Genomic DNA, 144179 nt, shown 5'->3' with positions numbered 1-144179 from the left:
CAAAGAAATTTATTGGTCTTTCACATGTTATATTGTAGCTAAGGCTATCAGAAGTATTAACCATTTTGTTGAAGGTTCTCGGCACTATAATCGAAGTGCTTTCTTCTGATTTTTCAGAGGTAATGTGTGTAACTGTTTCATTCAATGTCGCTGGTACTATAGTTGCAGACCTTTCTTCTGGTATTTCAGAAGTAACTTGAGAAGATACACGTGCAGATGTTGGAAAATTAATGTCGTTGCTACTTCCAATGCTTTTTTTTCTTTTGATTTTTTTTACTTTTTTCTTCCCTTTCTCAAAAAAGAATTCATTTGATGGTATAAACTGCACTGGGTGTTTTCTCGTAGATGTATGAGGATTTGGAGACGTTGTCTTCATCCAATCAAAGAAACCATAAACATTTGATAAATTCTTCTTTCCGAGGGGCACTGACAAGCATGAGTAAATCTAAATAAAAAAGTTTTATTTTTTTTAACGTCTATTCCCTTAATTAGCACAAAAAGATCCAGTACATCTACGGTGTCACACTGGAGTGTCCAAAGAAATTTAATTTCGAAACCCATAGGGCTCCTCAACATAGCAAAAAAGACACGTTATATGAAAGCTGTAGGATAGTATTGAAAATATAAGATATCTTCATATTTTGTGCTGGGAATGAAGTTGAGATTGTCTTCAGCTTTGTAATCTCTCTAGATTTAGAGAATGTGTCTAATTGCAGTTGGATATCGAATCAATGCGACAAATTGGATTTTAGAGAGAGTACTTTTAGTAAATATGGCTAAAATTTTTGCCATTTTTAGGCAAAGCATCTCATTTTAGTGAATTTCCTGATGGCGAAACTAATTTATAACACAATAACGTACTTTATGAACAAGGAGAAAATAACTTAAAAGTACCGAAGGCCTTTTTAGAAAGCTAGAATTTTGAATGTAAATTGTTCTAATTATTTTTCGTTCCTGTTCAGTTTGACCTACATGTCATAAAATATTTCATAAATACGTTATTGTTCATTTTTGCATTATAGGCCACATGGAGTGGGGGGCTGTGGGTTATTCCGTGACGCAAACTACCTGATATTTGCTGTCTTGATTCTCCTTAGTTATCTAATTCCCCCCTCCCTAAACCCTCCCCAATCAGTGCCCCTGAAAATAAAGCTATGGATAATGATTCACCTAGGATGAATTGGTTTTGGCCCTAATGGCCCAATGGACTTTTCACATATCAGAAAATTAAAACTCTAATTTTGCAAACAGCTTTTTCAAAATCTTCCTGGCTTAAATAGAAAAAGTATCAAATGATGTTTCAGAAAAATAAAAAATTAAAATTAAAATTCCACGTTTTTGCAGATAGGAGAAAATTAACAGTCTAATTTTGCAACCAAAATTTTAAAAATCTATTTGGCTTAAATAGAAAATGTATTCAATGATGTTTTACGCTGAAATTCAAGAATAGTAAGGAAATGATGAAGTTATTAGCAACTTTACAGAAATTAGCGAAAATTGGAATTAATAGTCACGGTTAGGCAAGAGCAGATCCCAATATATATTGGGAAAAAAGGGGTGGGGGAGGGAGCCTACCTGCCTTCCAATCTTTTTGGTCACTTGAAAAGGGCACTAGAACTTTTAATTTCCGTTCGACTGAGCCCTCTCACGATTTTCTAGGACCACCTGGTCGATACGATCACCCCTGGAAAAAAAAAACAACAAGAAAAAAACAAATAAACACGTATCCGTGATCTTTTTTCTAGCAAAAAAACAAAAATTCCCACATTTTTGCAGATCAAAATTCTAGTTTTGCAACCAAATTTTTAGAAATCTACCTGAGATAACTAGAAAAAGTATCTAATGATGTTTTAGCTATGCATGTTTTCGTTGAGGTTAGAGACTTCCCACCGTTTCGTTGAGGTATGAGAGGTTAGCCACTTCCCACCCCATCCCCCAACGCCAGTATATATCTTGGAGCCTCATTTGTTCAACCCGCTGCGGCACATTCTACATCACAAAAGGGATTGTGTAGCCATGCCATCCTTCCTAGTACCATGTATAGCATACCAAACGTCGTACGTGCCATGTGGTATGTAGCATTTTTGAACGTGGGAGCAATATGTTATTAATCAAACAATATTCTAAATTGATCAACCAATATTCTACTTTCTCGGTTCAAATTTCCATTAAATTTAATTTGTGCTTGAAATTAACGCTGAAATTCAAGAATAGTCAGGAAATGATGAAGTTATTTAGAACTTTACAGAAATTAGCTAAAACTGGAATTAATATTTAATATTAACGGTTAGGCAAGAGAGAATCCAAATATACTTAAGATTTGCCTTTATATTCATCTGTTTATCAGCTATTTATTCATATATATGTTTGTTTAGAATTTATGCTAAAGCGTATTTTTCGATTGATTAAGGTATTCCGGTTAATAGCTTTCCTGCAGTTAGGTACTGTTTCATCATGTGGGGCTACACCATTTTGCAGGAGCGTTCAAAGGGGGACGGGGGAATCGAGCAAACTGTCCCAGAGCAAAGGATGGAGGGGATGGCCAAAAAAAATTGCATTAGTAATTTTTTAGCTCAATCGAAATTTTCCAGGATGGCTGCTGTTTTTCCCCGCGTGCTACCAACCCTAGGAACGGCCCTGGTCTTTGGATCCAAATTAAAAAAAAAAGTTTTTTTTCAACTGAAAGTAAGGTACAACATTAAAACTTAAAACGAACAGGAATTATTACCTGTATGAAGGGGATTGTTCCCTCCTAAACACCTTGGTCTTTAAGCTAAAGTTTTTTAGTAATTCTAAAAAAGCTTCCTATTGTTCTAATTAAATGACCCTTGTGTATTAGAAGTCATTCTTAAAGAATTGGTAGAAAGTTAAAAATTTAACGTAAAGAGCTAGGTGTTGAGGAGGGGGGAATCTTCTTCATATACGTAACAATTTCTGTTCGATTTAAAGTTTAACGTTGCTCCTTACTTTCAGTTGAAAAACATGTTTTTTTTATTTAATTTCTGATCGTTTATTAAATAATGCCAGGAAATACCCTCGGCCCCACCTCCTCGGAGATATCCCCCTGACTACGGAAATATCCTCAAGACAATTCATTGCCGGTGAACATTTACCCCTGGCAATTACCCTTAACAATTCAATCAGTAAAATTGAGACGGAAAAGAGAAGGCAAGATAAGTATAAAGAATTTTGTTAAGGAATTCTGGTAAATTCCTCCAGTCCATAATTTCTTCTGATAAGTTCACCCCCTAGAAACTTCCCTCCTTATGCAAAATTCCTCCGTCAAAAAACCCCAGCAAAAAATTTGTCCCCTCCATACGAAAATGTACAGTCTACATACATCCCAATAACGAATACTATACGTAAACAATGGGGAAAATTCACAGCTTAAAGACCTTTCCCCTGAGGCTGTGGAGGAGAGGGTCATGCTTTATTGAAAGGGATAGTTATTGGGTCTTTCAATCATGATGAACAAAATGGCTATCTCAAAATTTTGATTGCACGATTTTTGAAAAAAAGGGGCGGGCCCTGCCCTTCCATCTTTACCTGCCCTTCAATCTTTTTGGTCACTTAAAAAGGGCACTAGAACTTTTAATTTCTGTTCGAATGATCCGTGATCTTTCTTCTGGCAAAAAAATAAAAATTCCTCATTTTTGCAGATAGTAGCTTGGAACCTCTAAAGTAGGGTTTTCTGACAAGCTGAATCTGACGGTATGATTTTCATTGGGATTATATTACTTTTAGGGGGTGTATTCTCCTTTTTCGACAAGCAGGCAAATTTTCTCAGGCTCGTAGCCTCTAATCGGTAAAACTAAACTTAATGAAACTTATATATTTGAAATCAACATAATAAGCCTATTCTTTTGATACATCTATTGGTATCAAAATTCCGGTTTTTAGAGTTTCATTTAGTATTGAGCCTGGTCGCTCCTTACTTACAGTTCGATAACACGAACTGTTTGAAAAAAATTAGTATATGTTTATTGTCTTAAAGTAAGAAAAAAGGTGGGCCGTTTAATCTTGGCTGTCCATTATGTAAACAAAATTAGTCTAGGGACACGGGCCTCCAAAAACTCTGCCCGAAAAAAATGTCCAAAATCATTTTTTCCGAACGGCCCGAAACCAGCACCCGTAACCAGCACCGTAGGCTAAAAGGATTCTAAAGCCCACCAAAAAATCAGGTTGTAGATATTGAACCCTCAAAATTACACCAATTTAGTCTTTTTTGCCTGGCTTGAAACTCGCATTCTTAATCCCTTAGCCAAATATACAAGAAAAAAATTAACAAATCCGTTCAGTCAAAAATGAGGCAGGAAAAAGGGCCAAACCTTTTTTTCTGAATGGCTTGAAACTTACTACAGTAAGTCCCCAGGCCAAAGATACCCTTCCGTTCGAAAAAAAAATATCTTGGGACAAGGATGAAAGTTCTCTCCGTAGTTTCCTGGGTAAATAGGGCCCTAATTCAAAACAAAGATTTTGGTTAGGGGTACGTTTGGGAACCCCTGAAAATAGACAAATTTTGTTTTCTATATTGGGCTGAAACTTGTATAAAAAAAAATCCGAGGATTAAACAGGCTCCAATGAACAAAAACAATAAAACAATTTTTTTTTTCTTCTAGAAAGCTTGAAAACTAAAGCCGTAAGCTCCTGGGCCAAGGAGATCTAATATAGAAAAAAATTGATCAGGGCATGGACTTCAAAAATGGAACCAAAAACTGGTTAGAAAGCGACATTTTTTAAAATGTGTCAGATTTAGTCGGGCCAAAATTAGTATTATATATCACGCAAGAATGAAAAAGCTCACCATTATAAGGTACACTGTAAGTCCCAATTCTACAGTATTCATTCTTGGAATTTCACAAAAAAAATGATCAAATGATGAAGTTATACAAGCAGAGCAGATTTTTCTGTTCAACTATGTTTAATCAATGACAGTAACATCCCGAATGTTGTTAAAGTTAATCTGTATCGTCGAGGAAGAGAAGTTGGCGGATTTTGGCGACATTTATTACATCTAAATCAAAAAGAGGCTTTACTCCCAAAACCGCTATTTTATTTATTAATTAGCAAGAACGTTTTAACATTAACCAAACACAGGTTAATTCAAGTTTAACGCTTGTATTCCAAGGTATATTAAATTGTTAAGAGTGATATTATTGGAAAACTAATTTTATGTTAAGTAATAAGAGAAGTTGCTTTCGGTCTCAGTGGTATTATTTCACGAAATAAAACGGGGGCAAAATGCGTTTTTCAAAATCTAGACACCGGAAAATTTGTCCTTTTTTCAATGAAATACTGAAAAAGGAATTTTTGTGACGAAAATACCCCCCCCCCCACCAAAAAAATGTTTTTTTTGCAAAATCAAGGAGGAAAGGGGCAAACACTCTCCTTCCAACTGAAATCCCTGTTCTGTCTCGGTTAGAGATGGTTAGGGGAAAATGAAAAATTATATTTTTTATTTTACTGGTAAAGATAAATGCCCGAATTAAAATTCGATGATATGATATTTATTGACAGTACAAGCCTCTATGGGCCATGGTTAAGGAACAATTTACAGCAAAACACTAACTTTAAAGAAAGCATGCCTTTAGAGAAAATTAAAATCGAGATTCCACAATAACGAGCTTCAGAAGCCAATAAGGAGGTTTAAATTTTAATTAAATCGAAAATATTTCGTATAAAATGTGAACGGGGCCATAATTCGGCATAAATTCTTCAAAAGATAGGGGTGCAAACACATAACTCATGGGGCAACAGGGGGTAAATCTCAGAAATACACATCTGAAACTATTTGCCACTTCTGTGCGTTTATACTTTGTCAAAAATGTATAGTATTTAGAATGAATTTTAGTGACACATTCACGCAGGGTCGATCTTGAGCCAAATCTTGAGGGGAAAATGTGACAAGGGTGATAATAAGCAAATTTTTTTTTGGGGGGGGGGAGAATGTGAAAGGGGTGCCAGTACTTGATCAAATTGACATATTTATTTAAAAAAAATGAAAAACAGAAAAAATACAAGGAATGAGGGCGAAAGAGAAAATCTTGGGGGCCCAAGGACCCTCCTTCCCCCCTCTAGATCTGCAAGTGCATTCACGGCAGCACTTCCTGCAAAAATCTAATCGTTAAAGTGTCAACCTTTTTTTGTAAAACCATAACCGCTGCGTTGCAATAAATCCTGATTTTTTTAGTATCTGGACACAATCAATCAAATTTGAAACTGATCAGAAAAAAAAATGGAACAGAACAGGTAAAAATGGCAAATTAATGTGTCATGTGGGCAGTAAAATGCATTCAAACGTGACTAAGAGTTTAAAATTAGTTGCGGGGAATTTCAGAAACAGAATTTCCAGATTCAGAAGTTAAGTGTGCTGAAACCCGGTGGGTGGCTTTAAATCGTCCTTAGAAAGGAGGGTTCTACCTGCAAAACGCCAGCCTAAAATTTATTTTGACTTAGTACTAAATTTTCGTATTGCTAAAATGAGAAACATTTGGCCTCAGTACGAAGTTTTCCCTTTTGAATCATAAAAGTTTCCTGTTATAACAGGAACTCCTGTCCCCTAACATCATGTCCCTTAACAGTTTTCCTGTCCCCTCGCAATTCATTACAACGCGAGAACGAAGAAGAACAACGAATATAAAAAAAAAAGAATTAGAAACGATTAACATTCATGCACCAAGCATGACCATTGTGATATTTCAGCATTTAGGCAAACAGGCGAGAAGAACCAAAGATAAGAACGAAGAACAAAATTTAAATCAGCTTATCATTTTTCCACTTAAACGAAGTCATAAATTAATTAACAAAATTAACATAAATTAACAAAGCATGCACGCAAGAGGAGGATAGGCTTTTGTCTGATAACCCCCACCCCCTGAAACCAAAAAAGAGCCCTTCTTTGTTACAATAGTCATGAAATTTTCTTACTATTCTTTTGAAAACCCTTCTACCCCCAAAGAAGTTCAATTGTACGTAGCTGATGCAATAGACAATAAACTGCAGCTCTAATTTAGATATTGGGGTAAGTTTAAATGTTATATCAGCCTTATTGAAGTCACGTATGACGTCATCCTTGCAACCTTGTTGCTTTTGCTGTGATATTGCCTCGTAAACTTTTGCTTGTTCTGAAACAGAACTAGCTTCCAGTATAACTAAGTATTCGTTCAACTAACAAATGACCTCGTTTAGAGTCTCAATCTTCGTGTCTTCCAGGGATTACATTAGAAAATAAGGTTTAGTATCCATAATTACTTTACAAAATTAAAAGCTCTCAGAAAATTTGTTGCAATGAAACAATTAATTAATATTTTTGTTTCCGTTTCACCGTTGTTGTTTAGTACATTAATCTTGTCCTTGAGCGCCCATATGGGGGGGGGCTCCAGCCCCCAGGCTGAATGATGCTGCCTTATATTTTTATATTTTTTCTTTGAGGCATCTGTTATACAGAATTTGAACTGTCAATTAGACCAGGTAAGCCCCCCCCCTAAAATTCAGCTTATGCGCGCCCTTGATCTTGTCACTCCGTTATTGCTTTGTAGTACACCTTTCATACTGTTCTGCTACCTTCATTCAGCATGTTCAATCAGGTCGCTATTGTAATAATGGAAATAATTCCTTTCTGTTGTTGAGCAAAGACTTTGCTGATGATATAAAATATTAATCAGCGAATACTTGTTTTGTAAGATTCTTAAAGTCTGCGTTTATAAAATTTAGATCGTTCTATGTCTCTCTTTCTCTCAAACCCCTCCCCCTTCTTTTTGGTCTCTCTGCCTCTATCACTAACTGTATTAATCTATCGATCTAACTATGCATATATTGACATATCTGGCTATTTATTTTTTATCCCTATCTACCTCACCCACAAAGAGAAAAAGAGAGAGGGATGTATCTAGGGGAGATAAAACATACCATTTTGAGCTATTTGTTTTGTATTTCTTTCCTTGTAATATCCTGAATATCTCTATGCATCTTATGTAGGCCAAAACCGCAAAAAAATGAGGCGACTATTAAAAATGATTCTGACAGTCTACAAAGGTTGCCACCGCCATGGATTTAACCATGAAAACATGGCTACTCAACCTCTGCCATGGATTTTGGAAATGCCGTGGATTTCCATGGATTTATCAATACAAAGAAATAGATTTTTCAACAAAACATGGATTTTTTCACATATGGAATTGGCGTCGCTCGGAAAACCAATCTTTACGGCGAGCCAAAATGAGTTGTGGTTAGTTTACACATTGCGGAAATCCGTCCGTTTCTGTTCGAACTATGGCTAAAATAACGCTGCGTTTTAAGGCAAAGATTTTAAATTATTGCAACAACATGACCTATGTTCTTACCCTCTTCTGAAAGCTGTTGAGCAATAGAGAGCCAAATGACACCGTTTTTTTTTTAGTTTTCTTATAGCCTGGGTGCGCAGGATCGTAGAAGCTGGGTGTAACCTTGAACCAAAATTATAAGATCGTGTAGTTTTTTATAATCCATACTCATGATTATATTCATTTAAAAATCTTGCCAAGATTCCGTCCTGATTTGATCAAAACGTTGCGGAAAGCTAGAGATTTTTTCTAGCACTAAAACGGACGGAATTTCCGCAAGGATTGCTAAATCTGCATGAATTTCTGCAATGTGTAAACGAACCATTAGTGGACCAGCTGTCTCAATATATTTACATCTGTGGCCATAGATGACGCTGACGTGCTGAAAAAGTGCGGTAAATTCAGAACTTCTGGCATGTGATTTGTTTTGACCAGTTTTAGCCATGCCCACAAACAAAAACAATAAATCTACTCCTACTTTTACTCCCACCGAGGTCAGTTGGAAGTAACTGTAATTTGGACAGGAAAGCTATGCGGATTGAGTGTCGTTCTCTAGGCTCAGCTTTTTCTAAGCGTGTAATAGCTAAGAAGTGCATTGAGTCCGCATAAAGGGAACTTGAGAGCTGGAGTAAGCTTTCAATTATTTATAAAAAATAAAAACGAATGTGCATTGTCAGTTTAATATACATATGCTGATATTTAGTAATCAAAATCCTAATATTATTTGATTTATCAAAGTTATAAAAGTAAAAACATTTATATGTTTTTCAGTAAAGTGCAAATTATGACCTGGCCTTGGGAAGGCACAGGGATTTTGAGCCTAACTTATACTAACTCCTGCTCGTTTTGAGTTTGACTCGGTTATTTATTGTAATTTCTGTTCGTTCTGGCCTTGGGAAGGCATAGGTGTTTTGAGCAAAGTTATTTTAATAAATCAGGCTATCTAAAAATCGTGCTTGGATGTGTTTGGGGAAAATGTGGGCATGAGATGGGGGTTAGTTGCCCTCAAATCACTTTCGACTATGAAAAAGGGCACTAGCCCTTTGAATTTCCAATTGAATGAGCCCTTTTTCAAGTTTCTACGACAAAGATTTCGACAAAAACCTTATATGCCTCTAGGACATAGCTTATAACCCTTCCCTGAAGAACTGTGTGGGGAGTGTCCTACTCAAAGGTATAATCACTTTCGACTATTAAAAAGGGCACTAGCCACTCCAATTTCCAATCGGATGAGCCCTTTTTGAAGTTTCTACGACAACTCCTTCGATACGAAGTGCCCTGGTATGGAAGAAAAAATAACTAATACATTGTGCCAACATCGTACTTTACTTGGCAGCACCATTCCTGATTGGAATTGGAATACAGGTTATAGAATATAGAATGCATATACCATTTTTTTTTATATTTTCCAAATGTAATGCATCGATTAAATTCTGTTCAATCCCGCTCATCAGAACCAAAAGTAAATAACCGTAACAGAAGTGGAAAAGTCGAGCGCATCTAATCAGGATAGACTCCCACGTTTCTGTATGCAAACGTTTTCTAGCCAAATCCCCTATCTTTTCGTACGAAGAAATCAGCTGGAAGAAAACAAAAGCGAGGGTCAAGCCTGATTTGAGACAAGCATTGCGCTTACGGCAGTTTCCTACTTCTTTTACGGTTATTTACTTCTGGTCAGAACCTAGCTTTACTCTTGGTTAACACAGATGCGATCTCACGGTTTTTGCATTTACTCACGGTCTCTCCCTAATGAAGGAATATTCTATATTTTTCTTGTTTGCGAGATACGTTGAAATATTCCAGCGCATTCGACGAACTATCTCATGAAAAAAATGAAAACCGGGCACTTTCGCGTTGCATCTATATGAAAAAGGATCTATGTCATCGAGCCGTACCTGCGAGCGACGCGAAGCGTCCGCGAGAGGCAAATGTTTTCGAACCTTTGGCAACAGTGCTTGGCATGGATTTTTTGTTAAGCTGGTGGCAACCCTGGGGGTGGGCTGCCATGGACAAGCCATGGATTTATTTTTCTTATGCTTGCCATGGACTTTTTTTTTAGCTTGGGGCAACCCTGCAGTCAACTGTCAATTGTCGCAAATACAGTGGCTTTTTAACAAAATTTGTGTAATCTCTGGATTACACCTCTCTTTGTTGGAGTGGTGGGATAGAATAAATAAAATTGATTTTTAAAGGATGGATAAAAACAGAACATTTTCTGAGGTTTTTTAATTGCTGGTTTTAGTTAAAATGCAAGACTTTCTCAACAGAATGACACACAGTTCGTTTGCCTTTGCGTATTCGCTTGAGGATAGAAAGTTCTTTAAGCAAAATTTAAAATGGGGTTTTTCAATTCGCTTCACAGAGTGCATGGCCAGATATTTTTGCCATTTTTTGGTATTAATTGGAAAAGTTAAAGTAATTTTTCGTTGTATGGACAATGTTAGTTTTCTTTGTTCTGTCAATATCTCCTGCCATCACTTAGTTGCAAAATACACACTAATAGACCTTTATAAAGGCTCCTGCTTTGTAATTGAAATCCACGCCGACCTTCAAGAACAAGTGATGAAACTGATATAAAATTTCACATAAAATGATGCTGAAGAGAATTTGCATATTTGACAACTTCTGTGAGAAAAATGACGGAAAGGAAATAATTCACTTAGTATATGTTACTTTTCGCTGGAGTATTTAATTATGTGGTCTGATAAACTGAGAATTTCTGAAATAAGCTATTACACTATGAACTAATGAAAAAGGACATATACTTTTTTGCAAAAATGGCAATTTGATATTTTGCTAGTCTCCAAATCTAGATTACATTAGTTCTAAGAGGACTTATTACACTTCGGTATTATTATAGTTCGAGAAAGATTTGTAATCGTGTCAGCGAACTACACCCGTACCCAATTAAAGTTTCAGTCTAAATGCTTGCAGGGCCCCGGAGCCCAAGTCCATCCATCCGCTCCCCACATAGCTTCACAAATATACAAATGGTGTACATCTTTCGACTCGTGATTGTCCAGAGATCTGTAAAGGATTGATCTTGCATGATCAGAAGATTGCATTAATCAAAACGCGGTATGTACATTTTGATTTTTAAATGATACGTTTAAGGTTTAGAAGATAATAATTACAAAAAAAAACTGAAATTTAAGTTTTATCGTCGTACTTACCCTGAAGGTCTTTAGCTAAAGGCCCGAGTTGTGCAAATAGCCAACTTTAAAGCAAAGATTTCTTATAAAAGTTTTAGTAGAAGTGAGTACGTTGTGCCTAGTTGAATTTAGATATTTTTAGGAGATTTTGGTCCATGTAATTGCAGAGCTCTGGGCCCGACCTACTCCCCTTCAGCTCCCTGTCTCCAAATTCATAAGTAAACATGTTGCACCCCTTTCTACTGGTGGCCTTTGAAATCAGATGAGAATGGTTTTCACTGACCGAACAACTGTCCTAAATCAAAACTAAATAAACGCACACAGTTCAGTCTTGTTGTTTAATCATTCCAAAAACCAAAAGATTCTTAAGTATGCAAAGTTTTTGTTTGAATAGTTGTAGCATCTTAGAAAAAAGCCTTGGGGTCATAGCGCCCACCCCGTGCTCAGCCTCATAAGCACAGAGATAGTGAACCTTTTCAATTCCCTAATAGTTCAGGAACCATTTAAGAAGTGTAATTGGAGGGCTTTGGTTCGTACCCCCTCAAACCTCTCCTCAAACATACAAAATATGGACAAAATAGTAGTATCCCCTACACAGATTCCAATACAGCCCTATCTCGACGTACTATTGGAGTTGCTAACCCCTGGCATTCCCTACACAGATCTCAATACAGCCCTATCCCAATGTGCTGTTGGAGTTGTTAGCCCCTTGTATCCACCTCCATGGCCCCATGTCCACCACTAGGGCCCCCAATACCCCCAGCCTTTTGCCCCCTCCCCCAACTTTATGCCATCCCCCGGTTTTTTTTTAACTTCGAATTTTTTTGAACTTGGATTTTATTTCATTTTTTATTTAACTTAGGAATTTTCATTTCATTTTTTCATTTTCATTTTCATTTTTTTGACGCTACAATTTTTTCAACATTTTTTTCACGTCTTAAAAGCACACACACAGGTACGTACGTAGGTAGGTAGGTAGAGAGAGAGAGAGAGAGAGAGAGAGAGAGAGAGAGAGAGAGAGAGAGAGAGAGATAGAGAGAGAGAGAGAGAGAGAGAGAAAGAGAGAGAGAGAGAGAGAGAGAAAGAGAGAGAGAGAGAGAGCGAGATAAAGACATACACACACACACACACACGACACACAAACACACACACACAAACACACAGACACTCACACAAACACACACACGCACAAATAAACACAAAAACACACATACACACACAATGCATACATACACTCACAGTTACACAAACTAACAGAGAGAGACAGACGCACACAGACAAAAAACAGTAGGACACAAAGGGAAACAGATATAGACACACACACAGTCACACACACACAGACACACAATCAGACAAACAAACAGTCAACCAGACACACAGGAACAAAAGAGAGAGAAACGAAAACACACACACAAACACACAGGGTTAGACACACAAACACGCAAAGACAGACAAAGAAAAAGGCAAAAAGATGTTCAGACACACAAGCAAAGAGAGAAAGAGGGACAAAGACACACATAAAGACGCATAGTCAGACACACAAAGACACAAAGACGGGCACAGAGACAGGAAAACAGATGGCCAGACACGCATGCACAGAGAGGGAGAGAGACCAAAACACACACAACCACAGAGTCAGATACACAAACACAGAGACAGGCAAACAGACGGTCAGACACACAGCCACAGAGAGAGAGAGACAAAACACACACATACACCCATAGTCACACGCACACACACACAGACACATAATCAGACAAACAAACAGGCAGTCAGACACGCAGGAACAAAAGAAAGAGAAACAAAACACGCAAACACACATAGTCAGACACACAAATCCACAAAGACAGACAAAGATACAGGCAAAAAGATGGTCAAACACACAAGCAAATGGAGAGAGAGAGAGAGACAAAAAACACACAAACACAAAGAGTCAAACACACAAACACACAGAGACAAACACAGAGATAGGAAAAAAGACGGCCAGACACACGGGGACATGGAGAGAAAGAGAGAGAGACAAACGCACACAAACACACAGAGTTAGACACACAAACACGCGAAGACGGACACACAGACAGGAAATAGATGATGAGACACGCAGGCACAGAGAGAGATAGTGAGACAAAACACACAAAAACACAAAGAGTCAGATACACAAACACAGAGACAGACAAACAGGTGGTCATGCACACAGGCACGGAGAGAGAGAGAGAGAGAGAGAGAGAGAGAGAGAGAGAGAGAGAGAGAGAGAGAGAGAGAGAGAGAGAGAGAGAGAGAGAGAGAGAGAGAGAGAGAGAGAGAGAGAGAGAGAGAAAAAAAAACACACACACAAACACAAGGAGTCAGATACACAAACACAGAGACAGGCAAACAGATGGTCAGGCAAACAGGCACGGAGAGAGAGAAAAAGATAAAAACACACACAAACACACAGATTCAGACGCACAAACACAAAAGACAGACCCGGGGACACACAAACAGACGCTCATACACACAGGTGCAGGGAGAGAGAGAGAGAGAGAGAGAGAGAGACACACACACACACACAAACGTAGCAACTAATTCTAAAAAGAATGAATAAGCAGATTTATACTCAAACTTTCTTTCTGGTATTCTTAGATGTTTTTCAAGCATTTCAATCAGAACTGTGCCATGATTTAAAGAAGCAAGAGGTAACATGGCAAAAGCAGCTATACCAGAAGCATAAATATAAGAAACTTTTATGCCTGTGTAAATTCCTAAGACTGCAGAACAACTAGTTAATGTAGATTTTCCAAATATAACAGCTAAAGGTATCAAAAACGGTAAAAATCCTACATTTTTGGCCATCTGTTTCTACAAAACGTCAATATTACATCCTTTTTTTTTCTTAAAATTTTCTATTTTATTCACTTGCCTTTGGTATAAAAGAAATTTAACAGGTTTACTGTCATTTTTTCTACTGCGATTTACATGAATTTGACATTTTTGTTTAGCCTTAAAGAATTCTAAAATTTTTCGTTTTTGAAAAGGGGATAGATAAATTGTATGCTCAATAAATTTTTCCATTTATTAGTGAATTATTTTATCTAATAAAAAATCTTATATTACTTATTTTAATTCAACATTCCTTTCATTCTCTTTTGAAATGTTTCATGGGGATCTTTTTCAAATATATTACTTATAACATTTTCAAAATTGTCTAAACGTTTAGATAACTGCATAAGGCCCTTCGAGCATACGAATAACTTTGAAAGGTTAGATGCATCTGCACCATTTTTTGGGTTTGCATCAGTTCTAATTCTTCTATTTTCTGCATTAATATCTTCTTTTGTTACTTTTAAGCTATTTTTTTGCTAAAATTCCTTTGTCATCAACTCTAGTCAATATATGGTCAGGTGATTGATAAATTTTAGTGTACTTGCTTTTATATTCCCTTAATTTAAAATTGTTTAGGATTTGGTCTTTCATAATTTTTGCTTGAAATTGAGTAACGTTGAAAGATTAACTTCATCTGCACCATTTTCTGGGTTTGCAACATTTTCAGTTCTTCTATTTTCCACAATTTCACATCTTCTTTTGTCGTTCTTAAGGTATTTTCATCGATTCTAGTCAACATATTGTTAGGTGATTGATAAATTTTAGTTAATTATTAATATCCTCATTAAAATACTGATTTTTAAGAATTTGTTGGCTAACAACTTCACCCTTGAAATCATTTAAAATAATTTTCACCTTTTTGTAAAGTAATAGCATCATTTTCTGATTTTGCATCACCTAAATTAATCAAGCGCTTACCCTGCAGTTCAAGATTACCATTATCATCATGTGATCTTCTTTCACTGTTACCTTTACTGGTTTTATTTCCTAAACTTCCAAATTTATTCATTTACTATACAAATAAACTCACTATTGCTACTAACTTTAAAGGTGAAACAGTTGACCTTTTTGCACCAAAACGATTTGATCCTACAGCAGCTGATTTTCAAAAGAAATTTCTAAATTAGATACAGGTATGACTTTAAAGGTTACTGAAGGAAAAGAGAAAGATAAAATAATAATTATATAGATATTGATGTCGAACTATCCATGAAATATTAAATCATATTAAACTATTACATATTATCAGTAGTATATATAAAGTATTGAATATAAGTAAATAATGCATCAAATTCTTATTTCGCAAGACATATTTTAATCTTAAAGCTCATGATGGGAAATTGTAAAAATGTTCGAAATTTTCATTTTAAATTTAATTTCAATTGAAAAAGGGGTAAATTGGATTGATTGATCATTTGGTCCAGAACATACATTCTCTACACTACTTATTACCATGTTCTCTCTGTCTATTTCCATACTCATTGGCCATTTCTTTACACACTTCTGTTATGGTGTTACAAAATGCCCGCTAGCATCTTCACCAAAGTATTCGTAATATTTACTTTGTGCTGTTTCAAAAGAACAATTTACTTGGAATCCATAAGCAAATGGCTTTACTCTGCTACTTTAATTGTCTTTTCACCTCTCTTTCGATTAAATTCTTCATTATATGATTCAAAATCAGCTATAATACAGTAAGGCACTTTCATTTGTTTAGCTATATTCTTAAATTCAATTTTAGACCCTGGTTTTGGCATAAGGATGTCAGGATCTACGCCATTTTCTTTTTTATTAAGTTTTTCAGTTTTTCTTGTTCATTAAAGTGCCTTCCATAGAGTTTACATAGACTAATTCTTATTTTTTGTTTCGAAATCTGTGATGATAACAATCTACTTAAATCTTTAATTAAACATAATGATTATTAAAATTGGGTAGGTTAATCACATGTGTAGCAGTTTTTCCATTGATCTTAGTTTTAGGAATATGCACTCTAACAACTTTATTTTCACTTTTTTCAAATAAAAAAATTTTATTATTATTTTATTTTCAAATTTATAAATATCTTGAATATCCTTAGGAAAATTAGTGATTCCTTAAAGTTGAATTAGTTTTCATAAGATTCATAGTTTGATAGTCTGTATACATAGTTTTTAGCTGGGTAAAGATAAGCTAAAACTGACCAAAGAAAGTATTTATTATCATTCTTTTTTACATTAATGCATGCGTTGTTATTTTTTACAAATTCAGGTAATTATTTATAATTACCGCACCGCCCACATAATTTGGTAATCTGGTCATTTAATAATCTATTCCATCTACCTGCACAAATTGAAAGTCAGGTCTGGGTGTATTCTCTATGACTAATGTATGCATATTCCTGTGATTAATATTTAGATGGCTTTGGTCGATGTCACTATTTTTATTAAAAATCCAGAGATAGCTATGATAATGAATAGGTTCGAGTTCTTCATTATCCTTCTTAGAATAAAATATTACACCTTTTGTAAATTGAACTCTATAACTATCTATCATTTTTTTTATTCTTTTTAATTTCAAACAGCAGTGCCAAATAGTGTTCCAAAATCAGCTTCATTAGCATTCATTGAGATATTAACCAAAGAGAATTTTCTATAATCCGTCGGATATCTTGTCCTGGGCTCTTATCTTGTTCCTCATCTTTAAACATTTACGCTGGAGTATCTTGAAGTTTTCGTATTTTTTTTCTTAATTCTAAATATATTAGAAATATCAACACTTCGTTCTTTTTTAACACTCTCTCTACCAGTTACATCTCAAATGAAATGTAGTTTTTTATCAACATCTTTTATATTTATTTCTAATTGGTTATTAAAATATTTTTTTACTTTATTCTTCACTTCAATATATTTGCCAGCAGTTGAAATCTGTTTTGATTTTTAAAAAAATGAGTTCAGTAATATGTTTATTTCGTACACTATTAAATTGAAGTTTTTAATCTGAAATGATCTTATTCTTTTCTTTGGTTTCATTTTCTAATTTTACTTTTAATTCAGGTTCAATATTGTAGTGATATTGATTTTTTTTTTCTTTTTGTATTTCGTGCCCGTTGAATATAGTGATGGCACAATGATATTTTATTATTAAATTAATCATTTACGGTACTGAATATTTTAAAATTTTTGCCAATAATCTTGAAATTATGGTCTTTGGCAAATGAACACAATTCCTGAATTGTATAATGCGGTAATTGATTTTGTATTTTTATTAAATGGATTTTCGTTGTAACCACCAACTTTTAATCACTTCTGCATTGTCTACCATTTATTAGGAGCTGATTTTATTAAACAAAATTCTAAATCTTAAAAATAGTCAAGCCTGAGGAATTTTATTGCTTGATATTTACTATTCTTGAGACTTTCTTGAGGACATGGAAATCTGTTTGTGTTTTGTTTCATAATTTAAATTTGTTTAATAGTTTAAATATGTAATACAAGGATATTTACTGTATGCGAAGTAAAAAGGTTATTGCAACCAAGTCTTTAACTCGGACAATTTAAAAAAGAAATGATGTGCCAATGATTAAAGGTATTAATATACCTTGTGGTCGCGAGAAAAATAGTTTTTTTTTAAAAAGGAAGCAATGAACAAAAATCCTGGATAAAAGCAAGTGGTATTTTTACTGGCAAGAGTAGCGCAGAAAACAAACTTTTAGAATTCTTTTATTCAAACTTTTCAGGGATAGGTGTTTTACATAGAAAACTAAAAGAACATGGTTTTACTGTATCAAAAACTAAAATCAAAAAAGTGTTGCAAAATCAAAATATTTATTCTTTACACCATCCACCTTATCATACATTGAAAAGAAGACCCATTTACATTCAAAGTGTTGATGGCCAGTGGCAAGCAGATTTGGTTGATATGCAGCAATATAAAAGTGAAAATAATAATTTTAATTACATTCCTACAGTCATCGATTGTTTTAGTAAATATATTTGGTCTGTTCCTTTAAAGGGTAAAACGAGTTAGGAAATTATTAATACTTTTACGGATTTATTTAAAAACAGAAAACCTAAAAAATTACAAATAGATAAATGTAAAGAATTTGTTATGAAAAATGTTCAAGCATTTTTTAAGTCATGAAATTCATTCGTTCTCATCTGAAAGTGAACTGAAAGCTCAAATTGTTGAGCGGTTTAATAGAAAGATCAAAGAGAAATTATAGAAATATTTTACTCATAACAACACATAACGTTGGATGGATATATTACGCTCTTTCGTTGACAATTATAACAATTCTTATCAGCGATCCATCAAAATGAAAACAATAGAAGCGATGTAGAACGGAAATGAAAACAAGGCGTACACTAATTTATTTCCTGACGTCGAAGTTCAAAAACCATCAATAAACGTATTCAATGTTGGTGATTTGGTTAGAATTAATAAAAGTTAGGATTTGTTTGATAAGGTTACCTACTAAATTACACAACTTACGTGTTTCAAATACCTGCACTGAAACATACAACCCCCCATAACGTATGAACTGTCGGATAGTACTCATGAACTCATTACTAGTGGTTTTTACGAAAAGGGACTCTCGAAAGTTATTCAATAAAAACTGTCATCCTATAAATGTATCCTATAAAGTTGAATAAATTGTTAGCGAGTACAGTGAAAAGTAGAGAAATACAAAGAGATCAAACAGTTCGTGGTAACAAACTGTAAGCAAGAAGCGACCCGGCTCAATAGTAACCGAAACTCTAAAAACTGAGTTTTGATACCAATAGATACATCAAAAGAATCAGATTTTTATGATTATTTCAAATATATAAGTTTCATCAAGTTTAATCTTACCCATCAAAAGTTATGAGCCTAGAAAAATTTTCCTTATTTTCGAAAAAAGGGGGAAACGCCCCCTAAAAGGTATAGAAACTTAATTCAGCATATCAGAAAACCCTAATGTACAGGTTTCAAGCTTCTAGCTGTAAAATGTGCAATTTTTTATTTTTTTTTTTTTTGCCAGACCAAAGATCAGGGATGCGTGTTTATTTGTTTGCTTGTTTTGTTTGTTTTGTCCCAGGGGTGATTGTATCGACCAAGTGATAGTAGAATATCGCGATTGCTCATTCAAATGGAAATTTAAAGTTCTAGTGCCCTTTTTAAGTGGCCGAAAAAATTGGAGGGCAACTAGGCCCCCTCCGACGCTCATTGTTTTCAAAAATTATCCGATCAAAATTGGGAGACATCCATTTTCTTCAGCACATTCGAAAACCTAATAACTATGTCTTTGAGGATGACTTAATCCCCACAGTCCGCGGGGGAAGGGCTTCAAGTTATCAGCTTTGCACATTAGTTACATATAGTATTGGTTATAGAGTATTGGTATAGAGACGTTTTCAGGAGGGATTTTTCTGGTGAAGGGTCGGGGGAGGGGATTACATGGGAGGATCTTTCCATGGAGGATATTTTCATGGGGGAAGGGACATTTCTATGAAGGGGGCGCAATATTTCCCAGAATTATTTAAAAATGATCATAAATTAAACAAAAAAACAAGTTTTTCAACTGAAAGTAAGGAGCAATATTAAAACTTAAATCGTACAGAAATGATTAAGTATATGAGGGGTTCTGCCCCTGGTCAATACCTCACTCTTTACGCTAAAGTTTTTCTTAGTAATTTCAAAAGAGCTATCTATTCTAATTAAACAGCCTTTGTACTTTAGCGTAAAGAGCGAGGTAATGACTTCGTATGCGAAATAATTTCTGTTCGTTTTAAGTTTTAATGTTGTTCCTTACTTTCAGTTGAAAAAACTTGTTTTTTTATGTTATATAATTCAAGAACGTGCCTTAGAGCATGATTATTATTAGTGGTAACAAAAGTGAAATCAAACAGTCATATACAAGTAATCCGATCACGTTAGACCGAAACTCTGATTAAGAAATAGCTTTAATTCAATATACACTATGGTATCCGTGGTACAACATTAGTGATCAATTTAAAAACAATACGTTTGAATACAGTAAAAAAATAAGGATGACTGGGTAAATGTCGTTATACCCAATGAGTTGTATGATGAAGAGGGTTTAAATTATTTCTTAACTTGTTATTTCAATCTATCCCTAGGTCGATCCCCAATCAGTATATCATCCAATTTAGCAGCAATGAAATTGTTTTGAGAGAGAATTAAAAATTTTGAAAGAGAATTATAAATTTCGGTTTAAAAGTGATTGATGTTTATTTTAGGTTTGAAAATAGAGTTGAACTAATTAGTAAATATAATGAAGGTACTAAAGTTCCTACTACTACAAAAATGTTGATAAAATACATATTCACTGCCTATTAGTGGATAGTTCAATTGTGAATGGGAATACAACTTCTGATGTGATCTGGAGTTTTGCTTCAAAAACAGAACCTGGAACGCTACTCTGTGAGATCCCTATAGGAAAGCAATATTTTCCAATCAATTGAAACGAATATAGCAACCCGCTAGAAATAACTATAACTGATCAATTAGGTTGGTTAATTGATATGAATGGGGAGAATATTGAATATGTTTTGGATTTGAAAAAGTTTAATGAAATTGTTTCATAGAATTTATCTATAATTAATTTTGATCAATAAGAAACAATTGTTGTATGCAAGACAATGTGGTAGTTGGATTGGTAGTTTTTTTTAAAGCATGACCAATTCAAAACATAAAAGATGAAGCTCGTTCCATGTATAACACTATGATTAAACCTCGACTGGAATCATTTAAAAATAGGCCGATTGAATATGGAAGAGATTGGATAGATTATAATCAAAGAGAGTTAAATGATGTGAGATCTCTAAAAGCTATGGTTCCAAATAACAAAAGATATTCCAATAAACATCTTGATGAACAGAGGAAAGGATTATTGGATGCAGTGATTTTAGGGAAGGGACTTAAACTACAACAGTGATGCTCTTGTTGACACCCTCAGTGACAGTGACTTTTAAAGTTTATTTAATATTTTTTTTTCTCAATATAAATGGCAGTGTATCAAGCTGTTGCTCCTTACTGGTAAATATTTGAAAAGCCTATTGTTGATGTTTCTACAACCAAATGTGAATATACAGAAATTAGAGAAAATAATTTGAATGTATCTCAACAATTAAATCATAATTTCATTTTAAAATATGTGGAATCTTGGATTCTTCTAAGTGATAGTTGCATCTTTATGCAAAAGTGAAAATAACACGATTGGATGGAACAAATATGCGAAATAATTATGAAGCTGCTTTAATAAATAATTGATTTAATTTGCTCAGAGATGCTGAAAATATTATCAATAGAAAATGTATTGAAAGTATTGATTATACTGGTATAACGACTACTGTAAAAAATTATTAGAATTTTCAGATGACTACAGTCGAAGCGCAGCTACTAATATGTTTTATTATGAAGATAACCTAATCCGTTGATTCTTTTAAAGCAGAAAACGAGTTTGAAAGCACTTTTACACCTCTTGCAGCATGTAGTGTAACAATTACAACAAAACGAAATGACGCTTTTAATAGTGGTTTACTCTCTCTCTCTCTTTCTCTCTCTCTCTGTGCCTTTGTGTCTGACCGTCTTTTTGCCTGTCTCTGTGTCTTTGTGTGTCTGACTCTGTGTGTTTCTCTCTCTCTCTCTCTTCCCCTCTGTCTCTCTCTCTCTCTCAGTTCCTGTGTGTCTGACCCTCTTTCTGCCTGTCTCCGTGTCTTACTCTATGTTTTTGTTTTTTTGTCTATCTCGCTCTATGCCTGTGTGCCTGACCGGCTGTTTGTTTATCTGTGCGTGTGCGTGGGACTGTGCGTCTCTCTGTCTCTTTCTCTCTCTCTGTGTCTGACCGGCTGTTAGTCTGTCTCTGTGTGTGTAACTGTGTGCGTATGTGTCTCTCTCTGAGTCCCTTTGTGTCGGACCGTCTGTTTGTCTGTCTCTCTGTGTTAGTATGCGCGTGTGACTGCATGTGTGTCTCTCTCTGTTTCTGACCGTTTGTTTGTCTGCCCCTCAGTGTTTGCGTCTGCGTGTGACTCTCTCTCTTTCTCTCTTTTTCCCTCTCTCTCTGTCTCTCTATGTACCTGTGTGTATTTTTAAGACATGAAAAAAGTTCCCAAAAATTTCAAAGTTAAAAAAAATTGGGGGAGCAAAAAGTTGGGGGGGGGGGGTGGATTGGGGGCCCTGCGGGTAGACATGGGGCAATGAAGTGGAACATGGGAGCCCAAGCTAATGCAAAAACCCGGTAATGGAAAACCAGTGTGCTCAGGATCCTTACATTACAAAAAGGATACCAGGCCGGCTGTAGTCATTACAATTTTTGGTATCATTACAATTTGGGTATCGAAACAAGTGTCATTGACCATCAAAAGATTCAGTGTGCTAGTCGATACTATTAGATTTCACAAAAAAGCTATTCCAATTGTATATTAGAATCCGTATTGCAACTTTGTTTATTAGACATCCTGTCACTTCAAGTTCACTTCAACTATTGAACAATATAGTTGGCAAACGAAACTCAGATAATAACATCCAGATATGGCAGGTACAACATAGGATTCTCAGGGTACAGCGACAATAATCTTTGGCTTATTTCCAGAAATATTCTTATCTCAAAGACAAGACTTTGGCATGCAATGATTTTTTTAACGAAACGTTCTATAAACTTGGCAAGCAATGTTTCCAGGAAGCATTTTTATCTCGAAGGCTCTGACCGGAGTATAGGTGGATACAAGAGGCTAGCAACTCCAATAGTATATCGAGATAAGACTGTATTGGAATCTGTGTAGAGGATACGAGGGGTTCGCGACTCCAATAGTGCATCAAGATAGGGTTATACTGGGATCTGTGTAGGGGATATTACTCAAACTGCACATTTTTCAACTCGTAACCGTCTAGAGCTCATTCAGGACGTCGTCTTAAGTGATTAAAGAAACATCCTAAATCAAAAACTGCTAATTTGGTACGTATTCCACGTTGGGTGTTCGATTTAAGCTAAAACATGCATCTTAAGGGCTTTTAAAGCTAATGCTTACAAACATAGAATTGAAATTACCATATGAACACGCTAAAACAACTCGCGATAATAACCAGCCTTTTTCAAAGCGGGTCCCAATTTCACAGCGGGTCTAAATCTAGGCATGTCTAAGTTCCTTTATTACAAAGTGAATATTGAAATGTGGAAGTCCAAAATTAAGACACAGCAAGAATATATTTCAAAAAAGGTACTTTATTTTCACCATATTTGGTATTTACAGGTTTTGAAGTCGCCAATCATAGACAATGCAATAGCATGACTTAGTAAAGAGCGAAGAATTTCCCATGTATTTTCACCTTATTTCTCCAGTCCCATCAGATAGAACAAGTGGTCGTAGAAAGTTGAAGGAGATCTACTTGGGCAACATTGGGGGTAATACAACAACCTTCTCATAATGCCCTTGATAGTAGTTGGCACAAATACGGGCCTGCAACTTCTAATTTCAGTCACCATCCAGCCTCTGGTTGTCTTGCCCATTGTCTGACAATAAGTAAGAGTATTTTGCTAGAAATCTACCAAGACTGGTTGGATTGAAGCCAGCAATGGCTGTAAAAATCGTGATCGAGGGTTCAATCCCCCTAGAATATGAAGCCCTGACCGTGGCACAACAAATGATTCCTGAAGAGCAATCCGAATAGGAAGAAAGCAACGCTTTTGCTAGTACCGGTTCTGATAGAGTCACTTGCCGCTGATGGCAACCGAATGGTAGGTAATTCTCCTCTCTTTTGAGAGACGAGTGTTACCTATCTAAGCCAGGTCTGTAGCTAGCGGGTTAGGTTCTTGGGATGACGGAAAAAAATGGTGGACAGCTTGATACTATCCCAGAAGGCCCTCTTATGAAGAGAAAACAATAAAGAGATAGGCAAGCCCTATCTTAAAATACCACGTACGCGGGAGGATGCATTAACAAATATAATATATTTTTTTGTGAAGAGGACAATTAAACCCTTATGAGAACAAATCATTCAAAACTGCGAGCTACCGCCCCAAAAAAGAGATGAATCCCGGTCCACAAAACGCGCTCTCACCTATTTTTATATAAAAGTAGCGTATATATGCAAAAAGGGTTAAAAATCAAGGTTGTACCATTGTCAATAATAGATTTGTAACTGCAGTTTCATATGTAATTACCAGAAACACGTCATGTAACATTTAATGAGAATCTAATAAATAAATCAATTGATACATACAGGGAAATGTATACCCTGGGGAAGACTAAATCTGATTTTTCAAGCAAAATTATATGGAAGCTTGTTCAACTAGAGGAAATTTTTAAGAATATTTGCGGCACCACTACCGGTAATCTACGAAACTGATTTATCCAACTTAATCGCTTAGATACAGCTGAAAATCAATACGGAATGTTGATAATCTTTGTTTTGTCTCTTTTTTTGGAAGTATTATCCATTACTATATTTTATTTCTATTTATTTCGCAGTTTCTCCCTGGCAGTAACACATCTATAAAACCTAGGCTTTTAATATTTTCCTCATTATTTTTTTGTATGTCCCTTTTTTACAAAACAATAATCGCAAACTAATCCGCTTAACAAAGGGAAAAAATCCCCGTATAATTTCTTCAGAACTATCCATTTATAAGGTCACTTCCTTTAGTTCAATAACCTATTTCTTTCTTAAAAAAATATACAATGGAGGACCTGAGAGCCTCCGTCCATCTTATCCCTATATGAATCTCCTAGGCGAAAAAAGGAGGAATTAAAATTCAAGCCCCCTCCTCCTCCAAAAATCATGAATACACTACGGAGGATTGCTTATCCTTACCTCTTGGTAAATAATTATGATGCAGATACCCTTCTACTGATGATCTTTCTTCCACAATTCCAACTACATGTATAATAAAACCAATGTCATCAGTATCTTCGATTTCCTACTATCTACGCCTTCATTTGACATATAGTACAGGAAAATGAGCTCCAAAAAGAGGTCGACCCGAAACAAATTGCAACAGAAATGATTCTTACACCATCTTGTAGAGAAAAAAAACTGAACAACATATCCATTTTCGCATATTCTGAGTCGACGCAAAATAACGGTTTTTTGGCTTTTAATGCTATTTTTTTCGTTATTCGAATAAATATCGCAATTTTCGTGGACATCGGTTTTTCTTGAACGGAAGTATGATTCTAACCCAAAATAACATGGCGAGACCGAAAACGAAGTCGGATTTAGCGTAAGAAGCACCATACAAAAAGTAACTGTATTTTTTCGACTTTTTTCGCCTAAAAAATACAATTTTCGTTGTAGCCCAATTTTCTTGAATGAAAGTGTGGTTCTGACGTAGAATCACGAGCTGAGATCGAAAATAGAATCAAATAGTTTGTTCACTGAACCAGAAAAAAAAAATCGTAATCATTAATGAATGATCTACATTTTTTTAGAAAATAATTAGGGAAAGTGAATTACAAACCGAACTGGTTTTCAGTGGTCAGTATCGTAAATCACACTTAAAACACTCTTCGTATACAATTTAGGGTCAACCATAAGTGCTTGCTGCGTGGCATTCCAACCCGGTCTTGGAGTTTTCAGGTACCAGGAGGAATGCCAGAGGATTTCAAGGGTAGAGTTAACAACTGGTTGAAAATCTCTCAGACCTTCATATCTGATTCGCGAGAGTATGGAATCGTCTGATTTATGGTGCACAATGCGTATCTTTTGAGCATTTCTTATGTCATCGGCAGTGGGATTAATCCGAGGAATGCGTATTCTAGCAGAAGTTGACGCTGGTGTCACAGAGGCAATGATACCCATACCGTGGAAAGTATTGTTGCCATCGAGAGTGCAGATATCATGATCCACGTTGTCGGCAACGTGGTGAATAAACCCGCCAGGGAGAATTTCATCCAGATCCTCAACTGCGCTGATGGCTGAACATCTTTCGAATCGCCGAACTTCATAGTACGACGAACAGAATCCCATTGCGTTCAGAGTGTCGATGAGATATCGCGACGCAAAGTGATGATGCATCTGTACACCCAGACCTATTTGCAGAGGTGCAATTACAGCTTGTGGTCTAGCTGCTTGTATGATCGCATGACCAATACTAGCAATCTTGAGGTCTACGGTCTTCCCAACAAATATTTCCCGAAGAAAAAGTCTGAGGCTGTCAGGTACAAAGTTCACAGCTTCTGAAGTGGTTGACAGTTTTTCTAAAACGTCGTAGTCGTCTTTGTTTGTCTGTAGGCCTTTTATGTAGTTTTTCAACAGTTTCGCTGCAGCGCAAAGCAACTGTGCTTTTTCCTTCTCGGGATCTGCAGATCTTGCTTCCACATGATACTGATTTAAGATTGATGACGCAGTATCCGTGAAAGTCACTACATTCGACTTTCCGTCGACAGTCGAGATGAGAATTCTAGTACCGAAGTGCTCGAGAATCTTTTTCTTCATATAAACATTGCTGTAAGGTTCAACATCCACTTCAAGAGCGTCACGCATCTTTTGAACTACATCACTGACTGTTGTCTGTTCTTCGTCATTCCTTTCAAGAAACTGCATCGCTTTTATGAAAGCATCCGTTTTCACCTCGTCCTCTGGTCTGCCTGACCTTCTTCTCTTTTTCTCAGGCTCACAGTTCATGTTCTCGTATTTGAATGGAATCCCTCGGCTTGTCCGAAAGTTATTGCTGCAAAGCTGATGGTACACGGCATCAGCGGCATGAAGGTCTGGGACGGTGCATATCCTTCGGTAAACACTGACTGCCCAGTCATCATTTCTCAGTTCGCATGTTTCTTTAATTGTTTTGTCAAAGTCTATGGTCCGAACGCAGAAAACATCTGAGCCTTTCCGGTGTGAAGCTGAGAGGTCAACAGGGCAGCCACAAAACAAGCAACACTCGTTAAACCTGAACTGTGAAGTACTCGACCGCAACTCGCACTTGGCAGTGGAAATTTTAGCTAGCCACTCATCCTTTCGCCTTTGAGTGTCATTGTCAATGTTACGCCTGTGTGTATAATTTTTTCTGCATAACTCATGGACCTTCTGTCCGGCAGTGACCACAACGGTATCCCTTCGCATCTGACTAGATTGGTTAATTCCGGCAGCTCCTTTCTGTGTAATAATCCTGTAATGTGAGTCGTCTTCGACATTTCTTTTGCAGATTCTGCAGTGCTCCAACTGAGTAGACATCTCGCTATAAAAAAAAAAGAGTTATTAAGCAAAACATATCTGATCGAAATTTTAAGAGATTTCTTTTGTTCAGCCTTGTTGAAAGGTCCAGTAATAATGTCTCTAGGGATGTCAACGTCCCCAAAGTCTTCAAGACAACGGCTATAGGCAAGGCAATTACTTCATTGTTGCACATGGATACGTTATTGAGAGGGCTATGTTTGTTTGAACTTTACTTTCCAAGAAGACGAGGGATATTCAAATGAGCCTTACAGAGAATGTTGAGGAAAGTGTTGAACTAAATGAAAACACGTTATGTTTACACAGATTGTCAAAAGGGTGAAACACAGGAATAAGTAAGTATATTAATTGGGAAAATTCAGGGAATGATAAGGGATATGATCAAAAGACAATATTTGCATGCTACCAATACTACTTGAGCTACTACTATCATACTTCTCCATTTACAATACTGAGGGGAAAGTTGAACTAAATCCAAAGACGCTGTGTGCATGCACAGCGTCAAACTAGCCTAGCTCAAGAATTAATTGGGGTCTTAAGTTGGAACTTTCAGAGAATGCTTAAAGGGGAAATATCGTCTCATCAAAAGGCAATATGCGCACACTACTGCTAACGCTACTGTTAGTGCAACATTTACTACTACTACTTCTATTGCAACTACTTTTAAAGTTAACCTGTCGTGATGATGAGGTCACCTGCTGGTACAAGGTGTATTTCAGGGGACGATTGTCTTCTCAATTGATGTCGCTGTTAAAAAAAAACAAAAAAAAAATTAAAATGAAATTAAAAAAAAAATAATTTTACGCAAAGCATAAAATTACAAAAATTTATCCTTTAAACTTTTAAAGTATTAAGTTCCGAACCACCATTATAAAAACCGACTTCTTACCTGCGCTAATCATTCATCAGAACACTAGCAGATTCACCGGAAAGTATTACTCGACTGTTAGATGGCGGAATTTCGAATAAAATTTTTTCTCGGGGTAGATGGCGAATTTAAATAAAGGTTATGACTGTCACTGACCGGAACTAGTTTTCTACTCGACTTTCTGGCATTACTTGAGGTCTTCGTCTAATTGATTTCTCAGTGAAATCTTGGGAATAAACTTTGAAATCTTTAAAACACTGAGTGATGAATGTGACGATTTTCATTTTTATTGCATTACGTAGCCTTCGAAGTGTCTTATACTAGTGCCTAGTTCAGGTATTTTTACGAACAACCGATCATTTGTTGAATAACAAGTGCCGATTGATTGTCTTTACAAAAATTACCGCAACGCATATTGATGATAGTGAAACTTTTTTGTTTTGTACCAGACACCCAATCGGACTTCATTTTCTGTCTCAGCTTGTCATTCTGCATCAGAATCATACTTCATTTCAAGAAAAACGGTCGGATACTAAAATTATATTTTTTTCCGGAAAACGTAAAAAAAATCGCATTAAAAGCCAAAAAACCGTTATTTTGCGTCGACTCAGAATATGCAAAAATGGATATGTTGTTCAGTTTTTTTTTCTCTACAAGATGGTGTAAGAATCATTTCTGTTGCAATTTGTTTCGGGTCAAACCTCCATTTGCCTGTACTAATATATTTTCAAAGGGGTTAGCTGTATAAGCTATTTGAAATTCGTCTTCCATATGATTTGCACGAACTACAATTAGTCGAAATGTTTTTAAAAGTTTATTCGATAACAAATAAATAAAATTGTAAATAATTGTATAATCGATATTAGATCCCAAAACCGAAACAAATTTTTATACAAATTTATAGTATAAAATTTTTTCTTTATCATAAACAAAACATTTACAAGACAAATATAGAAAATGGCACATAAAAACTTTAAACAATACACTCCAACAGAACACTCAAATAAATCCCATACCGAACAGATTACTTTTCTGATTAACACTCGTATTTAGACTTGGCATTCCAAGTGTTAAAATCACTCTAATGATGACAAGGTTTGTTTCACTAAAATGACCTGGGTCAGTCTCACAACTATCATAGAGGCGGAAAAAGAAATAGAGGTCAGATTCTCGCTATTTGGTATCATTTATTCTATTTTTCCATAGCAAAAATTCCATTGTAAAAACAGAGAGAATCAAGGTTAACAGCAAAATCAACGAAATTTTACAGAGCCTGGCCTATTTCTTTTTTCCACCTCTATGACAAAGGCTTCCATAGATACATCTTCAAGAAAGTAGGTCAATTGTAACTGAAAACACTGTGCGTAACGTCAACAAGATACCTTAGTAGGATTTAATTTAGTGGTAAAAATTAAAACGGCGCAAAATTGATCAGGGAAAACTATTTAGCCAACAAATATTCACTCAAAATTGAAACCCAGAGTAATCCTCACTTAATCCTCACAAATGTCCCTTTTTAAAATAAAAATAAAATAAAAAGGGACATTTGTTCCGTTTTTAAAATAAAAAAAATAGAAAGGGACATTTGTTCCCTTTTTAAAATAAAAAATTAAATAAAAAGGGACATTTGTTCCCTTTTTAAAATAAACAATAAATAAAAAGGGACATTTGTTCCCTTTTTAAAATAAAAATAAAATAAAAAGCGGCATTTGTTCCCTTTTTAAAATAAAAAATAAAATAAAAAGGGACATTTGTTCATCGAAAATTTTTTCTTATCGACCAATTTACCACCCTTGAAAAAAAAAAAATCACGAGTCTTAGCGGCGAATAGTTGTTCACCTATAGTTCAAGCCAGGACATAGCAAAATTAACAGCCTAAAAATATCCTATAATACATTCGGGTGTTGATCAAACCACACTTAGTAGATGTCAAACAGTTTTTGTAGAAGTAGCAGCCTCGTGAAAAAACTAAACATAAAGCATAAGGCAGTAAAATCCTCCTTTCTCGAGGTCAAACCCGGCATTTTTCAGAAATTATTATGAAAATTTCAGTAGGAATATCTTGATAGACATTAAAATAATCGTTATAATTTCTTTTCGTCATCCAAACGCGAACAAAATGCGTAACTTAGAAAACTAAAAACATATTATCTGGACCGTCCGTAGAGGGAGAAAAGGACTAAATCCAATTAGTCCATCACTAAGAATTAAATCACAAAAATTGCCAATCCAAGATCAATACCCCTCAACTAATGATGGAAAATCCTGTCCTAAGAGGGACTCGAACTCACGACCTCCTGCATGGTAGGTAAGCATCCTACTAGTGGAACATGACGACAAGTTCTGAGAACAAGACATGCAACTATGTGACAACAACAAAGACTCCTCATTATAAAAGTGTCTTACTGCAACTTTGTCGCTCATTTTATCATGAAAACTTCGACACACATTTATAGAATTATAATATCGCTGATATATCCACAGTACTAAAATTTTCCCAAAATAATTCCCATCCACCCACTCCCAAACCATGAAAAATGAAAACTAAATATTTCGATTTTATATGCAAATCTTTATAACAAAACGGAATAATAAGATCACAATAATATAAAGGTCTCAGACAAAGTTTAGGCAATTGAAAAACAATCCGACAGCATCAACATAGAGTAATGGTTTCAATCAAGCTATAATTGTGCCGTTCAGAAGACTTAACTCACTAGATCCTAAGCGGTCTAAATCAACCTTGACATTTTATTGTTATTGTTGTTTAGTTTTTAGCATCAAACCACTTGATTTACTCTTATCACAAATATTCTCTAAGAATAAAGATTAATAAATATCTTCTAAGCAATCCTTAGAATCCATTTTTTCCTAAGGATTAATACCAAAACGGAAAAACTTCCTCGTCATCGGATGCAAAATTATTTTATTAGAAACCAGTTTGACTCAGTTAATTTTAACATTTATCCCAGCACAGGCACGTAACACAAATTTTCCACAATTTTTTTTTTTTCAGGAGAAGGGGAGCAATCATTAAACAAAAGAGGGGTTGAGCCAAAATACCACCCTACGTGAATTTTCTATACCCAAACACCTAATGATGGATATTTGTTTTGATAGGTTTATGAAAATCTAGAACAGCAAAGCGACTTCTTTCAAATTTTCTACATTCAACGGACTTTTATCAATTTGGCTTCTGAACGGCTCAGCTACACTTATTTTGAAATGAAAATTTCGCTTAAGCAGAGTAAAAATTGTTGGATGATATTATGCAGAAAGTCTCTAATGAGCCTTTAACTGAGATATATCAACTCGAAATAAAAATGAACATTACCGTTTGCTTCTTTCACACGAAAAGCTGTAATAAACATTTAAAATAATATTTAATTTAAAAATATAGAAATTCAATTAAATTTAATAAACTACAATAAATATAAGTTGCCTTTGGTACAATCAACAATAATAAGGCAGGTATTATGTTTTCTGTATGACTAAAACCTCACTTTAGGAGCCAGGTTTTAACTAGAAATGTTTTACTTTTGTAGGCTGGATTTCTTCTGCATAGCAACATACAGTAGCTATAACTCAACTGAATTAACATACATCTACAATCATAAAATACTCAAACCATAAAACAGTTATTTTGATTAGCAACAGAAGAGTGAGTAGTAAAAAGGAAAAGAATAAATACTAAAAACAAACTATAAAATAATTTTGGGGTCCGGAACTGACGCTCCAACGGTTTTGTGTGGCAAGATTGTTCCCCCATTTACATAAACCTCATCTTTGACAGTGACATCTTCGCCAAGAACGGACACATTCTCCATTCGCACCTAGGAAATGAAAAACAAGGTCTACAGATTGTATTTCTAGACTGATTATACAACTAATTACAGCCAATAATGGTAGACTAATACCTAATTATTTTTTTAATTGCTTTCACTGATTGATAATTAAATAACGGAAACGTTTTTGTTAGTAAATTATTGCTAGTAAGTGTTAATGAAGTATTGGTGATTACTGTTCGAAATAGACTTATGCTGGTGAAATGAACATTCATATACTGACAGATCTTGAAAAAATACTAAATGGTCCAACACTCATCCTGAAAAATTAATTATATACTTATAAATTATAAATTAATTATATATATTATTAATTAGTAGATTATATACTTAATTACTTTTTCAATTACCTTCACTAATTGACAATTGAAGACCGGAATTGCTTTTGTTAGTGAATTATTATTAGTAAATGTCAATTAATTATTGCTGATTACCAGTCGAAATGGACTCATACTGGTGACAAAAAAATTCGTATACTAACAGATCTTGAAAAAGTAATGAAGTCTAAATGGTCAAACTCTAACCCGAAAAGTTTTAGAAAAAAAAACTAAATAAAATATTGGTCATTCATATTAAGAGAAAAAACAAGCAGTGAACAATCACAATTTGAAATTATCAGGTTAAAAAAAATATATAGCACCTTAGGGTAAATATGTTCCATGTAAAATGGAACACCAAAAACAGGGTCATCTAAATTGAACACAGAACAATAGGCATGTACAAAGAAATTCCTTGGAGTGGGAGGGGTAAGGCACCCTAAAAATTGGCTTATTGCAGGCAGAGCATACGAAATTGTGACAGAAAAAGTAAAATCTCAAAACTCCAGAAGGGGGCAAGAATTACAAGCTTGATCTAGAATTTGCTTAATATTTGGGGTAGGGTTTTCTTTCCTTTAAATTTTCTTCCTTAACGGAAAATTTCAAAATTTTCGAAAGAACAGTTTCAAACTATCATAGAGCTCGAACTCTATGATAAAAGATGAAAACTCGTGCCTAAAAGATGAAAAAAAGAAAAAAAATCAAGAAATGTCTTTAAAATATTCTTTCACCATTGTAGAGGCATATTGAAAGAGGGCTCGATTTAAGCAGGCTATGACCAACTAAAATTTGGATTTATTAGGTCAAAACGGGAATAGATGATAAATTATGAGTGTCTCAAAAACGTATGATAAATTTATGTCTCCTGTTCAACTGTAACAAATCGAAAAAGGATGCGGTTTCTCATGTGTCACCAACTGATTATAATCATAATGAATAAACATCACAATAAATAATAACCATAGTAAATAATAAATAAATTATTTAAGCTTGTTATTTATAAGATAGAATAAAAACAGACGAAGTGATAGAAATAAATAGATAAATTAAAATTCAATAAAAATGAAAAGAAATATTAAAAAGATAAATCAATTGAACAGTAAAAAATAAACAGCAAGATTGTTAACTACATTAGTAAAATAAGCAAGAACTAAAAAGTAGTAGTTACAAAACAAAACCGAAAAAAATCCATTTTCTTTTATCTTTTTCTATATTTAAAGTTTAGTTACTTTTTTTTAAGTTTAATTGATTGGATGATTTATTTAGCCATTGGAAAAATGAACAAAAGAAAAATATAAAAATAAACAGTAAGCAATAACCAGAATGTTAATAGTAAAATAAGTAAACGAATTTAAGCACAACTAAACTTAAACAACGTGGACAAAAGCCTCCTTGCCTTTCCATTGCATGGAGATGAAAGAAAAATTTCTATTTATGCGGGGCTCCCACGGCGTCAAAAAAGTTAATAAAGCTGTCCACAAAGTTATTAAACCCTTTTCCTCGACTTTATTGCTGTTGGAAAAAAGTCGAACTTTATCTAACTTTTTCAAGACAGTCCGCAAGGTTCAGCCAATAGCAGAAGACTTGTGGAAAATTTCAAATAAACCAAACATAAATAAGTGTCTACATATATAATAGTGTATGTATACTGGTAGGGCTTAACAAAAAAAAATTATCGAAGCCTTAGTTATTACAAAAAAAATGCTTAAGAAGATGGTTTTCTCGGCTCCACGTCTAATTAATTCAGTTATTTGCTACGAAAAATTGCTGTAAAGTCAAAAATGTGAAATTATTGGGTACGCGGGACAAACTTTATAGCGTGCAATTTCATGAAACACTTTATTAACTTTACTGACATCGTGGGAGCCCCGCAAAAAAGAAGGAAATTTTGTGAAATGGGGAATCTCAAGACAGACAGTAAGTAAAACAAAGCCAAATATCAAAATTAAATATTTCGTCAACGAATCCATTGGTCGTCAACAGCAGAAAAAAACAACTTTTTTTAGGTCGGGAGGGGGTGAAAAGATAGCTTGAAGGATAAGTATAATATATCACGTATTTAAAACTCTAAAAGAGACTCTCAAAGCTGCCATATACTTCAACATTATTTGTTGTCTTTGTAAATTCTCAAAGTCCCCGAAAATTTTTTCGGCTGTTTTGGTTGTTACTCTTATTTGATAGGAAACGTGTAGAATAATCTTAACAGATACGCCTTTCAATATAATCATTTGAAATTAATTCATCACTAAACAGAATTCAATTAAACAATTCAAGAAGCGTATACAGGGGCGCAGCTTGGGTTTTGAGTTTGTGTGTGTGTGGGGGGGGGGGTACAAAGAATTTGCTGACAAAATCGTCCAGTGTGCCGATGATTCCTGACACATAAGCTAAATTAAACCAAAACATTAGCTAAATTCCAATGTGTCAGCGCAATGTGCCGAAACCTTTAGAACTTAGGGGATCCCCTTCCCCTTAGCTGCGCCACTGATTGTATATACGAGTATAATGTAAAATGTATACACTGTATACACTATATACACTGTAAAGAAGTTCAACTTCAATGCACTGAAAAATCTAGGAATTCAATTCAAAAGAGGGTTAAATACAGAAGAGTAAATTTAGGAAGATATGCTGCAAACTATTGCTACTACTAACAACGCATCACGGTACAAAGCAATTTGCAAAAACTGTATGGAAAAGCTAAGGAAACCCTGGAAAATATCAAAATCTGAAGAGATTAAGGATAAAGGCAGCAATGCTTTGGGATCATGCTTATAAGCTTGATTACTTTAGAGAATTTTCTTAAGTAACATTCTCTTAAGCATGTTGAATCAATAATAATAATCAATATTAATGATTAAAATTACTAATTAATTAGTATTAAAATTATTATTCCTCAGTAATAATAATAAACAATAAATTCCAATATTGGTTTCATGCTTAATGTGCAACTTATATGCTTAATATATTAGACGCCTGATAATAGTTTTATAGTTAATATACGTCATTATTTCTACAACTACTGACAACTCATTGCAAGTAAATAGGACCCCCTAAACAGGGGGGGGGTCTTTACCTGATGCTTAGTTGATAGACTGAAGTCTAGTATTTGACGGGAAAAAAACTTGTCATTTTTTTGATTTTTTTCGAGTTTTCTAGTTTTATTATCATTTTATTTAACATTACATCCTTATAATTAGTGAATATACTCATCAATGTAACAGTTAAGATTTAATCAACGGCTTCGACAAAAAAAAAACTTTAAAAAAGCGGATTTGGTCAGTTTAGATTTCGAAATGCTATTGTGTCAGTAAACGTCTGATTTTGATATACAGACTATGGAAATTGAGGCAGTTTGTACTGAAACTACTGAAACAAATGGTTGTAATAAGTCAAAGTTTGGAGCAAAAATAATATGAAAGACTGTGAACACCATGTTTTTTTTTTTTTTTTTTTTTTTTTTTTTTTTTTTTTTTTTTTTTTTGTAAAGAGAACAGCTTTTTAAGACATCTTAACTCTAAGGGTAGCAGATTAAAGCCTACATTTTATTTTTCTTATAAAACACGCATAGTAAAAGCATTGGGTTGTACGTCTCAAGAGACTTTTTTTCATGAAATTTAGTGGACAAGTTTCCTTCTACTGACTTAGAAATTATGAATTTAAAAAGCGAAACGTAGAATTTTATTTAATAAGAGGGAAAAGATCTACTTTTAATAACTTCGAAGTTACTTATCAGAAATAATTTCCATTTGACGATATCTTTCAAATTAGGACCCCTTGTCAAATCATTTTTATATAGATTTATTTTTAATAAGCCACAACTTAATAAAAGCACACATACTTTGAATTAATGTCATAAAAGGTCTATTCATTGTTTATACAATCAAAAAGCCGAATGGAAGAAAAAATTTAAGAAAAAGATTTTAGAATTTCAATTCTCTTCAGGCAACCCCTCTCCCTTCATAAAGCTAGAGGGTTCAAACTTTTTTTTTATCTAAGAGAAACTGTATATACAATTTTAAGAGAGGAAGAGAATGGTTTTAAGATAAGATGCAGTGACAAAATGTTCACTCTTTGATTAATAATTGAGAAAGGCCTGAATCATCACTCCCCTTTAGCCCCCAGTTTATAGATTATGGACAGGCAATGAATTGAAAAGCTGATCGACTTTCAAGCAGATAGAAAGGCTCTGGGAAAGAATCTGGAGAAAGGCTCTGGGAAAGGCTCTGGATATAGGCTCCTTTTCTCGTATGGTAAATCAGACAAGTACATTAAGGTGATCAGTACTTTATACAAAAATAATATTGCTGTGGTTAAGGTAGGAAGTGATGTTAGTAGTAGGCTCGGTGTGGATTCCGGAGTTAAGCAGGGTTGTTTCCTATCCCAGGTCATTCGGATTATTTTGATGGACTTTGTCCTAAAGAACACGGCATAGGCTATGAGAAAGCATGGAATGAAATGGGAAGGTAAAACTATCCTGGATACAGATTGCTTCCAATGCTTTAAGAGTCCTAATGAAAATGTTTGTGAAATGAATGAATTGTTGGAGGTTTTGAGGGTTCAGAGCGCAAAAATAGGTTAGAAAACTTGTGTTAAGAAGACTACGTAACCTAGAATAGGAGAAAATGAGGGTAAAGGGGAACACTAGGTGACGAGAAAATCGATCAAGTGGGTAGCTTCAGATACCTGGGTAATATTATTAGTGAAGATGGTGGGTGCAGGGAAGATGCGAAAAATAGAATAGGCAAGGCGCTTTTTTCGCAGTGAAAAAGTTTAGAAAAAAAAAGTCTACAAAGTAAGATTAGAGTATTGGAAGCCATGGTCTTGACAGTGGTCAAGCATGGCTCTGAAAAATGGGGACGTGGAAAAGCCGGGCAAAATGCGTTAAGTGTTTTCTAAAAGGAATGTCTAAGGATAGTTTTAGGTACACATTTGACTAACCATAGATAAACAGCAAGCTTACGAAAAACCTATTTTGACCCTACTTTCTATAATAAAATAATAAAATAAATAAAGGTTATAATATAATAAAATAAAAAATAATATAATAATAAAAGGGTTATAATAAAATAAAGGTTAAGAGGGTTAGGTCAAGATTAACGGATGAAGGAAGATTTATTGCCAAAGACTGTACTCTTTGGCCAACCATCTGGGGTGAAATGAAAATCAAGTCGCCCCCATTAGGGTAGGGAGAGGTCCTGAAAACGGTTTGAGGGAAATTGGAACTACACGAGAGGGGGTAGAGAGGGAAGCTCTGAATATATTGTGTGAATTAGGAGCTTACGCAGCTGTGTTGGCTTCAAGGAGCTTGATTCTGTTGTGAGTTCTTAGCAGTAGTTGTAGTAGTATATATTTCAAACAGCGTATAGGAAATTAACACTTCCAAGAAATTAAAAGAACTCTCACCCATCGGCCGATAGAACATCGCCATCCAATAATACAGCTTTCAATTAGTGAATGTGACAGAACTCGAGTGGCTTTTAGAATTGTCGTTCGTTTAATTCGAACGCCGTCGCCGATTTCCACATAGGGACCAATAACTACATTTGGGCCAATTCGACAGTTTGCTCCAATCTTAGCGGATGGATCCTAAGAAATAGAGGAGTTTATTGTAAAGTAGGTTTTTGGAATTCAGCTACAAGTACATGTTTTCATAAAAGGAAACATCGATTCTCGGCAAATGTTTTCACACAACTAATTTTTCTCTCTTTTTTTAGCATTTAAGTAACGATGTCGATTTAAAAAAGTAGGCCTATAATACGTTTTGTTTTTTTTATATGGGTGGTTCAGAAACATAGCTGGTTTGTCCGACAAAATAAAATGATTTATGTCATAACTTTCACAGATTAATGTAATGCCAACAAATAAGGTCGGCTTCAGACAATTTTGGAAATCTCTTCTTATCATAGAAAAAACGAATTTTTTTCAGCAAACCAAGTGTTTAAGACACACTTCGCAGCAAAATATTTACGAAAAGTGTTCAGTATGTCTTAGTTCTTTGAATAGTTCCATTTCCATAACACTGGCAAAATAAACTTATACTTCGTTATACTTTGATATGGAACAATCTTCCTGAAGAAGCTATCCCTAAAAGTTTCTCTGTTAACTCTTTCAAACTCTTTTCTCGATAAAAGACTTGCAGCAAATGAGATATTTCATTATACCTTGTGCCACTAATTTAAGAATAAAAAAAAAAACATTTTGTTTCAATTTTTAGGACCAAGCATTTAATACGGGCACGTTAAATTCATCCATTACCAAGGTCATCATCAACCGTATTACTAACCCAATTAACTATATAATAACAGTGTTAGCTATAGTCGAGGTCCATATTACAGAAAGGGTAAATAATGATTATGGTTACCAGACATGGGGACCACAGACTACCTATCGACAGGTATCATACGGCCCGCATGCCGCACGTATGACATGCCCAGCACAGTGGGGCTGATAAATAGACTAACTTATTAACTAACTGGTATCTAAGGTAGACCACAATAGCCAAGGTTTTAGTACCCTTCTGTTTCATTATAACTAATTTATTTATTAACGTATTACCCAAACATACAAAAAGAGCGGAACAAAAAAAAGAGAAATATACATAACCCTAAAAAAATCGGATGGCACGTTAGGAAGGGATAAACTCGCATACGCCATTCCTGACAGTTCTTATGCATTATCTCTAACTTTGTGACAATATTGGACACACGTAAATTACTCATAACAAACCTTATCATAAAAAAAACGAATTCTTTTCAGAGATCAAGGGTGCTTCTGCAACCTTTTTTAAAATTAACAAAACTGGTGGTGGAAAATACTGGTCCAAGGTGGAAAACAAAGAAGAAACTTAAAAAATGAAAAATAATCTAATTAGTTTCTATTTAAATTACCATTCTTTTTTATTTTACTTTCAGTTTTCGTGTTTTACTGTCTCCGCTTCATGCCTTAATTCTCTTGTTCTGGGATATTTAATATAGTAGTAGAAGCAAGTTTAAAGTTTTTCTCTTCAGAAATATGTTTTGAGTTGGTTTTTTCTGCAAGTTTAAAAGAGAGCAATATAAATCAGAGGATATTTCATTCACATAACACCTTCACGGAATAGCCACCCAAATCCTTAATGTTTGGCAAATTAAATATAGAATTTCAAATGTGATTTTCTCAACTGTAGACTCATTTGAGCTATTGACTGTAAGCAAATTACACTGAACTCTTTATATCTTGTTGGCGAAGGAAAATAATAATATATTGATTAATTAAGCCTGAATTATAATTTTTTTTTGGCGGAAACTTTATGATTTACAATTTCTATGATTCTTCATTCATTCACTTGGCGTCGGATATGAAAAAGCATATTTGGACAACAAAGATCACTCTTTCGATCACTGATTTGAAAATCTTACATTCTCTCTTATTTAGACAACTCACGCAGCGTTTTGGTTGGGGGAGGGGTTACAATTCAGGGGTGAGAGGGTATACGAAAAATGTGATTACAAATGGGTGGCATATTGTTAATCATTTAGTCATCTTTATTTTAAACATTAATTGGTCCAACATAAATCAGTACAGTCTTACCCTTATTAAATAAAAAAACAAGTTTTTTTAACTGAAAGTAAGGAGCGACATTAAAACTTAAAACAAACAAAAATATAACCATATATGAAAGGGACTGTCCCCTCTTCAACGCCTTGCTCTTTACGCTAAAGTGCTTTTATTGTTTAAAAAAATTAAGATGTGAGACAGAGTCAAACTTTAACGTAAAGAGCGAGGCGTTGAGGAGGGGACAGCCCCTTTCATATACGGAATAATTTCTGTTCGTTTTAAGTTTTAATGTCGCTCCTTACTATCAGTTAAAAAGACTTGTTTTTTTTTATTGAATCACTGAACGTTTTTGAATTAATGTAGCTTTGATTTCGGCTCATCGTACATGAATAATTAATACGAAATTCGCACATTAATTTTACTTTTTTTTGGCTAAATGGCCTTCTCGAAAATTTGTTCTGACGTAACAGCGAACTTCTATATTCGTATATTTTTATTACGTATATTAGGGAGTTCGCCCCCTAGTCAGTTGAAAAAAAATTGTTTTTTTTAATTTAATTTCTGATCCTTTTTTTAAATAATGCTAGAAAATCAGGCACCCCCTTCATAGCAAAGTCGCTTCCCCCATGGAAAATCCTCCTACGAGCGTGGGAGGGGGCTTAGTTGCCTTCATTTTTTTTTGGTCACATAAAAAGGACACTGGAACTTTTAATTTCCGTTCGAATGAGCCCTCCCGCGATATTCTAGGACCACTGAGTCGATACGATCACCCCTGGGGAGAAAAAAACAAATAAACACGCATCCGTGATCTTTCTTCTAGCAAAAAGTAAAAATTCCACGTTGTGATTTTCATTGAAGTTCTATGACTTTTAGGGGTGTTTTCCCCTTTTTTCGAAAATAAGGCGAATTTTCTCGGGTACGTAACTTTTGATGGGTAAGACTAAACTTGATGAAACTTATTTATTTGAAATCAGCATAGAAATCTGATTCTTTTGATGTATCTATTGGTATTAAAATTCCGTTTTTTAGAGTTTCGGTTACTATTGAGCCGGGTCGCTCCTTACTTACAGTTCGTTACCATCAACTGTTTGATATAGCTGCTCTGTTAATATATTGTGAAGGAGAATTCAAAGATGCTATTGACAAAGATGGCTCCTTGCTTACCATTGCTTATCTTGCTTACCATAGGTACCATCATACCATCAAATGTTTGATGCCAATTACATCTGAGAAGAGACACTAAATTGTCCTAAGCCATTACGTGTACACAGAGGGGGAAGAGACCTTCCTTTTACTCAGCACTTACTTCTCAGTCATGAACAAATAAACAACAAAGAGCCTCCGAGACTCTTTCGACAACCACAACATAATATCACTTCTGTCAAATTTGAATGTAAAAAATTTGGTAATTATCCTTTTCACCAATAGGAGAGACTAGAACTTAGACAAATTTCTCATCAAAGTTCTTCCTTTTTTGATCAGAGGAGGGAGAAGTTTGAAGTTCGAGAGGAGGGAGAAGTCATAAGATTTGGAGAGCAAAACGCTCATTGCTCAGAAGAACTTAGTGGTCTGCTGCACGTTCGTCAAGGGAATTAAGTGTACTAGTAGTTTGATTTCACAAACAAAAATGTCTATTTTAAAAAGGAATTCCGACTCTTGTTACTTTTAAAGCTAAGTCTTTAAAAAGCCTCTGAATATATTTTTGAAATGAACTGAAGGCTGTAGATGATCGAACAATTCAGATGACATTTCCGAATTTGGCATCAAAAGTTACATTACAGATCATAGATTTATTCCACTCATTAACCTACGATCTTTTGGGTCCATACTTGTATTCAGGACTGCCAGTCCTTGTGATTTCCTCACAAGTACATCTTAACTAGTTGCTTAGTAATAGCTCAAAGTTACGTACAGACAAATAATTAATTTCTTTTCTCGTGCGTTAGTTTAATCGAAGCTTGTTTTTACTTCTCTCTTTTTAGTTTTTTAAATATATGAAACATTACCCTCATAAATCATACTAAGCATATTTATTATTACTACTAAGTAACCTGGGATTTTTCATGTGTGAAAAATATCCGAAGATTCAATCTTTGGATATTGTCTAGTTCTCGGTGGCAGTGTTGACTTACACATTACTCAGTTGACTTACATATGTCAACTGAGTCATTCAACACGCCGCAAATTTTCTAAGACTACACACCCAAACTAAGAAAAGAGGCGAAAAGAAAAAGAAAATACCTACCACAAGCACATTGCCAACAAAAGAAGGGCCAGTAGCTAGTGCTTGACTATTTTTTTGTTTGAGCGAATTCAAGTAAAGGCACATTCCAGCTAAGTAATCCTTTGGTTGACCAACGTCCATCCAAAATCCATTAAGTTCATGAGCAATCAACTCTCCTTCACTGGCCATGTTTGGGAAAACCTCTTTTTCAATACTCATTGGACGAAGCTAAAAATTAAGAATTTTATTTAGCAATTTTCCTGCAGACACATACAATAGGGCAGAAGTTCTAGGGAAGGGCACCCGCTCTCTAGGAAACAAGCTTAAAATCAACGAGCCTAGACATTCACGCCTATACAAACAGGACAAACATGAAATTTTCAGGCATTTTCCGGGATCGATCTTTCAGATAATCCCAGAAAGTTTCATTTATCTGACTCCCCTACTTTCTTTAACATGCCAAGAAAGCTTGTCCAGAAAGCAATTTTTCCTCTGTTAACTTTTTTGCAGAACCCTCCTCCTTAAAAAAAAAAAAAAAAAAAAAAAAAAAAAAAAAAAAAAAAATTAATCCAACGTGACAAGTTTGAACGATTTAAACAGTTCTAAAACCAGTTTCCGGTAACGGTTTTACGATCCAATTTGCATCTATGAGTTATACTAATTTTCCCGCTATTAGGATTGTCCTTATTATCTATTCATATCTCACTTGTTATTCTTTATTCATCTCATCGCTTTTGTGTTTTGTATGAAGTATGATACCATCGTGTCTTTTTTTGGCCGCAGTGGTAGTATATCTTCCCTTCATCCTCTTTTTTTACCTACCTCATCGTTGCTCCCAAATCACCTGTCCCGTTTTTCCTTTTCTTTAGGGTGCTTTTCTCTGTCTCCTTTTTTCCTATAAACCTTATTTAATAAAAGATTTAAAGCCGAACTGGCCAGCCATGATAGAAAACACAAAAAATATAAATACGACAAACGGGTCTATGGCCAGTAAATGAAAACGAAGAAAAAAAAACGAATATTTCGCCCGTATCTAACAAAGCGTCTTCAGCGTAGTGAAAAAAATAAACTCAAACTAAAAAATATACATAAAACTAAAATAGACTCACCTAAAAATATAATATACAACTGCTTAGCATTTACAATTTGAAGCTACCTTTGTGAAACCACATCACAAAAGTAACGGGATTAAACATTTTAAAATAAAATATGAACAAGGAATAAGTTATTGGGACATAGCAAAGCTTTTGATGCTGCTATTCGCTTAGGTTTATTATTTGAATTATTTGAAAAAAACTACGTTTTCTAAAGAGTTAAAGAGGCTGAGTTACAAGGTCGAACCTTAAAACGTACAGGGATTAGGAGGCACAGTTGGGGGGCTACCACCCCCAAACCCCCGCTTTCGCAGCCTTTAAATATAAAAAAAAATTTCTTTAAACTGAAAGTAAGGAGCGACATTAAAACTTAAAAAGAACAGAAATTATTCCGTATATGAAAGAGGCTGTGCCCTCCTCAACGCCTCGCTCTTTACGCTAAAGTTTGACTTTCTCACAACTCTTTTTTTAAACAATAAAAACTTTAGCGTAAAGAGCGAGGCGTTGAGGAGGGCACAGCCTCTTTCATATACGGAATAATTTCTGTTCTTTTTAAGTTTTAATGTCGCTCCTTACTTTCAGTTTAAAGAAATTTTTTTTTATATTTAAAGGCTGCGAAAGCGGGGGGTTTGGGGGTGGTAGCCCCCAACTGTGCCTCCTAATCCCTGTACGTTTTAAGGTTCGACCTTGTAACTCAGCCTCTTTAACTCTTTAGAAAACGTAGTTTTTTTCAAATAATTTCTGCACGTTTTTGTACAGTTTATTACTTATTATTGCTTGACTAACTGTTAGCTGATCGTGTCAGGAGTTAAAGATGGGGGCTGCCGCCCCCAAACCCCCCGCTCTTGAACATTCTTGTGTTAAGGCTTTTAATTCCTGAATACTCAAATCACGTCGTACAGGGTGCCTCCTAATCCCTGTACGTTTTAAGGTTCGAACTTGTGACTCAGCCTCTTTAACAGCCCCCCAACTGTGCCTCCTAATCCCTGTACGTTTTAAGGGTCGACCTTGTAACTCAGCCTCTTTAACTCTTTAGAAAACGTAATTTTTTTCAAATAATTTAAAAAAGAAACTGAGTTTCTTTTCAAAGTATATAAAAAAGTTGCTCTGATGGTGAATCGAACCCGAGTTTTCCGCATGAAAGTCTGAATCTCAGCCGCTGGACTATAAAAACACAAAAGTAATTGTTGTTTAGCAAATAGAAGGTATTTTCGACGCAAGCAAATTCCCAAAAATATTGATATGTGGTTTTTGGAAAACAGGGAAGGAGTGATCAGATTGAGCTGAAATTTCGACGATAAGCTCCCAGGCCCCAGGAAAGCTTATCCTCTAAATTTCAACCCGATCAGACCACGGGACAGGGGGGGGGGGGGGGGGAAAAATTAACATGGGCTAATATAGGAAAACGAGGTTTTTCGTAAATGTAAATTCGGGGGATAATTTTTTCGGTCTGAAAATATCAAAAGGCCCTAACAGGTCGAATTCTGCTTCGAATGAGTCCTCATTCAACCGGATCCGGTGCCAACTGTGGCCTGTAGGCGTGGCTAAGAAAAAAAAAAGAGATGAATTTTAAGTGGCTATATTTGGTTTTTTGAAAACAGGGAAGGAGTGATCGGATTGAGCTGAAATTTCGAGGATAAGCTCCCGGGCCCTAGGAAAGCTTAACCTCTAAATTTCAGCCCAATCGGACAACGTTAACGGGGGGCTGTGGTGGGAGGGTCCAAACTTCCGGCCCAGTTTACCCCATGAAGATAAAGTCGGAGGAGGATGAAATTTTGCAAGTTTCTTAGTTTGAGCTTGGGCTACAAAATGCAATTACCGCCGTCTCTCTGCGACCTCTAGGACCTGAAATCGCTTAACATTGTGGTGGGTCGCCTCTTTATAGAGGCACAAGTGTGCCTCCTTGACTAATCCCTGGGACATTTTGCAATACTTTATTTTTATTTTTAAATATAGGTTCATTTTTTAAAACAATATGATTAATAGGATCAATAGTTATCTACCCAGTATCTCTATTAATTGATAAACCTGCAAAAATGTGTTTTTTATTTCTAACGCTTCAAGAGCCAATTGAGTTAAACCTTTATAATTGGAAATGGCTGTTGCCTCCTTGAACTGCACAAAATGGTCGAAATTAAAAAATATATGTTCTGCTAAGGCTGAAGTGAAACTTTCTGGAAATTTTTTAAATTTTAGAGCATTATCTATTGAATTCCGGTGCTCAATAGAATATATATATATATATATATATATATATATATATATATATATATATATATATATATATATATATATATATATATATATATATATATATATATATATATATATATATATATATATATATATATATATATATATATATATATATATATATATATATATATATATATATATATATATATATATATATATATATATATATATATATATATATATATATATATATATATATTTGAAGATCGCATTTTTGAAATAAACAACCAAGCCCAATTAATACCTTCAAAACCCGTGTTAGCTAACAATTCTGTTTCAGCGAAATAACAGTTTATTAATGGCAACTGGGACTACAAAGAAGCCTTAAATGTTACCAAATGTATTGTACTGGAGCAGACAAAACATGTGTTGGCTCCTGACATTTCCAAAGTGATATTTTAATCTTTTTTTACACAAAGAAACTTAAATCAAAGCTCAAAAGCAATTGCTCACACAGGAAAATCACTACGAATTATTTTCTCATAATCAAGAAATACCAATAAAATGTAGGACTAAGAGTATATTTTTCCCCTTTTAAAGTACCAATGACATAAAAATATAAACATTTATCACCTCCCTGAATTTATCTTAGGCCTAATTACACATGAGAACCCCGAATTTCTAGGATTTTTCCTTTGCTTGTTTCAAAATTATGAAGTTTTTAAGGGAGTGCCATAATTTACCAGTGTTGCAACATTAAACCGTGAAAAAAAACTGATTCTTCAAATTTTATAATGCTTTTCGTCCTTAAAAATTAAAATATTAACAATTAATTGATTCTCAAAGACATCTACTTCTTCAAAGGAAAGCTGCATCTTAAATGTCGTGCTCGTTACAACCAAAAACTGCCTAATTGCACATGGAGATCTTTTCATTAAAAATAAAACTCCTCATTATTCCTAATTTTTAAGATCTATATTGTTGTCTAAGTTTTTCACTTAATCAATTCTTTTGACAGCTTTCAGCTTTCAATCAGCTTTCATTTTACTGTCCTTGATAATTCAACTTATTTTTCTTTCAGACCTCGACATACCACTAGTCCATTGATCTTTGTTATTGATTATTGATCTTTTTTGGTATGAAACAGGGTTACACGTGGTGTTTTTTCCCTTTCTTTAATCTTTTTCTTAGTTCATCATTTTGGGGAGTCTATTACTGTTTTTATTTTGTCGTTTTGAGATGGCCGCAAAAGCGATAAGGTATATTGTCAAATTTAGATTTTCTATCTTTGTCTAGAAATATTTTCTCCCATTGAATAAAAAAGAGCGCTGGAAGTTGCTCAATCATTAATTCTGACCAAAAACCTTAAACTATATTAATTCTGACTTAAAACTATACACTAATATAACCGTAATTTAAACAAAACATCAAAGTAAAGTGCCTGCTTTTCCTTTTTTTTACATTCATACACCTTGGCAGATAAGGCACAAATTAGCCACTACACCATCACTTTCTGGCTTTCCATCAATCGTAAGAAAAAACATATATTCAGTGTTCATGGGAAATCTGACTTTGCCTTGAAATTACAAATGATTTGAACAGCATTTTGAGTCAGGAATTATAATATCCTTTATTCTGTTATTGATGTAGATTTGTCAGAGCAATTGGCTCAAGGATGTACGATATGTGATACAGTCCAGGACCCCCCCCTCTCCGAAAAATTAGTGGATTAATTAATCCCTGCATAAATTACTAATATTTTAACATAAAATTCAACTGTGTTGGTATTTTTTTTATCCAGATCTATTTCCTCTTTCCCCCCAGATATATCTTGAGAATTACTCAAATATAATATTTTTAGCAATAGATACAGATTGAAAGAGGAAATATCTAATGAAAGTGAAAGGAAGAACACAGGAACAGAGATGACTTTATCATATTACTTAGAGCAAAGTTGGACAGAAAAATAATATATTGATATTTTATCTTATTTTAAGTATAATTAATTTATTTATGTACCCATAATCTTACTAATGTACTTTTTTTTTCTATTTTAGTTATTGAAGTTTACCGTTTGTTATCGCCACAGTCGACACCTCTCAGGTCGACTTTAAAACGTTTGAAACCAGCACATAGCAGTTTCCTTTTTTTTCTTTTGTATAATTGCAAAACAGTTAGGAAGAGTTACGTAGGGTTAAAATAGTGATTTAACAGTTATTCGTTCTAATTTGTAATTGCGTGCGTTCCAAAACCAATTACCATTAATGATAAATTATTAAGGATCAAGTTCCAAAGCGTAACATAACACAAGATGCTGATCCATTCTCTCTCAAAATTTGACATTCAGCAAAATTCAGTAACAAAACGAAAATTTTGAACTACATGTGTGGAATTTAAGGGGAAAAAGAAATAAGGTTTTGCCAGAAAAATTCTTTTGGCAAATCTTCCAAATAAAACATTAAAACATTTCAGAAAACATATTTTTCTCCTAGTTTATTCTAAAATTATACGTATATAAAATAAGATGTCAAATAAAGAAAATACATTTTTAGGAAAACATTTTTCTCATTTTAGGGGGGGGGGGTTGTATTTTGGACTAATCTTATAAAGCAGAGCCTAAATTTTAACTTCAAACTATGACTTCAAAATACTTGTAGAAAGTTTATCAGAAAAATTATTTCCGAATCTGCTTCTCATTACTGCAAGCACAGAATTGACTACAGTGTTATCCCCTTTAGCAAATTGTTGCAATCCACCCTTTTAAGAGGAAGGTAATAACCAATAATAAATAAATCATTAATGAGATAAGACTTCTGGAACGCACCCTTTCCTTCGTAACTTATTTTGCCAGAGTTACCAACTTCCTGTTTTTGACAAAACACACTTGATAGTGAACGAAGTTATAAATAAATAATTACAAACATAATTTCTATAAATAACATTGAAATATTTTATTAACGTACTTGAAGGGTTCACTGATTGATTATACAGTTATGATTAACTGGTTTTGATTAAAAAAGATTGTCAAATATAAAATAAAGAAAAAGGAATGAAGAGGAAAGAAGAGAAGCAGACAGCACGGAGGGGAGAGTTGCATAGGTAGAGAGAGTGAGGGGGGGGGGTTGAAGAGAAAAGAATGTCTCATACACCCCACGAAGATACAATAACACCCATTCAAATAAACAACTAGGATAAGATGAATCATGAAATAAACTTACTTCAAATCGTCTTAGTACGGAATGATTGAAAATATACAATCCTGCATTGATTTTATTCGAAACAAATTCTTCGGGTTTTTCTACAAACCGTTGAATCTTCCCATCTGATTGGTAGATGACTACACCATACTTAGAGGGTTCTTCAACTTTCGTAACCTAGAATATATAGAACTCTTCAAGCTTTGAATTCCTGATATTTCATCTTAGTTCAGAGTGGCTACATAGATATTATTTCTGTTAAAACGACCTTTCTTAGAAGAGGAGTTCTAACCTTTTTGTATGTCTGCAACCTCAGAGTACATAAACACGATACTATTTGTGTTTTTTTATGACAAAATTCAAGGTACCACGCGGCTAAAAACTGAGAGCCTCATTTTCCACCTGTTTACCCAAATCTTCCATCTGGAGTTGTCTCTGTTGAACTTCTGTTTACGAGAAGTCAGTCCGACCCCAGGTTTATTTATTTTTGACTTTTAGAACCAGGTAAAAAGAACGCTTGGCAGGATGGTTAGCTCAGAAAAGATATTGACGAGGTACCCCAAGGGCCATTACGTTCCTCGGATTGGAAAGGGAGCCGACCCACCTTATACTCATCCCCAGCAATGCTGATGGCAGGTAAAAAGAAAGCTTGGCAGGATGGTTAGCTCAGAAAAGATACTGACGAGGTACCCCAAAGGTCATTGCGTTCCTCGGACGGGAAAGGGAGCCGACCCACCTTATACTCATCCTCAGCAATGCTGTTGGTGCTCCAGCATAGGTTGCCTCACACTGGGTTTAGAGTGGAGCACAATCATATCTTCTTTAGAATAGGCTACACGACTTTTCTGAAACACAATATGGTACTTATGTATTATGGCGACCACACTCAAGAAGTGAAGTTAGTTTAATCATAATGAAATATACCAAAATATGATAAAAATATATTACTTTAGTAACAAAATTATGGAAACTACAACAGAAAATTATGGAAAGCAGGCGACCGAGAAGGCACTATGTTAAATACCTAACCTAACCACCTCAGGCTACGCTGATTATTTCCAAGTGGACACAGAAAAACGGTTTCATTATAGATCAAAAACAAAGTGTGGTCGCTATAATACGCAAGTACCCACAACATTTTGTATTTACCATATTAGGGGTAAATCGTTTCTAGAAACCATCCCAATCAGACATCCTTCCTCGTACCATCGGTTAGAAGCCTCTATTCTAAGAACTACCCATTTAGTTTTAGAAATGCTTCTAAACTTTTCTTAACTTGGGTTTACATTGAATCCAACAAAAATCTTAGAAATACAAATCAGATAAGTGAAAATGAGAAACCAAAATCAGAAAACAAAAAGGATATTCCGGCGGGAAAACGAGTTTTGTTTAAATGATCTTAAGCCTACACAGACACTTTTCGGAGGTACTTGGTGTCAATCTGCTTTATGTAGCATATAAATATTTTTATTCTAGCCATGCACATTCAAATGAGGAAGAGGAAGACAAGGGTCTGATTTTTCAGAAGCCGAGGAGCCAATTCCTAAAAAACGTTTCCTAGCGTTTTCGTTGTTCCTTTGACAATCGTCTTCGCTAAAAATCATCACAACATTAAAAGAAATTAAAATACCGAATATACACACCAGAAAAAGTAATATCAACTTTAAATACAGCTCGGGTTAAATGGAAGGTCCTTTGGTTTCTCCATTCGGCCTACTAGGAAAAATTTAGCTTTCTTTCTTTTTTTTTCTTTTATTACTCCCATGAAATAAAGACAGTGTGAACTGCAAAACACGTCACTCCATGGCTTGACTATTTCAAATCACAACATATTAACTACCATACTGAAATTTGATGAATTAATTTAAAAGTTACTAGATTATACAGTAAAATGTAGCATACAATTTTGGAAATCTCGAAAAGAAAACATTTAACAGTTTCTTAGACTTCAGCAAGCACTGCAACAGGAGTCTTCATTTGCTACTTTACCTTGTTTTTTTCATACCATTCAGCTATGAGCTCATACTCCTTGGTTAAACTTCCCAGAGGGGGGTTAACTAGTATTTTCAAAGATTAAAGATTCGAAAATTGTCTGCTCGGGCTCTAAACACCATCGTTTTCATTAACTGATGGAGTTCACAATCTATAGGTACAAACTCGAGCTGTTCTCGTGGGGATTCCTTCCTCTTACCCCCCCCCTTCAGTACACATTTATATATGAATCGGGTGAGGAGATTGGCCTCAAGCCCTGAAAGACTTACATGCTACAAAAAGTATCCCAAATACTACAGGAAAACTTACATTTAGCAATTATTAATGTCGATTCTATATAATATTAATATAAAACTTGCAAATCTGCTATTTCGAAAGCATATTTGAGTAATTTTGGTGACTATTGTGGCCTTTTCTCAATTGAGCACACCGAACACCTCCCTCTTAGAAAATAATTTAGGCTTTGCCCCCCCCCCCCCCAAAACAGAATTTCAAGCAGCACCCACAGATACAGACTTACCGCGATTGTTCCTTCTTTCTTATGACTTTTATGGAAGTTAACCATTTCTTTGAAAGGGAAATCACATATAACATCGGAGTTCAAAACAAAAAAGGGATCTTGAGTGTCATCAGGTCCCAGGAGACTTTTGGCTAGAGCAATGGGTCCTCCAGTGCCCATAGGCTCGTCTTCATACGAAAAAGTTAAAGTTATGCCAAGCTGGAAAAAAACAAACAAATTAGTTAACAAAAAGACTGATTTGTAAGTTCTGCCACTTTGCAGCAGAAAATACTGTTTACAAAATATTCGGTAAAATACCATTTTGGAGTTGTTTAGTAAATAAATTTTAGCACCATTTGATATTTTTTCTGCATATTTTCGTAGTCCCCTTCAAAATTAAAAGAGCAGTAACACACTTGGTTAAAACAGATTGTACTCGAGACAGGAATGTAGTATCATTCCATAGCCAAGTCACCCCCTCTCCAAATACTAGATTCACTTATAAAGTTGTATAATTTGCTTAACTTTCGGAGAGAAGAAGAAACAATTTTCGAGTTACTATCGAATATCGAATTTCGATAGTAACTATCGAAAGTTACTATCGAATGATTTTGGAGTAATAATAGTGCTAATGAACACAACTTCTTGGGACGAAAATATTTCATTTTGCCTCTACTTCAAACTTTTATGGTAATTTTTAAACCGTTGTCAGAGTTTCTCAAATTTTTGCACGAGCCTTATTAAAGAATACTGCGTTTGTCAAACTTTTGCATTTCGGATTTTTTTTTTTTTAAAGAGTTTATTGGCTGAAGAAATTGCCGCTGTTCTTCTGATGCCATTTTCACACTGAATTCTGAATGCAATCAGACTCTCTTCACAACAAATGTAATTTATTTACAGACTGAAAACTTAGGTGCTACGGACTTGAAAAAAAAATTATTATTTAAAAAAGCGTCTTATTGCAGCAGCTTGTAATGCTGGATTATAAAATGTAATCAAACTATTTTTTTATAGCATATTAAAATTTTAATCAGAAGAAAATATATTTTGTTTTAAATCCACATAACACCCGATTGTTGTTGCGCAAAAGGAAGATACACCATAAAATACTTGCATGACAATAAGAAAATATTTTTCGGGGGTGGGGGGGAGGAATAGCTTATTTGAAAGACAGTTTGGTTATTTTTCATGGATCAGAACGAGCAAAATTGTATTAAAACTGTGGCGCTTCATGCCATGATCTGACTACCTTTCTTCTATTTTGCCGACTAGCCAAACATATTTTTAATTTTTTTTTTTAAGCTGGGTTTTCCCTGCACTCTATATTCATTCTCTTACGTCCAGACTCGAATCGCAAGATTGTCAGTATTCTTGCTGTGGTATGTAGAACTGTTGTCTTATGTAAATTTGTTGTCATCTTCATACAAACAGTAATAGCCATTAGTTATAGTCGCATAGCATGCGACACTATGCGACACAGTCGCTGTTCTGGGAACAGCCATAATGATTTTTTTGAATAAGCATTAATCTTTTACAGACTTTAAAATGCAACCACTTGGATAAAACGCTTTGAACTAAGCAAAAATATTTTGCCACTTTCCTACTTTCATTATTGCCTATTTTCTAAATAAGTGGAACATAAACATTCATTATATCTAATAAACCGAAGTTTCTCAATTTCGAAAGACAAAGCCTCAGCATTTTTATTAAAAAAAAAAAAAAAAATCCAGGACTTAAGAGCGGCAGCTAACATACTTCAAAATGAAACTACTCAGATAAAAGGATACTTCGACAGTGAAAATGCGAAAAGTATTTTGATCATACTATATAGACATTTACTTGTACATTATTCAATACTGCCAATGTAAGTGAAAGGTATATGGAAAGCTTTACACCCTTCTTTTTTAGAAAATATGACCATCCTTTAATTAAAGTAAAAAGATCCCACTTCTACAAATAATACAGCAATTGAGGTTGAATCTCTTTATCTTCGGTCAAGAGACAACACTCTTACTTTTACTACCATCATTTTCAATAATGTCTTTGAAAGATTTTGGTTCCGCAGAATACTTATTCCGCCGATTCAATGAAGCTCTGGTCTCTTATCACTAAAGCTGTAAGTACATTTCAGATTAGTATTTCACTGAAATATAGGTACATTCCATTTATAAGCGTTAGAATTTGTACGCCATCGTCAAACAGCCCATGGCAAAGTACATGCGTCAAGCAAACTGATTTGGTTTTAGTCTCCTTTGCGTAACTTTATGATGCAAACATTCCTTTTACTTAATACAGCTTTGGAATATAGCAATATAGAGCTAATTTTGCTTATATCAAGGTATTATTAATCTTTTGATGAATTCCTGACTCAAATGGGCTGTCCAATGTCGTTGGACACGTTGACATCGCACAACATTGACTCAACAATATTGTCAAACACTGCACAATTATTGACCAATCCATTGGGTTTCTCAATATCAGATTATCAAAAAATCTTGGCACAAAGATGGATTATTAGTTATTATTCCATAAAAATTGAAATAATACTACTACATTAAACCATCCATAGCTAATTTATCTATATCATCGCACAACTGTTTTGAATTCTTTTTTCGTCATTTTAGATGCGACATGCAATTCTAATAGAATTTTTTACATTGTATTCAAAAATACAACCATAATTATTTCATTACACAGATTTGCTAATTAATCCTTTAAGTTCGTTTTGTTTTGTAATAATTGGGTGTTTAAAAAGTGTTATTTAAGAGTATTTGTAATGCAAGCTGAATAATTTAGCTGAATTTGAAAAGCGGGGATGTGGAATTCCGGAGTCTTTACAATGGGGGTAAATAGTGTGTGACTCTGTAAACTCAGCCAGAATCGACCCAGCTCTAAATGGGTACCTGGAGAAATCTGGGGGGGGGACGGGAAGCATCGGATGATTTACCCCAACCACGCATTATACTCCCGGTCGAAGGCAGAAAATTAGGAGATCGGTAGCTGCACTACGCAGACCAATGGTCAGCATGCGAAAACGTTTTAAGTTTAAGCAGGAATCCTTTGCGTTAGACAGGAAGAAAGTTCAAAAGCTATTATGCAAAACTTAGCACCAGCAAGCCCCAAAAGAAGCAAAAGCAGACCAAGGAAAAGTACCCATAAAATTAACCCTAGGAAATTCTAGTATTCAACAAACTGAGTCACCCGCAAGAAAACAAAAAATTTCAGAGCTTCCCCCAGCTGTCCCAAATTATCATATTGTGTCAATTAAAAAGAAAAACGGAACACCTTTTGTAACAGATGATCATGTATTAATCAGAAAGCAAGTTTTAAAGTAGCCAGAGTTAACTTTGAGCTTAATGTCTGAAAATCAGGCACAGAAGAACTTTATTTTCAAGATGCTGTAGAAGCTGATAAATTAATTCAAAACTCTAGTTTAATTCAGCTTACTAACTCAGGAATTGAAGCCAAAAAACTCATCAGAGAAAAGAAATTCCAATACACATTTCATGGAATGGATCTTTATTTGGAGTCACAAGAAAACAAACCTCAACTTTTACACTCATCAGGAAAAATTTTTCCCGTCACAAATATGACTAGGCTCAACAAAAGAAATGGAGAAAGCCTGACGCCCTGGAATTCAATCTTGGTTGCAGTGAAAACTGAGCTCAAGAATGATGTACATCTTTATGGGCAAAAAATCCCTACAAGGCCAAGCCTTTATACTGTACCGACTGTCATGTACATGGCCACACTAAAAACAATTGCCAGCAAACAAATCCTTCCTGCTCCAAATGTGGAAAAGACAACCATAACTCAACATCCTGTCCTGCTCCTGAGCCGTACTGCAAAAACTGTAAGACCATAGGGCACAGTGCATTTTAAAAATATCTATGCCCCACCCACCATCAACGAGCAGACATTCTGAGAATCTCAACTGAGCAAAACATTCCTTTCTCAATTGTTGCAGCAAAAATACTTAAGACTCCAAAACCAAGTGCGGTCCCCACCCAAATTAAAGAGGTGCGGAAAACCCCCGACATCCAAGCTTATCATTATGCAAGCACTTCTTATTCAAACGCCCTCAAGGGTAATAACGATAGCGCAGATGTTGCAGGAATAACCCAGTTAGCCAAAGGTAAGACCTGGCAAAATCAAAACACAGCTCCAACACTCGAAGCTACTGATCCGAATTCCAAAAGCTTGGCACATTTTTGACATTAAATCACCTCATCTCGACCTCTGGACAATCAGAGCAAGTCAAAGCTATTCTAAAAAGGAAAGCAATTACTACACTTTTAGGCCAAGAAATTTGGAGACAAGCTAACACCGAATTTGAGAAACTTAGGAATGAAGTGGCCTTTCCTCCTGGTTCTCAAGAAGTAATAAAACAAGTCCAGACATGACAAAGAACCAAAGCATTCTCAAGTCATCATTCCTCTGGTCTTAAGGAAGAGACATCGAAAAAGACAAGCAAACTACGGAGGGACAATGTTCCCTCAGTGACAGGTAATGATAACTCAGAATTTATGTCTTCAGAAGAAAACATGGAGGTTATATTTACCAGCCATGAATAGTTTCAAGATTTTGCAATGGAACATAAGTAGAGTAGTACCTACCATTTCTGAGCCTCCTATGTACCAAACAGGTTCTTCTAGTAGTCCTATCTATTTTTGATCTGGTTAAGTGGGTATAATCTGGTTTGGTTTGCTATTGCGAGAGGACTCAAGCGATTTCTTTCTTTGTCATGAGATTTACGTAATTAATTAAACCCGTATTATAAAACCAGCGTGTCTTGTTTCGTTGTAATGCAATTATTTTTTGTATATACAAAAAGGGGTAATGAGATATGCGAGCATTTGCAAAAAAGGGGTAATTAATGTTGAAAAGGGTAATTACTTCTATAGTTTACGAGATTTGCGAATTTTTTGCGAAAAGATCTCATTTACTTACGGATTCAGTTACACGGGGATTAGTTAAATGAGGTCAAGTTGCATGGGGGGTTCAATAGCACGAGGGGTTCAGTTGCATGGAGGAGTTCAGAAGCTTGGGATTCAGTTACATGGGGTCGGTGGTCGTTATAATACACAAGTTCTATTTGAACAGTGTTGTGAGATCCCCTATCACACCCCCAAAGGACTCCGATACCACCCAAACCAACCCGGGGATTAGCGAAGTTACACTGTGGTCGTTTCATAGTTGGTATTATTTTATTAATTGACTGTTTGATCAATGACAATAACGTTTGATAGATTTTTTTTACGTGAAATACTCTAGTTTCTTTTCTTAGTTTTGAAAACATTTTGGAAGAAACTAAATTTCAGTTGGGGTGGGGGGGGGAGGAGGGGGCAAAATGAGGTCTGGGGTGAAAATTTGGTCTGAGAGAGGCAGTGGTCCCCTCTGTCCCATAGGAAATTACGCTCCTCAACCCAGCCCCTTGCCACTTACTGACAGGGGTGAATCCGGGGAGAGGGTTAAAAGTTCAAGTGCCCTGTTTAAGCGACCAAAAAACTGAAGGGGCAACTAAGCTCCATTCAATGCTCAATTTCCCCAAAGTTATAGGGGTCGTGTGTGTCTCTTTGGGCTATGTGTATCTCTTTGGGAGCGTTTGAATCTTTTGGTTACTAAAGTATTATATTTTTATCATGTTTTAGGATATTCGATGAGGATTAACTTAACTTCATTCCTTGAGTGTTGTCAGGAGTAACACGTAAGTACCAAATTTTGAGTTCACTGCAGGGGATTTTCCACAAGGAGAATTTTCCATGGGGAGGGAATTTTCCAGGAGGTGAATTGCTACAAGTTTCGTCCACTAGCCTGAACGATGGAAATTCAATAGCTCAGAATTGGGGTCTTAGTCCACCAGCCTGAACGGTGGAAATTCACTAGCTCTGAATTGGGGTCTTAGTCCACCAGCCTGAATGGTTGAAATTCACTAGCTCAGAATTGGGGTCTTAGTCAGTGTTCAGATTGGAGCGTTGGGGTTCGACTATCAGGGCTTTTATTTGTCAAGACCTGAATGCTAAGCGATGGACATGAACTCGATTGGGAACCCATTGTGAAAATGGAAAAAACAAAAATATATTGTTGGTATGTGTGTAGAGCATGGCATGGTTACCGCTAGGGCAACAGTCTAACCGTTAACGGTTTTAGATATCCGTGAATAAGTTCTAAAGCGAGAGTGGAAGTTGGGACAAAGTTCTAGTGCCCTGTTTAAGCGACCAAAAAACTAAAGGGGCAACTAAGCTCCATTCAATGCTCAATGTCCCCAAAGTTATAGGGGTCGTGTGTGTCTCTTTGGGCTATGTGTATCTCTTTGGGAGCGTTTGTATCTTTTGGTTACTAAAGTATTATATTTTTTTCATGTTTTAGGATATTCGATTAGGATTAACTTAACTTCATTCCTTGAGTGTTGTCGAGGGTAACACGTAAGTACCAAATTTTGAGTTCACTGCAGGGGATTTTCCACAAGGAGAATTTTCCATGGGGAGGAATTTTCCAGGAGGTGAATTGCTACAAGTTTCGTCCACTAGCCTGAACGGTGGAAATTCAATAGCTCAGAATTGGGGTCTTAGTCCACCAGCCTGAACGGTGGAAATTCAAGAGCTCAGAATTGGGGTCTGAGTCCATCAGCCTGAAATGTGGAAATTCACTAGATCAGGGAGAGTTTGAATCTTTTGGTTACTAAAGTATTATATTTGTATCAGGTTTTAGGATATTCGATTAGGATTAACTTAACTTCATTCCTTGAGTGTTTTCGGGGGGTAACACGTAAGTACCAAATTTTGAGTTCACTGAAAGGGATTTTCCACAAGGAGAATTTTCCATGTGGAGGGAATTTTCCAGGAGGTGAATTGCTACAAGTTTCGTCCACTAGCCTGAAAGGTGGAAATTCAATAGCTCAGAATTGGGGTCTTAGTCCACCAGCCTGAAAGGTGGAAATTCACTAGCTCAGAATTGGGGTCTTAGTCCACCAGCCTGAAGGGTGGAAATTCACTAGCTCAGAATTGGGGTCTTAGTCAGTGTTCAGATTGGAGCGTTGGGGTCCGACTATCAGGTCTTTTATTTGTCAAGACCTGAATGCAAAGCGATGGACATGAACTCGATTGGGAACCCATTGTGAAAATGGAAAAAACAAAAAAAAACTAAAATATATTGTTGATATGTGTGTAGAGCATGGCATGGTTACCGCTAGGGCAACAGTCTAACCGTTAACGGTTTTAGGTATCCGTGAATAAGTTCTAAAGCGAGAGTGGAAGTTGGGACAAATTTTTTGGAAGTGCCCGCCTCACCTGCCCAGAGTCTCAGGCAAGTGATCCTAAATTTGAAAAAGTGGAAATTGGCTCAGATTTTCTAAACTGAGCTGCGACAATGAATAGATACTATTGGGAGAGTGATTAGAGACGCTGGACATCCGTGAACAAGTGCTAAATTGAGAGAGGAATTTGGGACAGTATTTGGGGGCACCCACCCGCCCAGAGTCTCCGACAGGTGACTCAAAAATTTAAAAACACACAGAGACGACAGACACAAAGAGACGAATCAAACACAGAGAGGACAAACACACAGAAACGACACATAAAGACGACACATGCACAGAGACGATACGTTTTAATTCAAAAGTGTGACCCTAGGATTCCACTTTTCAATCTAGAAGAGTTTAAGGGTCCTAAATTTGAAGGGGCTATCACCGTCCTGAAGACGAGATTAGGTTCTTCGCACAGTGGATACCTAAGAACATACCTGATCGGGATAAATCCATAAGACATGTTAAAAACTATCCTATATCATGGGACCATCGTTTGTGGATTTTTAAGAGTTAACTATAATTACTGTTTTTATGTAAACATTTTTTGTTGTTTTTGTTTTTTTTCTCAAAAAAATAATATGTTAATAAATTTAAGCAATAAATATATTTAATCTTAACCCCTTCATGTTCTTTATAATAGTTATATTGTAAGCAAGTAACAAACTCTTTCCTGAAGTCACCTCTTGGATACACAATACAGAAATTTTCATTAAAGAAATTATGAAAAAATTGTAAGTAAGTAGCAAATTCTTTCTTGAATTCACCTGCTGGATTAATTATTTATTTTAGTAAAGTAATAATTTATTTTAGTAAATTAATAATTTATTTTAGTAAAGTAATAATTTATTTTAGTAAAGTAATTATTTATTTTAGTAAAGTAATTATTTATGACGTTATGTCTGCTTTACAAAAATATTGGATGAAGCGTTTTATTATAATACTTCAACAGAATTAAAAATTAATATTAATAAATTAATGAAATTAATAGATAGTAGTTCAGTAATGATAAACTCGCACGGTTTAGTACAGATGGTTTTGTAGTGCAGTGAGTTGTTACTAGTAGTAGTATTTTCATTTTTTTTTTGCAAGCCATTCATACTATACTTTAAATGCATTCTTATATTTTCTTTATAAAACATAGCCATGAATAAATAAGATGGTTTTGTAGTGCAGTGAGCTGTTACTAGAAGTAGTATTTTCGTGTTTTTTGCAAGCAATTCGTACTATACCTTAAATGCATTCAGATATTTTCTTGATAAAACATAGTCTTGAATAGATATGATGGTTTTATGATGCAGTGAGTTGTTACTAGTAGTAGCACTTTCGTTTTTTTTTGCAAGCCATTCATACTATAACATAAATGAATTCATATATTTTATTTATAAAAAATAGGCGTGAATAAATCATATGGTTTTGTAGTGCAGTGAGTTGTTACTAGTAGTAGTTTTTTTTTTTTGCAAGCCATTCATACTATACCTTAAATTCAATCAGATATTTTCTTGATCAAACATAGCCGTGACTAAATCAGATGGTTTTGTAGTGCAGTGAGCTGTTAATAGTAGTAGTTTTTTTGTTTTTTTTTTTGAAAGCCATTAATAAAATACCTTAAATGAAATCAGTTATTTACTTTATAAAAAATATCCGTTACTAAATCAGATGTTTTTTTTGTGCATTGTTTTTTTAATATTATTATTATTTTATTGTTTTTTTTTTTCGCAAGCCAATCAAAATATAACTTAAATTATTTAAGATATTTTATTGATTAATTATTATACCTAGATTTTATATATGTTAAACTATCTATCCAATATATTATGTAAGTAAATCCTTTTATTAAATCTCCGATGTTTTAATAGACATTCTAAACGTTCGATTTGCTAGCTTACTCTAAAAATAATGAACACATAACAATGTAAGGTATAATATATTTTTAATGAAATAATGTCATGTAGAATTGAACAACTTTGGACATTTTGAATCTGTTCCATAAAATGCTTCACCATGAACTCTCTTGATAGTATAGCTATTGTCTTCTCTTAGTTCGTAATCAGTAGAATAATCATTATTCAATTTTGACTCATACACAATTTGAATAGTTGTGTCATCGAAAAGGGTCAATATGCTTTTCGTCTTTTGTATTATTTGATTCATTGACTGTTTGATCAGTGGCAGTAACGTTTGCTGGTACTTTGATTTTCATCGATTCATCTTTATATTCCTTAGTGATATTTTCTGCCAATTCCCTTTTTATTTTACTAGAAATTTCACTGTCTATTATCACACTATTTTTACACAGGTAACAGTTCCGGCACGTAGACAGGATATGGTTTATGATATTAGTAGAAGAGTAGGCCTTTCTTTCGTCTTGCTTTCGTTTGAATGCTAATACCCGAAAGCTGACGATATGGTTTAACACTGGGTAACATGTTACCACAAGCACTAGCAAGAAGATGCCCTCTTTATCAACTATTATTTTTATGTTGGCATTCTCTTTGAGTGTAATCATCTCGGAGATCTCAATCTCGCATATCCACCATCATAAGAGTTGAATTTTTTGGTACTCCAAAGAAATTCAATTTCTTACTGTCATGACAACGCACGCATATGTATCCGATAGTACTACCACCTGTACTTATTTTATAGTTTAAATACTTCTCCTTGTCAGCATTCATTGCTACAATAAAACTATCATGTGAATACACTTTCTTAAAATGCTTCATCTTCACTTTTTTAGAGATATTAGTTATGTGTTTATCATTCCACTGCGTAAAAAATACTTATTTAAAACATGCAATACACTAGCTAGTGTCGATAACCGGCCATAGAGCAATAGTGGGAAAGCCACATCGTGTCTCAGGGACAAGCATAGAGTACAATTCATTCAAGAAATTATGAAAATATTTGTAAGCAAGTAATAAACACGTTTTGAAACTACATGCTATTTGCATGCCTTCTCGGCACCTTTCCAAAAATGAGCGGGGATCCCCCACTGGTTTCTACACATTGCAAAAAGTGAGCAGTACGAAAAACTGGAAACCTTACCAACCGCGCGGGGATTCCCCACCACTCCGGAGGTGTTATGCAAAGTCGACATATCTTTATTTCATTTTTTTTAAGGTTCATTTAGATGAGGTTACGCACGTAACCTCGTCTAAATGAACCTAAAAAAAAAAATGAAATAAAGCTATGTCGACTTTGCATACCACCGCCGGCTTGGTGGGGCATCCCCCGCTCGTTTGGAAAGGTTTCAAGTTTTTCGTACTGCTCACTTTTTTGCACTGTGTAGAAAAACCAGTGGGGGATCCCTGCTCATTTTTGGAAAGGTGCCAAGGAAAGGCATGCAAATAGCATGTAGTTTCAAAACGTGCTTATTACTTGCTTACAAATATTTTCATAATGACTTGAATGATGCTTGTCCCTGAGACACGATGTGGCTTTCCAACTATTGCTCTATGGCTAGTTATCGACACTAGCTAGTTTATTGCATGTATTAAATCAGTATTTTTTACACAGTGGAACGATAAACACATAACTAATATCTCTAAAAAGTGAAGATGAAGCATTTTAAGAAAGTGTGTTCACATGATGGTGTTATTGTAGCATTGAATACTGACAATGAGAAGTATTTAAACTATGAAATAAGTACAGGTGGTAGTACTATCGGATACGTATGCGTTTGTTGTCATGACAGTAAGGAATTGAATATCTTTGGAGGGTCAAAAAAAATTCAACTCTTATGATGGTGGATATGCGAGATTTAGATCTCCAGAGATGATTACACTCAAAGAGAATGCCAACATAAAAATAAAAGTTGATAAAGAGGGGCATCTTCTTGCTAGTGCTTGTGGTAACATGTTACCCAGTGTTAAACCATATCGTCAGCTTTCGGGTATTAGCATTCAAACGAAAGCAAAGACGAAAAGAAAGGCCTACTCTTCTACTAATATCATAAACCATATCCTGTCTACGTGCCGGAACTGTTACCTGTGTAAAAATAGTGTGATAATAGACAGTGAAATTTCTAGTAAAATAAAAAGGGCATTGGCAAAAAATATCACTAAGAAATATAAAGATGAATCGATGGAAATCAAAGTACCAGCAAACGTTACTGCCACTGATCAAACAATCAATGAATCAAATAACACAAAAGACTAAAAGCATACTGACCCTTTTCGATGACACACCTATTAAAATTGTGTATGATTCAAAATGGAATAATGATTATTCTACTGATTAAGAACTAAGAGAAGACAATAGCTATACTATCAAGAGAGTTCATGGTGAAGCATTTTATGCAACAGATTCAAAATGTCCAAAGTTGTTCAATTCTACATGACATTATTTCATTAAAAATATATTATACCTTACAGTGTTATGTGTTCATTATTTTTAGAGTAAGCTAGCATATCGAACGTTTAGAATGTCTACTAAAACATCGGAGATGTAAGAAAAGGATTTAATTACATAATATATTGGATAGATAGGTTAACATATATAAAATCTAGTTATAATAATGAATCAATAAAATATCTGAATGAATTTAAGTTATATTATGAATGGATTGCGAAAAAAAAAACATGAAAAAAAAAATAATATTAAAAAAACACATCACAAAAAAAAAAACTTATGTAGTCACGTCTATTTTTAATCAATAAAATATATTAATTAATTTATGTTTTTTTTTTATTTGATTGAAAAAAAAAAAACGAAAATACTAATACTAGTAACAACTCACTGCACTACAAAACCATCTGATGTAGTCACGGCTATGTTTTAACAAGAAAAAATCTTAATGCATTTAAGGTATAGTATGAATGGCTTGAAAAAAAAAAAAAAAAAAATAATATTAAAAAAAAACATCACTACAAAAACAAATGATTTAGTCAAGGCTATTTTTTATAAATAAAATATCTTAATGCATTTAAGGTATAGTATGAATGGAATGAAAAAAAAAAAACCAAAGTGCTACTACTAGTAACAACTCACTGCATCATAAAACCATCTGATGTAGTCACGACTATGTTTTATCAAGAAAATATCTGAATTCATTTAAGGTATAGTACGAATTTCTTTAAAAAAAAACTAAATTCCTAAGAATATTAACATCTCACTTAAATAAAAAACAATCTTTTTTTTTAATTTATTTTTTTTAAAAATAAATTATATGAATTAATTTTATTTTTATTTTTAACTTATGGCAAAAAAAAAATATTAAAATAATAAAAATATTAGAAGCTCACTGCACAACAAAAAAATCTGGACTAAACAGTGCGAGTTTATCATTACTGAACTCCTATTTATTAATTTCATTAATTTATTAATGTTCATTTTTAATTCTGTTGAAGTATTATAATAAAACGCTTCATCCAATATTTTTGTAAAGCAGACATAACGTCATAAATAATTACTTTACTAAAATAAATAATTACTTTACTAAAATAAATTATTACTTTACTAAAATAAATTATTAATTTACTAAAATAAATTATTACTTTACTAAAATAAATAATTAATCCAGCAGGTGAATTCAAGAAAGAATTTGCTACTTACTTACAATTTTTTCATAATTTCTTTAATGAAAATTTCTGTATTGTGTATCCAAGAGGTGACTTCACGAAAGAGTTTTTTACTTGCTTAAAATATAAATTTTATAAATAAAATTAAGGTTTTAATCTTAAATAATTTTTTTGATTAATTTATTTACAATATTTTTTTTTTTTTAAGAAAAAAAAAAAAAACAACAACAAATTTTTAAAAAAAAATATTAATTATATTTAACTCTTAAAAATCCACAAACGCTGGTCCCATGATATAGGATAGTTTTTAACATGTCTTATGGATTTATCCCGATCAGGTATGTTCTTAGGTATCCACTGTGTCTCGTCTTCAGGACGGTGATAGCCCCCTTCAAATTTAGGACACTTAAACTCTTCTAGATTGAAAAGTGGAATCCTAGGGTCACACTTTTGAATTAAAACGTATCGTCTCTGTGCATGTGTCGTCTTTATGTGTCGTTTCTGTGGGTTTTTCCTCTCTGTGTTTGATTCGTCTCTTTTTGTCTGTCGTCTCTGTGTGTTTTTTAAATTTTTTATTAAACAGTCGGAGACTCTGGGTGGGTGGGTGCCCCCAAATACTGTCCCAAATTCCTCTCTCAATTTAGCACTTGTTCACGGATGTCCAGCGTCTCTAATCACTTTCCCAATAGTATCAATTCATTGTCGCAGCTTAGTTTAGAAAATCTGAGCCAATTTCCACTTTTTCAAATTTAGGATCACTTGCCTGAGACTCTGGGCAGGTGAGGCGGGGCACTTCCAAAAAATTTGTCCCAACTTCCACTCTCGCTTTAGAACTTATTCACAGATATCTAAAACCGTTAACAGTTAGACTGTTGCCCTAGCGGTAACCATGCCATGCTCTACACACATACCAACATTATTTTTTTGTTTTTTTTTTGTTTTTTCCATTTTCACAATGGGTTCCCAATCGAGTAAATGTCCATAGCTTAGCATTAAGGTCTATACAAATAAAATCCCTGATAGTTGGACCCTAACGCTTCAATCTGAACACTGACTAAGAACCCAATTCTGAGCTAGTGGATTTCAACCATTCTGGCTGGTAGACTAAGACCCCAATTCTGAGCTAGTGAATTTCCACTGTTCAGGCTGGTGGACTAAGACCTCAATTCTGAGCTATTGAATTTCCACTGTTCAGGCTAGTGGACGAAACTTGTAGAAATTCACCTCCTGGAAAATTCCCTCCCCAGGGAAAATTCTCCTTGTGGATAATCTTCTGCAGTGACCTCAAAATTTGGTACTTACGTGTTACCCCCCGACAACACTCAAGGAATGAAGTTAAGTTAAAACTAATCGAATATCCTAAAATATGAAAAAAATAAAATACTTTATTAACCAAAAGATTCAAAAACGCTCCCTGAGCTAGTGAATTTCAACAATTCAGGCAGGTGGACTAAGACCCCAATTCTGAGCTAGTGAATTTCCACCGTTCAGGCTGGAGGACTAAGACCCCAATTCTGAGCTATTGAATTTCCACCGTTCAGGATAGTGGACGAAAATTGTAGCAATTCACCTCCTGGAAAATTCCCTCCCCATGGAAAATTCTCCTTGTGGAAAATCCCCTGCAGTGAACTCAAAATTTGGTACTTACGTGTTACCCTCGACAACACTCAAGGAATGAAGTTAAGTTAATCCTAATCGAATATCCTAAAACATGATAAAAATATAATACTTTAGTAACCAAAATATTCAAACGCTCCCAAAGAGATATACATAGCCCAAAGAGACACACACGACCCCTATAACTTTGGGGAAATTGAGCATTGAATGGAGCTTAGTTGCCCCTTCAGTTTTTTGGTCGCTTAAACAGGGCACTAGAACTTTGTCCCAACTTCCACTCTCGATTTAGAACTTATTCACGGATATCTAAAACCGTTAACGGTTAGACTGTTGCCCTAGCGTTAACCATGCCATGCTCTACACACATACCAACAATATATTTTTGTTTTTTCCATTTTCACAATGGGTTCCCAATCGAGTTCATGTCCATCGCTTAGCATTCAGGTCTTGACAAATAAAAGCCCTGATAGTCGAATCCCAACGCTCCAAGCTGAACACTGACTAAGACCCCAATTCTGAGCTAGTGAATTTCAACCATTCAGGCTGGTGGACTAAGACCCCAATTCTGAGCTAGTGAATTTCCACCGTTCAGGCTGGTGGACTAAGACCCCAATTCTGAGCTATTGAATTTCCATCGTTCAGGCTAGTGGACGAAAGTTGTAGCAATTCACCTCCTGGAAAATTCCCTCCCCATGGAAAATTCTCCTTGAGGAAAATCCCCTGCAGTGAACTCAAAATTTGGTACTTACGTGTTACTCCCGACAACACTCAAGGAATGAAGTTAAGTTAATCCTAATCGAATATCCTAAAATATGATAAAAATATAATACTTTAGTAACCAAAAGATTCAAACGCTCCCAAAGAGATACACATAGCCCAAAGAGACACACACGACCCCTATAACTTTGGGGAAATTGAGCATTGAATGGAGCTTAGTTGCCCCTTCAGTTTTTTGGTCGCTTAAACAGGGCACTTGAACTTTTAACCCTCTCCCCGGATTCACCCCTGTCAGTAAGTGGCAAGGGGCTGGGTTGAGGAGCGTAATTTCCTATGGGACAGAGGGGACAATTGCCTCTCTCCGACCAAATTTTCACCCCAGACCTCATTTTGCCCCCACCACCCCCCCCCACCCCAACAGAAATTTTGTTTCTTACAAAATTTTTTAAAAAATAATAAAATAAAATTTTTAATTTAAAGTAAAAAAAAAAAAAAAACATTTTTGTTATTTTAAAAAAAATTAATTTAATAAAAAAAAAAAAACGTTTAAACGACCACCGAGTAACTTCGCTAATACCCGGGTTGGTATGGGAGGGATCGGAGTCCTTTGGGGGTGTGGTAGGGGATCTCATAACACTGTTCAAATAGAACTTGTGTATTATAACGACCACCGACCCCATGTAACTGAATCCCAAGCTTCTGAACTCCTCCATGCAACTGAACCCCTCGTGCTATTGAACCCCCCATGCAACTTGACCTCATTTAACTAATCCCTGTGTAACTGAATCCGTATGTAACTGAGATCTTTTCGCGAAAAATTCGCAAATCTCGTAAACTAAAGAAGTAATTACCCTTTTCAACATTAATTACCCCTTTTTGGCAAATGCTCGCATATCTCATTACCCCTTTTTGTATATACAAAAAATAATTGCATTACAACGAAACAAGACACGCTGGTTTTATAATACGGGTTTAATTAATTACGTAAATCTCATGACAAAGAAAGAAATCGCTTGAGTCCTCTCGCAATATCAAACCAAACCAGATTATACCCACTTAACCAGATCAAAAATAGATAGGACTACTAGAAGAACCTGTGAGCTATTGAATTTCCATCGTTCAGGCTAGTGGACGAAACTTGTAGCAATTCACCTCCTGGAAAAGTCCCTCCCCATGGAAAATTCTCCTTGTGGAAAATCCCCTGCAGTGAACTCAAAATTTGGTACTTACGTGTTACTCCAGACAACACTCAAGGAATGAAGTTAAGTTAATCCTAATCGAATATCCTAAAACATGATAAAAATATAATACTTTAGTAACCAAAAGATTCAAACGCTCCCAAAGAGATACACATAGCCCAAAGAGACACACACGACCCCTATAACTTTGGGGAAATTGAGCATTGAATGGAGCTTAGTTGCCCCTTCAGTTTTTTGGTCGCTTAAACAGGGCACTTGAACTTTTAACCCTCTCCCCGGATTCACCCCTGTCAGTAAGTGGCAAGGGGCTGGGTTGAGGAGCGTAATTTCCTATGGGACAGAGGGGACAACGGCCTCTCTCAGATCAAATTTTCACCCCCGACCTCATTTTGCCCCCTCCGCCCCCCCCCCACCCCAACTGAAATTTAGTTTCTTCCAAAATTTTTTCAAAACTAAGAAAATAAACTAGAGTATTTCACGTAAAAAAAATCTATCAAAAGTTATTGTCATTTATCAAACAGTCAATTAATAAAATAATACCAAAGATGAAACGACCACAGAGTAACTTCGATAATACACAGGTTGGGATGGGAGGGATCGGAGTCCTTTGGGGGTGTGATAGGGGATCTCACAACACTGTTCAAATAGAACTTGTGTATTATAACGACCACCGACCCCATGTAACTGAATCCCAAGCTTCTGAACTCCTCCATGCAACTGAACCCCTCGTGCTATTGAACCCCCCATGCACCTTGACCTCATTTAACTAATCCCCGTGTAACTGAATCCGTATGTAACTGAGATCTTTTCGCAAAAAATTCGCAAATCTCGTAAACTAAAGAAGTAATTACCCTTTTCAACATTAATTACCCCTTTTTTGCAAATGCTCGCATATCTCATTACCCCTTTTTGTATATACAAAAAATAATTGCATTACAACGAAACAAGACACGCTGGTTTTATAATACAGGTTTAATTAATTACATAAATCTCATGACAAAGAAAGAAATCGCTTGAGTCCTCTCGCAATAGCAAACCAAACCAGATTATACCCACTTAACCAGATCAAAAATAGATAGGACTACTAGAAAAACCTGTTTGGTACATAGGAGGCTCAGAAATGGTAGGTACTACTCTACTAACATCGTGTCTCTAAATAGTTTAAAACTAAATGAACTAATCGAATACATTATTAGGCATAATATTCATCTTGCTTGCCTCCAGGAAACAAATTTACACAGTCTGAGGCAAGTAGTTATACCTGGATTCCATCTTTATAGAAAGTATAGATTAACTGGAAGGAAAGAAGGGGGAGTGGCAATCCTCATAAAAAAGAATATTCCGCATTTGGCAGTAGCCCCGAGAGAGTACCGGAATGACATTCATATGGTCAGCGTGAATTTAAATTTCCAAGATAGACATCCCTTAAAAATCTCATCCTTTTACATTCCTAATGGCAACAATGCTATTAAAACCGTGCTTGAAGAAGAAACAAGACATAAAAACACTGTCATATTAGGTGACTTTAATACTCATCCGTTCTTGAAGAAGAAACATGAGATAAAAACACTGTCATATTAGGTGACTTTAATGCTCATAGACCTATATGGGAAAATTGCGTACACTTCAACATTGCGGGTAAGAATATAGAAGAATTTATCCTCACCTCTAACATTTTCACAGTTCTAACTCCCCATGGCCTCTCCATCTACTACAATATTAGGAATAATATCTCATCAACGATTTACAGATTGGTCCAACGTACTCTTATTCCACCAAAAATGAGATTTAATCTAAAGACAGCAAACTGGACCCTCTTCAAAAACATATTAGATAGTACTGATTACTCTACTATCAGGCTAAAAGAAGATATTGAAATTAAAGCCAGACAACTAAGTGATACTCTCTTAACAGCAGCAGGAAACTCAATCAAGAAATTCTCTGACCAAATGCCTATTTCTTCGTTAAAGAAGTCTAACAAAATCTGGTGGAGTCAAGACTGCAGAAATGCAGCTCTAAGTAAAAAGAAAGCAAGAAAAAATTTCCAGAGTCATCCAAGCCAAGAAAGTTTCGCTGCTCTTAGGAAGCCTGAAGCTTTAGTGAAGAAAACAGTTTTGAAGGCCAAGCGCTCAGCCTGGAATGAATTTTCATCCGAAATTGACCATAATGTTCCTGCAAGTAGAATTCATTCGTTCATAAATCGAACGGCTGGCGATAATAAAACTTACAATTCAAAGATCCCCCGTCTTACAACAACAGGAACCACTTTAAAGACCGACAAAGACATTACTGAAGCGTTTGCTGTTCATTTCAAGAAAGAGGTCCTCACAGTGCATAGAGGAAGGCCTAGGGTATGCAAGTTGCATGAGAAGACAAATTTCAAGAAGGAACTTGTATGTATGTTTACCAAGTCCAAGTTAAAGGAGACTATAAGGTCGTCTAATTCCTCTTCAGCACCAGGAGAAGACGAAATAAGTATCCAATGGATCATAAATGCAGGAGAAATTTTTCATGATGCCTTACTTCGTGTATATAACTACTCATGGACTACAAAAATATTCCCAAGGATATGGAAACAGGCCAAATTTAATCAATTCCTACAGGCCTATCTCACTACTACCAGTGCTTTGAAAACTTTCTGAAAAGATGCTACATAGGAGGTTAGAATGGTTTGTGAAAATTAATAGAAATCTACCTAATTCCCAGGTTGACTTTCGTAAGGGCTGTAATACTGTAGACAATGTAATCCAGCTTGAAGCAGGTGCAAGAAATCTTATAAATAGTGGTGAGACCATGATAGCAGTCTTAGTAGACTTTAAATCAGTTTTTGACCATATTTGCATGTATTTCATTTCTCAAATTCCTAAAGGGATGGATTTCCCGGATGGAGTCATTAAGTTCCTCTTCAATTATCTATCTGAAAGAAGCTACATAGTCCGGGTGCAAAATGAGTTATCCAGTATTTCAGTACTACATGTTGGACTCCCTCAGGGGTCCACACTCAGCCCCTTTCTTTTCTTATTATTTTAAGTGAGCTTCAGTTTAGCAGTGATTCAACATCCAAGCTTGAATTTGCAGATGACTTACTTCTTTGGTCAGCAGGTAGAGATGTAAACATTATTGCCAATAGTATTAACTTAGTATTATATGAATTAGCAACTTTTTCTGCTGCATTTTCCTTACCTATCTCCAAGTCTAAGACAAATGCAATCATATTCCACAACAAAAAGTCTGTCATACCACCAAAATTATTTGTCAATAATGTGGAAATAAAATATGCTGTAGCTTCTAAATTTCTAGGAGTATACCAGGATCCAAGACATACTTGGCAAAATCAAGTCAACTGTGTAAAACATTCATGTATGCAAAAGTTACTCATCCTTAAGCGCCTGGCAGGGTCAAAGTGGGCTAATTCCCAAAAAATACTTTGATTTTTACAAGAGGTTTATTCGTTCAAAGATTGAATATGCCATTGAAGCATATGGAGAATGTAGTAAGACTAATCTTGCCAAATTAGAAACAATCCAAAATATGGCTAGCAAAATTGCCCTAAGGCTTCATGCTCAGTGCCCCTCTAACAAAGTGAAACACTTAACCGGCCTGCCCTCTATTTTAGAAAGACAGAATATGCTGATCATCAAATATTACAGCAAGATACAACCTATAGGTCATGAGCATGATATTTTTAAGCTCACTTTTGCCAAAAATGGTATCTCCCACAGTTAGACATTTATAAGGTCATAGAAAACATTTAACAACCTTGTCTCATCTTGGAAACTTGACTCACCCTGTTTCAGTCATTTTCTTGTCCCCCCAGGATGGCAAATGTCACCTCCAAGTGTTTCACTGGAATGGATACCCTTGCAAAAGACAAATTACCAGTCAATCCAAATACAGACACTTTTTCGTGAGAAAATAACCACTTTGTATCCAGATTCTCTCCAAATTTACACTAATGGTTCGGTTAAAGGCAGCAAATGTGGCTCTGCATCTAGTTATACAATGAATATAAAAACCAGACTTCCAGACAATACTTCCATCCTCACTGCAGAGCTATCGACAATAAAAGAGGCTTTAAAGGTTTTCAATAGTAACCCACCAGCTTCCAAAAGAGTAGTATTGTTCTCAGACTCCAAAGGCGCCCTTCAGCTCATTAATAATATCCATTAGAGTGCTAAGGATACAGACCTAAGGACAATCAGAGATCAATTAATCAGTCTCCAAAATAGCCTTATTGAAGTCAAGTTCCAGCATATCCCCAGCCACCAAGGCATCAAATATAATGAGGTAGCAGACCAGCTAGCTAGTAGCTCCTTCAATAATCCAATTAATCCCAATTGAAGGCCCAGACCTTCAGAGACATACTCAAAAGAAGAGTTCCTTCAAAAACAAAAATGCCAATTCCATCCTTATTTTCATCACGGGCAGATAACATTCTTTGTTATAGAATCAAAGCCAACTCATTGATCCTGAAGAAAGAGGAGTTTATTTGGCATAAACGAACCGACCCATATTGCAGGTTTTGCAACTCATTTCCAGAAGTTTTGAACCACCTGATTTTTGAATGTCATTGCATCCAGCAAGAAGCAATCAACATTAGGAGAATCTTCAGTAAGGCAAAGCTCCAGCCTGACATGAACAAATTGCTGCTCTCAAACCTACCGGCTAACACTGAAAGACATCTATACAAAAGTCTTTTCGATTTCTTAAGACATAACAATATCTGAGAGTAGTTCACATAGATGGTAGCATGACTTATTCCTGACCCCCTGTAGATTGAAGATCGTCGTGAAGCCTAAAGGAGACCGAAGTGGACTCCAGAAGGCTTGGCATTTTGAAGAAGAAGAAGAAGAAGCTGTTAGAACAAATTAACTTAATGGACATCAAAAACAGCAACAGCAACCTTATAAAATTAAAATATATTTTCTTGTGAATTATTATCGCTTCTAATCAGCAGTTGTACCAAACCAATCCTGCTCAACTAATCCTCAGGGCTATACTGTGGTGTTTCTCCTCCCCATAGTATAGTGCAGACGGTTTGATATAATTCTATTTTCCCTTCTTGTTTTAGTTTTTTTGTTCGTTTTTTTGTTTAAAGCTTTTTCCAATAGGCAATGTTTAGAAGTCCTTCCAAAAAAAAGTCCCACTAGATCCCAAATCAAATTCCAGTGAAAGTGCCATAGTGAAAGATACTCATCTTGGCTGGTCAAGCACACTATCTCAAAGTTCAAATGATAGCTCCAATTCGGAGAATAGGACAATGATAAGTGTAGGGGCTAATGTAACCATAAATGATGATAATGGGTTTCAAGAGGTCCTCTCTAGAAGCTCTAAAAAAAGAAAAAAATCTCCCCAATCAAAAGCATTTCCCCTCTCCCTGCCCAAGATCCTCCCTCCAAAAACTTCGGAATTTACCTTAAAATTAATCCTACTACCCCCTTCGAAATAAAAATGATCACTGCAATAAGAGTTTCAATTTTCAAATTGATAAAATCAATGTTCTCTCTTAATATTAACCATGATGGATCTCTACTAATAGCTGTAGAAGATAAGAAATCAGCAGATACAATAATCAAACTAAAATCCCTTCTGAATACCCCAATTAAAGCATCTAATTGGAACCCAAAACAATCACCCACAAAAATAGTAGTTTATAATGTTCCCCCAGAGATATCCACTCAAGAGTTAAAAGAAGGCCTCTCAGATAGGGCTGGAAACACAATCCCAGTTGAGGATGTTACCCAACTTGGCAAACCTAACTCTAATGGCCTAAAAACTAGTAGATCCTTCTTATTCACACTGAAGGAAAAAATTAATATCCCAGAAAAATTACTCCTATTTGGGCAAATCAAACCACACAAGGAATACAAACCTAAGCCAATCCAGTGTCAGAAGTGTCACAAACTGGGACACACGACAAACAAATGCAATGAAATTCTCAGAGAGTGTAGTAATTGTAAAGCTTTCCATCCTAAAGAGCTGACAACTTGCAAAAACACCCAGCCTACATGCATCAATTGCAAAGGCCCACATGAATCTATAAATAAATCATTATGCCCTCCATACAAGAAAAGAACTCTAACACTCCAAATAGCAATAGAAAAGGCCATCCCATCCCTCTTTGCAGCAATGGAAGCAAATACTGCTCCAAAATACCAAATAAATCCATCAATGAAACCAACGAGAACCCCCAAGTAAAACGCCCCCAATGCATCAAATAGTCCAAATCCGACAGCACCTGCTAAGCTCCCTAGCTCAAATCCCTATCAGAAGGAATCACCAAGCCAACAACCAAGCCTCCTTGTCCGGTGAGATAAGGTCAGCCTGGCCCCCCCTCCCAAGAAGAAACAAACCAGAAACACTACCAGGAATCAATCCCCTAACCGACAAACAGGATGTACAACCAAAAACACAATCCCCAAATATATGCTTATTCATTCTAAACTGTAATGCAGTTCAGGCCATGAACATACGAGAAAACATCAAATACAGAAAACAAAAATCATTGCAGAATTTGCAAAAATCTACATCCCAGATGATATGCTCATTCAAGCAAAAAAAGATCTTGCTTTACTTTTAACAAAGCTGAACATTGATACACAGTCATATGAAGAATAAATCAACAACACAACATATATCAATACTCCAATGGAATGTAAGATCACTCACAGAAAATAAGCTAAATGAACTAGTATCTTTTATGAACAATAATTCCATTAATATTGCTTGTGTCCAGGAAACTCATTTAACCCAAAATCAACAAATTAAGTCTCTGGGATATACTATCCTCAGAAAGGATAGATCTTCAGAGAGAAAAGGAGGTGGGGTAGCTTTATTAGTTAAAAATAATATAAAATTTTGTGGTATCAATTTTCCAGATTTTGCAAATGATGTTGATGTAATTGGTATCAGTGTTTGGCTGAATAATTTAAAAGCCTACATAATAAGCTTTTATAGCCCTAATGGCCAAACTACAGATGCCAAGGATTTCTTTAAATATATAAATAATTCTATTATTTAAAAAAATATCATTATTTGTGGAGATTTCAATGCCCACAGCCTTTTGTGGGGGAATAAACCAGCAAATAAAGCTGGTAAATTCATTGAGCATATGACTTCAAATAATAATGAATTAGCTGTTGCTACCCCTCCAACCTGAATACATATTTCAACCACAAAAGTGGCAGATTCTCCACAATTGACCTACAAATTGTGTCATTAAATTTTTTGAAAAAAATTTACATAAATAAAATTTATAGTCTATGTACTGACCACTTTGCTATAGTTTGCTCCCTAAATGAACCTTCTGAAACTTTATCTCATACCTCCAAATATGTCAACACTAAAGCAAATTGGTCTATGTTCCAAAATAAGCTAAATAATGAAATTACAAGTTTCACCCAATGTTCATGCATTTCTAACACAACAGTTGACACGCATGCTGAAGCCTTGACATCTTTACTAATAAATACAGCTAATCATGCTATCCCCAGGACAACACCTAAGAAAACATTCCCTAAACAAATTCCTAAAGCATAGTGGACAAATGAGTGCCTAAATAAATGGAGGATAAAAAAGGCAGCTATGACAAAATTCATAAAAAAAACATCACCTACTACATATTTAAAAAAATTACAAGCAGAATCTAATCTAAAAAGGACTATAATAGATGATAAATATAACTACTGGAATAATTTTGCAAATAATCTCTCCAGAGAAACACGTGAGCCAATTATACATAAAATCATAAGCAACATCTGTGGGAAAAAGGCGTCCCCCAACCCACTCCTGTATGAGCTTATGCATAATAATACCCATTATGACAATGATAATGGAAAAGCTAACCTATTTGCAACTCTTTTTGTTAATAAGCTAACATCAAATAATCAAAGCAAACTATCCCCAATTCCTATGAACCCAAGTTACCAACCACGCCCAGGATCCGAGTACATAACTAATCTATTTTCAATCCAGGAATTGAATAATGCAATACATCATATTAGGACCAAAACTAGCGGCAGCTATGACAATATACACCCTACGTGGATAAAGAATCTCACACCTTCATACAAACAAGAACTGCTAAATTGTTATAATCACGCTTGGGCATCCTCTAGGTTCCCCAATATATGGAAATGTTCGTCCCTCCTACCAATCCTAAATAAAAATAAAGCCACAGAAACCTTAGTGTACTAGCGGCAATTCGAGAGTGCCCCTGTGTTGAGAAAAGTAAGAGAAATACTGGCATCTCCCAAACTCTCCTGGTCTGTTGAAAAAAATAATATGGTCACACACATACAATCTTATTTGCGACAACTACTCTTCAGTAAAAGCATCCGTTTCGCTAAATAATGCAATCAATGAATCTTTCTCAAAAAATAATGTCCTAGTTGCAGCTTTCCTAGATTTTGAAGGGGCATATGACAATGTGAGTCACCAAATCCTTTTAAACAAACTTGCAAACCTTGGAGTACCCCCTAAGCTAGTATCTTTTATTAAATCCTTCACATAAGTGCGAAGTTTCATTGTTTATGTTGGTTCAGCCTCTTCACCCCAAAAGACAATAGCCAAAGGCCTACGTCAGGGACCAGTCCTCAGTTCCACACGAATCTACAATATGCTGATGATCTGGTGCTATGGTCATCAGGCAAAACCTTTCAGATAGCACAGTCAAATCTGCAAAAGTTACTTTTCCAGTTCGAAAAATTCTCTCAACATTCAGATTTACCAATTGCAACCACTAAGTCAAAAATAATCCAATTTCACGAGAAGTGAAACCAAGTTAATGACAAACTAACTCTAAATAAAACAACTATTCCATAAGATAATAATATTAATTACCTAGGTCTCACGCTTGACCAAAAACTCAATTTCCACCTCCACATTTCAAACACAATAAAAAAATGCTGTAGAAAAACAATTATACTAAAAAGACTTCTTTTCACACCCTGGGGCTGTAAGGAGAAAACCTTACTCGAGTTCTATAAATCACATACAAGACCCCATACTGACTATGGGCTCATCGTCTATGGTGCATGTGCAAAGACCCAGATGCAAAAAAAATGAAACAACTCAAAATGATATAACACGTCTCATATTTGGTCTTAGGAAACCCACAAGCACCAAGTTTCTGCTTATGGAGAGTGGATTAACAACAATAAGGGAGAGACGTAGCTTTCTCTTGATAAAACATCTTACAAAAATTGAATCAAATAGCTCACACACATTACATAATTGGTTAAGAATTCCAGCCATGTATAGAAGCATTGCAGATGAGTATGCCAATATTCAGAAGAAGTTCCCCATACCAGCAAAGTCTATTGCACCCACTTTCCCCCGATCCCCCCATGGAATTGGTCAAGTCCCATAATAAATAATGAATTCTAAAAGTGGAATAAAGATTTAACCCCCATTTCTTTTGTCCATAAAAAATTTGCAGAACTTAATAAAATTACCTATAAAAGTCTCTTCCAAATATTTGTTGATGGATCAAAATGAATGAGATGGTAGCAAGTGGTGCTTTCCTTCCTAACCTGAAAATTGCAATAGGGGACAGACTATTTAATAATTTATCTATAAAGACTGCTGAGTTAAATGCCATAATCATGGCATTAGAGCACTTTAAAGAAAACCAACTTTTTATTGCAAATTCAAATAATATCATCGTATACTCCGACTCTCTATCAAGCCTTGAGTTGCTAGCCTCAGCTCCTCAATATAAGTTGGATATTGACACTTATCATTGTCTCAGTATTATTGATAATCTTGCTTCAAGTGGCATAAAAACTTATTTTCAGTACATTCCTAGCCACTCTGACATAAGTGGTAATCATCAGGTTGATGAAATAGGAAAAAAGGCTATAAATATTGACCAGCCGAGTGGGAGACCAATCCCAATTAGAAATATCTACCGATGGAGGCTATCAGATATTAATTTTAATAAGATTAATCCTATCCTTTCCCCTTTCCCAATAAGTATCTTTCTAAAATTTATCATAGAATTCGTTCTGGAACAAATGGACTAAATTTCCTTCCATTCTCATATAAGCTTTCTAATTCAAGTGGTTCAATTCCCCTGTCCCCTCTTTGCAGGCATTGTAATATGAATAATGAAACAATTGACCATTGCCTATTTGAATGTAATATGCTGACGTCTGCACAACATAACTTGCTTTGTAAACTGTTAAAATGCTTCAAACACCACAAAATCTGACTATCAGCCAAGAGCCTAGCCAACTATACCTGTACACAGAGCACAGAAATCGATATCTATCATATAATATTTGAACTCCTTGATTTAAAAGATCTACTGAAAGATATCAGAGAATATCTTATAAATAAGAGACAACCAGGACAGTAGCTCTAAATGAGGAGGGCTAAATAGTTCCAACTGAATAGCCCGCCTGCTGTGAATTAGAAGAAGAAGAAGAAGAACTTACATTTTTGAATTCAGCATAAAAGACAGCGATAGGAGAGCGTTTGGAGTATATCTCATGTTTGTGAAACGCTATCTATACAAATCTTTGAAAAAAGGCCACCTTTAGAAATATGTTGCTCAAAGACTGTGGGTGATAGAAGAATTATAACATTAATAGGGAATTCAGTGCAATAATTACACTAGAACCGCAATGAAACTAGAACCACGTCGGGGGAAGCATTTGTCTCAACTAGTACAGGTACTACGTAACATAATCGTATTTATATACCAGAATTTTTTTTAAACTTCCCATTTCAAGAAGGATTTGACATTATAATGAGTAATCATACACACCCATTCAATTATCCAATGGCTCTTTTAGCATTCTAGCCACCAAAATAAAATACTAGTACTAAATATACAACATGGCAGTTACATATGAAGCTGAAAACTAATTATAATTAATCAAATAATTATTTTACATGATAATATTTAATTGGGATTTATTCAAAATATTTACAAACTCTAGTTAAGGATTTAATTCTTTTTTTCTTAAGTCTTGACAATTAACAAAAATCGATTAAGCTCAAGATATATAGCACTATAGGGGTAAAAGTTAAGATCTGTGGCGTAGACGGAAAGAAAGGTGGCTGGGGATCTTTTCATGGGACTGAATACAAAAAGGGTAATTTTAGGCTTAAATTATCCTGTTTTTCACACCTTAGCGATTTGTTTTTTGTTGATACTTTTTTGGGGAGGGGGTGGAGGGAGTTGTACACTCTAGGAAATTGAGTTCTTGTGGATCACTTGCTGGAAAATATCACAATCTTATCTTCTTCAAGTATTTAAACCACACACACATAAATATTTCAATTACTATTTTCTGACTGTCTAACATAAAAAACAGACTCACTTTTTCTGCAAATGGCGTCAGATCCTCTTCCATGTTATTTGTCTTTTTTGAAACAGCTAAAATGACATGTGATACGCCAGCATCAACAAGAGCTTCAAATTGATGCACAATCATAGGCTTGTTAGCAAATTCAACCAATGGTTTGGGAGTATAAAACGTAAGTGGTCGCAATCTAGTCCCAAAGCCTCCAACCAAAATAATTGCCTTCATTCCACCAATTCTAGAATCTGTCAAAAGATACATTAGAAGGTGATGCCTAAGGTCTCATAGAAGGTGATAATCAAGGATACATCAAATTGATGAAAAATCATTGGCTTGTTACCGAATTCAACCAATGGTCGGGGATTATAAAACATAAGTGGTCACAATCTACTCCCAAAACCTCCAACCAAAATAATTGCCTTTATTTCACCAATTCTAGAATCTGTCATTAGATATATTAGAAGGTGATACTCAAGGCCTGATCAAAAAATTATTATATATAGTAAGAAATACTGATGAGGACTAATAGAAAAAGAGTTTTATAAATATAATAGGTGAGGTATAATCGGAAAAATGAAAGAACCATATGCTATATTGCAAACACAATAAAAGCATAAGAAGGTGTACTCGTACATGACTACTCGCCATTAAGGAAAAAAACAGCTAAAACCCATCACAATATCCGTAAAATAGCCAACGGCAGTCAAGGTCGTGATTTATAAGCATTAGCCTAATATCTGACCAACAGCATAGCATATCCCCCTCCCCATACTTGTGAAAAAATGAAAATATAAATAATAATGTACTTTTAAAATCAAAAATTATTAAATTTTTTACTGTTCAAATTACTTGCAAAACTGTTCCTCTGTTACCTTTGAAAACAACCCTGACGTCGATTCTATAATGCCCTCTAAAGTCCAAAAATGGCGCCCTTTAAATTTTCTTTTACTTTTGGGAATGGGAAAGTCACAAGGAACCAAACCTGGCAACTGGGGAGGGGGTACAATTATTGTGACCTTTGTGACTAAAAACTGCTTGACAATAATGGCTGTATAAGAGTGTGTTGTCAAGATGGTGCACCCACAACCAATCTTGCCACAAATCAGCTCTCTTTTTGCCAATGCTTTCACGCAGTCATTTAATATTCGCAGGAAGAAAGCAGAATTAAGCGTCTGATCCTGGGGAGCCCGTTCTTGGAGCACAGTTCCACGTGAGCCGACAAAAATACCAGCATGGCCTTGATTTTGCCCTTGATCCTTGACCTTGACATCCTCTCCTCTCTGGAGCTTACCAGCCACTTGAAGAACAATCTCCTTTTCAGAAAGCAGTTTTCATAAACTAGGTTCATCATCTGAAGAATTCTCGACTCTGTTTTCGCTGCTTTCACAAGAAACTTTATTACAACCCGTTGCTCATTAAAATCACGAACGATTTTCGTCATTAAATACCAAAGCACATGTGTACAAAACAAAGCTAAACATAAGACATTGTAGTCTAAAGACCAGAACATAATTGCACAAGCTTCAATGCGGCAGGGTTCACCGCACCAGGCATCCTTACTGGTCCGCACTGTGCGCATTTTACACTTTGCAATTGAAATACTGCTTCATTTTGTACATAAACCAGGACAACTGGGACAGAATTTTTAAACTAGTGAAATATCCTAGGGTCCCAGGGCGGATGGTAACTATACCCAAGAGCCATAATGAGAATGATGTAATTCTATGCAGCCAATTCACAGATCATTGGACTTGCAATTCATTCACATATAGTAGCATGTGGAAGTACAGTTCCACACATTTCACAAAGCAGGGTGCTAGACATACATCCTAGTTTCCAAAAATTAGACAAATAGAGAAATTATGTCAGTTTCAGAGGAAATGGATCTTGGTATTTTATTTGCAAAGGATCTGAAGTTATATTAACGGTCAAATCGAACAGCACGTTAAGATCAAAGTGGGTAAATAAATAATCGACCTTATTTGAGGTAGGCGAAGTCTGTTTACTTTAATTGGTATGGGTCGTAATCGCAAACGTAATCGTCCCGCTGAGGACTCAGAAAACCCGTTGAACTCTACAGCTACTAGTACCGGAAGTTCTATCACCCAAATTGCCGTGGAAACTTTATCACAGAATTTTAACAAAGTACTTGAAGCAGTCAAAGAAAATGGTAGAAAACTTGACATGGTGAACGATAAGTTAATAACACTAGGTGAACGATAAGTTAAAAACACTAGACGATCGTGTTTCCAAATTTGAGGTGACCCGGTCAGACCAGTGTTCTCAAGTTGCTATTCACGATAGTAGAATCGAAGTTCTAACAAATGAGAACACATCCTTGAAATCACAATTATCAGTTCGTGTTGATGAAGCTAAGGCCCAGGGTGATGCAGTTTTGGAAATGTTGGATAGGCTTATTAAACTGGAAATTGAACAGAGGGGAAAAAACATAATTGTTTGGAATGCAGGTTGCAAAATTGAAAATGTTGCTGTTGCTTTGTTCCAGTATATTATTTAAGTGGGTTTAGAACAGTCTACAGCACCACCATTCAAAGTTATTGAGTGCAAGAAGGATGCCAAATTTTTCAAGGTTGAACTGAGTGACAAGGAAACAAAAATTGGCCTATTACGCAGTGCAAAAAAACTAAAGAATAAGAATATTGGCCCATTCAAGAAATTGTTTCTTAGTGATGATGCTACCCCTGAGTTATGTCAGGATAGAAAAATTTTATTTAATAAGCGAGCCCAGTTACGAGATGCAGGTTTTGATGCATGGGTTTCTAAACGTTTCCCGCCTTGTGTTCAATTCAAACGCCCTGACGGATCGATCGCTAAGTATTTTCGGAATGATGTAGTTACTGAACATGTTAGACTGATTATTAGCCATGACTATGGAGAGCGTAGTCAAAGAGGACGATTCGGAAAGCAGAAGTGAATGTTTTGCTTGTATGTAGTTAATTGAGAAAGTATTATATTTGTTTTTATAGTTTGTGAAGTAAAGTTGAGTAATTTTAATTGGCTGTTAGAGTTTAGATTGGATACCCTCGTGTGTGATTTTATTGTGCTCTTTGGTGATTAATAATGATTGTTTTCTTCGTTTGACTTTATTTAGAATTTATGCCTTATTTCTTTTTGTGTTTTTTTCATTTTTCTTTCATTGTTTGGTGTGAGAATTGAGAGATTATCTTTAATTGTGATTGGTACATGCCCTATTCGCCACCACGGTCCATTTGGATTGTTAATAGATAGTGGTTAGAGATCTTGTTCTACCCCTGGGGGCTCGTAGTATAATTGATTTAGAAATTCAGAAGGTAAATTTTTATAATTATTTTAATGAATGTATTAATAGAAGTTTGAACTTTGTGGTTCCAGCTTCTGACCCCCCTGAGGATTCTAAATTTGTTTTTAGTTATGATTTTCAGGATGTTGAGTATCAGCATGGTGGATTGGGAGATTTTGGGATTTTTCATTTGAATTGCCAGGGTCTAAATACGACATTTGATTTTTTAGTGAATTTAGCTAAACTTAATCTTTTCCATGTGCTTGCTTTGATGGAGACCTGGTTGAGGGACCAAAATTCTGCTCTTTTAGATATACCTGGCTATACCTTGTTTACTCGGAACCGGGAGTTACGTCAACACGGGGGTCTTGCGGCTTATGTTCGTGAAGATCTCCATGCGAGAGTCCGAGACGATCTAAGTGAATATAAAGAAATGGTGTGTGAAACACTAGTAGTACAAGCTAAATTGAATAATGTTGACCCATATTTAGTAATTGTATACAGGCCTCCTTCTGGTTCTATTCAAGAATTTTTATGAACAGCTGGCAAAAGCACAAATTAGTAATAACCCTTGTTTCGTTCTAGGTGACTTTAATATTAACATGCTGGATATGGAGTCTTTAGTGACTTCTCAGTTATTAAATTTGTGTATGTCTTATGGTCTGTTCTCAATGATTAACATCCCAACTAGAGTTTCTAGGACGTCTGCAAAGCTTTTGGATAATATTTTCCCCATGTATCTTTTAAATCGCCAGGAGTTCTTGTAGATGTAGAATCTGACAACTTTTGTATTTTAACAGAATTTGAGGTATCTAATCCTAAGCAACAAACTCCTCAACAGACTAAAACAGTTGTAGTTTTTTATTGTAGTGCCCTATTGAAAGTAAAAAATAATGTGAATTCATATTGATTGGGTATCTCTGTCTGGAAATGAGAGTGATGTAAATATTAAATTTACACTCTTTTATGGTAAGCTTTTAGAAATGGTTAAGGAAGTGGGAGCAGTGAAGAATGCAAATGGTAAAAACATTATGGGCCCCACCCTTTGGATCTACTCTACCATGTCCTCCAAATGTATCACTACATCTAAATATGATTACATTTGATGAGTTAAGGGATATTATCTAGTATGAAAAATAGTTCGTCCGGTAGTGACCTGGTGAGCCTAAAAATTCTGAAATGTATTTCCCTCCTATATCTGGTGTTCTGACATCGCTGATGAATGATTGCTTCCATCAAGGAAGGTTTCCAGATTGTTTAAAAAAAGCATGAGTGACACCAGTTTATAAAGGTGTTGATAGAAATGATTTGGGTAATTATTGCCCAATATCAGTCTTGCCAGTTATTTCTCGTCTTATTGAAAAATATTTTAGTAGTTGGTTGACCCATTTTTTAGAGAAGTTTAATTTGTTGAATAATAATCAGTTCAGTTTCAGAAAAGATAGGAAAACAGAGGATGCATTGATATTTTTGACTAGTATAATTAACATAGCATTAGATGAAAGATTTAAAGTTGGTGCACTGTTTCTAGATCTACAGAAGGCTTTTGATACAGTTGACCATAGCCTACTCCTGGAAAAATGTGAGGTCTATGGGATCCAAAGTAAAGCTTTTGACCTTATACGGACTTTCCTTAGTAACCGGTACCAGTTTGTAGAGCTGACAGGTATACAATCAGGACCCTGCCCAGTGGTTTGTGGTGTCCCGCAAGGGTCAGTTCTTGCTGATTCTTTTTTTATTGTTCATTAATGATATGTCTAATTTTATCCCAAGTTATTGTTTTAATGTTAGTGATATGGCTAAAAATCCCCAGAATGAGACTGTATCATTATTTGCTGATGACACAGTTGCTGTTAGTACCGCAAAGACAGAAGAATTACTTCAGACATCAATTAAAGATACTTTTGAAAGGTTAGATTCCTGGTTGAGGGTAAATAGGTTAAAAATTAATCTGGGTAAGACTAATTTTGTTATTTTTTCCCGTTTACCAGATTTTTATACATGAATTCAGGATATTGTAGCACAGTATGGAACTTTAAAGCGGGTGGGTTCTTATAAGTACTTGAGGGTTTATATTGATGAAGTTTTATCATTCAAGCGTCATATACAGTATGTTTGTATAACTGTGTCTCATAACCTGGGTATAATGAGAAAACTTAAGCATTTTTTTCCTCCTTTTGTTATGCGTCTTCTTTATTTTTCCCTTATCCATCCATATATATTTTATTGTCGTAGCGTTTGGCTTGGAACATTTCCTTCTATTCTTCAGCCAGTATGAGTTCTACAAAACAACGCTGTTTGGCTGTTAGATGGCTTACAACCCCGTGATTCGGTAAGAAACGCGTATGAGCGCGTAAAGATACTGCCAGCTTCCAGATTATGGGAGTTGTATACACTTCTATTCATTTTTAGGATTCAAAAGGGTATAAATCTCCTGTATTTTGATAGCTTAGCAAACCTGAGATCTTCCATCCATGATAATGATACTAGGTCATCTGTAGAGATTAATATTCTGCTGGTTGTTTCGGCCCAATTGATGTTTTCTTTGCTTCATAGGGGGATCAGAAGTTGGAACCATCTTGATCAAAATATAAAAAATATAGGTGATATTTCTTTGTTTAAAATAGTAATTAAAGGGATGCTTTTTAGTAAGTATGTATTTTAGTGGGGTTTTTTTTAAGATATTGGTAATTATATAGGGCTCCTGGGGGTGATGATTTTTTTTCTTTTTTTTATTGTTTTGTTATGTTAGCGTATTTTTGCCACCCCCTTGGACAAGTTTTTATTTCTCGGGGTGGCTGTTAAACTGATGTTAAATTGTTTGTTTGTTTAGAATAAATATCTCTCTATTCTCAAAGCAAAGGCAGGGGCAGCCAAATCCTTCCTTACCCATCAAGGAGACCTTCATCAGCAACCCTATAAAGGTTAACATCAAACTTAGCAAATGTGTTGTACAACACGCATTGGAATAGAGTCATGATACACATCATTTTTGCAAAGCACAGAAAAATAGATTAAAACATCGAATAGCATAGTATCCCATTCTGCATCACAGTTTATCCTCAGTTCTAATCAAATGTATATATTACAAAAAATGGCAAAAATCCTACCACTCAGATGGCAAATATTTGGCAAATATTTAAGAGTTTCTTCACAAGAATAAATAAATTCAAAAAGGGAATTTTCAATTTCAAAGAAAGATGAAAAAAAAATAAAAGGGATTCTTACCGTTATCTTGTCCCATTTTGTAGCCAAATCTTGTGTGCTAGTAAAAGATTTTACTTCAAGATAATCTGAAAAATAACAGAATCAAAATAATCTATATGTTACACTTAATGATTCTAACAGTTTAGTATCATTACAAGCACACTAACACACATGGGGAAGGGGTTCCCCCTGAGACTCATTCAGACAAAAACCCTATTGAAAAAATTCGGCATCAAAATAAGTATTTTAAAAAGTTTAATCTGATCCTCCAGGTTAAAAACCATCTATTCCCCCCTCCAAAGGTGAGAACTGTGTGTACATACAGTTACAAGCTACATGAAAAAAAACAGCATTAATTTAGAGAATTTTTTATAAAGCAATGACCAAAGTTTTATTTTTCAAGAATTTTGCTTGGTTTCATTATTATATCAGAATGTCACATTGCATCAGACATAGAAAATAAGTCTTACTATTTAACCTAAATTTATAATAAATGAAAATTTAACCAATTAGTTTTTATATTGATTTTGAACTACTCACAAACAAGCTCTAGACCAATTAATTACAATTGAAATGAAAGTAGCATCCAAGTGAATGGGAAGCAGAGCATGTCATTTACCATCAAAACTGGTGTGCAACAAGGGTGTGCTGTCGCCCCAGAATTGTTTAATTGTGTTATAGACCATGTCATGACTCTAACAACCAATTGATTGCTCTTTGGCCTCCAATTTGGAGATTCTTATCCTGATTTATGTCAACTTTGCAGACGACCTTGTGCTCATTACAGACTCCATGCAGCAGCTGATAAATGTTCTGAATGTCTTGCAGAATGAAACTGCACGCTTAAAGAAAATTAATAAAAAACAAAAATAATGGTAGTTGAACCGCGAGCCCCAGTTAGGCCCCAAGAAGTCACTACCATAAAACAGGTGGCTTTGTACACTTTTCCTGGTTTTTAGTCTGTAACTTTTGAACGGGTTGAGCCTTTGTCTCGATTTAAATTGCGTAAGTGTATAACACCATCCTGCTGTTGATTACCTTACTTAAAGAAATACCACTCAAAGGAAATTTTTTTGTTTATTTTTTGTTGGGTCAAAGACACCCCAGGGCATTGGGTGACTTCAGCCCAAGCCTTATTAACCCCTTTTTGAATGTGTTGTCTGACTATATGGGTAATGTGAGTATTTCTGAGGGGTGGCTTTGGCCCACGAAACAGTCTTTAAAAAAAATGTCTTCATTGGACATTTTATTCTTCAAATATATAAAAACTAAGCTACTGAATCACAGATCTGATGTGCTAGGCTGGGCATAGTTTGGTTAAATATTCAAGAAAGACTATTGGAAAGTCTTTCAAATCAACTCCAAGACTGAAAAGAACTCAACTTCAGGAACTAACCCACATAAATGCATCAGAAATCCGGGAAATCAAACACTGGTGGTCTAGATGATGAACAAGTGTTAGAAACACCAGGTGGGTTTAGTGACTTGAGAAGATCAAGGTGTTCATACCAGATCTCATCCACTTCTTCTGGCCACCTCCACTTCTTTACTCCAGCCACAGTCATCACTTTATCTTTAGTCTTTTTTCTTGGGATCAAGCTGAGTAACTTCTCCTGGGAACCTCTCTTCTTCATATTACAACTGAACGAAATCGCCTTGTTTGAGTTGGTTGTAGATCTCAATTCCAGGCAGTGACTTTTCACATGGAAACTGAGTCTCTTGCTCTCCTTCATCTTCAGACGAATTTGAGCCTTCTGGTTTCCTGCTTCTCTTGGGAGCTTTTCAGTCTTTCTTGATCAGGTTGAATTTCATCCTCGAACATCCTTGTCTTAGCTTCTTCTCTTTCTTTTCAGTCTACTTGACCAGGTTGAATTCCACCCTCAAATATCCTTGTCTTGGCTTCTTCTGTTTCCAGATCAGGATCATTGCTTCCTGAAGCTTCGCAACGGAAGTCTTCAACAGAGTAGCTTGTGCCAGCAGGAAGATCAAGTCGTTTATTTTTTGCTGCCCTTTTGGGTTTGTTGGTTCTGCACATGTCAATAACTGTCTTACTGAGGACATATGCTGAACCATCTGTTGATGATGTCAAAGGCAAACGACCGAGAACCTTCATTCTGTCCAATTCTACTTTTAGCAAAGCCAGAGATCAGGTCTTGTGCCCCATTTGCATCCATCAGTGACTCTGTCAGCTCCTTTAAAAGCCTAGGAAAATGCTCTTTAGGCAACAAAACTTCTTTTAGACCTTCACCACATGTCTTGAATCTTGTCAGGATCTGCCTCCACTTCACTTTCATAGGCTAAAAGAAGGCCACATCAAGCAGATGAGTAAGATGAGTTGAGTTCGGGATCAATGCTATAAAGCAAATGTTTTCTTGTTCACACTGTCAATAGACACCTGCCAGAAAAAGCAACTCCATCAAATCAAGGGGCTCTGATGGGACAATTTTGTGAGTAAAAAAAGCTCCTTGCCCTTACTCATCAAGCTCCATTCTCAACACAAATTGTCCAGCAAACTCTCAGATGGTTTGGGCATCTCCCTTGCATGCCTCCAACAGCCCTGCTAGAATTATGTCACAATTTTGACCCCACATCCCAAGGTTGGTCACACCCAAGGGGCAAGATCTTGGACCAGATGGAAGGACAGCCTACACAAGTTCCTCAACATGGCCTACATTGCTACTATCAAGGCCTCCCTCATAGCAGCAGACTGGTCCACCTGGAGGAGTGAAGTTGCTATGCTCTCTACACCACATATGATGTGGCAGGAGCCTTAAGTAAAGTCAAAGTATGAAAACTTAATGTAAAAAATAAGAGCAGTAAAGAAATAAATACAAAAATGATTTGGTCTACTACTTCTATAAAAAAAAAAAAAAAAAAATAGTTGCTATCAAAGGGGAGCTGAGAGTGATAGTGATTTTAAGACAAACCGAAATTATAACATGTTTGAGGAAGACTGCTAACCCCCTCAATCATCCACTCTTTACATCAAAGAATACTTTTCTGATAGCATTTAAGAATAAAACAAATGAAGTCAGTTGGCAATAACAAGTGTCATATTTACCAATTAGCCGTCAAAACATTTAAACCAAATCCTTATTGCTCAAAGTAAATGCAAACAAATTAACCCTGTCATTCTTGGAACCCTTTGAAAGAAAATTCAGTTTTTTATCACTGCTCTTGGGTTGGAGCATTCACTCATGAATCACTTAGGGGGGGGGGGGATCAAACTAGGGGAGGGGGTAGCAATATACCATGTAGGTAATATGTTTACTGTGTTTTTTAATGTAATTTCGTTTGTACTTCTCCTACACTTTCATTTAAAAAAATTCGTTCTTTTATCTTATGTCTGTTTTTTTAATATCATAATCAGACTTAGCCTTAATTACCTATATAACCTTAACCTTAATTACCCTAAGCCCCTCCTCTTTACAATTGAGTTTAATTTATATACAGCAATGCTTCAAAAACAGGGGCTTATTTTCTTTATATGCACAAAATTAGGTTTTTCACAATATGAAAGAAGTAGTTTCCCCTATAAAATTCAGTTGCATAGCTATGGAGGCAAGGGGCACATTTGTCCCTGAGTACAACATCTGTTGGGGTGTCTTTAAGACAGATTTAATTATTTTATCCATATTTTTCCAAAATTCCTACTCTTTGCACCTAACTTCAACTTTTATCACAATAATGGAATATCTAAAGACTAAGATTTTCTGTTAAGAAATACCATTTCTGCAATAAGAGAAGAGCTGACAACCACTCCCCCTTGCCTGTATTGCAAACTTGGTCAATATATTGCTTCAAATGAAGGGAGGCTAGGGCTAAGTCTCCTCTTTATGTTTATTTAAAGAACCATTAATAAAAATTAGAAAACTTGAGCCTAAAAATGCAATTTTTGAGGCTACAGGTCCTCACACAAAATTCACCCACATAGCTAGTGCACAACAATACAACTGTTTCTAATGGGACATATATTCTATAATGGCTGCTTATTTTTATGGACAGCAAATATATTTAGGGCAAATGTGCCACCCCAATGCAGCACAGCATCAGAAACAGAGAGGTTATATACTTAGCTTTTTGATAGTTTCAAACCTAGTGGCTATCTCAGAAATTTTCTTTTGATACCATTTTAACCCTATTTGGTAAAAACTAAAATAGATTGTCTCCAAGCTTAGGCAAATTTAGTGCAAAGGAGGAAAACAGCAGTAATAATAAACTACTACAAATTTGTAGGTAAAATAATCCAGTCCTTACCAATACGGGCTTGGTAATAAAATGGCCCACAAGTTACAATACTTTTCAAGTAATGGTAAGACAGCTAACTGTATTGATTACATGATTGTAAATAAAAACTAGCAGGATTGATGAAGGACACTGTGGGATATGCAAGTGCTATCACTGGTCCTGAAAGCAATGATCAACATCTACTAGCATTAAGTTAATTCAGAGCTGTAATTTAGAAAGGGTAATTATCTTCCAGGTTGTTGTGATGTTGAGAGACCCTATATTGAACTTTGAAAGATGGTCTTCTAAGAACAGCTGGATATGAAACAGAGAGCTTACAACTTCATAATAAAGAAGATAGGTGGAATAATTTTAGGAGAATAGTTTACAAAGTAGTAGAAGATATATTACAGAGAAAAATTGGAAAAGTAGCAAGGAATATTAGCAAATGCACTTTAAGGTTGATGGAAAATAGATCTATTATGTATTTAAATTTATGATCTTACAGGAATATGAGGAATGTAGAAGAAGCCAAGAAGGCATTAAAGTGCAAGTTAGAGGGATGTAAAATGGAGGCTATGGAAAACATTGCTTAGGATCTGGGATATGGAGCAAGAAAACATAATAGTAACATATTGTATTGACATGTTAAGAAATTGAGAGAAAGGTTATGCAAGAATATAGTATCAAATATGAATGTAAAAACTCCAAGGAATAGATTATGCAAATGAATTGAATGTCCTAGATAAGAGCAATAGCAAACTAAGGCAAGTCACTCAAACCATGAATAAATAGTAGGAAAGAGGTGATTTTAGGGAACAAGAACATTGACAAAATTTTAATAGCTCACATTACCAGAGTAGGACTGCTAGCAAAGAAGGGAGGTGCAGTAAAAAGCAGAATAGCCATGGCACAGGGTGTTTTGTTTTTTTTTAGTTGATAGTAGTTTGGTAGCACTGGAAGAAAAGCCTTTGAACTAAGATTGGGATACTGGAATCCAGTAAAATGATAATGGTTACAAATAGTTTTGAAATGTGAGCAATTTGAGAGATTGAGAAGTTTGAGAGATAATACATGTTTTTTCAGAAGAACAAAGGCTTTGTTTATTTGTTTGGCTAACCATGTATCAAAAAGAACTTCTAAAAATCTGATTTGATTCCATTGCCTATGGTTTTAATGAAAAGAGACTGAGGTGTCAAGATCAAGTCTTACAAATGAAGGATAATAGGACAACAAAAATCATGCAAAAGATAAGATGTTAAATGGGGACTATTCCTGAGGACAGTAATTCACTGTTGTAACCATAAGAAAAATTGGATTCGATGTAATTTCTAGCTTTTTGCATTATGGAAGGGCAAGTCAGTATTTGTTATTACTTTCCACCACAATTGTGATTTATAGCCTTTGTGCTTTTAGGGCCAAAAAAAGCAGGATATCCTTAAATAGAGCAAGAAGAGACCATAAGATAAGAGTCAAAACTTCAAGGGAAGGAATAAGGAGGTGATCTTTTAATATATTGGGGTGATGGAGGAACAAGGGCACCTCTATTGGTCTCAGACAGCTTGGTGCTTTATTGAATTGCTAGTAGTAATAGCATCAGTAATAGGTTCATTACCTTATGCCACATTTTCTTATGTCAATAATTTAGTATAGATAACTTTACACATAGTGAATTTTATACATTTGAAATAACCATAAGGTGCAATTTTTTATATATTGATTTCAAGATTTCTGGTAATAGTGTAGTTCATACTGTTCTGAACTAGATGCCTCAATACAAAATTCTTACTATATTATATTTAAAAAAAAAGTTTTGCACTAGATTTTCAGACAAGATTCTAGTTTAATTCCAACCAAGTCCTGTCTAACAAATGGATATAATCCATAGACTCTATCCGAAATTTGATGATTTTTTGGAATTTTCAATTTCCAATTTTATATTTTGGGACATTAAACTATGTCCCAAAATAGATGTAAGATCTATTTTTTAATACAGATTGGCTCCTGACAGTTTAATTTACTGAGTTCAAGAACTTCTAAGTTATCAAAAAGCACAAAACTAAAACAAACAATAGGGCTAAATTTATCATGTAACACAGAAATATGACAGTAAAAAACAGAATATACTGCTTGATTCCAAATTCAAAGCCCTTTCAAAGTGTAATAATCCCTACCCTAGCAATTGCACCCAACCCCAATTACCTAACAGACCTAGGCTATATATAGAAGTACAATCCTTTTGTTTCTTAGTTTGTTTTTTTTTATTGGCATTATAAACAGACTGCTGATGCCAACTGATAAGAAAAAATCAGAAAAACTGGTAAAATTGTGCATATACAGTAGTCTTTAACTAATAGTGTGCTAGTTACCTCAGTGATATTAAGTGGGGAGAGGGTAACCCCCCTAGATTTTTTAAGAATACCTATTAACATGGTGTTTAGCCTCATTTTAAGTCTCTGTTTGAGGTTCTGTCTTTTGCATCTTTATTTTAGAAAAAAATCAAAAACAAATCTTTGCCCCTCCCTACATTTTGTGAATTGATGTTAGTGAGTTATTGGCCAGTAAGAAACATGGTTTTAATTTTAAATAAAGATAGGTTGACTTACAGTTTAGTGAAGCATCATTGGATATGGTAATGCCTGGCTCTAAAAAAAGCAGAAAATATGCATTGTGAGTTTACTTTTAACCTGTAAAAATACAGCCATTATTTCAGAATTTGATTGCATTCACTACAAATTTATGCATGAGAAAAAAACTCTATTTTTCCAACTTTAATTGCAGTTTACTTGTGAAATTGGAAGTTGACTTACAGCCTTTGAAGGGGCCCCAAAGGAATTTTATATGAATTATGAAAGAGCATAAAAAAAAATCAAATGATGTTTTCACTTTTATCCTAGCTAAATTATATGGCCCACTGCAAATTTACCATGAACTTCACCCCCTCTCACCTTGTAATGTGCAAATATATACCCTGAATTGGAATATACCCTACCCTAAATTGTTGATGGCAAAGTTTTGAATTGCAAAATTCAGTACTATTTTCGTCAATGGCATTTGAAAAACTTGAAATGGTAGGAAAAGAGCTTGAATTGAAAATCAAACCAAAAAATCAAAACCAGAAAACCAAAGTATTTTACAGGTTAGGTTATAACTTCAGTAAATATTTACCAAATCATATTATTGAGTTACAACTTTAGTGAATATACCACTTGATGCCTTTTTTTATGCTCCTTGCAGAAATTAGAATTATTTTTGTCAGATATGAATTTTAGCCCCCACCTATAAATATACAAATTCAGGGTATATATTTGCATGTTAGGGGGTACCTCTCATTTACATCAGAAATAAAATTACCCCCACTCCCCTAATGTGCAAATATATACCCTGAATTGGTATATATAGGGATGGGGGCTAAAATTAATTTCCGACAAAAATTATTATTATATGTGTAAAGAGCATAAAAAAAAGGCATCAAGTGGTATATTTACTTTATTTTTAACTCAATAATGGGATTTGGTAAATATTTACCATAGGCTAACTTCTTTGTGTGGTTACAGAAATGAAATGTCTTTGGGGCCCCTTTAAGGGCTTAAGATGCAACTAGCCCCAGAAGCAATTATTGAATTATGAAAGAGCATCAAATGATGTCATCCTAGCTAAATTATAGGGTCACCTAAAAATTAACCCATAAAGTGATTTAGCCTATTCATTTCTTTCAAGCTAACTTAGGCTAAATCAAAAAAGAAAAAAATGTCTTTTGTTTGGTATATAGTCTAGGAAAATATCTGGAATCTTAGGGGGAGGGTGGAGATAAATTGTCACAAGCATAACTATACATGTCAGAAAGAGTATAAAATTAAGAAAAGCCTATGGTGCTAGGTTACTCAGTTCTAGACTGTTTCCTTTACAAGACCTTTCTCCTCTGGTGTTACCAAAATATTCAAGCTGTTGTTCAAAAATGTTACCAAGATAGCCTAGGCCCATCTAAATTGATATTAAACTCTAAGCTAAATCTAGTAAATGGCCTAACTAAAAAACTAGATCTAGTCAAGAATTGAGAATAAGTCATGTTAAAAACAAAGATTTTACCAGACAGATTATAGCAGAGTTGAAGCAAAAGTTACAAGCCTAACAGAAAGGAAACAAGAAAATCAACAGCAAGTTATTTGGACTAAATTTTTAGCTAACGGTCAACATTTTCTTCTATTTCCTTCAAAAACCCATTTTACTCCTAATCCTTGATAGGTAGCGTTAAAACGAAATGCACTTCCCATTTCAGCTTTCAGGAAGCTAAAGATACCATTTCAAAGCTCCAGCGTGATGCAACTGGCCCTGACGAAATTCACATTTTGATGTTGAAAAATTTGCCAGATACATTTGTTAAGCTACTGATAGAGTTATTCGACAGATCTGTCATAGACTCATCAATACCTTATGAGTAGAGTAAGGCAACAGTGATCCCACTTATAAAGGCAGGAAAAGACCCTAAGCTGGTTGATTCATACCGCCCTGTATCACTTACTTCTCGTGTTACAAAACTAATTGAGAGGGCAATAAAACAAAGAATTTTAAGCTCATTAGTAGACCATATCCCAATTGGACAGTTTGGCTATCTCCCCTGGGATGCCAAATCGATACTTATAGTGTCTTTTGAACACTTTTTCATCCTGAGGGACACCGGGACACTAATGGGTAAAAAAGGCAGCTTTTTGGAAAAAAAGACCTTTTTGGACATTTTTCAAAATTTATGAAATAAAATAAATTACTTTCATAAAAAAATGTCACTGATCACGAAATGAGTGCTAAGAATTATATCTACTTATTTTTTAAGTTCTGTATTGTATTTTCCGGGGTTGCTTGCTCTTCCGTGAAGCAAACTTTCGAAAAATACCTTCAAAATTCTTTCACCTATAGATGGTATTATTAACCCTGATTTTTACTCGCCACGGTCAAGATAACAGACAAGCTATCGCCTTTTTTATATAAACTTACTTCGGACTTCCGAACGTCATACAAAAACCTCAATGAAAAGTTAACAAAATGAAACCTTTCGATTGTTGATGGTCTGAAATCAAAACAAAAGCCAAGTTGTCAAACACCCGGGGTAAATTCCTTCAGTTTGAAATTTTCTTCACGGGAAAGGAGCTGAGAGAAATTTAAGTAAGTAAAAATTTAATGTTAGGTGATATAGCTCAATTGTATAAATATATATATATATATATATATATATATATATATATATATATATATATATATATATATATATATATATATATATATATATATAAAAGTACTTATGCATTATACGGTACCCACGAAAGAAGTCAAGTTTGGTTAATGCTAATGAAATAAAATGGGATGAATATATAATATTTTAGAAACAAATTTTGGCTATATATTTGCACATTAAGGGTGGGAGGTTGGGTGGGTAAAGCATAACATATATTAAAATACGTAACCTAACCTAGGTACCCCCCCCCCCCTAAACCACAAAAAACCATGGTAAATTTTTCGTTGTTCCTATTATTGACTTGCGAATAAAGTAAACATACCGGTCGATGGCTTTTTTTATTCTCTTTCCAAATATAATAACCATTTTTGTCGGAAATGAGTTTTACCCCTCACCCCTATATATTTGCACATTAGGGGGGTGGGGGTAAATTTTATTTCTAATATAAATGAGAGGTAAGTTTAAACTTCCCCCCCCCCCCCGCACATAATGTGCAAATATATACCCTGAATTGGTATATATAGGGTTGGGTTTAAAATTCATTTCCGACAAAAATGATTATTATCTTTTGAAAGAGCATAAAAAAAGGCATCGAGTTGTATGTTTACTTTATTCATCAGTCAATAATATGAATAACGAAAAATTTACCGAAACAATCGTTAAAACATTGCAAACCACGCTTTGCAATCAATTTAGACAGCAGATACTCGTTTGACGGGTCGGTAAGTTTTTCGCAGTTAATAGTATTGACTTACGAATAAAGTAAGAATACCACTCGATGCCTTTTTTATGGTCTTTCCAAAAATAACAATCATTTTTGTCGGAAACGAATTTTACCCCCACCCTATATATACCAATCCAGAGTATATATTTTCACATCAGGGGGGGGTAAAGTTTAAACTTACTTCTCATTTACATCAGAAATAAAATTTACCCCCCCCCTAATGTGCAAATATATATCCTGAATTGGTATATATGGGGGTGGGGGTAAAATTTGTTTCCGACAAAAATGATTATTGTATTTGGAAAGAGCATAAAAAAAGTCATCGAGTGGTATGTTTACTTTATTCGTAAGTCAATAATATGAACTGCGAAAAATTTATCGATGGGTCTCCATGTCTGGTTTCTTTAAACACTATATAGCGGTGGGTACCGCATAGTGCATAAGTAATAAGTACCTATATATATATATATATGTATAAATATATATATATATATATATATATATATATATATATATATATATATATATATATATATATATATATATATATATATATATATATATATATATATATATATATATATATATATATATATATATATATATATATATATATTTGTTTGTTTCTAAGCCTAGGGACATAGGAAACGCCAAAAAAGCGGAATTTTCGAACGATTTCATAATTCGTGCGGAAAGGGTTAAAAAGTACCAAAGAAGACTGAGGTTGCCTGAAAGACTAAAAAAGTATGGGCGACAATTCTTGAAGAAGTCATAATGAAGACAAGGCCTAAGAAGACATGCTAATGAAATAAAATAGGATGAATATTTAATAGTTTAGAAACAAATTTGGGCTATATATTTGCATATTAAGGGTGGGGGGTTAGGTGGGTAAAGCATAGCACATATCAAATACGTAACCTAACCTAGGTACCTCCCCCCTCTAAATCCCAAAAAACAATGGTAAATTTTTCGTTGTTCCTATTATTGACTTACGAATAAAGTAAACATACCGCTCGATGCCTTTTTTTATGCTCTGTCCAAATATAATAATCATTTTTGTCGGAAATGAATTTTACCCCACCCCTATATATACCAATTCAGGGTATATATTTGCACATCAGGGAGGAAGTGGGTGGGGTAAAGTTTAAACTTACCTCTCATTTGTATCAGAAATAAATTTTCCCCCCTCCACCCCCCTAATGTGCAAATATATAGACCTGAATTGGTATATATAGGGGTGGGGGTAAAATTCATTTCCGACAAAAATGATTATTTTTGTAAAGAGCATAAAAAAAGGCATCGAGCGGTATGTTTACTTTATTCGTAAGTCAATAATAGGAACAACGAAAATTCACCATTGTTTTTGGGATTTAGGGGGGAGGAGGTACCTAGGTTAGGAGAATGTTATGCACTCTGCCCTGACTATATATAATTCTTAGGGCTCTCTTTTGGATAATTTCTAGCCTATCGGACCCATCCATCATAAGACCAAAATTCCACACCGGGAAAGCATACTCAAACTGTAGACGGATAAAAGATACATGAAGGCGAAGGATATGTGCTTTTGTAAGGAGGCCTTATTTTGTGAAAATTTCGTAACTCAATTCTATTAAAGCATGGAATTCCCTTTAGCTTCATAGATCAGAAATTTAGCGACAATTTCAAATTAGCTTGAAGTTGAAATAACTTCTCTTTGCGTAACTAGCCAGAAATCTTTTAGTGACACTCTTTGTCCAAGAATCAAATGAACTTTGAACCCGTGATATGTTAAGACCTAATTTAGACCAGTTTTGCAAGTCCTTGAAAGACTGGAAAGAAACTACTTTTGACAAAAGGTGGTTGATTGGCTAGGAGGGAGGGAAGGTCGCTAAACGGATCAAGTAGCAAAAAGAATATAACTTATGGATGAGAGACAATCGGGGTAGTTTTGCCTCGGAACCAAGGAATATGAGTAAGTGTTTTCTTTATGAATTAGGATAAAAAGCTACTACTAGCCTGCATGAATTTCCTTTGAGAATAACACTAAAATAAAGTAACAAACTTCAGAGAGATTTCTGTCGCTTGGACTAAATTAAGATCCTACTTTGAATTAATTTAATACTTACATTTGAGCCTTATAAACTTTCATTAGGACGAAAATTCCCCTTTGAAGGTTACCAATCGATTTATAAAGGGTTGAGTCTTACTGGTAAATTTAGGTAGCCCTGAGGTCCTTTGTGATTAATTAGAGGATGTGTTCTAATTAAAATTGATTAGAGGCGGAAATATCTTAAGACTCTTAGTAGGTTTTATTCATTTGTTGATTGGTTTTTCAGTTAATATATTTCACTTAACAAGGCTTGAGCCATTTGGACAAAACAGCATTTTAAGGTTAGAATAAGCTAAATTAAATTTCTTCCCAGAAATTTAAGCTTCGAATAACTGAGGGTTTAAAGAGGAAAGGAAACCTTAACCAAGAATTCAACGTTAGAAGAGCCCTTTGTGCTCCCCTTTTTCAGCCTAGAGTCCCTTGAGGCTTAGCTTGACTTTATAAAGACCTTATATTCGAAAATTGGAATTATTGGACAATAACATTACTTAACACCCCCCCCTTTTTGCAATCTTCAGACGTTTATACGAAGAGGAACACCGTTCCCTTTTAATCATTCTTTCATTTCATTAACCCCGCACTGCATGTTTATACAAAGGTGACCTCAATGTTTATACAAGCAGGTTAGGGGGAAAGGGGGAACAATAATATCAGCTTAAGAATTTCTAAGCCTTTATGTCAAGATATTTTCAATTAAGTTTCCCTGCTAAAGTCAACACTTAATAAAAGTCAAAGGAATACACAACCCTTTTCAAGAAATAATAAAAGAATATCTTGGTTTGGGTTAATGAAGGTTGAATTAAAGCAAGTACGGTTATTCTTAGCTTAGCTCAAAAATAGCTTGAACTAAAGGATTTTTATAACCCAGAACTCAAGCATTGACTAGCTGTTCAAGTGTAACCCCTTTAAGTTGAAACATTTGTTAGCTTAGGATTAAATTAATCTTTTTCTTTTCGGTATACATTGGTGGATTTGAACAACTAGATCATTTGACCTTAGAAGAGATTTGGAAATAATCAACATAGATAGAATTAGAATAATTTCTCCTTTATCTTATTTTATAAATAAAATCAGTTGTCACTGAATTCTGAGTACCGATTCCTTACCCAACGCCTCAGTTTGTATCACGCTAAAAAAATTTATTAGCCCTGCTAGTAGGGGCAACCTTACACTTTTGGGCATGGAAATTTAGCAAATAGCTTAATGAGAGATAGAGATGGACTAGCCTGTTTGACAATAGAGCAAATAAAGGCCTCCTATTTCAAATTGCTAGTCAGTGTGACCCCTAAGAGTTTAGTTTTTGTTGTAATTATTTCATTAGGTACTGGGGTTGTAAATGATGGCTTTGATTTAAGAAAATTAAAGCTCATAACATTATATTAATGGGAATTCCCTTTCATTTTTGACTGGGCTGCTTCACTTGCAACGTCTTCGAAGATTTCCATTCCACTGCTCTTAATATTTCTTCTGCACTTTTCGAGCAATGACATATCATCCACAAACTTCCAACGATCGACTGATTCATTAGCAAGATTGTTGATCATTACCAAAAATAGTAAAGGACCTAAAAGCGTACCCTGCAGAAAAAAACATGGGGAGTGAATCAGAGTAAACAATTTTGTACTTAACAACTTGACTTTTATTGGACAGAAAAGATGCAATAATATTGACTAGAAAAGAGGTACTTCAAGATCATTAAGCATTTGTTCAACTAAAATATTATGTCTAACCAGATCAAAAGACTTTTGGAGGTCGATTAAACCTTTCAGACCTGAACATTGAAGGAGTGCTTGAAAAATTCTGAAACCTTGCAAGAATAATCAACGTAAGCTTCGTTTCAACTTAATTTCAACTTCAATTATTTATTTCATTTACAAACAAAAATGGAAATGGTTACCATATGATCACCTTAGGATAAAAAGATTAATTTCACTTAATATGGAAGTTAAAAAAAAAGTTTCTGTCTCCATTCAGACACAACCGAACCTTACATTTAACGCAGAGAATTCTGCTAGTTGCACCCCTTGTACATTTTTGTACCGGCAGCGTCCCTTTTTGACTGTGTCGGGTAGATGGCCAGCAGTGTCATATCGCACCGATTCTGACGGGTTGCCTGCTTCTGTAGTTTTGTTTTTCACTTTGTAGGAGCACTGACAGAGGGTCGACCAGCACGAGGACTATTGACAACTCCTGACACTATCAAGGATCTGCAAATATCCATCTTGAACTACATCAAGGAAATATTCTGCCTACCCAGGTCTTAGCACTCTTGCTTACGTAGAAGCCAAGCATTATTCACAGCTAAGTAAAGGAAATAATGGACTATCTGCATTTGCAATTTCATGTACCAAATTTCAGTGCTGTAGAGTTCCAAAAGCATATCAGACACTTCTATGCCACCCATTAACTTGTTGTACTTACGGACAATACATGGGCGATCTACCTCGACGTGCTACGAGTACGTCCATCCCACCTTTGACCCTGGTCAACTGGAGCTACGGCACAGAACGATGAGGCCATATGCACTGGTTTATTGTCAAACCAGTTCACAATGGAAACTTTCGTGTGCCTCTCAAGTCTATAATCATAGCTTCCACGCCCTTTCTTTTTCAATGATGCATCACTTTCCAAAGTTACACCTTTCATACGATTACTCCTTAACGTCCCACGTGATTCAATCCCGTGATTGGTGCGTAAGGCATGAATAAGGTCAATAGATGTGTACAAATTGTCGAAGTCAAGCTTGAAATTCATTCCCTGTGGCAAATTGCCGATCAGTCTAAAGACAACGTCAGCACCCAGCCCCAAAGGACTAGCCGGAACTGAGCCTTTTCCCTGTGTAGATTTCTAGGTCATAGACAATCCCCATCACGCCCGCTATCGTAAACACTTTGACACACCATGAATTAGGCTTATCTTTCAAGTACTGTTTGAAACTTAGCCGACCCTTGAAGGGAATCATCTGTTCGTCTACACTTTGTCTCTCCTCCGGCAGTATGCTTTTTAGATTTTCTCTGAGCCCGTCATACATTGGTCTGATTTTGTGCAGCTTATCATGACCAGTTTGATCCGATGGCATTGCTAAGCTATCGTAATTGATATGAAAAAACTGCCGAATCATGAAAAATCTATCACGGCTCATAGCCTTTGCGATTGGAGTGTATCGGAAAGTGCGCTCCCAGTACATCCTCGTAGCTGTTAGCTTTACAATACTCATCAGCATCTGTACTCCAAGGAACCGTTCATATCATGCTGGATCAGCTTTAGGGCAATCCTAGCGGTTGTTTTCCTCGTTGCATGCAGATTGGTTTGGTCAACTAATCCAGCAATGATGCTATCTGTGATGAAAGTTCTGAATAAATCAATGGGTAAGTAAATTTCTGTTGCTTTCGAGAGGGAAGCTTTCCATGTGGTATGACGGGGCTTAATCTCTTTTCTTAGCCACTTGTATTCTTTTGTGGCATCTTGGTTTTTCATTAATGCGGTGGGGACGGCTGAAGAAGAAATAGGTGACGATTTTGTCGATTGGATGGGAGACGGTTGAGCTTCAGCAGTGGGGAATGTAGTTTCTTCTCCAGCATCATATTGGTCATCTACATCCGTTAAAATTGCGAAACAGTTCAACATGCTAAGAGGTTAGTCTTCTGTAGGATCGTCAACCGGCTGAACAGGCTATAGGTTGGCATATGTGAAACTGGCACCTGGTGGTTCGATTTCATAACGGATCAGACTCGTCGCCACCATCAGACATGATTTCCATCTCAGATTCGCTGTCTGGTAGCAAAACCATCTCTGCAGCTCGCTCTTGGGTGAGCTTCTCTCTTACACGTTTGCTCCTCTCCTTGAAACCATTTTCTCTTTAAAGCACGATCGAAGCAGTGGTATAATAGAGTCAAGAAAATCCGTAATAGAACAGTCAAAATGTTGACTTTAATCTTGATGTTCCCTCTGAAACTACTGCTAATTCACTAAATAAACACCTTGCCGCTATTGCACAAACCCTCCCTGCTCTATCATGTAATATTCCCTCCCCCTCCCTCCCCAGTACCAGACCCGTACATCCTTGTAGCACAGCCTGTTGATATTGAGGCAAAAATACGTAAACTAAAGAGAACTTCAATATGTCCCCTTGATATTCGAATTGATTTAGTAGAAGTATTTCCTGATAAGTTATCAAAACCTTTATCAAATATATTTAATACAATAACTAGAAGTGGTTCATTCCCTAAGTGCTGGAAAAAAGGATACATTACACCCATACAGAAGAAAGGTGTTAGTTTGGACTTTTGTACATGCCGACCAAATACCTTAACACCAATATTGTCTAAACTGTATGAGAGCTTCGCAGCAGATTGGCTTAAAAAGACGATCATGAACTTGTTGATGAACAACAATTCGGAAAAATGAAAGGCTTATCAACGACACATTACTTGGTCAGTCTTCGTGATACTGTATACAAATTACTTGACGAGCCAGATACCTGGCTCAATCTCCTTTAATCAACCTCCAAAAGCCTTTTGATCTGGTTAGTCATAATGTTTTAGTAGAACAATTGCTGAATGAATTTTCTGTACCCCATTTTCTGGTCAATATTATTGCATCTTTTCTGTCAAATTGAAGTCAAGTTGTTAAGTACAACAATGTTTATCCCAATGTCTTTTGGAGTTCTGCAGGGTACGCTTTTAGGTCCTTTACTATTTTTGGTAATGATCAACAATCTTGCTAATGAATCAGTCGATCGTTGGAAGTTTGTGGATGATATGTCATTGCTCGAAAAGTGCAGAAGAAATATTAAGAGCAGTGTAACGGACATCCTCAAAGACGTTGTAAGTGAAGCAGCCCAGTCAAAAATGAAAGGGAATTCCCATAAATATAATATTATGACCTTTAATTTTCTTCAATCAAAGCCATCATTTACAACCCCAGTACCTAATGAAATAATTACAACAAAAACTAAACTCTTAGGGGTCACACTGACTAGCAATTTTAAAAAAGAGGCATTTATTTGCTCTATTGTCAAACAGGCTAGTCCATCTCTGTCTCTCCTTAAGCTATTTGCTAAATTTCCATGCCCAAAAGCTCATTTCCTTCGCCTTTATATATCTTTAATCCGTCCACAGCTTGAGTATGCTTGCCCGGTGTGGCATTTTGCTCTTACGGTGGATCAGTCCGATAGGCTATAAATTATCCAAAAGAGAGCCCTAAGAATTATATACGGTCAGGGCAAAGTGCCTAACATTCTCCTCCTCAAGGAATTCCACCTCCCTACCCTGGCAGCCCGACTTTGTACCAATTTCGGAAATAATCTGCGTCGCAACCCACGCTTTCAATGTATACTCCCAGCCCTTCATTGCCCCCTAAAGCCTCGTTTACCCTGATCAAAACCACAAAAAATCCCGGCTCTAAGTCTTATTAATGCAAGAACTGAGCGTTACAGAAAGAGCTTTGTGCGAGGTAATAAAGTACTATTCTATTCTAGTCTTCACTCCAGAAGAAAATATCTCCTTGCAAGATATTTTGCAAAGAAGATAAGACTCAAGAACCACATTATCTACGAAGGAATCATTAGCCACCACAACCCCGATGTCTGCTATAAACCAACAGAGATGCCCTCTTCTGATAGATTCTTTTGCCTTCATGGCATGGAAGAGTTCATGGAGAATGGCAGGCTGACTGTTTTCAGGCTGAGAGTTCATTGGAGGCGTTCATGGAGAACGCATACAATGGAATTGGAGAACTGATCATTCCCAAGATCAGCATTGCATAAAAGGAGGGCCTTCCCCAAGCACTGATGAAAATCATATTTCTGGGAAAGTGGGCAGAATATCAGGACTGCATCCAAGTTTACACAGATGGCTCAAAGACAGAAACAAAATGCAGCTGTGCAGTACTTATACCCCCCCCCCCAGAGCCTGTCTGTTTCCTACCGTTTACCCCCCCCCTCCCCCAACTTGACAATTTTCTCTGCAGAGCTTATGACAATTAAGTTTTCTCTTCAAGGCATATCGAGCCAAACAGAGATCAAACATCAGAAGTGTATTGTCTGCACTGATTCTCTGTCAACCCTCGATTACCTTTCACACCAGCAAAACCAAGCAGGATATGTTGCCAATGAGATTGAAAATTTGTCTGCACAACTTTCAAGAAAGAGTATATCAGTTCTATTTATATGGGTTACAACATTCTATGGTATAACAGGAAATAAGTCAGCAGGCCTCCCATCTGTGTCTGATCACTCAAACCCCTTTTACTGGTCTTGAATTCCTGTCTTTAATCAGTTCAAACATTTTAGAGGAAGAAGAGGCTTGGCTTCATTTTTTCCATATCCAGCTCCTGGATCTCTATGGTTATAAGCAGCCATCAAAAGAAATGTACCTCACATCTCACATCCTTTCAACTTGTCTCTTTTGTCTTAGATGTGGCCATGCAAAGACAAAATCAACACTATTCCATTGAAAAATGACCCCATCCCCCCAACTGCAACAAATGTGGAGTTTACGAAGCCATACGTCACATCAACTTCGACTGTAGAACATATGAACAAGAGAGGGAAATACTTAAAGAATTGCTGTGAGAAGCCATTTAAGGCATTCACAATGCGTTCTGTTCTGGGACATCACACCTCTCCTCCTTAAGATAGACTAGACGACTAAGCACAAACCTTTTAGGTAGATTTGTTAAGACTACTTGTTGGTTCATTCTCTATTAGATCTTTTATAATTAAAACTATTATTATTATTATTATTATTATTATTATTATTATTGTCCCTATAATTGTTGATTTTAGAATTTTCTCATATACTATTTTATTTGTTTTTATCTCATCTGTTTAGATTCCTATATTTGGAAGTATGTGACAGGTATAATGCAAATTTGTATTATTTATTTTAGTTGTGTTGTATGTGAATTTTAATTGATGTATGACAAGTCAGAGCTGCATTATTCTGATTCCCGTTTTTCAACGCAGGTAGTTGCTGCAGGTGAATAACCCCCTATCAGTATCAACACAGGTGATACAAGATCAGTGAATATTGACTGATGTGACACCCAAGCAAGCTGGTAATTACAGAAGGCACAGAATAATTGAATGATACGAACGCATATGACCTATTGGTCGAACACGCCAAACCCCAAACAACAACAACAACATCTGTAACCTTCACTTTCCCATTATGCCTGGAGTCCCAAGCTGGGAAGAGTCCCAGCTTCCTTCCAAGCAATTTTAGAAAATATATTGAAAATTATTTGGTATTCTCAAATCTCCAAAACCTAGGAGGCTAAAATTTTCCAACTCTCTTTTCTTGACTGTTCGGAGAAACTATACGAGATTTTGGATTTGTTTTAAAATTGAGGACCCATCCAGGCTACCTAAGCAAATCTTTCATAACATGTATAGGCCTACTAAGTAGACTCAATGCTTTTGGTTTGTAAAGGGTGGATATGAAATACTGTTAATTACCTGTATTTCTAAAGTTTTCCAATTTCAACATTTATTTTTTTAACCAAAAATTCACTAATTTGAAAGATCCTATTTTGGTTCTTCTTTTTCAGATTATTACTTCAAAATTCAGAATGACTGAGATCCAAAACCTTTTTGTCGATAGTCTTTTGTAGTCTGCTCTTCGTATGACGTTTGATAAATGAAATTTAAATGTAATTTGTACTGAAATTTTTTATTTTAAGATTTTTGTCTGAGTATTTTTACCATTATCAAACTGACTGCCGGCTTTTAATAGTATTGATACACAGAAGTTAGTTGTTTAGACACCCAAGATACAGAGAAAATAATTTTAATATCAAGAGGTCTAGTTCACCAAACATTCATGTAAGTTGAAAAAAAACATATTTAAAAAAAACATATAATGTATTTTCGAGAGCTTCAAATATATCTATTTTGATGCTCTTAAGCTGAAAGACTTAGAAATTTACTTAGCTTTTTCCGTCAAATTCTTGTCTTTCGTCCAGTCTTACGGTTAGGTTGCCGTACAGTCTTAGCTAGTAAGCGCTACAAAATTATATGGGAAGAGAAGAACGACACATCCCAATCCAACGTGAAAGATCATTAATATTATGGAGTGATTATACAAGGTCTGATGAATATATGTAAAACTTCTATTGAGTTGTTTTCTATGCAAATTTTTCTACGGAAAGGACTCTTAAATATTTAGCTACTTGGCACACGAGTTTTGTCTCACCCATTGTCCCAAGGGACATATAATTTTTTTGGTTAGAATAATATTCGCATTTTATTCGCATAAAATCATTCTTAAGCACTATTAAAAAGAACATAAATGTCCCAAATATCTCAATTCTTGACTTGGCTGATAATCACGCGCGATGCATCGACTATACATCTATTGCTGCCTTTAATTTTCATTCATTGAAAAATCCGTCCTACCAACACACAAAGAAACAAACAAACAAAAACAACTAAACTGATAGGAAAAAAGGGTTCAAAAAGAGGAAAAGAAAAAAAAATGCAAATAAAATCATTGAATGAGGACATGGAACCAGTCGAGTGACTCAATTCTTTTATTGTGCACCGCTATCCGTCTATCGACTTTCAATTCTGCAGTGACTTGCGTATTGTTGAACTATGGAGGCAGGTGAAGCAAATATTTCGCCACACGAAATTCATTGATTTAATTTCGTTCTGGTTAGTTTTAGTAATGAGTTTCCAGAAGGGGGTAGCATACGGTATGTGAGAAAGAGTGACAGCGTTACACAGGCTTGCTAAAAATGACCGGTTGAATAGGAGTTCGCACGATACCCTAGAAGCGTAAGACGCGAAAATTTTCGTTTAAGTTGGCCGAGAACTTTTTGAGTGTGACTGACTGACAAACCCAAAGATGGAGATAGATAAATGAGCTGAGCACTGGGCTGGACAGAGTGGGACCTATGGGTTAAGGTAGAAACACAGGAAATCAGCTTTCCAATTAAATAGGACGATATCCAATTTTGAAGAGTTGAACGCCGAGTTTTATCTATACAAGAACTTAGTTTTACACAAGATTACGCAAAAAAAACGCTCTGACTGATTATCACTGTAGTCTCTAGGTAGATACACACTTATACACACAAAGAGTCCACTCTCGCGACTAAGTAATAATTATTAACTTCAAAAACACTAGAAAGGAGAGCTGAAAGTAACAGGTCCGCCAAAGGGTCGGTCTCGGTTGTTCTGTTGTCTAGCCTAGCAAGTATAGAGTAGGAAGTCATGTCTTGAAGCTCAAGCATGTTCAGATCGTGTGTGTTAATACAATGTTCCTGTAGACAAATAACACTAAACTCAGAACGCAGGCTTTCCAACACTGAGAGTTTATCAGAGGCAACGCAATATCGTTGCTTATAGTAAAGGCCATACGACTTCAATCTTTTATTGTTTTTTTCTCAGAAAAACTTCATATGGAAGGGTTTGTCCTATAAACTTAAAAGGGGGCTCATTTAATTGAAAATCGAGAGTTCTAGTGCCCTTTTTAAGAATAAAAAGTGATCTGAGGGCAACTAGTCCCCCACCCTTTTTTCCCCATATACATCCGATAAAATTTAGAAATAGCCATTTTGTTAAAAATAGTTCAAAGGTCATATAAAAAAAACCTATTGCGTGAAACCCTTAGTTCCCCCGGTCTTTGGGGGGGGGGGGGGTATGTTGACTCCGAAGTTTCTGTTATTCGATCGTTGAGTTATTTTAAAGAAAAAGACAATCTTAAATCCATTGGATGCATTTAAGAAAAAGAGGGTGTAAAGAGGGGGGGGAGTAGATACCCTCCGATCACTTTTGACTCTTAAAAAGGTAACTCAATTCCCAATCAAATGAGCTACCTCTGATTTTTATACGACCACCCGTTACATCTTGGGGGGGGGGGTTTCGACCCTGGAGTTTTTGTTATCTGATGTTTGAACTATTTTCAGTAACATGCCTATCTCGAAATTTTTATTGAATGGGTTTGGGGCAAAAAGGGTGAAAAGGCTAGTTGACCTCTGATCTCTTTTGACTCTTAAAAAGGGAATTATAACTATCAATTTCCAATCAAATGGAAATTGATTGGAAAAAAATAAAACCATTAAAACCATATATGCCCCCAGGGCAAAACTTCAACGCCTGCCTCTAGGCCCTGGGGGTTGTAACCACCCCGAAGTTGTTGTTATCTAATCCTAGAAACGAAATTAAAAATTTTTGTAGGATGCATTTCATAAAAGAAGGGCCTGGGGGTTGTTGTCCCTCTAATACTTTTTGATTCCTAAAAAGGGCAATTTAACTTCCGATTTCCAATCGAACGATACCCTCCGAAGTTTTCCTCCATCCCTTCCATATGAAGCGCCTCTGGGGAAACAAATTGGAGCATTATGGCCTTGAATTTGGACGGAGGAGGCTACTTCCCATTGGACCACTTGACTCTTAAAAAGAGAGCTAGAACTTTCAATTTTAAATCATTTGAGTCCCCTTCGACGTTTATATGACCACCTTTTCCGCAAAACTTTATATGCCCCCGGTGCATAAGTTACAACCCTTTCCCCGTTTTTTTTTGGGGGGGGAGTATGGTCTCTGTTATATAATCTTCAGTCTATTTTGAACAAAATGGCAATTAAAGCAATGGCGGGGTAACATCACGAACTCTCAAAATGTAAATGCAATTCTATGTGAATGCAATTTTATGTCCATGCCTAACCATCTCAATTTAAAGGCATTTATAATTCGCATGGGTCAATAGACAAAATAATAAAACAATCTATATCGAAATTGATGATCCGGATCTTTCCACCATTTCAAGGCACTATTATATTTTTATTTTATTTAAGACAAATAAAGCCCAAAATTGTTCTTGAAACAAAAATGCTGCGTTTGATGCACATGAGCTAAAAATGGCACTTTCACTAATACAAGCTCCATATTTTTCATTAAAGTACACATAAACAGAAAAGAGGCTCCATTTGACAGACTCCATTTGAACAGACTCCATTTGAAGAAAGGAGCAAAAGTTCTATTGGAACCTCTCCTTACAAATTCATCAGTGTCTAAAATATGTGTAAAATTGGAAATTTTACATAAGAAGGGATAAGAAATGGGGCTTCTGTTGAATTTAAGTCCCCTGAAGGAGATGAGCAACATACTCTTTAAAATGACAAATTGTTCTTGTGATTCAACCCAAAATAACTTCAACAAAAGTTTTTTTGACTTAAATCTAAAATACAATCGAAAATATTTATAAATGGGAAAGAAATCAGACACTCTTCTATTTGCAGACCAGGAAACAAGGATTAAAACAAAAATAAGTTACTTGGTTTTGCAGCGACTGAGCTCTAATTAATTTTTAATAGAAGCCAATCTGACTTAAGTCCAAAGTAAAATGCAAGTTAAGAACTTTTTAAGCATATTCTCAGGCCACCAAAGGCGCTCTTGCGTGTTGAATTTAGGATGATCATTCCAAAAGTAAAGAACAATTGCTTCTTTACATTTTGCTAGAATCGAATAAAACTTGTTTTACAACACATTTGATTCCATAGCTATGTTTCTGCTAATTGACATTCCAAATTAAATATTTGTTGTAGTATCCCAGCTACTTCCCAAGGTGTTCAGCATGCACTGTGGATGCAAACTTATTAAACCACCCCAGACACCTTAAATTAATATAGCAAAAAATTGAGTGATGTCAATCTATCTTATTTTTCTGAGAAAAACACATTTATTATTACCTTTATATTTGTTTGGCTGATTATCTATACCCATAGTAGAATACTCGTACAGCCGATAATGTACACTCTGCCCAAATAAAGTCTAAATGTCTTCAGACTTCTCAATACAATTTTAGTGACATTAGCAGTCTAGTAATACAAGGTCTTTGAAACAGCTACTAGTGACTGTGGCTGTATTTTAAGCACAAATAAAAGCTTCTGCTTCAAACAGAGTGCCATATGTCTAATTTTTTGCTCAATTGCTGGAAATGCGAGAATGTCACCGTTATGCTCCGAAGTTGGCATTTTAAAGGGTGGGAAGGTGGGATTGAACGGGTAAAGGATCCAATTTGTGCCTCCACCAGAGAAGGATTGGACTGCTGGTATTCTGATCAAACAAGGTGTAACTTGTCCCACGGTCTCCTAAAAGGCTGTCAGGATATTGGAGTGGCCTGAGGCCCATTTTGATTCTCAAATTTTACCCATTAAAAATCCTTGTGCAATTCCAGTTCAAACAAGATGGAAAATGTCTACCCTGCCTCTAGAAAGTTGGAGGTGGGGGAGCGGGAGAATATTACATCCAGTTGCAACGCTGGAAAGAGAATAAGCTGTGTTTTGAAAAAAACTTCTCTTTGTTTGTGTGTTTTCCATAGTCAAAGTGAAGGTGGAAAAATGCAGTTACCTCTCCAGCGATCGCCATATCCGATTTGTAATTACAGGTCATTTTTCTTCTGGGAAAAATAGACCAAATTAGGTATCTAGTGATTATTTAAAAATATTATTCCACGGTTGAATACAGGTAACAAGGTAAATTGCAGTGGCCGAAGAAGAATAAAGGTGAAATAATAGCGCAGTGTTGCCTACAGAGCGGATGGTGCGTTGGCAGTACCAGGCGCTTTGGCAATTAAAGGTAGAAGGTTTCTCCGGGAGATTATTTTGGAGCGCGTAAAAGGGAATTTGGTGCTGTTTTTGGGTAAGTGAGTTTAGGTTAGATCGAAAAGGATTTTTGGAAAGTGGAAAAGAGGTTTAGTGTATAAGTAAAAATTTGTTGAGGTTTAGTTTATACAATAGGTTTTTCCGGGAGATTATTTTAGAGCGTGTGAAAGGGAATTTGGTGCTGTTTTTGAGTAAGTGAGTTTAGGTTAGATTGAAAAGGATTTTTGGAAAGTGGAAAAGGGGTTTAGTGTATTAGTAAAATTTTGTTGAGGTTTAGTTTTGTTGAGGTTTAGTTTACAAAATAAAAGAAAAATAAAAAAATTGTTGAGGGTTAGTTTATAGGTTAGAGGGTTGTGGTTTAGTTTATATTATAGAGGTTTTATAAAATTTTGTTGAGGTTTAGTTTATTAAAAAAAAGGAAAAAAGGGGAAAAAAGGAAATGGCAAGGAAAACGATTAAGTTCGATTTTAGTGCAATGCCAGAGAATGTATTGAAAGAACTACCGCATTCAAATATCCACCGATTCCTGATGTCGATTGGCCTGAATGCACAAAACGTTCACGCGATTGACGGAGATGATGCAAATAGGTTTGGTATAGTGCGAGTAACGATGCAAAGCCCTGTGCTGGCAGAAGAATGGGTTCAAAGACTAAAGACAATGGAGTTGAAAATTATTTTCCAAAATGAAAGGTATCCAATTTTCATAGATAAAAATGGAAAGTGCCCGCTTTTCGTAGATAAAAATGTAAAATGATCCATCTCAAACGAATTCCGGGAGAAGCAACCGACCATGATATAAAAGCAGCACTGCAAGGTTATGGGCTTGTGGTGAATGTTAGAAGGAAAACTTCAAGGGGATGGTTTTATACCTGTTTTTAACGGGATGGGAACAGCCCTGGCATATTTGGGAGTAGCGATCCCACTGTCCTTAAAAATTTTGATAGAGGATAAGATGCAGGTTTTCTACGATGGTCAGCCTAAAATGTGTTACATTTATCATCAGGAGGGTCATGAGGCCCTATTATGCCCAAGAAAAAAACCCAATAGACGAAGTAGAAATCCAAGAGTAGTGCTCACAGATCAGTCCTCGGAAACCGGCAGAAACTCTAATGTCTGGTTTACAGGCCCACAAAAAATTGCAAGCTCTCTAGATGAACAGCTGGCAAATTTGAGTCCCATGGAGGCAGTGAGCCTGGTACTGGGGGCGACAGGGTCATCAAAAACGGAAAAGACTCGCACAGGAAACTCGAAAACACAAGATGAAACCCGGAAAAAAGAGCGGGAAGTAGCTATTGTGAAAGAAAAGGAAATGACAGAGCCTAAGGGAGAAAGTTCGAAAAGAACTGAAGTAGGGGTGAAGGAGGTAAGGGGCATCACCCCCCTGAGTAGTCTGAGAGGATTTAAGGAGCCAGAGGAAAAATCAACCCAATCCCCAAAACGAACGTTAAGTAGCCTATCTTTATCGTCAACTACAAGTGAAAAAACGAGCGAAAATAAGACTGAAAGAAGTGCGCTGCCAAAGAGGCAGAAGAAACCCGGACAAGAATAAATGAGATTTGCGACGCTGAACGTTAACGGGATAAAACAGGAAAAAGGACAGAGTTTAGTTTTAGATTTTATTGTAAAGCAGAGAACTGATATACTGTATCTCCAAGAATCAGATACAGTAAAGATAAGAAATATTGAAACACAGGGATTCCACTATATTGCTGGAGGACTCCAACCTGACACAGCATACATAGTGAACGAAAGATTAATGGATATCAGAGGAACACTGCGTTTTCAAGAGGATGGTGAAGTGAACAGCATTTGCTGGAAAGGTGTGGTTTTTGTAAATTTGCATCTGCCTTCAGGCACAAATGAAGCAAGAGAAAGAAAGTTGGTAATGCAAAATTCTATTCTCCGATATTTAAGACCTGGCCTGCTTTTGCTATTTGGCGACTTTATGTTTAGGAAGAAAAAGACATTTTGAGTTCGAGCCGGAAAAACATTAAAAGGAAGATTACCATCGAATTAAAAGAAGGGGTAAAAACATGGAAACTCGTAGACGTGTGGCAAGAAATGGGAATGGAGATGGGTTTCACGAGAATAGAAAAACGGGCAGCACGAGGATCGAAAGGGTGTATTGTTGGAAAGATGGAATGGAAAAAATAAAAAATATAGAAAATATCGCCGTGCCTTTTTCCGACCACTATGCACTGCTGGTAGATATAAAGCTAGAGGATATGGAATATATTTCGCTACCCGTGAAGTGACCTTTTTGGTGAATGGATATTAGCTCCCTCCAGGAAAATGATAAAGAAGAAATAAAAAAAAAGTAAGAAGGCTTCTTGCCAGTTACCAGGAATCGAGTCACCTGGTGTAATTTTGGTTGAATTTTAAAAGGAAAATAGGAGTTTTCATGCGCGATAAAGAAAAAGAGCCGGAACGCCAAAGAAACGCAAATAAAAGGTACTTATACAGAGTGTTAAACGACTTAAAGAAAGAAGTAGGAGAGGGAGAGTCTGTATGGCTCGAATATGAGCAAATTAAGAGAGCAACAAAAGATCTCGAGTACGGAGAGTATGAGAGATGGAAAACTCGGAATCGAATGGCAGAAATGTTTGCATCGGACCAGGTAAACTTAGCTTCTGTAGTTAAAGCAAGAAGAAAAAGAGAAGAAAATAGCCTGAGGAAATTAAAAAGGGAAGATAGAAAAGTAGTAGAAGAGCATAAAGAAGTGGGTGAAGCAGTGACAGAGTGGTTCAAGGGGTTGTTTAAAAAAAGGAGACGCAAGGTGAAGAGGGCCGAAATTATTTTAATGAATACCAAATGAGCCGTATGGTAAGCGAGGAGGAAAACGAAAATTTAAGGAGCTCTGTCTCGAAAGAAGAAATTGAACTAGTTTTAACGAAAGCTAAAAAGAAAACGTCCCCTGGTATAGACGGGCTGAGCTACGAGTTTTATTTTGGAACTATGGGAAGGAATGGGGGATTTTTACAAAAAAGTTGTTAACACTTTTATCACTGAGGGGTACCCGGAAGAGGAGGCAATAATATCCCTGTACACAAAAAGGGGGAAAGATCTGATCTACGCAATTGGAGACCCATCTCCTTGCTTTGCTGCGACTACAAGATTGTATCCCTAGTGCTAACACAAAGATTAGGATAAATAATGCCACATATACTAGGAAGCTACCGGTTCGGGGGGATGAAAGGAAGAAAAGCACAGCATATTTTGAGCGTTCTAGGAGATGTATTATATAGGAGAGATGAGGTGACCCGAAAGAAAAATGAAGTGTGGAAACTTGCTTATTTCTTCGGTTTGGATGTTGAGAAAGCATATGATTCGGTTGACAGGGAAATTTTATGGTATTTGATGATTTTAAAGTATTTCAACGCTATGGTACTAGCAAGTCAGTCAAGCTAATATTCAGAGACAAAGAAGCTCTTGAAAAAGCACTGAAATATGGCGTTTACGTCGGTTATTGCCATATCAAGGTGGACAAATATGTTGCCGCCCCTCTGAGGTGTTTTAAATGCCAAAAAAACCCTAAAGACAATCCATGTGTCCAAGACACTAAATGTGCTAATTGCTCTGGAAAGCATCCATGTTATAGCGCACAATGCCCGGTTTATAAGAGACAATTAGAGGCTAGTTCAAACAAACGTAAGCAATGAATGCAACTATTTCGCTTTATAGCAGAAATATATACGGGCACGCTCCACACAAGCTGTCTCTTTTAAGCGATCTAGTAACCAAGCATAGCATAATATGTATTCAGGAACATTTGGTAACAGCCGATCATTCAGCAATCCTTGACCGATTTCCAGGAAAGGACTATTTTTTGCAGCCAGCTATCCGCAACAGCTCAGTTGGAAGGCCGAATGGTGGAATCTTGATCATTGCAGACTCCAATTTGCAATGCACGCTAATTGATTCATGCGATTATTTTTCTGCGATCGGAGTTCCTGGTCCAAATGGCTTTATAGTCATATCAGTGTACCTCTCTAAAAATTATCGTGATGTCCTCTCAGAAAGGCACTATACGAAGGCTTATGCAAGACTCGGGAGGTTGACTGAACGATACAAGTCAAAAAATATTATTATCTGTGGGGACTTAAACTGTCAGCTTCTAGATGATGATCGTTTTTCACCATATTAAGAGGGTGTCTGCCAGAAGCTATGGCCCTGGTTCCAAAATCCCGGTCCTTCACGTTTGTTCACAGAGCATCCCTGGATACATCAGATATCGATCACTTTTTCGTAAATTTCCTACTTCCGACCGAGATTAAAGCCATTGTTGACACGGAACACAATTGTAGCGATCACCTTGGGATTAGCTTAATGGTACCATTCTCCACCTACAAGCGGTGCCCCGGGCGATCATGGTTTATCAAGAGTGAATGGCAAAGGATAGATCAGTCCTTGTATAAAGATATTCTTGACTCAACTCTTGCTAAAAATCAAAGTACCGTTCCACCTGCTTACTCATGGCCAAAATGAAGACAGACTAGCCCTGAACATCTTTTGCTCCGAAATTGTTCATTCGATGAAGCTTGCGGAATCCGTCGCTGTCCCAGTGGCAAAAGTGTACCCCAACACTCGTAAAAAGGGATGGGATAACCCAACTGTCAAGTTTGCCAAGAAGAGATCCAAGTTCTGGTACGAATTGTGGAAGGACTGCGACAAACCCCGCTCTGGAGTAATTTTTCAGTGCTTTCGACATGCCAAAAAAGAATTCAAACGTACTGTCGAGAATGTGCAAGTCCAGCAAGTGGAGAAGTTGTCTTGTGATTGCAGGAGTGACCCAAACATCTTATGGAAGCGATTCCAATCTAACAGGACCGACGCTGATGTGCAAAGTCCCATTCCCGATGAAAGCTGGGTAAACCATTACAAGGACGTGTTTGCGCCACCAGAAAACGACCTGGACTCCGTATATAAATCTGAGTTAGATAGGAAATTAATCAGCGCGAAACTCCGTCGCACTGCTTCCATTGTTTACAAATGGCATATTGAGATAATTACGAGAAAATTGAAAAAGAATAAGTCTCCAGGGATCAATGGGATCACTCCAAGGCACTTGCAGCTCGGAACAGAACGTTTATATGAGTACTTAGCCTTACCATTCCAAATGAGCATCGAGCAGGGACTCACACCTGCCAACTTTCATAGTTGCTGTATATCCAATATTCTGAAAAGGAATCGAGATCCCTTGCTTTGTAAAAGCTACAGACCAATCACAGTTTCATCGGTTATCAGTAAAGTATTTGAGAGGGTACTGTTGCCCTATATTACGTCGCACGCTCTAATGGGAGACAACCAACTTAGATTCAGAAATGGGTTGGGCTGTGGACACGCCCATCGGCTACTAAGAAGAATAATGAGGTCTACATGTTTAGTTAAAGAGCCACTCTTTGCCTGCAGTGTCGAAATTTCCGCTGCGTCCGAATCTGTCATCCACTCGCAGGCACTGTGGTGCCTCTTAGATTCAGGAATCGACCCCCGCATTGTCCTTGTTCTCCATGACTGGTACTCCCACACGCATATTCGTCTAGCCTTGGGATGGGAAACAATCGCCGGTCACCGCAAGCAAAAGCTTTCTGAACCCATTCGGCTCTTCAAAGGAGTTCGGCAAGGATCTGCTCTAAGCCCTATCATCTTTAATTCTGCGATTTACTCTGTAACAAGATTCGTTTGTGGGACCTTCTTTTTGGAGGGCTTGGATCCAAGTTTCATTTCTTATGCAGATGACTTGTTGCTCCTAAGCAGCACGCTGAGGGGTCTACAAGAGAATCTTCGTCTTTTAGTGACCCTATACAGAAGAATAGGACTACGAGTCAACATAGAGAAAACCGAATTTATCGTTTTTAGCGGCACCAACTCGACCAATTCCAATCTTGTCCTTGACGGTATCAGAATCCAGCAGTCCCAGTCCCTAAATTACCTTGGTATCACGTATGGCCAGACGCCTAGGTCAACTAGAGGCTTATTGGCTGAATAAGTCTGTAAATCTATCCGCTCAGCATATGGAAAAGCTCTCAAATGCAAGTGGTCATTTAATCGATTTATTAAGTCAAAACTATTCAACGCCGTCGTCTCTCCTGCCATCTGGTATATATCACCCTTGTGGGAAATGTTGTCCCTCACCGAGCGTCGAAAAATACGAACCACGTACTACAGATTTGCAAAATTTTTGCTGGGACTTCCACTAAGATTTTCTAACACGGAGATCTCCTCCATATATGGAATCCTTGATCCATCAACCAAGGTGATTGATCTAGAACGGAGAGCCTCAAGACGATCCCTCAGTAAACTCTACGACTCACCGCTGACTCAACTGTTTCTGTGAATGAAATACCTGTATTTAATTTTTAGTGTTGAACATGTTTTTCTTCTTTTTTTGTTTCATTTTGTACTCCGCTTTTTTTTTCTCCATTTCTCCATTGTAAGCGGGTATAAATAAATATATATATTTTACCATTAGCTTGTGGGTGATATGGGGATGTCGCCGTTTCTCTATGTTAAGAAAACTCATTAAATTTTTTGTTATCTTTGAAACAAAATTGCTTCCGTTGTCACTTAAAACCTTATTTGGAATGCCAAATTTTAAAAATAATTTCGCTAACGCTTTACTTGTGGCGTAAGCGCTTTGACATTTTAATGCTTTTGCAAAGGTAAATCCAGAAAAGTGATCTATAACTGAAAGAATACAAGTATGGCCTCTGTTGGAAACAGGCAAGCCTCCACTTGTTCCATATAAGTCAAATGAGACAATGTCGAAGGGGAATCTCGCTACCGGGACTCTTCCCAATGGAGGGTTGGGATAAGCTTGGGGTTTTTTCTTAAGTTACACGCTTCGCGTGTACTTACAAATTCTTTAAGTTTTGTTATTCTCGACGGCACGTAAAAATATTGTTTTAATTTATGGAAAGTTTTCGTTACTCCTAAGTGTCCACCTATACTATAGACACTATCCTAAGTGTCTACAATAAATATTGACGAAGACCACACTGCCTTTCCATATCAAACAAACACAACTTAAAAACAATAGGAAATTTTTTTTCAAGACTGTGCAATTTAAATTTGTGAATATTTCGGCCCTAAGTCAAAGGGCCGTCTTCAGACACAACATTAAAGAAAAAATATATATAAAAACAAACTTACATTAAAATACGAAGTTTAAAACTAAAAATGCTTTTTAATAAAACGCTTTTAAAAAACCTTTAAAACAGCCCCAGTATCCTTACTTCAACGAAGTTCAACCAGGACTGACAAATAAAATGATGAGAGAAGATGAATTCATTCAAACAAAATAAAATGAAATTATTAACTGCAAGTTTTCAAAGCTAATCTTGCTTTTTTAGCAGCTAGTCTTAAAGGCCTTTTTGTAACGGGTTTAATACTATTGTCAATTGGTTTAATAAAATATTTTGTTAGATCATTTTTAATTAAATTTGAGTATAAAGAATTCAGTGAATATTCTCCTAAGTCCCGTCCCTATTTAAGGAATTTTTTTTTTATTTATTTATTTATTTTGAGCCTAATTTCGATTGATTCCCGGACCACCTGTTTCATCCCCAAATCAGTACTAATGAGAGAAGATTTTTCAAAAAGTATTGTGTGGCTGGGATTATCAAATATATGGCTAGCTAAAGCAGAATCAAAGGAGTTATTAGAATTATTAGCAATTAACGATTTGTCTATGTCTTCTTTATGCTGGTGTATCCGTTTTTCTAGATTCTGATGAGTTCTGCCAACGTAGTAATTGCCACAATCGCATGGTATTTGATAAACCCCTCTTTGGCGAGTAACTGGGGTTTTATCTTTACCGGAGTTTAAGATATCTGTGATTTTAAAATTGTTGGTGAAAACTAAATACAAATTGTTTTTTGTGCAAATATTTTTTATTTTTGTGGTGATTCTTGGTATGTACGGAAGATAGATTTATATTAGAGGGTTTTTCCGGAGCCTCACATTGTGAAATATCGTTGATTTTACGAAAATGTCTTTTTAGTCTATTGTTAATCGTATTATTGATAAAAGGAATGGGGTATCCGTTGCCAAAAAGAATATCTCTGATAAAATTTATTTCCGCTTTTATGTATGAATCGGAGCAAATGTTCAGGGCACGGTCAATGAGAGAAGTAACAACTGCTCTTTTAACTTGTGGGGGGTGATTTGAATTAAAATGAAGATATCTATTGTTTTGTTTAGAAGAAAATTATCACTTAATCGAAGACTCAGCGACAGGGATTGATGGTGAAGTTTTATTTAATCTTGTTAAAATCTGTAATAAGTTTTCAATATATTTTCAGTTTCGTGATTCTTTTTATCAACGAATAAATGGGTTACCAATGGGAGCTGCTTTATCCGGCCTACTGGCAAATATTTATGTCGAGAACCTTGAAAATTGGGCATTAAATTCTTATTTTTTAAAACATATCTATTAGGGTCGTTACATGGATGACGTAATTTTACTTTGGAATTATGGTGAAACTGAACTTCGGGGTTTCCTAGATCATCTTAATACTTATGATAGAAATTTGCAGTTTACCCTAGAAATTGAATTTGAAAATAAACTACCATTTTTAGATGTGCTAATTATCCGTAATGCTAATAATTTTGACTTCACTATCTATAGAAAACCAACACAAAACAATAGATATCTTCATTTTAATTCAAATCACCCCCCACAAGTTAAAAGAGCAGTTGTAACTTCTCTCATTGACCGTGCCCTGAACATTTGCTCCGATTCATACATAAAAACGGAAATAAATTTTATCAGAGATATTCTTTTTGGCAACGGATACCCCATTCCTTTTATCAATAATGCAATTAACCATAGACTAAAAAGACCTTTTCGTAAAATCAACGATATTTCACAATGTGAGGCTCCGGAAAAACCCTCTAATATAAATCTATCTTCCGTACATACCAAGAATCACCACAAAAATAAAAAATATTTGCACAAAAAACAATTTGTATTTAGTATTCATTAATAATTTTAAAATCACAAATTTCTTAAACTCCTGTAAAGATAAAACCAAAGTTACTCGCCAAAGAGGGGTTTATCAAATACCCTGCTATTGTTGAAATTACTATGTTGGCAAAACTAATCAGACTCTAGAAAAACAGATACACCAGTATAAAGAAGACATAGACAAATCGTTAATTGCTAATAATTCTAATAACTCCTTTGATTCTGCTTTAGCTAGCCATATATTTGATAATCCCAGCCACACAATACTTTTTGAAAAATCTTCTCTCATTAGTACTGATTTGGGGATAAAACAGGTGGTCCGGGAATCAATCGAAATTAGGCTCAAAATAAATAAATAAATAAAAAAAAAATTCCTTAAATAGGATTCTTTATACTTAGGAGAATATTCACTGAATTCTTTATACTCAAATTTAATTAAAAATGATCTAACAAAATATTTTATTAAACCAATTGACAATAGTATTAAACCCGTTACAAAAAGGCCTTTAAGACTAGCTGCTAAAAAAGCAAGATTAGCTTTGAAAACTTGCAGTTAATAATTTCATTTTATTTTGTTTGAATGAATTCATGTTCTCTCATCATTTTATTTGTCAGTCCTGGTTGAACTTCGTTGAAGTAAGGATACTGGGGCTGTTTTAAAGGTTTTTTAAAAGCGTTTTTTTAAAAAGCATTTTTAGTTTTAAACTTCGTATTTTAATGTAAGTTTGTTTTTATATATATTTTTTCTTTAATGTTGTTCTGAAGACGGCCCTTGGACATAGGGCCGAAATATTCACCGATTTAAATTGCACTGTCTTGGAAAAAATTTCCCTATTGTTTTTAAGTTGTGTTTGTTTGATATGGAAAGGCAGTGTGGTGTTCGTCAATATTTATTGTAGACACTTAGGATAGTGTCTATAGTATAGGTGGACACTTAGGAGTAACGAAAACTTTCCATAAATTGAAACAATATTTTTACGTGCCGTCGGGAATAACAAAACTTAAAGAATTTGTAAGTACACGCGAAGCGTGTAACTTAAGAAAAAACCCCAAGCTTATCCCAACCCTCCATTGGGAAGAGTCCCGGTAGCGAGTTTTCCATTCGATATTGTCTCATTTGGCTTATATGGAACAAGTGGAGGCTTGCCTGTTTCCAACAGAGGCCATACTTGTATTCTTTCAGTTATAGATCACTTTTCTGGATCTACCATTACAAAAGCATTAAAAACTCAAGACGCAGACGCCACAAGTAAAGCGTTAGTGAAATTATTTTTAAAATTTGGTATTCCAAATATGGTTTTAAGTGACAACGGAAGCAATTTTGTTTCAAAGATAACAAAAAATTTAATGAGTTTTCTTAACATAGAGAAAACGGCGACATCCCCATATCACCCACAAGCTAATGGTAAAATATATATATTTATTTATACCCGCTTACAATGGAGAAATGGAGAAAAAAAAAGCGGAGTACAAAATGAAACAAAAAAAGAAGAAAAACATGTTCAACACTAAAAATTAAATACAGGTATTTCATTCACAGAAACAGTTGAGTCAGCCGTGAGTCGTATAGTTTACTGAGGGATCGTCTTGAGGCTCTCCGTTCTAGATCAATCACCTTAGTTGATGGATCAAGGATTCCATATATGGAGGAGATCTCCGTGTTAGAAAATCTTAGTGGAAGTCCCAGCAAAAATTTTGCAAATCTGTAGTACGTGGTTCATATTTTTCGACGCTCGGTGAGGGACAACATTTCCCACAAGGGTGATATATACCAGATGGCAGGAGAGACGACGGCGTTGAATAGTTTTGACTTAATAAATCGATTAAATGACCACTTGCATTTGACAGCTTTTCCATATGCTGAGCGGATAGATTTACAGACTGATTCAGCCAACAAGCCTCTAGTTGACCTAGACGTCTGGCCATACGTGATACCAAGGTAATTTAGGGACTGGGACTGCTGGATTCCGATACCGTCAAGGACAAGATTGGAATCGGTCGAGTTGGTGCCACTAAAAACGATAAATTCGGTTTTCTCAATGTTGACTCGTAGTCCTATTCTTCTGTATAGGGTCACTAGAAGACGAAGATTCTCTTTTAGACCCCTCAGCGTGCTGCTTAGGAGCAACAAGTCATCTGCATAAGAAATGAAACTTAGATCCAAGCCCTCCAAAAAGAAGGTCCCACGAACGAATCTTGTTACAGAGTAAATCGCAGAATTAAAGATGATAAGGCTTAGAGCAGATCCTTGCCGTACTCCTTTGAAGAGCCGAATGGGTTCAGAAGGCTTTTGCTTACGGTGACCGGCGATTGTTTCCCATCCCAAAGCTAGACGAATATGCGTGTGGGAGTACCAGTCATGGAGAACAAGGACAATGCGGGGGTTGACTTCTGAATCTAAGAGGCACCACAGTGCCCGCGATTGGATGACAGAATCGAACGCAGCGGAAATGTCGACACTGCAGGCAAAGAGTGGCTCTTTAACTAAAGATGTAAACCTCATTATTCTTCTTAGTAGCCGATGGGCGTGTCCACAGCCCAACCCATTTCTGAATCCAAGTTGTTTGTCTCCCATTAGAGCGTGCGACGTAATATGGGGCAACAGTACCTTCTCAAATACTTTTCTGATAACCGATGAAACTGTGATTGGTCTGTAGCTTTTACAAAGCAAGGGATCTCGATTCTTTTTCAGAATATTGGATGTGCGGCAACCATGAAAGTTGGCAGGTGTGAGTCCCTGCTTGATGCTCATTTGGAATAGTAAGGCTATGTACTCATGTAAACGTTCTGTGCTGTCCTGCAAGTGCCTTGGAGTGATCCCATTGAGCCCTGGAGACTTGTTCTTTTTCAATTTTCTCATAATTATCTCAATATGCCATTTAGAAACAATGAAAGCAGTGCGACGGATTTTCGCGCTGATTAATTGCCTATCTAACTCAGATTTATATACGGATTCCAGCTCGTTGGGTGGTGGCACAAACACGTCCTTGTAATGGTTTACCCAACTTTCATCGGGAATGGGACTTTGCACATCAGCGTCGGTCCTGTTAGATTGGAATCGCTTCCATAAGATGTTTGGGTCACTCCTGCAATCACAAGAAAACTTCTCCACTTGCTGGACTTGCACATTCTCGACAGTACGTTTGAATTCTTTTTTGGCATGTCGAAAGCACTGAAAAACTACTCCAGAGCGGGGTTTGTCGCAGTCCTTCCACAATTCGTACCAGAACTTGGATCTCTTCTTGGCAAACTTGACATTTGGGTTATCCCATCCCTTTTTACGAGTGTTGGGGTACACTTTTGCCACTGGGACAGCGGCGGATTCCGCAAGCTTCATCGAATGAACAATTTCGGAGCAAAAGATGTTCAGGGCTAGTCTGTCTTCATTTTGGCCATGAGTAAGCAGGTGGAACGGTACTTTGATTTTTAGCAAGAGTTGAGTCAAGAATATCTTTATACAAGGACTGATCTATCCTTTGCCATTCACTCTTCATATACCATGATCGCCCGGGGCACCGCTTGTGGATAGAGAATGGTACCATTAAGCTAATCCCAAGGTGATCGCTACAATTGTGTTCCGAGTCAACAATGGCTTTAATCCCGGTCGGAAGTAGGAAATTAACGAAAAATTTATCGATATCTGATGTAGCCAGGGATGCGCTGTGGACAAACGTGAAGGACTGGGATTTTGGAACCGGGGCCATAGCGTCTGGCAGACACCCCCTTAATATGGTGAAAAAACGATCATCATCTAGAAGCTGACAGTTGAAGTCCCCACAGATAATAATATTTTTTGACTTGTACTGTTCGGCCAACCTCCCGAGTCTCGCACAAGCCTTCGTGTAACGCCTTTCTGAGAGGACATCACGATAATTTGTAGGGAGGTACACTGATATGACTATAAAGCCATTTCGACCAGGAACTCCGATCGCAGAAAAATAATCGCATGAATCAATTAGCGTGCATTGCAAATTGGAGTCTGCAATGATCAAGATTCCACCATTCGGCCTTCCAACTGAGCTGTTGCGGATAGCTGGCTGCAAAAAATAGTCCTTTCCTGGAAATCGGTCAAGGATTGCTGAATGATCGGCTGTTACCAAATGTTCCTGAATACATATTATGCTATGCTTGGTTACTAGATCGCTTTAAAGAGACAGCTTGTGTGGAGAGTGCCCGTATATATTTCTGCTATAAAGCGAGATAGCTGCATTCATTGCTTACGTTTGTTTGAACTAGCCTCTAATTGTCTTTTATAAACCGGGCATTGCGAGCTATAACATGGATGCTTTCCAGAGCAATTAGCACATTTAGTGTCTTGGACACATGGATTGTCTTTAGGGTTTTTTTGGCATTTAAAACACCTCAGAGGGGCGGCAACATATTTGTCCACCTTGATATGGCAATAACCGACGTAAACGCCATATTTCAGTGCTTTTTCAAGAGCTTCTTTGTCTCTGAATATTAGCTTGACTGACTTGCTAGTACCATAGCGTTTCGCTTCTTGGATCCCTTCCATAGCAGACTCAATCTCCTCGTTTGTCATATCTTCAGGGATAAATTTAGCCACAGCCAGGAATTTTGGTTTATGGAATTTAACTACAGTCACGAAATTCGATTTTATGCTATTGGCTATTGCTTCTGTATCTTGCTCAGTTCTAGCATACAACACCAGCGTATCGCTTCTCGTAACTACCTTCTGTACTTTTCCGAATGCACCATTGAAATCAAGAAATTCTTTCTGCTTTTGGCACGATTAATAAATTTCGGGTGGTGCTTCTTTTACGTGAAGCGGGGTACTTAGAGATTCGCTGGGAGTAGGCCACGTTTTAGTGAAAAACCTGGCGTTGCATCGGTCCAGCCATGCATTCATTTTTTCACCACATTCGTTTAGTTTGCACGTTAATAAGGTAAATACATCGTGAGGTATGGAAGGAATCTCAGATGGATCATAAATAGTGAATTTGAAAGGGAAATCACCCTTAGCTTCCAATTCCTTAATAGCATGAATCGCATCTTCTACAAAAACAGATGCATTTATTGTGCTTCTACGCTCTTTCAAAATGGTTCCATCTTTATCTAATTCATCTCGTATAAATCTTACGGCTTGTGTGACAGATTCCTTGTCAAAAAATCTCATGGCAGTGCTTACAACCTATTCATGGGGAATATCTTTGAAGTTAAGTGAAGGCTGGATGAAATTTAAAAAAGGGCTATATAAATACTTGATTTTTGCCATTTTTCTTCGCTTATAATCTATCCAAATTAAGTCCAATCGTACCCAATGATGTCACAAAAATTAACAATCCAAGTCCTTAATCACATCCAAAACCGGTCCAGAAAGTATTCGCCAACATATACGTATCGCCTCTGGCTATTCATTCGTTTCTTGGGTGAATGAATGCTGAATGAACTACACAGAAAGAATGCTGACGAGATACAGCTAACAAAACCTGAGGGAAGTGCTGGTACCCAAATCGCCTTTCCCCAGCAGTTTAAGGATCAACATCCGGCCGGTACCGATACGGCTCTTGTGTTTGTTCCCGCTCTCTTCTGCACAGGCTGTCACTAATCAGCGAAAAAATAATGAAAATAGGCATAAAATATTTTCGAATGTATTAAGCATTTATACAAAAGACAACAGGAACGATTGGGATCAATTCTTACCTTATTTAACCAACATAATCAACACTGTTTATTCAGAAACAACCAAAGACAACCCTTTTTATTTACTTTTTGGTCGTGATTTTAGAATCCCGTATGAGAAGATTATTGAATCCCGGCAATATTACAATAACTCAGAGGATTACAAACAAGAATTCATAAATAGGATGAGGAAAACTTATAAAATAGTTAGGCAAGAATTGGAAAAATGTAAAATAAACCAAGAAATAAGAAACCAACCCAAAGTCAAGGGGAGCATAAATTTCAAAATAGGAGACTGTGCCTACCTAAAGAACGAGGCAAAAACGGAAGGGAAAAAACTTTCCAACAAATATTCTGGACCGTACAGAATAGTCAAAAAGTACGATAACGATAATACTTTTAAAATGGAGAACCCCGATAGTGGAATAACTTACAAGGCGCATGCTAGCCGAATAAAAACAGCCAAATTTCCAGAGAGATGGGTATCACGTCCCTCCTCTACTGATTCGTCAGATGCAGAAAATGAGCCCCCTAAATCAAGATTGGCAGAGCTAAAACCCTTTAATTTCAAGCAAGACTATTTCGAGGATGAGAGTGATGAGGAAAACTTTGAAGAATTTGTAGCTATGAAAAATCTAGTTATTCCCAAGAAAAAAATCCCTAATACCAGTAAGAATAAAAACGCAAAAAGATCCAAAAAGTTCATCATCGGAGAGCTCAGGAGAATTAGATTATAGGATATCGCCGAAAAATCAATTTATCCCTGATAAAATTTTGACCCCTTGTCCCCCAAAAGATTTCCAGGCGACATGGTTTCCCCTGCAACACCAATAGAAAGGCCCCTGTCATTGCAGGAAGAATTGAACAGAGCTATAGAAACCCCGGGTATTACTGTAAAGAAAACTCCTCACAAAGATTCAACTAAAACAAATCTGCGAGAAGCTATGGATTTAATAAGTTTCCCAATAAAAACGAGTCAAAGCACTTTGCATAAGAATAAAACTCCCGAGGATGACCGGCTAGGACAATATCATGATATAAATGTATCCAAGGTAAAGCCCAATCAGTAGAAATCCTGGAGAGAAATCCTAGTATAAAAGATTATTGATCCCCCCTGAAGACAGACAATGGAGGAAACTCACGCAAACTTTTGATTCCTCTCACAGTTCTCAAGAATTTTTCGAATCTTCCAAGTTGAAAACTCAAAGCGAGGACTTAGAGAATAAACCTTCTACTTCCAGAGGAGTAGACATTTACGAAGGAAGGGGAGGTGATACCTCAAAAATGCGAGGTGCAACTTCTAAAACTTATAATACAGAATCATCGGAAACCAGTTCCGAAGAGTCAGACGGCGAATCAGACCATATAGTAGTTAAAGAAATAGGGAAGTCAAAACCGACTTAAGCAGCCGCAAACGCGAAGGAAACAATATTAAAAGGGCAAGAATTTTTGAAAAAACAATACAAAAAGTTTGATCTTATTTCGCTATAAAAACCTAAAAATAAAAAACCGCAAGAAGTCGAGGAGAAAGTAACGACACAATCGGGTAGAACGGTTAAAAAACCCGATAGATGGAATTAAACTTAATCAGTACAGGATTAAAAGACTTTAATGGATAGGCGTCATAAAGGAATAATAATTAAAAAAAAAACTTTTAGCTCACAAGTAAAAATTATATAATTATAAAAAATGCTGTAAAAAAATTTTGTTCAACATATATCATGGCTTCGCATGAATCAAAACCGTCTGATACCGTCTGTTCAACATATATCAGTTCCCGAAAACAAATCCTAATTAAAAAGTCACATTGCATATAGTTAATTCGAATAATTTCCTTTAATGTAAAAAAGTCTACACGTACCATTAGGTACGATGTATCCAGTCCAACTGAAAGAAGCCATGATATGAAGTACTAAGCGAGAAATATTCATACACCTTAGAAATAATCTTTGGTTATTTTCTGTTCCAAGAGAAACTGTTGGAACTTTGTCTTGTTATAATAATACAGAAAGAATAGACTCAAGTTACAAAACCGAATTACTGTTATAAGATGTGGGTACGATAACCATAAAACAAGGATGTCGACTTGTAACTAAAGAGTCAACTGTTCGAACGCCGTTAATTACCACGAGCACAAAGATAATAAGTCCCAAAATAATCAATTTCAAGCCAATTAACCTGTCGTACACTGTTCCCAATATAGAAAGTGAGGAAATGAAAATCTCGATATGGTCCAAAATAGAAAGGAATAAAGGGCCACTAAAACTAACAAAAATAAGAGAAGCATTAGACTCCCAGATCCCCCTATTTACAAACGAGGACTAGAGATTAAAGTATGCGGATAATAGATACGGATTATTCTCAACCAATTTCTGGTGGAACATACTACTGACCGTATGTTTCGTATTCGCGACTTCCCTGACCATAAGAACCTTATTGACTTTTAATTACGGAAAAATCCTGAGACTAAGAAGGCGAAAACCAAGAGCAGAACACGGGGAAACGGCCGAAATGCAGAAGTTAAACCCGGAACCCCATGAGAACGTGTAAGCCAAGAAAAAGGGAAGACATTAGAAAACGAGTGGGTATAGAGGTCTCCACTCGTCCATGCTATGTCTTGTTCCCTCATTGTAAAGTTGTTTACGTAAAACCGTGTGGCTATGACACTGCAACATGCGTTTCTTAAACAGCACGGACATGCGTGAACAATGCAGGCATGAAATATGTTGTAAAATTAGACCTCAAACTTAACGATGTCGCGTAACTTATATTTAAAGGATTGTTTTAAACCTAAGGGAGAATTAAATATAAGTGTTGAAGGATTAAATAAGCCTTGTATCGTTGTTTCTTTTCTCAAAACAAATTTGAAGACATCTCTGTTTTAGATTTCCCAATGGGAATTGTATATATATATGAAACCAACATGATAATAATGTCGTTTTATTAAAACAAATGTTTATGTAGTAATATCAGTGTATCTTTTTATATATTCTTGTAGGGTATTTTCACCCTAAAATGCACCTAATCGTATTGTTTATTATATACTATGACTATTTGTTTTAAAGAACGTGTGATTTTGCCTCGTTATTTTCATTACAGGGAGTGGATTGACATATTGGACATCGATCATTACGATGCGTTGTCCAGTGCAGATACAAACTAGTAGCATCGATTTTCATCATACATCAACCAAATAAGAGTACTCACCATAGACTCAGGCAATTTTCATCCTAGATTGTGTTCGAAAATTATAGTTACCTTTGAGCGTTGTTTCCTCGACCACGAACCATATTGCGTATCAGGTAACACTATATTCTAATCTCAGTATCCAGTACATTATCGAACTATATAATCACATAAATCCTGAGAGCCCCATCGACCAGTACAATATATAAGTACATAAATATCACCCTTGATAATCATTATGGACCCATGTACCATACGATTGTATAGATATGACATTTGATGACCCCAAAAATCATTTATGTGTCGCAGATTCACGCGTCAAATCCTTTTTGACCATCTTTCGGAATCCATCCTATCCCCTCTGTGTGGAAAGTTCATATCTCTGTTATCCCATAAATGTTACGAGATAATTTCTGAAAAATGGACCAGGAAACCAACCATTAAATTACAAAAACCAAAATTAACCCCGGTGACTAACCCCTCAGTGACAATATAACCCTCCCACAAGTTAAAGACAATATGTTGAAGGATTCACTATAATTTGATGTCGACCTGTTCCAAATCCAAACTTCAATTCCCCCGTGATTAACCTAGGAATCACCGCAAAGGTTAGTAGACGCAAGCTATGAACTAACAATTTTATAAGAGAACTGTGATCCTTAAGTGCACGAATGAACAATTTTATACGAGAAATACATTCTCTATGTGCCTTAAAATACCCCAAAAATGATATGCTGAGAAGAAAATAAACGCACTCCCAGTGTTCGACCCCTTAATGATAAGGCACCCTATGAACTGTCAAAAAGCAGGTGGGAATGAACTCTGATAGCATATTCACACGCCTGTAGTTGAATGTATCATTTCCCAGTTAACAATTCGAGAAAGCTTGTTGGCTGAACACAATCATACTCGAACTGTTCCATGAAGAAACTATATCGTAAGTGCTTTAAAAATTTTGCCAAGACGAAATGAGTAAAGGACCATAATTTATAACAGAAGGATTGAGTACGCTAAAAAGACACAAAAGTGATGAAATAGGTGTGAATTTACATATGTTACTTCTTAATAACTTTGATAACTCAAAAATTCCAATATCCTATAATTAACGTTGCATAGCAAACATCTCCAGTGAAAGTGTTCTGATGTTACTAGTGAACATGGTAAACCCAATATTGTGTGTTTTAAATCGTTCTTATATGTAGTGTTTCATATTCATATAGAGTTATGTGTAGCGTTGTCGTGCTATTCATTTAATGTAGCATAGATAGAAAGCAGCGGGCCCTATAGACAAAAAAATAAAAAAAAACTTGTAAAAGGTGAATTCTCAAAAAAATAAATCTTATGTAAAGGTAGAATAGCCCTAACCTTGTTGGAAAGGTAAAAATAATCAGTGTTAGATGTAGAAAAAAAATCTTTAGAATAGTAGCTAGGCTAGGACCATGAATAATCTTAGTCCGGTAGGTGAATTTTAGATATAGATGTATAATAAAATAAGAAAAGTAATAGAGAAAATTCGTAGCACTCCTGATTAAGCTTATATAAACGTATAAAATAATACAACGTCAATTACAATTACGTAGGACCAATAGTAAATAAATCGCAAATATTTCAAAAACCCAAGGGCAAGCAAATCCTAATGACGGGACGTCATTAAATAATGGGAAGGGTAATAAGTACCGTGATTAACATATGATATATTTAAAAATACAAAAAAATAAAATTCCTTTTTCAAAAGATAATTCCGACGGAAACTAAACGTCCCCGAATTGAGTTGAAATACCGTTTCCAAGAGTCCAAATTCTTAATCAGCAAAAGAGAAATTGCATTTTAGCTTCAGTCAATGACGCTAGACGGTCTCGAATTTCCCTCAGATCTTTGGTAATAAGAAAAATGATAGATACAATGTTTTGCAGGAAGTCTAAGCTATAAGAGTGTGTGAACTTTGGAATCATCAGAAATATTTAAAATAGATTTTATGGACGAGGAGTTCGCATAAGGTAGTGGGTTTGCGAACATAATTACAAAATAGCGGCCCCTGCCTCAGGACTTGGGCCAATTACGAGTCCGCTCTTAGAATGAAGGACAAAAACTATATTTTATAGTGTGGTAAACGTGCTTTTTGGAGGATTATTATGATCAGAATTATTTCGGCGTTCAGGCATTGCAATTCAGTCATTATTATTATCTCTACTCCTATTTGTCGTCAATTTAAGTGAGCATTGTTGTACACCTAAAATGTAAGTCACAATAAATCTATTGCCTTTCTATTTGTGTTTACTTTATTTTATATGTCTGTGTCTAGTCGCACGACAGATAATTACTTCGCATACTTCCAAGGTAGCGCTCCCAGGGATCTGATTTTTACATACTATAACAGGTAATTGATTTCAAGATAACCCAAGGAAAGGAGGTTACGTTTATATCATTACATATTTTATTTTCTCGCTTTCTGCGAGTGGCTCGATCGGTACACCGCTTTCAAATCATGATATTACATATGGCGCTGTCCTTAGCGCTAGAAGTGGCGCTATAGGAGAACTTATAAGGTGTAAGTTTACAGCCTTAAATCATAAAACTACATTTGACGCGGTCAATCTTTATTACCACAATCTATATTTTTATCGCTACAAATGGTACAGTCAGAAAATGGAGAAAATTATGCGAACTAATTATGCTATACATTTTGTAATTTAAATTCAATTATTGGAAAGATACAGACCCATAACTAAAGTTATTAGGCCTACAACCGCTAAGGTATAACAAGGAAACCCTTTAAAATATCACATTGGAAATAATAGCCTCCCCCAAAATAGGTTAAGTGAAAAATAAATTTATTTTGAGTTATTCAAACGCAGAAAAAAAAATGTCAGAAGAATTAGACGAACAATTAAAGGCGCAAAAGTTGGTCGTAAAAAATGTAGAAATAGCAAATTATATTCCACACTACAATGGAAAATCAGATATCGACGAATTTAATATCCAATTGGCCCAGTTTGTAGAAATAACAAAAACAGAGCTAGAAACGTTAGTTGGGATGCTTCTATTAAGCATGCCAACTGTATTTCAGAAAACACAATAATTAGTAGTTTTGATATTGTTTCCATGTACACAAATATAGATGTGGCTACTTCTGAGCAATTATTAAAAACCAAAATAGAAGAAAATTATCACTTAATCGAAGACTCAGTGACAGTGATTGATGGTGAAGTTTTAGTTAATTTTGTTAAAATCTGTAATAAGTTTTCAATGTATTTTCAGTTTTGTGATTCTTTTTATCAACAAATAAATGGGTTACCAATGGGAACAGCTCTATCCGGCCTACTGGCTAATATTTATGTCGAGAACCTTGAAAATTGGGCATTAAATTCTTATTTTTTAAAACATGTCTATTGGGGTCGTTACATGGATGACGTAATTTCACTTTGGAATTATGGGGAAACTGAACTTCGGGGTTTCCTAGATCATCTTAATACTTATGATAGAAATTTGCAGTTTACCCTTGAAATTGAATTTGAAAATAAACTACCATTTTTAGATGTGCTAATTATCCGTAATGCTAATAATTTTGACTTCACTATCTATAGAAAACCAACACAAAACAATAGATATCTTCATTTTAATTCAAATCACCCCCCACAAGTTAAAAGAGCAGTTGTAACGTCTCTCATTGACCGTGCCCTGAACATTTGCTCCGATTCATACATAAAAGCAGAAATAAATTTTATCAGAGATATTCTTTTTGGCAACGGATACCCCATTCCTTTTATCAATAATATAATTAACCGTAGACTAAAAAGACATTTTCGTAAAATCAACGATATTTCACAATGTGAGGCTCCAGAAAAACCCTCTAATATAATCTATCTTCCGTACATCCCAAGAATCAATACAAAAATAAAAAATATTTGCACAAAAAACAATCTGTATTTAGTTTTCACTAATAATTTTGAAATCCCAAATTTCTTAAACTCCGGTAAAGATAAAACCCCAGTTACTCGCCAAAGAGGGGTTTATCAAATACCATGCGATTGTGGCAATTACTACGTTGGCTGAACTCATCAGAATCTAGAAAAACGGATACACCAGCATAAAGAAGACATAGACAAATCGTTAATTGCTAATAATTCTAATAACTCCTTTGATTCTGCTTTAGCTAGCCATATATTTGATAATCCCAGCCACACAATACTTTTTGAAAAATCTTCTCTCATTAGTACTGATTTGGGGATAAAACAGGTGGTCCGGGAATCAATCGAAATTAGGCTCAAAATAAATATAAAAAAATATTTCCTTAAATAGGGACTTAGGAGAATATTCACTGAATTCTTTATACTCAAATTTAATTAAAAATGATCTAACAAAATATTTTATTAAACCAATTGACAATAGTATTGAACCCGTTACAAAAAGGCCTTTAAGACTAGCTGCTAAAAACGCAAGATTAGCTTTGAAAACTTGCAGTTAATAATGTCATTTTATTTCGTTTGAATGAATTCATCCTCTCTCATCATTTTATTTGTCAGTCCTGGTTGAACTTCGTTGAAGTAAGGATACTGGGGCTGTTTTAAAGGTTTTTTAAAAGCGTTTTTTTAAAAAGCATTTTTAGTTTTAAACTTCGTATTTTAATGTAAGCTTGTTTTTATATATATATTTTTTTTAATGTTGTGCTGAAGACGGCCCTTGGACATAGGGCCGAAATATTCACCGATTTAAATTGCACTGTCTTGGAAAAAATCTCCCTATTGTTTTTAAGTTGTGTTTGTTTGATATGGAAAGGCAGTGTGGTCTTCGTCAATATTTATTGTCCCCTGTCTTTAGAAAATATAAAAAGAAAGCAAAAAAGGACGAAATATGTGTAGCATTTATTAATTATTTTATGAATGATGATGCGTTACCAGATAAATTCAAAACTGTTAGAAAAGAGATAGATAATTTTTATTATGATCTTGATGAAGAAATACTATGTAGAATCGTGACCGCTGAGACAAATAGAAACCAAACATCAATAATACCTGTGTTACTCCAAAACTTACTAGCACCTTCATTTGAATATTTTCATTCAGATATAGGTGGACACTTAGGAGTAACGAAACTTTCCATAAATTAAAACAATATTTTTACGTGCCGTCGGGAATAACAAAACTTAAAGAATTTGTAAGTACACGCGAAGCGTGTAACTTAAGAAAAAACCCCAAAGCTTATCCCATCCCTCCATTGGGAAGAGTCCCGGTAGCGAGTTTCCCCTTCGACATTGTCTCATTTGACTTATATGGAATCGGTGGACGCTTACTTGTTTCCAACAGAGGCCACACTTGTATTCCATCAGTTATAGATCACTTTTCTGGATTTATCTTTGCAAAGGCATTAAAATATAAAATTATCTATGCCGCGAGTAAAGCTTAAGCGAAATTACTTTTAAAATTTGGCATCCCAAATAAGGTTTTAAGTGAAAACGGATGCAATTTTGTTTAAAATATAACAAAAAATTTAATGAGTTTTCTTAACATAGAGAAAACGGCGACATCCCCATATCACCCACAAGCTAATGGTAAAATATATATATTTATTTATACCCGCTTACAATGGAGAAATGGAGAAAAAAAAAGCGGAGTACAAAATGAAACAAAGAAAGAAGAAAAATATGTTCAACACTAAAAATTAAATACAGGTACTTCATTCAAGGAAACAGTTGAGTCAGCGGTGAGTCGTAGAGTTTACTGAGGGATCGTCTTGAGGCTCTCCGTTCTAGATCAATCACCTTGGTTGATGGATAAAGGATTCCATATATGGAGGAGATCTCCGTGTTAGAAAATCTGAGTAGAAGACACAGCAAAAATTTTGCAAATCTGTAGTACGTGGTTCGTATTTTTTGACGCTCGGTGAGGGACAGAATTTCCCACAAGGGTGATATATACCAGATGGCAGGAGAAATGACGGCGTTGAATAGTTCTGACTTAATAAATCGATTAAATGATCACTTGCATTTGACAGCTTTTCCATATGCTGAGCGGATAGATTTACAGACTGATTCAGCCAACAAGCCTCTAGTTGACCTAGGCGTCTGGCCATACGTGATGCCAAGGTAATTTAGGGACTGGTACTGCTGGATTCTGATACTGTCAAGGAAAAGATTGGAATTGGTCGAGTTGGTGCCGCTAAAAACGATATATTCGATTTTCTCAGTGCTGAATCGAAATCCTATTCTTCTGCATTTGGTCACTAAAAGACGAAGATTCTCTTGTAGACCCCTCAGCGTGCTGCTTAGGAGCAACAAGTCATCTGCATAAGAAATGAAACTTGGATCCAAGCCCTCCAAAAAGAAGGTCCCACGAACGAATCTTGTTACAGAGTAAATCGCAGAATTAAAGATGATAGGGCTTAGAGCAGATCCTTGCCGAACTCCTTTGAAGAGCCCAATGGGTTCAGAAGGCTTTTGCTTGCGGTGACCGGCGATTGTTTCCCATCCCAAAGCTAGACGAATATGCGTGTGGGAGTACCAGTCATGGAGAACAAGGACAATGCGGGGGTCGACTCCTGAATCTAAGAGGCACCACAGTGCCTGCGATTGGACGACAGAATCGAACGCAGCGGAACAGTCGACACTGCAGGCAAAGAGTGGCTCTTTAACTAAATATGTAGACCTCATTATTCTTCTTAGTAGCCGATGAGCGTGTCCACAGCCCAACCGATTTCTGAATCTAAGTTGTTTGTCTCCCATAAGAGCGTGCGACGTAATATGGGGCAACAGTACCTTCTCAAATACTTTGCTGATAACCGATGGAACTGTGATTGATCTGTAGCTTTTACAAAGCAAGGGATCTCGATTCTTTTTCAGAATATTGGATGTGCGGCAACCATGAAAGTTGGCAGGTGTGAGTCCCTGCTCGATGCTCATTTGGAATAGTAAGGCTAAGTACTTATGTAGACGTTCTGTGCCGTGCTGTAAGTGCCTCGGAGTGATCCCATCGAGCCCTGGAGACTTGTTCTTTTTCAATTTTCTCACAATTATCTCAACATGCCATTTCGAAACAATGACATCAGTGCGGCGGAGTTTTGCGCTGATTAATTGCCTATCTAACTCAGATTTATAAACGGAGTCCAGCTCGTTGGGTGGTGGCGCAAACACGTCCTTGTAATGGTTTACCCAACTTTCATCGGGAATGGGACTTTGCACATCAGCGTCGGTCCTGTTAGATTGGAATTCCTTCCATAAGATGTTTGGGTCACTCCTGCAATCACAAGACAACTTCTCCACTTGCTGGACTTGCACATTCTCGACAGTACGTTTGAATTCTTTTTTGGCATGTCGAAAGCACTGAAAAATTACTCCAGAGCGGGGTTTGTCACAGTCCTTCCACAATTCGTACCAGAACTTGGATCTCTTCTTGGCAAACTTGACATTTGGGTTATCCCATCCCTTTTTACGAGTGTTGGGGTACACTTTTGCCACTGGGACAGCGGCGGATTCCGCAAGCTTCATCGAATGAACAATTTCGGAGCAAAAGATGTTCAGGGCTAGTCTGTCTTCATTTTGGCCATGAGTAAGCAGGTGGAACGGTACTTTGATTTTAGCAAGAGTTGAGTCAAGAGTATCTTTGTACAAGGACTGATCTATCCTTTGCCATTCACTCTTCATATACCATGATCGGCCGGGGCACCGCTTGTGGATAGAGAATGGTACAAATAAGTTAATCCCAAGGTGATTGCTACTATTGTGTTCCGAGTCAACAATGGCTTTAATCCCGGTCGGAAGTAGGAAATTTACGAAAAAGTTATCGATATCTGATGTAGCCAGGGATGCGCTGTGGACAAACGTGAAGGACTGGGATTTTGGAACCGGGGCCATAGCGTCTGGCAGACACCCCCTTAATATGGTGAAAAAACGATCATCATCTAGAATCTGACAGTTGAAGTCCCCACAGATAATAATCTTTTCTGACTTGTATTGTTCGGCCAACCTCCCGAGTCTCGCACAAGCCTTCATGTAACGCCTTCCTGAGAGGACATCACGATAATTTGTAGGGAGGTACACTGATATGACTATAAAGCCATTTGGACCAGGAACTCCGATCGCAGAAAAATAATCGCATGAATCAATTAGCGTGCATTGCAAATTTGAGTCTGCAATGATCAAGATTCCACCACTTGGCCTTCCAACTGAGCTGTTGCGGATAGCTGGCTGCAAAAAATAGTCCTTTCCTGGAAATCAGTCAAGGATTGCTGAATGATCGGCTGTACCAAATGTTCCTGAATGCATATTATGCTATGCTTGGTTACTAGATCGCTTAAAAGAGACAGCTTGTGTGGACCGTGCCCGTATATATTTCTGCTATAAAGCGAGATAGCTGCATTCATTGCTTACGTTTGTTTGAACTAGCCTCTAATTGTCTTTTATAAACCGGGCATTGCGAGCTATAACATGGATGCTTTCCAGAGCAATTAGCACATTTAGTGTCTTGGACACATGGATTGTCTTTGGGGTTTTCGTGATCGCCGGAGCACCTGGAACGCTTCGCATTGTTAGGGCAATCTCGTTGCAAGTGGTCAAACTTTTGGCATTTAAAACACCTCAGAGGGGCGGCAACATATTTGTCCACCTTGATATGGCAATAACCGACGTAAAAGCCATATTTCAGTGCTTTTTCAAGAGATTCTTTGTTTCCGAATGTTAGCTTGACTGACTTGCTAGTACCATAGCGTTTCGTTTCTTGGATCCCTTACATAGCAGACTCAATTTCCTCGTTTGTCATATCTTCAGGGATAAATTTAGCCACAGCCAGGAATTTTGGTTTATGGAATTTAACTACAGTCACGAAATTCGATTTTATGCTATTGGCTATTGCATCTGCATCTTGTTCAGTTCTAGCACACAGCACCAGCGTATTGCTTCTCGTAACTACCATCTGTACTTTTCCGGATGCACCATTGGAATCAAGAAATTCTTTCTGCTTTTGGCACGATTTATAGATTTCGGGTGGTGCTTCTTTTACGTGAAGCGGGGTACTTAGAGATTCGCTGGGAGTAGGCCACGTTTTAGTGACAAACCTGGCGTTGCATCGGTCCAGCCATGCATTCATTTTTTCACCACATTCGTTTAGTTTGCACGTTAATAAGGTAAATACATCGTGAGGTATGGAAGGAGTCTCAGATGGATCATAAATAGTGAATTTGAAAGGTAAATCACCCTTATCGTCCAATTCCTTAATAGCATGAATCACATCTTCTACAAAAACAGATGCATTTATTGTGCTTCTACGCTCTTTCAAAATGGTTCCATCTTTATCTAATAGATCTCGTATAAATCTTACGGCTTGTGTGACAGATTCCTTGTCAAAAAATCTCACGGCAGTGCTTACAACCGATTCATGGGGAATATCTTTGAAGTTAAGTCAACGCTGGATGAAATTTAAAAAAGGGCTATATAAATACTTGATTTTTTCCATTTTTCTTCACTTATAATCTATCCAAATTAAGTCCAATCGTACCCAATGATGTCACAAAAATTAACAATCCAAGTCCTTAATCACATCCAAAACCGGTCCAGAAAGTATTCGCAAACATATACGTATCGCCTCTGGCTATTCATTCGTTTCTTGGGTGAATGAATGCTGAATGAACTACACAGAAATAATGCTGACGATATACAGCTAACAAAACCTGAGGGAAGTGCGGGTACCCAAATCGCCTTTCCCCAGCAGTTTAAGGATCAACATCCGGCCGGTACCGATACGGCTCTTGTGTTTGTTCCCGCTCTCTTCTGCACAGACTGTCACTAATCAGCGAAAAAATAATGAAAATAGGCATAAAATATTTTCGAATGTATTAAGCATTTATACAAAAGACAGCAGGAACGATTGGGATCAATACTTACGTTATTTAACCAACATAATCAACACTGCTTATTCAGAAACAACCAAAGACAACCCTTTTTATTTACTTTTTGGTCGGGATTTTAGAATCCCCTATGAAGAGATTATTGATTCCCGGCAATATTACAATAACTTGGAGGATTAGAAACAAGAATTCATAAATAGGATGAGGAAAACTTATAAAATAGTTAGGCAAGAATTGGAAAAATGTAAAAAAAACCAAGAAATAAGAAACCAACCCAAAGTCAAGGGGAACATAAATTTCAAAATTGGAGACTGTGCCTACCTAAAGAACGAGGCAAAAACGGAAGGGAAAAAACTTTCCAACAAATATTCTGGACCGTACAGAATAGTCAAAAAGTACGATAACGATAATACTTTTAAAATGGAGAACCCCGATAGTGGAATAACTTAGAAGGCGCATGTTAGCTGAATAAAAACAGCAAATTTCCAGAGAGATGGGTATCACGTCCCTCCTCTACTGATTCGTCAGATGCAGAAAATGAGCACCCTAAATCAAGATTGGCAGAGCTAAAACCCTTTAATTTCAAGCAAGACTATTTCGAAGATGAGAGTGATGAAAAAAACTTTGAAGAATTTTTAGCTATGAAAAATCTAGTTATTCCCAAGAAAAAATCCCTAATACCAGTAAGAATAAAAACGCCAAAAGATCCAAAAAGTTCATCATCGGAGAGCTCAGGAGAATTAGGTTATACCATATCTCCGAAAACCCAATTTCTCCCTGATAGAATTTTGACCCCTTGTTCCCCCAAAAGATTTCCAGGTGACATGGTTTCCCCTGCAACACCAATAGAAAGGCCCCTGTCATTGCAGGAAGAATTGAACAGAGCTTTAGAAACCCCGGGTATTACTGTAAAGAAAACTCCTCCCAAAGATTCAACTAAGACAAATCTGCGAGAAGCTATGGATTTAATAAGTTTCCCAATAAAAACGAGTCAAAGCACTTTGCATAAGAATAAAACTCCCGAGGATGACCGGCTAGGACAATATCATGATATAACTGTGTCCATGGTCAAACCTAAACAATGGACTTCATGGAGGGAAACACTAGTGAAAAGAATGCCCCATCCCCCCTGAAGACGTGGCATTTAAACAGTGGAGGAACCCCGCAAAAACTCTTGATTCCTCTCAAAGTTCTCAAGAATCTGTCAAATTTTCCGAGTTGAAAACTCAAAGCGAGGACATAGATAATGAGCCTTCTACTTACAAAGGAGTAGAAAATTATAGAGAAGAGGGAGACGAAACCTCAAAATCATGAGATGCAACTTCTAAAAACTATAATACATAATCGTCGCGAACTTGTTCCAAAGAGTTTGACGGTGACTCAGACCATATAGTAGTTAAATAAATAGGAAAGTCAAAGCCGACTTCAGCAGCTGCAAATGCGAAAGAGACAAAATTAAAAGGTCAAGAATTTTTGAAAAAACAATACAAAAATTTTAACCTTATTCCTCTAGAAAAATCTAAATAGAAAAAACCACAAGAAGTCGAGGAAAAAATAACAACACAATCGGGTAGAAAGGTTCAAAAACCCGATAGATGGAATTACACTTAATCAGTACATGATTGAAAGATTTTAATGGATAGGCGTCATAAAGTAATAATAATTAAAAAAAAAACTTTTAGCTCACAAGTAAAAATAATACAATTATAAAAAATCCTGTAGAAAAATTTCGTTCAACATATATCATGGCTTCGCATGAATCAAAACTGTCTGATACCGTCTGTTCAACATATATCAGTTCCCGAAAACAAATCCTAATTAAAAAGTCACATTGCATATAGTTAATTCGAATAATTTCCTTTAATATAAAAAAGTCTACACGTACCATTCAAGTACGATGTATCCAGTCCAACTGAAAGAAGCCGTGATATGAAGTACTAAGCGAGAAATATTCATACACCTTAGAAATAATCTTTGGTTATTTTCTGTTCCAAGAGAAACTGTTAGAACTTTGTCTTGTTATAATAATACAGAAAGAAAAGACTCAAGTTACAAAACCGAATTACTGTTACAAGATGTGGGTACGATAACCATAAAACAAGGATGTCGACTTGTAACTAAAGAGTCAACTGTTCGAACGCCGTTAATTACCACGAGCACAAAGACAATAAATCTCAAAATAATCAATTTCAAGCCAATTAACCTGTCGTACACTGTTCCCAACATAAAAAGTGAGGAAATGAAAATCTCGTTATGGTCCAAAATAGAAAAGAATAAAGGGCCACTAAAACTAACAAAAATAAGAGAAGCATTAGACTCCCAGATCCCCCTATTTACAAATGAGGACCAAAGATTAACGTACGTGGATAATAGATACGGATTGTTCTCAACCAATTTCTGGTGGTACATACTACTGACCGTATGTTTCGTATTCGCGACTTCCCTGACCATAAGAACCTTATTGACTTTTAATTACGGAGAAATCCTGCGACTAAGAAGGCGAAAACCAAGAGCAGAACACGGGGAAACGGCCGAAATGCAGAAGTTAAACCCGGAACCCCATGAGAACGTGTAAGCCAAGAAAAAGGGAAGACATTAGAAAACGAGTGGGTATAGAGGTCTCCACTCGTCCTTGCTATGTGTTGTTCCCTCATTGTAAAGTCGTTTACGTAAAACCGTGTGGCTATGACACTGCAACATGCGTTTCTTAAACAGCACGGACGTGCGTGAACAATGCAGGCATAAAATATGTTGTAAAATTAGACCTCAAACTTAATAATGCAGCGTAACTTATGTTTAAAGGATTGTTTTAAATTTAAGGGAGAATTAAATATGTGTTGAAGAATTAAATAAGCCTTTTATCGTTGTTTCTTTTATTGAAACAAATTTGAAGACATCTCTGTTTTAGATTTCACAATGGCAATTGTATATGTATGAAACCAACATGATAATAATGTCGTTTTATTAAAACAAATGTTTATGTAGTAATATCAGTGTATCTTTTTATATTGTCTTGTAGGGTAATCTTCACCCTAAAATGCACCTAATCGTATTGTTTATTATATATTATGACTATTTGTTTTAAAGAACGCGTGATTCTGCCTCGTTATTTTCATTACAGGGAGTGGTTTAACATTCCTGAAATTAATCATTGCAATGAGTAGTCTATTGCAGATACAACCTGTTAACATTGATTTTCATCATACGTCAACCAACTACGAGTACTCATCATAAACCCCAGGCATTTTTAATCCCAGATGATTTACGAAAATTAAAGCTACCTTTGATCGTTGTTTCCTCAACCACGAACCATATTGCGTATCAGGTAACACTATATTTGAATCTCAGTATCCAGTACATTATCGAACTATATAATCACATAAATCCTGAGAGCCCCATCGACCAGTACAATATATAAGTACATAAATATCCCCCTTGATAATCATTATGGACCCATTTACCATAAGACTGTATAGTTATGACATTTGATGACCCCAAAAATCATTTATGTGTCGCAGATTCACGTGTCGAATCCCTTTCGACCATTTTTCGGAATCCATCCTATCACCTCTGTGTGGAAAGCTCATATCTCTGTTATCCCATAAATGTTACGAGATAATTTCTGAAAAATGGACCTGGAAACCAACCATTGAATTACAGAAACCAAAATTAACCCCAGTGACTAACCCCTCAGTTACAATATACCCCTCCCACAAGTTAAAGACAATATGTTGAAGGAGTCACTAAAGTTTGATGTCGACTTGTTCCAGATCCAAACTTCAAGTCCAAAGTGATTAACCTAGGAATCACCGCAAAGGTTAATAGATGCAAGCAATGCACTAACAATTTTAAAAGAGAACTGTGATGTCTAATGGCACGAATGAAAAACTTTATAGGAGAAATACATTCTCTATGTGCCTCAAAATACCCCAAAACTGATATGCTGAGAAGAAAATAAACGCACACCCAGTGTTCGACCCCTTGAGTATAAGGTACCCTATGAACTGTCAAAAAGTAGGTGGGAATGAACACTGATAGCATATTCTTACACCTGTTGTTGGATGTATCATTTCCCAGTTAACAATAAGGGAAAGTTTGTCGTGTGAACACAATCATACTCGAACTGTTCCATGAAGAAACTATATCGTAAGTGCTTTAAAAATTTTGCCAAGACGAAAAGAGTAAAGGACCATAATTTATAACAGAAGGAGTGAGTATGCTAAAAAGACTCAAAAGTGATAAAACAGGTGTAAATTTACATATGTTGCATCTTAATAACTTTGATAACTCAAAAATTCCAATATCCTATAATTAACGTTGCGTAGCAAACATCTCCAGTGAAAGTGTTCTAATGTTACTAGTGAACATGGTAAACCCAATATTGTGTGTTTTTAATCGTTCTTATATGTAGTGTTAGATATTCATATAGAGTTATGTGTAGCGTTGTCGTGCTATTCATTTAATGTAGCGTAGATAGAAAGCAGTGTGCCCTATAGACAGTAAAATCAAAAAAAAACTTGTAAAATTTGGCCAATTGTGAGCCAGCTCTTAGAGCGCAGGACAAAAACTATATTTTATAGTGTGGTAAAAGTGCTTTTTAGAGGATTATTATGATCAGAATTATTTCGGCGTTCAGGCATTGCAATTCAGTCATTATTATTATCTCTACTCCTATTTGTCGTCAATTTAAGTGAGCATTGTTGTACACCTAAAATGTAAGTCACAATAAATCTATTGCCTTTATATTTGTGTTTATTTCATTTTATATTTCTTTATCTAGTCGCACGACGGACACATAGGTCGCATAATTCCAAGGTAACGCTCCCCGGGAACCGATTTTTACATACTATAACAGATAGTTGATTTTGATATAATCCAAGGAAAGGAGGTTACGTTTATGCCATGATATATTTTGTTTTATCGCTTTCTGCAAGTGGCTCGATCAGTCCACCGCCTTCAAATCATGATGTTACATATGGCGCAGTCTTTAGCGCTAGAAGTGGCGCTATCGGAGAACTTATAAGGTGTAAGTTCACAGCTTTAAAGCATAAAATTACATTTGACGCGGTCAATCCTTATTACCACAATTAAGGCCAATCTATTTTTTTATCGCTACATTTGTTCGTATGTTCAAAAGTCTTTATCAAAAACCAGTATCTGTCATAAATGTAAATGGCTCGCTTACAAGGAGGATTGATTTGGAGATATCGTTGAGACAGGGTGACCCGGCTTCGCCTTACCTCTTTGAAATATACATTAATCCCTTGTTCAAGTACAAAGAAGACCGTATAATCGGTTTACCTCTCTGCAATGAGATATGCTTAAAGGCCTTGGGGCTTATAGATGATGGAACCTTTACCATATCAAGTGTCAAAGATGTAAAGGCAGTTCTACAAGGACTTGATTGGTATGAGAGGAATTTTAAGGTAAAAATCCACAAAGGAAAAAGCAATCTTTTACCAATACTGGAATCAGAAAATACGGAAGAAATGATGCAGGAACTTTGGATAGCGAAACTAGAAAAGGCGAAAATACTTGGAGTGACATGGACCCACGAGATGAAGTTGGGTAAATTATGGGAAGGAAAAAATACGGAAAATTGAGGGGATGCTGGCGACGGCAAATGATATTGAAGAGTTTTCTTTGTTTTTCAGAGCGACATTTGTAAATACATATTGTCTACCACTACTGTTCTATTTCTTGCCAGCTTTCGAGCTAGATGAAGGGAGTGCTAAGAGAATAGAAACAATTATTTGGAGGTTTGTGTGGAGAGGAAAAGTTGAAACGTTGAGCATGAAAATGCTCTTTGTACCCAGAGTAAAAGGAGGAATAGGAGTGGTAAATTATACGAATGTATACCAATCATTTTTTTTGGAGAAATGCTATTGAGATGCTCCAAAGGGACGATGAAATTGGATGTTTGGAGAGAGATTGGCTACTACCGGTCTTAAACGAAGTAGTTGAGGAACAGCTTTTGAAGCTAGTGGAAGAGGTCCCAGATCAGTTAAATGAAACAGCGGAAACTTTAAGAGAATTGAGATCAAAAGGACTGTTTCAGGACGGATTGAGTCAGATAGAAAGAAAAGGGGTCATAGATGATTAATATGGACCCTAGAGGACGATTTTCCATACCACTTTAAAAAAAAATAACCTTTCATTAATTATGATGTGGCTTTCTAACATCTAAATTAAGTACCATGTGACAATAGACAAAGAGGGGTAATGTTTATGGTGACACACACCAGACTACCTTACTAGGG

General features: G+C 35.9%; 3 protein-coding genes across 4 annotated transcripts in view; 1 reads left to right on the top strand and 2 right to left on the bottom strand.

Annotated features, from left to right (window-relative positions):
- LOC148939467 (uncharacterized) overlaps positions 1-4908 on the bottom strand; it is a 37814-nt gene extending 32906 nt beyond the window's left edge. For both annotated transcript variants that reach the window (XM_089106748.1, XM_089106747.1), the window contains exons 1-2: positions 4805-4908; positions 1-445 (exon numbers count right to left, since the gene is read on the bottom strand). The exon at positions 1-445 is cut by the window's left edge and continues 237 nt beyond it. In XM_089106748.1, the coding sequence (XP_088962874.1) occupies positions 1-445; positions 4805-4846 (487 nt within the window). In that variant the 5' untranslated portion in view covers positions 4847-4908. The remainder of the gene's footprint in view (positions 446-4804) is intronic.
- A 24248-nt stretch (positions 4909-29156) lies between these two features.
- On the bottom strand, positions 29157-93856 carry Gmppb (GDP-mannose pyrophosphorylase B). Its single transcript, XM_089106530.1, has 8 exons — positions 93729-93856; positions 85434-85498; positions 78944-79170; positions 51280-51477; positions 48789-48944; positions 42302-42508; positions 37924-38106; positions 29157-32188 (listed from the first exon to the last, which is right to left on the bottom strand). Exons 2-8 carry the CDS (start codon positions 85447-85449, stop codon positions 32057-32059), a joined length of 1119 nt encoding a protein of 372 aa, XP_088962656.1. The 5' UTR covers positions 85450-85498; positions 93729-93856; the 3' UTR covers positions 29157-32056.
- Positions 93857-102322: 8466 nt separating this feature from the next.
- On the top strand, positions 102323-102865 carry LOC148939465 (uncharacterized). Its single transcript, XM_089106886.1, has one exon. It carries the CDS (start codon positions 102323-102325, stop codon positions 102863-102865), a length of 543 nt encoding a protein of 180 aa, XP_088963012.1.
- Positions 102866-144179: the final 41314 nt, after the last annotated feature.

The sequence above is a fragment of the Artemia sp. Qi Xiang Cuo genome, chromosome 21 (genome assembly GCF_049724085.1).
Source record: "Artemia sp. Qi Xiang Cuo chromosome 21, ASM4972408v1, whole genome shotgun sequence".
Taxonomy (NCBI): Eukaryota; Metazoa; Arthropoda; class Branchiopoda; order Anostraca; family Artemiidae; genus Artemia; species Artemia sp. Qi Xiang Cuo.
This window is presented reverse-complemented; position numbering and strand designations above follow the sequence as displayed.

Bases quoted from the DNA above. Each gene is read 5' to 3' on its own strand.
- Gmppb (XM_089106530.1), bottom strand. The intron at 51,478-78,943 runs GTGAGTCTGTTT...GTTTTTTTCCAG, and splicing joins TGACGCCATTTGCAGAAAAA to CTTGGCATAACTTTAACTTT. The intron at 48,945-51,279 runs GTAAGTCTGTAT...TATATATTCTAG, and splicing joins AGAAAGAAGGAACAATCGCG to GTTACGAAAGTTGAAGAACC.
- LOC148939465 (XM_089106886.1), top strand. From the start codon at position 102,323: ATGTTTATCCCAATGTCTTTTGGAGTTCTGCAGGGTACGCTTTTAGGT.